This window comes from Furipterus horrens, unplaced genomic scaffold (genome assembly GCF_987537825.1).
Source record: "Furipterus horrens unplaced genomic scaffold, mFurHor1.1.pri manual_scaffold_3, whole genome shotgun sequence".
Lineage (NCBI taxonomy): Eukaryota > Metazoa > Chordata > Mammalia > Chiroptera > Furipteridae > Furipterus > Furipterus horrens.
In genome coordinates this window covers 206,095,097-206,222,229 of record NW_028327173.1, presented here as the reverse complement: position 1 = coordinate 206,222,229, position 127,133 = coordinate 206,095,097, and the positions used below count along the sequence as shown (strand labels likewise).

Below are 127,133 nucleotides of genomic sequence, written 5' to 3'. Positions count from 1 at the left end.
TCCCGACTACATACCTGCCATCCAGGTATCAGGAGCACCTGACACCCAGTATCTGAACTGCCTGATACCCAGGTACCCAGACCGCTAGTCATCAGGAGAATGACCACCTTGAACCGATTCAGACTGATGCTAGAAATGCAGGACCGGTTCTTCTCAAGAATGTACTTTCTACTCTAAGAACTCTTAGCTTTTCCTTCTTCTTGGAACACCCTGGGCATTGCTTATTTTTTAGTTGGCAAACTCCAGGACTCTTGAAGAAAATCTTTGATATTAATTTTAGCCAAAACCTCCAGACCCTTGTTGTGGTCATCTGACACAGTCCCGACACGTGTGCGGCGTGTGCTCCGAGCCAGAAGTCTTTCCTACGCACGCACAGGCGTTAACTCAGTGAATCCCCACGGGAATCCAGGCCGCCTGGCCTTGGTCTGTTCTCACCCACTCGGCTCTCCCCCTTCACAATTAAATGAAAAAAAAAAAAACCCCAAAACAATGGAGGTATTGGCTGCATGGCAGGTGACCCCTAAATTTTAGGGTTCTTCCCTCTGGCAGACTGTGAGCACATTTGTCTACTACAATGTTTACTGCTTATTGTAATTTGTTTTCCCTACACGATTGTTTCGTGTCTGGGTTTAGGTGTAAACAGAGGGCGGCTAGGTGGGCAGGGGGACTTCTGATTATTTAATCTGCCCCCGTAGGCCTCCCAGGGGACAACGGCAGCAGAGACTCTGGAACATTTTCAGAGACTGAACCCCTTTCCCTGTCCTGTTTTCTGGCGATACTTCAGGGTCTTTCCTGCCAAGATGCAGCCATTTCTTTGGGGAGGTTCGGCTCTGATCTTCCTCTCCCTTCTACGCCGATTGGCTTCCTTGGTTTCTCTCCGGAGACTTGCTGACGACTCACAGCACTTAACACTCCCAGAAACAGAGAAGCTGCAAAAGCAGAGGCTTTCAAACAGGTTTTTTTCTTTTTTTGAAACGCTTAAAGCCTTTCCCTCAAAAGAGAGCAAATAAAGTGGGCCCAGAGGAGCTGAGGAACAGACAGGAGGGTCAGAACCTCGCCTGCTGTCTCCCCTTCTCCTGTAACTTCGCTGTGGAGAGGCTTCCCAGAGCCCACGGCCCCCTAAAACGGTATATGGAACAGTGCGTACGCGCTTTGTCCAGTGAAGAAGATCTGGAGCCCTCATTGAATTACTGACGGGGTCTTCCATGGTCAAAGCATGTCGAGACCCATCAGAACAGATGGAGACCTTGTGGAGTCCTTCATTTTGGACATTCAAAGGTCTGAACCCAGTGCTGATGCTTCTGGGAAGGCTGCTGACAGAGAGCCCCCAAAGGCACCCGCCCGTCTGCATACTTCTCTGTCCACCACTGCAATATCATTTAAAAAAATAAATCTTGACGCAGTTTCGAAGTCCTGGCGGGAGGTGGGCAGTGCACACTCCAATCCTTTCCCTTATTGGGCTCTCATACTTTGGACCACCCCGCACTGGCCCTCGTCGTCATGGGGCCAGGACGGAACAGCTGGGGTTAGCCCCTTTACCTTGGACCGCGCAAAATGGTTCCGATTAGCCAACCCCCAGGGAGCCTGAGAAGCCTGGCTGACGCTGCCTGGTCGCAGGATGGAAGCGGGTCCCTGCAGCTCCAGCTGGCTGTGACCCTGTTCCTGGGTGTGACCCCTATGCAGTTCTGCCTGGAAGGCTTCTCTCATCTAGAACTAAAGTAACAAAAAGCTCTGGCTTTCTTCCATCCAAGTGCCATTGTGTCGTATCCTGACATAAAAAGAATCTTCATATCTTACAGAACAATTACCCACTCTTTCATTCACCTGCACTTGTATCTACCCACTCATCCAACTACGCATCCATCCATCCATCCCTATGCCCATCCATTTAACCATCCGTCCTTACACCCGTCCACCCATCCATCTGTACATCTATCTATCCATTCACCCACTTACCCATCTCCCCATTTACCTGCTCACTCACCCACTCTTTTATCAGACATCTACCTGGCTGGGCTGTTCATTATTAGGGAGAAGTGAATGAATCAGGGGCACCCGTGCCGGGGGGAGCCCCACACTGAGGCCAGTTCCCTGTTTGGGACATAACTGGGTGGGGGATCATTTCAAAAGGAGCGCCTATGGATGCAATGACACCTCCCACTAATTTATCTCTGGATTAACACGTCTTCTGTATTTCATTTTTGCCATGAGAAAAGTTGGCTAATCCCTTCCTGCAAAATCTCTGCCGCCACTGATTTATTACACTTCTCGCCACTCGGCCGGCTTGGCTGGGGCCTGTGGCCACTCTGCCCTGCCAGGTCTCGGGCTCCAGCCAGCCCAGCTGCACTCAGAGAGAAAGAGGAGGGATCCACTTATTCCTGGGAACCCCGACAACCCCCTCCCCCAAGCTGAAAACCTCCCCCCTGCCCTCCGGCCCTCTGGCCTCTCCGCTCAGCACCCAGCCCCTAAGCGGCAGCCCTCTGAAACCACAAAGGCTCTGAATTTGGCAGGATGGCTTCGCGGGGGCCGCCATTTCGGCCTGGAGTGCCCTTCCTGTGCTTCCCTTGGTGGCTTCTGCCCTGCCCTCAGGAGGCTGTCAGAACCTCTCCTGCTGTGCCTGGTCACGGTCCGGGCCCTGCCTGCGCCCAGCAGCTGACCGGAACCCACACGCGCCTGAGCCACGAGGCAGGGACTCCTGTCTCACTGCCGTCTGTTTCCCGTGCGGCACGGAGCCGGCACTCCGTGAGCACCTGCTGATGGAACCAAGAGGCGACCTCGCTGATGGGGAGAAGCCCCTGATGCAGCCATGCTGGGGTGAAGGAAAGATCACCCAGAACACAGAAGCAGGCAATAGGCATGCACGTGTGTATTTGCTTATAAATGTCCGCCCCTCCGCGTCAGTGTTCCAGAACATTCTCTCCAAACGTCTGCATGTGACGCTGAGGTCCTTACACGCCTGCCCCAGAAAGACCATTGTCCATCGGCCTCCAAAAGTGGCTGCGCTTTTGTCCAGGACTCCACGGCCCTGACCGGAAAGCCGAGCCCACTTTCTGCTCCCCAGCAGCCGCGCGGTGAAGGGCTGATCCGTTATCCGCCGCAGCCAGCCCGCCCGGGCACGGAACACTGGAGCGCAGGGCCGGGAGGTTAGTGCTGCTTTTGATTCGCAGCAGAACAGGGGCAGAGCCCGTAGTTTTGGCTGCTTGGCGCTAATGTTCCCAACTCTGACCCCTACAGAGTGTCTGTTCTGCCCCCGTCCCACCCTCAGAGGAGCCTGCAACCCTGGCACCACCGTCCTGGGGTGCAGACGCAGGCCTTCGTCCCCCGGGCTGCCCGTGGTCCGGTGATAAGCTATTGGCCGATGGACGTCCTGATTTTCAGTTGCCAGCGCGCTGGTTGACCTTCACCTTTCTATTGCTCTGTGCGTTTTCAGTGCAGTTAACTCGCGTGTGAAATCACTGAAATGACACCGTTCATGTTTATAGCTTGTTCGAGCATGTTTTTCCATTCTTACCAGGACAGCGGAAGCAGCGTAGAAAACAAACTCCTCAGTTTTCATTTAACTTTTTGAAATGGGTTTTTTCCTCACAATTTCTGTTCCGCTCGGCTTTCCACAGATCTTCTCAGATTCAGGGAGTGAGTGAAGTCCTTGCTATTCCGTCCATCCGTCTGTCGTCTGCCTGCTGCCCTGGAGGGTGGGTGGCCTGGCCTGGTCCTGCCTGGGCTGACGGATTGTCAGATTGTCGGTTGCTCAGGTTTGGTGGGAAGGTCAGCCGGTCAGCCTGGTCACACTTCCTAACTCTGTCCTTCACCCTTGGGGGTGTTGCCACTGGCAGATCTTGAGAGGTGATTACTCACTTCCTGCTGCCAGGGTGACGGCTGGGGGCTTCGGAGGCTGGGAAACCCTCAGGCTGACTTCGAGGCTGGTTCCTGGCATGCCCTGGCCCCTCATCTTGTCTTCTGGGACTGCCCACGGAACCCCCAGGGAGCTGGCTCTGCCTGCAGTGTCCTCGTACTTCCCACTGACCCTGGCACCCCCCATCATGGCTCCAGCCTTGGCGCCAGCCTGATGAAGGGGCCCGGGGCCCACCAGGCTGGCACAGTTGCCAGGCCTCTCCTGTCCTCTCCCTCCTGCTCCCCCTCTTCTCCATCAGGAGTCTGAAGCTGGGAGGGGCGTCACTCTGGAGCGTAGTGGAATTGGGCTTCCGTAGGATCTGCTGCAGGTTCTCCTCGAAGGACTTCAGGGGACCTGGAAGGACATCCAGTTGCCCTCCTCGCCCCTTCTGCCCTCCCAAAGCCCCACTCCGGGTTCCCTCCAGAGGTGGCACTGTGCGCCCCATGCTCAAGGGAGAGAGTGGAGAGGGCTGGGCACCAGCTGAGGCCCGCCAACCTCTGGCTGCCTCCGTCTCTCTCCTGTGTCTTCTGATCGGTCCCTTCACGGCCCGGGGCTCAGCCCCTCTGGACCCCCGCTCTCGGCTCCGCTGCGCTGCGCACACGCTGCTTCGTCCCCTGGCCCTTTCCCCTCAGCTCCGCGCATCAGGCCCATTGTCCCCCCGCCCAGCGCGGTGCACCTGCCTGGGAAGCCCCCATGCTGCCCCAGCTCCGTCTCTGTACTGCTCCCCCTCTGTCTGGGCTGCCCAAGCGCCCATGACTTGTCTTCCTTGGGACCAGTCCCCTGTCCCTTCCCTTGTGGCTGGGGTGGCTCCATGCACATGACTCTAATTGCTTTGTTCATCAGTTTCCTTAGGTAGCGTGGAGACCGCGATGCCTGCCTCACGGGTTGTGAAACGCAGGTAAGATGCCTGATAGGCGGCGCCTAGCGGGGCAACAGGTGAAGGTCGGGTCAGTAATGGGGCGCCGTCCTTGACGTTAAGCCCAGAACGGCCACAATAGCTACGAGAGCCCCACGTTCCCTGTGGTAAAATAAGGATATTAACACATCCGCCCCAGGATACAGGGATGGCCAAGGGGGAAGTAGGGTCACAGCCGGTCCCCACCAGACGGGTCCTCTCTCCTCGGCAGTGCGGACTGTAAGAACTCTCCCTTTGCCCGCTTTTAAAAATCGAGGTGACATTCACAGGACATACATTAACCATTTAAAAGCCTACAGTTCATTGTCATTTAGCACATCTGCAATACGGTACAGCCATCTCCTCTTTCCGGTCCCCAAACATTTTCAGCACCTCCACAGGAGACCCCACACTCCCTACTCCAGCCGCTACCTGGCAACCACCAATCTGCTTTGTATCTAGGGATTTACTTATTCTGGGTGTGCCATCCAGATGGCATCCCGTGACCTTCGGGGTCTGGCTCCCTGCACTCGTGTGATGTTTGTGAAGGTCATCGGGTTAAAGCGTGTGTCAGTCCGTCATTACGACTGACGGCTGAGTAATATTCCACGCTGTGAACGGACTGTGTTTGTGCGTCCATTCACATGTGGATGGACGTTTGGGCTCTTTCTACCTTTTGACTACTGTGAACAGTGCTTCTGTGAACATCCATATGAAGGTATCTGCGTTCCTGTCTTCAGTTCTTTTGAAATTCAGTTCCAGAAGTGGAATTGCTGGGTCATAGGGTAACTTTATGTTTGGCTTTCTGAGGAAGCACCAGACCGTCTTCCACAGCCATGTCTTACTTCTCCCTCGTTGCCCACTCTCAGGTTCAAACACAGCCCGCCGATGGGGCTGGGAGGGCCAGGACTCTTGGGCTCACCGGGTCAAGCCTTCATCACCATCAGCATCAGCATCCTTTTCACCGCCACCTTTGGTGCTTCTCACCTGGACCTCATCACGAGGCAGAGAGGTTGGGGAAGCTGCCCAAGGCCGCCCGGCTAGAGTGCTCAGCCGGAGCAGAATGCAGGCCTCCCCCCTACGCTCTGGCCTGCACACTGTGGGGCTCCAGCTACAGTCTCCACCTCCTAACGGACGCACCTGCAAGCTGGGCTTTCCCTGGTTGTTCCCAGCTCCCACGCCCCCTGCCCAAGTGGGCACCAGTGGGCACAACTCAAATGCTCCGGTCTCCCTGGGAGAGAGAAACACTCTTAAGTAAACAACATTCTGGGCCACATTCCTCTGCTCCATGACGTCACTTGATCCACAGGCTTGGGGCCTCCAGCCAGGTGCCCTTCACCGTTGAGTAACTCACCTTTGCCTCTGTTTTCCGAATGCAGCCCCCAGCAGCTCCCTGGCCAGATAGCACACCCACAGCACCCTCAGGTCAGTCACCGCCACCCTCTGGCGAAATACAACCATCCAGGCTCCTAAGAGCTGAGCCCCTTGCTTTAGCCAGGCCCTGCCAGGCTGGTGACAGGCATCATGGTCATGGTCAGCTCCCAGTGGGAATCATTCCCCATGTCCCCAGGGAGGAAGTGGTGGCTCCCAGAGGTCAACAGCCCGAGCTCATGAACATGTCCCTGCAGTCAGCCCCCACCTGCCCGGACCCAGCCACATTCCCTACGGACACAGCAGTGGCCCCAGCTGGGCTCCCACTTCCCCGCCTGCCTCTCTCACCCCTTCTCACAGCTGCCCGAGGGCTCTTTTTTCATTAAATCACTTAAAAAAATGTGTATGTGGGAAAGCTCACTTTTTTTTTCCCCCCCGTTGGATTTTGTTTTTATTTTTTAGATTCAGTTCTTGATAGTTGTGAGTTTGTTGTCATTTTGATGTTCATAATGTTGATCTTCTTTTTCTTAAGTAAGTTCCTTTGACATTTCGTATAATAGTGGCTTGGTGATGATGAACTCCTTTAGCTTCACCTTGTCTGGGAAGCACTTCATCTCCCCTTCCATCCCAAATGATAGCTTTGCTGGATAGAGTAGTCTTGGTTGTAGGTCCTTGCTCTACATCAATTTGAATACTTATTGCTGGTCCCTTCTTGCCTGCACAGTTTCTTTTGAGAAACCAGTTGATAGTCTTATACCCTTTTTAGGTAACTCTCTGCTTTTCTCTTGCTGCTTTTAAGATTCTCTCTTTATCTTTAACTTTTGGCATTTTAATTATGATGTGTCTTGGTGTGGTCCTCCTTGGGTCTAACTGCTTTGGGACTCTCTTTGCTTCCTGGACTTGTTTGTCTATTTCCTTCACCAAATTTGGGAAGTTTTCCTTCATTATTTTTTCACATAAGCTTTTAATTTCTTGCTCTTTCTCTTCTTCTGACACCCCTATGATTCAGATGTTGGCATGTTTAAAGTTGTCCCAAAAGTTCCTAAACCTCTCCTTATTTTTTTCAATTCTTGTTTTCTCATTTTGTACTGGTCGACTGTTTTTTTCTTCCTTGTGTTCCAAATCATTGATTTGAACTCTGGTTTCCTTTCCTTCACCATTGGTTTTGTGTGGATTTTCCTTCATTTCACTTAGCATAGCCTTCACTTCTTCCCTTATGCATTTGCTGTGTGTAAGCATATCTGTGGAGCCTGTGAGCATCTTTATCACCAGTATTTTGAATTCTGCATCTGTTAGCTTGTCTAACTCCTCATCGCTTAGTTCTTCCACTGGAACCTTGATCCATTTCCTCTTTTGGGCCATATTTCTCTGTCTCCTCATCTTGACAGGCTCTAGTGTTTGTTCACCTCTGTGTCTTAGGCAGAGCTGTCGCACCTGTTACATTGTAAGGGGTGGAGCCTTAGGTGTTTGTCAGTACAGGCAACCTGTTTCACCACGTTGTGGCGCTGAATGTGGGGGAGGGGTATGAGAGAGAACAATGCCACTTGCTCAGCACTCGCCCCTTTTCCAGGCACTTCTCCCACTTCCATATGGGATGGGCGCCTCTCCAGCTGTTTCTCTGACCATCGTTCCCAGAGTGGGTCGGATTGTGGACATTGTAGGACCGTGGGAGCCCTTTAAACAAGCGGACTCTGCTGACAGACCATCAGTTTCTGCCTCTGCCCCAACCCCCACTGGTCTGCACAGTCAGAAGCAATGAGGCTTGATTTTCCCCGGCGCTGGAACCGTGAGCTGTGTGGTCTGGTCTAGTGCTGGGAACGCTCCCCAGGTGTCCCTCCTGACTTTTTAAAATGTGTGACTGAACTTTCTGTCAGCCCGCCGCTGCCACCGCTGCCACCACCACACCGCGTCCTCTCCACCCCGGCTCCACCCCTCCTACCTTCTGGATGAGTATTTCTTCTTTATATCTTTGTTTGTTGGACTTCCATGCAGCTCAATTTTCTGGAACTTCTGGTTGTTTCTAGTTTTGAGGTCGTTGTATTCCTTCTTAGTTGTGGAGGGAGACGCAGCGTGTCTGTCTAGGCCTCCATCTTGGCCAGAAGTCAAAAGTTCACTCTAAATTTTTTTTTTTTAATCCTCCCCTGAGAATATGTTTATTGATTTTTTTTTTTTTGAGAGAGAGAGATTGATGTGAGGGGCAAACATCGATCGGTTGCCTCCTGTACGTGCCCCGACCAGAACTGAACCCGAATCCTTTTGGTGTAGGGTTCACACCCAAGCACCTGAGCCACGCATCCGGGGTGGGAAGTTCACTCTTCGTGGTGTCCGCTTCTGTGGGTTCTGACCAATGCTGGATCATGTCTGCAACATCCTGGGCCGCAAGAACAGTCCGATCTGACACATAGCCTGTGCGGCCCTTCTGTGGTCAAGCCTGCCCCTGTCCCTCACTGCCTGGGAGCCACTGACGTGTTTTCTGTCCAGAGGGACTTTTAAGATGGCAAACCACCCTCCTTCATTTGAAATCAAGCTCAGCTCCAGGCCTGCTCCCCCCTCCCCCAGTACTTTCTGCCCCAGGACATGGCACCACTGGCTCCCTGCCCCTCCCCGGAATGGTCTCCCCTCAGCTCCCAAGGTCAGGTCCTCTTCCTGCTGAGTGAGAGGCAGCCTCAGTGGGTCTCCCTCAGGGAGCCTCCTCTGCCAGGCCTGCTATCCTGTGTCACCTGGTGGGTAGTGTATGGGGCGTCCACCATATATAGGCAGGGGTGTGTGTTTGTTCACCTGTGTGTCGCCCATGTCCCTGTGAACTCGTAGCTCCGGGAGGGCAGGGGCCACGTCTGCACTACCCAGCAGTGCCTGGGTGGGCACACCCGAGGTGCTCAGTAAGCGCTCACTGGACAGATGAGAGAGGGCTGCAGACGGCCGTGGGCCAGCTTCTCTGACTCTCAGGCTGCACCTTGTCCGTTATACCTTGTGGTCTCCTCAGAATCCTCACTCATCTGTCCATCTGTCTATCCATTCCACTGAGGCTGTCTGTCCATCGAACACCCACCAAGGCCAGCTCTGTCCCCGTGTGCCAGCCCAGGGCTCGCAGAGCCAGGTAAGGCTGGTCCCTGCTTTCCCCTGGTCAGCATAAATGTCCCCCTAACCTCCAACCTGAGCCTGCAGAGGCGGGAGAGACCTCACCACCCATCTCCCCACATGGCCTTCTTCTCACAGCACGTGATGTGAGTGACACTAGAATCATCAGCACAAGGGAAGTGACCTGCCCAGGGAGAGAGGACGGCATAGAGCACCCCAGTCCCAGAGCCACTTGGGGGAGGCAGGAGATGGAGCAGGGGATGGTCCCTCCATTGGGTCCTGAGCTGGGCACAGCAGGAGCCTGGGAGGGTCCTTGGATGGGGGAGGGGCACCTCTGGGAGGGAGGCCCCCCCTCTGTGGCCAGTAGGGAGCTGGGGGTCTACAGCTAGGCTTTGCCCTTCCCACCTCACCAGGGAGGAGTGGGGCCCCAAAGCATCCAGGGAATGTGGGGAGGGGACCTCAAGGGCCATGGTGGAACCAGCCCCCCTATCACGGTGGCAGAGAGCAAGCATGTCCTGTTGTCCCCGTCCCAGGAATAGACACCACTTTCCTAAATGTCACCTGGTCAGGAGCCCTGAGGGTGTCGAGGTGGGAACCGGATCCAGAGTTCCTCGTCGCCAGAAATAGGCCAGGGCTCCCCGTGGGCAGGCGAGACGTGTGGCTGGCCGCCCTTCCTGCATCTCTTCCCAGACCGAGTGATTCAGAAAGTGAGGAGGTGACCTCTTCCTTCCCTGAGGGTCACTTTTGGGTTCCAGGGTTTACTGAGGCTATTTTTAACAACGTCATGGCAGCCAAAGTGAATGATGTCAAACGGCTGAGACTGACATGGTGCCCTGCACAGGGCAATGTGGGAGGAGCAGTTGCTGACTGAATAAACAAGTGCAGCCTCCTGGCGCCCTGGCCTCACGGAGCACTTAGAGACAGCCGGGCAGGTCTGGGCCCCAAGGCCAAGGGCAAGCCACTCACATCCCTGGGGGCAGGGGCGGGGTGTGCTGGAGGGCTGGCTTGGAGGCCGGCCAGGAACGGGGCCCAAAAGGAACCTCAGAGCTGCTCCTGTGCAGACCCTGCTGCTGCCCCTGGGGCACAGACCACAGCTCACGCACCCAGGCCTGGCCCTGGTGCATCGGGGAGCTGGGCGCAGCGGCCGCCACCTTCCTGGGATGTGTTCCTAGGTGCTTACTAGCTTCTGACTCAAAAGCCTGAGTGGGAACAGTTGATTGGGAATCGTGGTGAACTCTCTGCACCCAGTTGCAAGAGAGGCTGGGAACACGTTTGTCATTCTCCCGGAGTCAGTGGGTGGGAAACCCCCCAAACTCAGCAAGGGTGTTCAGAGGTATACGGGATCCCAACGGGAGCAAACATGCTCAGGACACTGCCCTGGGGACATCCACGCTTGGTCTAATCCATATTGCATGCTGCCATGCCTCTGGGCCTTTGTTTATGCTGTCCCCTGCACTTGGCATGACATTTTTTTGAGTGTGTGTGTGTAATTTATTTATGTATTTGTGGCATGACATTTCACTGTGCCTGTCCCTCTATCTTGTCCATTACCTCCTGCTTTCCCTCCCTCATCTTCGCTAAGGATTATGTAAAATATTGGTTATAGCAGCCCCCAGTTCCCATGCTCCTAAGCCTGTGGGATATAGAATGTACTGAGGGGAGGCAAGTGTTGCGCCCTGGTTAGGTTTTCTTGGTCTCCTAGGAATGCTGTAACCAGTTACCACAACCTTAGGGGCTTAAACAACGGAAACATTCTGTCACAGGTCTGGAGGCCGGGAGCCCGAAACCAAAGTGCCCGCAGGGCTCTGCTCTGCCCTGCCCTGTGGCTTCTGGGGGCTGCCAGAGTCCACCCCTGCTGTGTGCAACCCAATTGTTCATGGCTTCTCATTGTTAAGGGGGTGGCTATCCTCCAACTGGCTTCCCCATTCATTGTTAATGAACATCTGGGTGGCTTCTGGGTTTTGAACTGTTTCAGATAAGCAGCTAGACCATACAAGTCTTTGTCTGAACACATATTTCCTTTCCCCTTGGGTCAGTATCTAGGAGCTGGATGGCTGGATCGTATGGTAAGTGCATGTGTCACTTTTTAAGAAGCTGCCAACCTGTTTTCCAAACTACCTGTATCATCTTACGTTCCCCCCAGCAATATACAACAGCTCCGGCTTGTTCACGCTCCCAGCGCTCGGTAAATTTTAGCCATTCTAATAGGCCTGTGGTGATATGTTCTTGTGGTTTTAATTTGCATTTCATGGATGACTAATGTTGAGCATCTTTGCATCTCCTCATTTACCACCATGTATCTTTTTTGGTAAGATCGAGACAGGATAGTAAGAAGCCAGGGAACTTTGTGGGCAAGTGGAATGGGAAAACTGAGACAGGAAATTAAACAAGGCCAGTTGGAGCAACTTCCAGCCAGCCGGTGACTCCCAAGACCTTATCTCTTCTAACAAAGGACACCTGGACGCAAATGGTTTCTACCTCTCCTCGCTGATCAGAGAAGATATAGCTTTGCTGGCCATAAACCACAGGTGTCTGGGAAAGAGAGGAATGTCAATACAAACAGAGAGAGAACACAGGAGCAAAGGGAATGAGCTTGGGAGGAAGCAGCCCGACTCCCCTTTCGGCTCCCCCCTTGCTCCCAAGAGAAACAGCATGTCTGCACTCCCCCTAGGAATGCCCCCTGCCCCTGCCAAATTCCCACGCGTCCCCTATGTAAACTTGCCTCTGAAAGCTCACGGGAAGGTGGATGTTAGGGTTTGTACCAGCTACCTTCTCAGGCTGCTGGACTCTGATATCAATGAAAGTACAACTATAATCCAGTCCCTGTCTCTGCTTTTCAGCTGAGCGGTGACAGGCAGCAGGAGCCCGTTCAAATCTTTTGTCCACTTTTTAGTTGAGTTATTGGTGTCCTTATTGTTGAGTCTGGAGAGTTCTTTATGTATTCTGGGTACAAGTCCTTTGTCAGGTAGGTATATATTTTCCTGAGGTTTTTCTTCCAGCCTCGGGTATGACCTGTTTAATATGCAAGATCTCTGCTTATTCTTGTTTGTTTTTACAGCATCCTGTTCTTGTATGATGGGTGCGATGTTTTATCCTTCTGAGGGTGTTAATTATAACTTTTAAAATTTCTTCTGTTTTCTGCACTGCTTACCCTTGGCCTCTTGTCCTCTCTGCATTTAGGCTAGTGGGCTTCCTCAAAGGCCCGTGCCCTGGCTGGCCCGAGGTCCTGCGCGCCTGAGCTGGCCTCGGTGACGCGCTGGCCTCAGTGACAGTTGGGCCTCGTGGGGGAGTAATCCAGCCACAAACAGGAGTGCTGTGGAGGAACTTCCCACTGTCAATGCCGCAGTGTTTCCTAGAGGGCCACCCAGTTCCCCAGAGAAGAATGTGCGAGTCTCCTGCCTGGGGAGGCCAGAGCCTGGCCATAGCCTTCTGGGGACAGGAGAGGGACAGGGACAGGCCTCGGGGTGCCAGAGGTCAACGGGTAGATTTTCACTGAGTCTTGTGCTGTTCAGGTCTTCATGTCTCACCTTTCCTCTCTCCTACCTGATTTTCCCAGCGGCTAGGCCCCATGACTTGGGGCTGGAGGTGGTGTGGGGGGGCGGGGAGGGGAAGCTGAGCTCCTGTTGGACGGCACTGGGACCCCGACCATTTTGCAGGAAGACTTACATCCAACCTCCTCCTTTTTCAGTCCTGAATCCAAAACCCTCCTTACATGGTACCTGGTCACTCGAGATACTGAGCCCCTGGGGGTTCTGGGCTCAAGTGGCTGGTCTCCAGGGTAGCCCCCTCTCCATGCCCTTAGGTGGGAACCACCTCCCAGAGCCTTCTTCTGCCTCCAGTCACCGAAAACTGTCTGGACGCTCTCAGCTGCTCTTGCAGCCCCTCTTATTTTCATGTTTTTGTACAGTAATACTTATTTTGGTACTATCTCTATTTTAAAGTGGTTTGGGAGAGGGAGGGTACCTGTGGATCGTGAATATGCCATTTTTAACCAAAATCGGCACTTCCCTTTCCAACTGTGAGTCTCTTCTTTGCATCTAAGCATCTGACTGTTCCTGCTGCTGGCCGGCACCTCGCTGGGCCATGGTGCGCCGTCCTTCGCTGGTCGCCTTGTCCCTCCCAGTTCCCCTGGCCCTCCCTGTTTCTCTGTCCCTCGCTGCCCTCCAGCCCATCCCTACTGAGTCACTAGGGCCTCCCACAGCCCAGTATCCTGATGCCACTGTCAAATCAAAATTGCCAGCCCTGGCAGGGCTTGCAACACCTCCCGGAGCCTCCCGTGGGTTCTCCTCGACGGTCCCTTCTGCTCTCCCTCATGCTCCCACCCCTCCCTCAGCCTTGGCCCTCCTGCTGCCTCACAGAGATGCTGAAGTCACCGGGTGAGGGGTCCCCCAGTTCCCATCCCCCCAGCCCGCCACCATCCTCTGCGGCCTGGGTGCTGTCTCCAGGAACCCTCCTTCACCCGGTCTCTGCCCAGGGTCCCAGTGGCCCCTATGAAGATATAAATCAGCCTCTGTCACATCAAGCCCCCAGGGCCTCTCATGGCTCCCAGGCTTGGCCCCTCTTCTCCTCTTAAGCCGTCCTGCCCCGCTGCCCTTCCCCCCTGCTCTCTTTCCATCCCAGGAAGAGCAGGGATTCAGCATTTTTGTGTTTGCTTTTCTCCAGGGGTGACATAAAATGTGTAGCAATGACACTGCTGTGACAGGGCCCCAGAGTCCTCCTGGTCTACCAGGCTTAGCCCTCGAATGTTTGGATCACGGAAGAGTGTTAGCTCCCTGGGACCACGGTAGTAACGTGCCATGAACTAGGTGACTTAAACAGCAGAAATGCACCGTCTCACAGCTCTGGGGGCTGGACGTCTGCGTCAAGGTGTCAGCAGGGCCAGGGTCCCTCTGGGGGCTCCAGGGAAGGATGAGTTTGTTCTAGGCCTGCGACCCAGCTTCGTGTCTGGTACAGCTTAACCCAGCCTTCGCTTGGCCTTCTTCTCGTGTGCATGTCTGTGTCCCAATTTCCCCTTTCCGTAAGGACACGGTCATATTGGCTGAGAGACCGCCTTAACAACCTCCTCATGACCTGAGTATCTGCAAAGACCCTATTTCTAACCAACATCACATGCACAGGTAACTGGAATTGGGACTTCAATTCTTTTGCAGGGGACACCACTCAACTCACAGAGGGAGGGAGGTCGGAGGGCGCCAGGAATGGGGGCTGGGGTGACTGGAGTGCTGGGGGTCAGCCTGTGGGAGAGTCGTCGGCAGCCGTCCGTCTCGAGAGACGATGGTGTAGCTTCTTAAGAGTCTATCTGCACCGCCGAGAATGGCTGTGCAGTCCGACTCGGGAGTGACACGGTATCTGTCTCCTCCCGTGTTGAATCGACATCTTGCGATGACGCTGGAGTGTCCTCTCCAGTGAAGCTGAAGCTACAGAGCCTGGGCAGGGTGACATGGAGGGTCTGCTGTTGCCCATGCAGCAGACCCCCCTCTCTTCGCAGCCGAAGGGTCCAAGGGAAAGACGGAGTCAATACAGCTTGGCTTCAGGTGCGCCGCAGGAGTTGCCGGTGTTGACTACAACGTCAGACCGCCTTAGGGACTCCGGCTCCGGATTTTCTGTCGGGGTTTACTCCCTTAGCCTTTCCCCTGAAGAGGTATGCCGCAAGGCAGCGGAGGTTTTTTGGAGTTAGAGTTTTCCTTCTCTGATATATATACACTCATGTATACCCACATATGAATATCTCTGTGGGTAACCTCCTGTATCTCCATTAAGCTAAACATGAGTTCATACTGTGGGAGAGTATCTATGTGCTAACTCAGATGGGAGTGTGTCAGTATTGTAAACCCCAGTCCTGCTGGTTGAGTTTTTACCCTGCCAGTCCTGGACTCTGCCCATCACCTACCCTTCCCTTCTTCCAGCGACACCCATTCACCCTTCAGGCCTCTGCCTAGCCATTCCTGTCCCAGGAAGCCTTCCTTGTGAGCCCAGACTGCAGGAGAAACACTCCATGACTGTGGGCAGCAGTAGGAATCTTCCAGAAATGCTGGTCTCTGCCTGCAGCTTTGGGCAGGTGTGCTGTAAGAAACTACTTGAGTGTTGGGCTCAGAAAACGTGCACGGGGTTGGAGGGGGGGGGTCCACGGGCAATGTATCCACCAGTGCTGGCAGGGCCTCCAGGGCTGGGCGGGGGCTTGCTGAGGCGAGGAGGCCCGAGCTCTGCTGGGTTACCCCAAGTCCTGGAAGGAGGGGTCCACATTCACACAGAAGGGAGGAGATGACAGCCACCACCAGCAGGGACAAGAGCTGGACCTGCCACTCGGGAACCTGACACCCATCTTCTCTTGGCCTTGTCCTCGTAAGGCACGTCACGTTCCTGCTCTGAGATGTTTGTCCTTTTCACCCAGCCGTAGCATCAGGCTGTGAAGATCGAATAGACGGTGCTGTGAAAACCAGTGGTCACGTTCAAATGCTCCCTGGACGGCCAGGCTCTGAGCCTGGCTCTTCCATCCGAACAAGAGGCCAGTCAGAGCGAGGCTGGAGGCCCCGCTGACCCCTCTCGCCTGTGACTCACGTCTGACATTCCCCATGGGCACGGCTGCTGGAAAAGTACCGGCGTTGGAGGGTAGCGTGTGGACGGCCAGATGGCTCTCGTCTTGGTGATGATGGGACTTGGGACACCAGGGGACAAATGGAAAGCCGAGTCTTTGATGTGGTGAAATGTGATCCTGACCACCAGCCTCTTTTTTTTTTAAAGATCTCTCTGCTTTTAAATCTGAGCTCTCCCTTTCAAGTTCACTTCGCATCTGGTTTTTCGTCCGGGCTTCTCACCGTCTCCTACTTTTCTTTGGCGTCTCACTTGCCCTCACAGTTTTTAGAAGTTCCTCTTGGGTATTCCCTGCAGCAGCGCCAAGGCTCACCCTTCTTAGCCCTCAGCAAACTGTAACTCAGGCACGGAGATCTGTCTTTACTCTCCTCCCCTCAGATCTTGCCAGTGCTGTGAACCAGTCCCTTGGATTCCCTAATTTTGGCCAAGGAAATAATCAAGAAGTGTGTTATGCCATTCAGGGCTCATGCACACTTTACAGGTGTATCTCCTGGGTGACACTGTGTTTGCCTAAAGGCCAAGGTCCTACAGAACATGGCAAGTGAGTTGGGTTGAGACTAGTTGACCAGTAAGCTTTTCCTGGTGCCACATGGTGCCCATAGAGCGTTTTTCTTCTGGGTACTGGGATAATGTCCTCTCTTGTCGGTCGGTGCATTAGAGGGAGAGCCAGTCTTCTGCAGCAAAGAGGCCCCTTGCTCCCGAAGTGTGGCTAAATGCATAGATGCTGAGCTCTTGGGCTCTCAGGGAAGTAAATGACTCAGGGTGTCGGGGTCACTGGACTCCATGCAGCCCCCCAGGGGTCCCGGTTCCCAGCATTTGCTACTCCGTTATTCCCGAGGTAATTCACTTTATTTGCATAGTTGGGTTGCTGCTCTTTCAGGGGCCATCTTATGATAAAAGGAAAGATAACATGGAGGAAGCACTCCCTGTGTCCTAGATTCTAGACCTCAGACAGCCCGTATTGTGTCCCAACAGCCTGTATCATGTCCCGACAGCCTGCATCATGTCCCAACAGCCTGTATCATGATGCTATGACAGGCTGTGTCATGATGCCATGACAGCCTGTATCTTGTTCATGACAGCCTGTATCATGTCCCGACAGCCTGCATCATGTCCCAACAGCCTGTATCATGATCTATGACAGGCTGTGTCATGATGCCATGACAGCCTGTATCTTGTTCATGACAGCCTGTATCATGTCCCGACAGCCTGCATCATGTCCCAATAGCCTATATCATGTCCCAACAGCCTGTATCATGATGCTATGACAGGCTGTGTCATGATGCCATGACAGCCTGTATCTTGTTCATGACAGCCTGTATCATGTCCCGACAGCCTGCATCATGTCCCAATAGCCTATATCATGTCCCAACAGCCTGTATCATGATACTATGACAGGCTATGTCATGATGCCATGACAGCCTATATCTTGTTCACGACAGCCTGTATCATGTCCCGACGGCCTGTATCATGATGTCGTGACAGCCTGTATCATGATGTCACGACAGCCTGTATCATGTCCCAACATCCTGCATCATGTCTCCACAGCCTGTATAATGATGCCATGACAGCCTGTATCATGACGTCACAACAGCCTGTATCATGATGTCATGACGGCCTGTATCATGATGTCACAACAGCCTGTATCATGTCAATGACAGCCTGTATCATGTGTCACGATACGTTTAAGGTATATGGTGTGGCGGTTTGATTTACATATACGTGAATGGATGTAATCTTTTATACGAAGAATATGGTTTGGTAACAAAAATGAGGAAGTGACAGCGGACTGATTTGTCCTGCTTGTGGAGCTCCGCAGAGACCCTGTGCTGGTCCCAGGTTCTGGGTGTCTGGCCTGGCCACGCAGATTCTGTATCTGGGACATTTTCTAAGTCCTTCGCCTCGTCCTCATCACGTATGCTAGGATTGGTTTCTCTTGCTTACAACCCAAACCCCACTGGAGACAAAGGCCATGTGGTGTGAGTATGCATGTGTGGGCCAGGGTGTGAGTGTTTCTATGTAAGTATGTGTATATATGTGAGTGTGAGCGTAAGTGTGCAAGTGTGTGAGAGTGTGTGTGTAAGACCCACTGTGGAGAGCTGCTGATTCAGCTTCTACAATTAATTGCAGGTCAGGAAATGAGGAGGAAAATCCTCTTTTCTACTCATGGTCCCGATTTACTTCCAGGCTGGCATGGTTGGCATGGTTGGCGTGGCTGGCGTGGCTGGCGTGGTTGGCGTGGCTAGCGTGGCTGGTGTGGCTGGTGTGGCTGGCATGGTTGGCGTGGTTGGCGTGGTTGGCGTGGTTGGCGTGGCTGGCGTGGTTGGAGTGGTTGGCATGGTTGGCATGGCTGGCGTGGCTGGTGTGGCTGGTGTGGCTGGAGTGGCCAGTGTGGCCGGCGTGGCCAGTGTGGCCGGCGTGGCTGGCATGGTTGGTGTGGCTGGTGTGGCCGGCGTGGCCGGTGTGGCCGGCGTGGCCGGTGTGGCCGGTGTGGCCAGCGTGGCCGGCTTGACTGGTGTGGCCAGCGCAGCCAGCATGAGTGTCATGGCCGGCATGGCTGGCGTGGCTGGCGTGGCTGGCGTGGCCGGTGTGGCCGGCGTGGCCGGCGTGGCTGGTGTGGCTGGCGTGGCTGGCGTGAGTGTCGTGGCCGGCATGGCTGGCGTGGGTGGCGTGGCAGGCGTGGCACAGTCTGCTGGCTTAAGAGTTACATGGGGTGTAAAGGCAAGGAGTGGACTTTGTTCCCAGGCAAAGGGATTCCTGGCAGAAAGAAGCAACAGCCTCAGGTGCGGAAGGAAACAGGTGGCTGTGGATGGCAGGGTTGGGCCCGAGGGCCTCTTGTTCTCCTCTGACCCACTTTCTTCTTTTACAGTGGAGGCATCTGATCAGAGAGGGGACATGACCTGCTCCTGGTTCACAGAGAATTAATAGCCAAGCTGGATCTCAAACCTGCATTTGCATTAGGCTGTCCCATTAGAAAGGAAAGATGGAATTTGAGATGAGACCTGGGGGTTTCAGCAACTGAGAGCAGGAATGTCCTGCTGGATGATATGGACGGGAAAGGGAAGAGCTGGGAGAGGCCACAGCGGAAATAGTCAGACATGTGGGCCCAATGTCTCTGGGCACGGCTGCTGTGCGAATTAATCAAGTATATGATCATGGATTGTGCAATGATGGGGAAATTTTTAAGTGTGAGCCTTTGTCATCCAGACAAACAATATGTGATCAGGAATGAGAGAAAGTGATCATTGTACCAAAAGCAAATACATATTTGGGTCATCGTAGATATTCATGCAGACGTACAACGGGCCAGACACAGGCCTTGGGGACTCTGTGAGAACAAAGCAGGCTCTGACGCTTCCTCGCCTGTGGACCTAGACTTCTGGGGAAAGACAGATATCAAACATGCAATTTTGCTAGTGATTGTCTAGCCACTTGTATGCTAAGTGAACCGGGAACCATTCCCTATGGAGGTGACATTTAAGCTGCTGCCAGAAGAAGGAAGGGTTAGCCAAGAGAGCCTGCAGGGTAGAGTTCCTGGTGGTGGGAACAGCATGTGCAAAGATCCTGAGGCTTGGAGAGTGTGGCTTGTTGATAGAACGGAAAGGAGAGGCTTTCTGTGAGGAGCTGAGAAGCTAAGTGTGACTGGGGCCTGGGGTGGGTGAGTGGAGTGGCTGGTGAAAGAGTTGAGCCTGGGGGTAGGAACAAGAGAGAAGTGGGAAAAGACCTTGTAAGCCAGAGAGGGGTTTGGACTTGGTCCTAGTGGTCAAGATGAGCCACCAGAGGGTTTGGTGTGTGTGTGTGTTCTTCAGAGAAACAGAATCAATGGGATGTGTTTATGTAGAGAAAAAAATTGATTTAAAGGAATTTTTCAAGGGATTGCAAAGGCTGGCAAGTCCAAAATCTGCAGGGGTGGGGGGCCGTCTGGAGACCCAGGAGGGGCAGCAGATTTCGCATCCCCAACCTCCATGCTTTGTGAGCCAATTCCTTAAAAGAAATCTCATTCTCTCTCTCTGCCCTATTGGCTCCATGTCTCTGAGCAACCCTGACTAATCCAGATTTCTCCTCCTTCCTCTCAGGACCACCTTCTCCTCTCACAGGGTCAGGTTACAGTGCCTGTCACACCCACCACCCCGTTTGATCCCAAAGAGCCCCAGGAGCCTGGCTCCAGGGAGGCCATTAGCCAGCTGTGCGCAGCATAGTCGAGTGCACAGACTGCCGGGTCGGAACCCGAGTGCCGGGCCCTACATGGGCACACTATTAAACTGCTCGTGCCTTGGGTTCCTCATCTGTAAGGAGGGGTGTTTCTGTGAGTGTTCATCTCAGGCATTGGGGTGAAGGCTGAAAGGCATCAGCTCTCCATGTTCCTGGTGGAAAGCTGGGAATCGGACTAGAGGCAGAGCTGGTGAGGCCTTTCCGCCCTCACAAGGCCTCAGTTTGCTCATCTGCCAAGTGGGCAGGACCAGGCTAGCTCAATGGGAGAGGGGGTGGCGTGAGCAGGGCCACTTGCCCTGAGCTGTTTGTCTCCCTGAGTGAAGGCAGAGTGGCTCTCCCTGGAGAAGGTGCTGGAATGGAAGACCAGTCTCCCTGGGTCTTGGCCAGGCTGAGCTGGGATTGACTGTAAATACCTCAAGGGGCAGCAGTCAGAGGCCGTGGGACCTGCAAAATCAAGGGCTGTAACCCTCTCTTTGCTCCAGGGACGCTACTGAGATATTGGAGACCTCCTTTAGTTGGCTAAATAGACAGACTGACCTTGAACCTCAGACCGGGCTCAGCCTTCTCAGATAAATTGATGGAAAACCCTCTGCTCTGAAATGTTTGGTGACTGAGCGAGTCATGTGGTGTGACTGAGTGGGTGTTAGCTGGGGGTCATGGGACTAAGGTTTGCTCATACATCCAACCACTACTCATTCATTCAACAAAAACAGGGCGGGGCAAAAGTAGATTTACAGTTGTTCATGTGGAAAATAACTCAATAATTAATACATGAGACTAATACAAGAATAAACTGTGTTTCAGGTACTTAAGACCGGCAACCTACCTTGGCCCCTCCCTGTATTTTTTAAACACTTACCAAGTTCCAGGTGCTGGGATATCGTAGTGAAAAAACAGGCCAAGTGTCTGACCTCATGAAGTTTATATTCTAGAGAAAAAAAAGTTGAAAACTAAAGGAGCAAAATGATAGCTAGACAAGGTCATTCTAGATCAATGCGAGGAGTGTAATGGAAGAGTGAGGAGTGGTGTATAACTAGGGGGAGCTACTTTTGGACAGAATGATCAGGAGACATCTGTCTGAGAAGGGACTGATGGGAAGGGACCAACCGTGAGGTCAGGAGAAGAGCTTTGCAGGCAACTGGGAGAGTGGCTGCCCAGGCCCGAGGCAGGAGCAGACCCCGCTCCGGAGGAGAAGCACCTGGAGAGCCTGTGCCATGTGGGAAGGTGGGCAGCAGAGGAGGGGACATGTAGCCTGCAGAATGGGACAGAGGCAAGGACTGCATTAGCCAGGGTGAGGTAACGCTGGCTGCAACAACAAGTAACTCCCAGAACTTCGAGGTGTGATGTGATAAGTCTAGTTCTGGTTGCCCTGTGTGGGTACAGGGGACGCTTTCAGTCTTTAAAGAACACAGACTCCTAATGGTTATGTGACCTGGCCTTCCTCAGGGAGCCCTCCATTGGATCCTTGTATCCAGCTAGTGAAAAGTGAAGAAAGAGATCACGGGGAATTGTGCAGTAGATTTAGGGACAGGTTTAGGAACAGAGGGGTGCACTTGACTCCTGCCCACATTTCATCGGTCAGAACTCGATCCCTGGTCTCTCCTAGGTGCAAGGGGCGGGGCCTGGAAATGTCTAATGGCACAGCAGAGGTGTTGGTGCAAACTCGCCAGGCTCTTCCTCAGGACCAGGAAGGGTAGTGAGAGGGGCCAGATGACAATAATCCCAGCCTGGGCTTGGGGTTTCACTCCAGGTGGGATGGGAGGTGGCTTCTTGGACTAAATATGTTTAATCTTTTCTTTGGGTTGTCAATTATTTTCTACAATGAGAAAACAATCGCTATTATTTTCAAAAAAGGAGTTGATTGATTTTTCTTCAATTATTTATTTCCATAAAAGGACAAAAACCCTGCCCAAGGCACCGGACAATAGCATTCTTGCTAGTAGCCGTGATTTCTTACATCTATGATTCCAGTTCTTTATAGTGTCCCAAGTATTCCTGCGTATTTCATTTGTTGTTTCATTTAGTCACATGGTAAGCTCTGATCCCACCCACGGTCCTGCAGGTCCGTGGCGAGAGCCTGGATGGCCCAGGAGACATAGGCCGCGGGGGTCACTGGGTCAGCCAGGCATGTGTGTCCTGATGAATTCAGGAATCAAGTCATGAGTGGACGTAGTGAGTGCCTGTGGGTGGGCCCCAGAGGGCATCAGGCCCTGCACGGGTTTGGTCGGCTCCCTGTTATCACCGGGAGCACCGAAGCAGGGGCCTGGGCCGCCAGCCTTGGTTTCAGATGCTTTCCGGAGCCGGGCAAACATGGTGGGGTGGTGGGGGGAGGTGCTGGAAGACATCAGGGTGGCTGTGGCGGCCCGGAGCATGCCAAGGGTCTGGAGACAAAGGTCTGAGCTGAGAGCAGACCTGTGCCCCGCCCAGCCAGGGCTCTTTCTAGAACGTCACTTCTTAGCCACCAGACAGCATGGTGGCTGGGATGTCCCCACCATGCTGTCTTCAAGCTCTCAGAAGGGCACAGCTGGGCCGAGAGCCCAGGGCCTTCCCTGAATAGTGACTTCAGAGCAGGCCAGAAGCTCTGCAGGCAAATGCATCGTTTGGATTTATTGTTTGTGTATCTTGGAGTTCGGGAGATAAACAAGGCCATGCTTGCCGTCTGTGGTCACTTCTTAGGAGGGAGGTGACTCAGGGTGTCCTGTGCCAGACCTTTCCACCGGACATTTTGTGATTGGTTGCGGTACACACACAGATACTCACACAGCAAACACAACACACCCCAAACACACACTCAAACATACGCACACCTCAAAAACTCACACACCCCAAATACACATATACACAGCACACACACCACACATGTATACACATGTACACACAATGCACCATTACATGCACGGACACACAGATACACACATGCATACACGTACACACGTCTGCCCATCTACACAGCATAACTGAATCCCCGCCCCAAATCCACAGCTGCCTTTATTACTCTCTTCTCTGCATTCTTGATGTCAGAGAGCCTTGCATTTTGCTGAAACCAATTTAGAAGAAGAAAATGAATGTGAACAAAGAGCTGCATTTCCAAACTTTTTTAATTTTGTAAGAAATACAAGCATTTTGAAAGCAAAATCTCATACTGATAAAAGCAAAGTTGCTCAGTGGAAGGCGGGTGGGACCCAGGCCTGGTCACTGGGAGCTCCCTGGGCCCCCGGTGTTGTCTGGGAAATCCTGGAACTACAGAGGGGGGGCCAGGCACCGAGCAGGGCAGGAGACCCATGCTGGGACTCGGCGGTCTTCCTCTCGAGGAAGGAACGCTCACACTCCTGGCTCTGCTGAGGCCCCCTCAGGCCCCAGTTTCCCCTCCGTAAAAGCAGGGTGCTCACGTATATGAAAACACTTGGCACACAGGACCCTGCCCACCTCACCTCCCAACATTCCCGTAGCGGAGTCTGTTGGTCTCTGAGTTGATTTCTTTCTTTCTTTCTTTTTTTTTATGTAACATTTTTGACATTGATTTTGAGAGAGAAAGAGAAATGTGGATTTGCTGTTCCACTTATTTATGCACTCCCTGGTTGGTTGTTGTACGAGCTCTATGTCCTGACTGGGGATCGAACGTGCAACCTTGGGGTATTGGGATGACGCTCTAACCAACTGAGCTACCGGCCAGGACTCTGAGTTGATTTCCAGAGTTATGATCCCATGGAGGGCGCCAACTTTGTTAAAATATAATACTTGGAAAAATAACACCGTTTTGAGATCATTTAGAGCGTTCCCAGAAGAACCCCCGAGGCTGCTCTGACTCACAACCTCCTCACCCCTGCCTGCACACCAGACTGAAGCCAGTATGTGCTTATCTTCACAGCGACTTTGGAAACCTGAGAGGGATCCGGCAAAAGGAAGACTTTGGGATTTACATGCACCTGTGTTAACTCTTTTGATCCATAGCTGCCACCTCCTAAGATTCAGTGGCTGTATAGCAGGATGGGGAAACTGAGGCCCAGAGGAGGAGCAGGGTGAGTTAGTGGCAGGGCAGTGGGGGGGGGGGTCGGTGCAGGTAGCGTGAGAGCAAAGTCTTCGAAGTGAAAAAGTGTCCCACGGAACCTCAGCTCAGCCAAACAAACATGGTGGGCAAGTTATTTCCAAGCACGAAACCTTCGTTTTATCCTTCGAGAAGTACGGTGGTTCCTCGTGCAGGAGGCTAACGTTAGGATTAAATAACGGGATGGTCGCCGAGTGCTTAGCCCAAGGCCAGGCACAAGGAAAGTGCTGGAAAAATGCCAGCTGCGCTCCAACTGCCCCCATTGTCCAGACAAGGAAACTGAGGTTCAGAAGCGCTCAGCCTCTCGCTGAGTGCGACCCCCAGCCCGTGTCCTTAGTCGCTGGTGTTGTGGAGGGAGGACGTCTGGGCAGCACTATCTGTCTCAGAAAGGGACTCTCCTTTCCAAGGGCAAGCCCGCTTGGGTAGGAGCTGAGCCCCCAAGGGTGTGCATGGGGCAGCAACGTTCTGCTTCAGCCCAGAGCAAGGATGGATGCTAGTTAGTCTGACGTGTTGAGGGGAGGGGGCGAGATCAAGAGAGGGAAAGGAGAGCCAGAGCCTGGGCGGAGGGCGGTGGGTACCCCTGTGACCCTTTCCCCTGTCCCCATGCCTTAAATGGCTGGGCTCCCAAAGGTGGCACCTGAGGCGATCTCGGGCCTCCTGTCCAGAAGGCTGAGGCCAGGGTCAAGTCAGCTCTCCAGGACACAGAGCACAGAGCTGGAGAGGAAATCCTGCAGGGAAGTCACGAACATAAGTTTGGGGTTGGGGATGGGTGCGGAGGGGAGGACCTCTCTGGAGGCTCACAGCGCCTAACTTGGGAGTTTGGCTCATCTCTGAGTCTTGTGTACGTAAGTCATTTAGTTAGTTTTCCACGAGTCCGGAGAAACAGCCCGAGGAATCCGCTCTCCATGCCGGTACGGCTTCCGTGGGCGTGCTGGGGACCCTGGGGGTTGGGCAGTCGGCGCTCTGAGTTCCAGAACCAATCCTGCCAAAGCTTAAATGCCAATCCCTCCGCCTCAGGCAGAACCCGGGCTTCCTGGGCCCCCCAGGACCACCCACTTCCTGCAGATGCTCCCAGCATTTCCTGATCTGACCCCAACACCCACCCTGCGATCGGCCCGGAGCCCCCTGGAACGCGGGGTCTATCCCGAGTTCAGGCCATCCCACCCTGTGCAAGCCCAAACCCATGGGTCCCCAAGAGGCTATAACTGGAAGTAGGGAAGTGGGTGCTGGGTGGACACAGCCATCAGAGACTGTGACAGCCAGCTGGACCCCCAAGCCAGACTGCGTGAAAGGTTATCAGAGCGGCACAGTGAAGCGGAAGAGACTGATCCTGACTGGGGCGATCAGCACAGTCGCAAGAGAGGTGGCACTAGAGCTGACACTTGAACGGAGCGTTTCCAGCAAGGACATGGGCAGGAAGCGGGTGATCTGGGGCAGAGGAGGCGGTGTGAGCCGAGGGCCTGCGCAGCAGGGGTTGGGAAGGAGCCCGTGGCTGCACCATTGGAGGTTTCGGGCACAAGGCGGGGACACAGGTTGGCGCTGGAGCGTAAAGGGCTCTCTGCCCGTCAGCCGGAGGCATCTGGACTTCCTTTTATAAGCAGCGGAAGCGGAGGGCCGAGGGCCCGGCGGCGACGTACTCCGTGCTTTACAAGGATGGCAGGGGGCAGCGTGGGGTGGGCGGAGCCTGGCAGAGAGAAGGCGCAGGGGGCTGCCACTGTGGGTCTGACCCGGGGCAGCAATCCGGGCCAGAGGGCGGTGGGTGGGTTTGAGGAAACTGAGAAGTTAGAGTACCCACGCCCCAGGGGCTGGTTAAAGGTGGGAGCGCAAGTCAGGCGGCCGACTGCCTCTCTGCTCTCCGTTCTCCTCTCTCTGACCGACAGGAACTCAGTTTTGTTTGGGGCAGTAGCATGCAGAGTGACTGCTCACCTTCCCAGGGGCCTTGGAGTGAAAGGTACAGGGCACCGAGCTTCGTGACCCCGTTGTGCCCACGCGAAACCAAACAGGAGTCTACCGGGCGAAGCTACTGTTTCCCACGCAGAAAGGAGCAAATTTGGGTGACGTGAACCTTTGTCCTGCCTCTTCCCTTCCTTTCTGCTTGGAGTGTAGCTGCCGTGCTAGGACGTAGGGCGGCCTTCTTGTGACCGTGGAGAGGAGCGCTTCTAGGCAAGGGAGGCGGGGCAAGAGGCCACAAGGCATCTGGGCTCTCGATGCCTCCCTCCCGCAGGAGCACCAGTCCCTGACGTCCGACCTCTCGGCTTCCGTGTCCCAGGACACAGACAGATGTCACCGTGGGACAGCCACTGTGGTTGGAGTTAGGACAGCTCAAGCCCATCTTCAGAGATGCAGGGGAGGAAGGTAATGTTAGAAATGACTTTGGAAGCTTGAGGATCATTACAGGTGGATGCTATCAGCCAAGATGGGGCATAGGTGTGGAGGGGTTCCCGTGGCAGGGAAGGGCCACAGCCCTGAGAACCCCTCCCTCTGCTCAGCCTCTGGGTCGCACCTGTGAAAAGGGGTCGTGAGGCCTCATTTACTGAGGAGACCGGAAATAGCAGGTCCCTTATGTAAAGCATCGACGCATCCTTTGGCTTCCCAATACTGTGTGGATGTGTTTTTGGAGTGTCAGGAAAGAGGACACCAGCCTTGCCAGAGGGTTACAGAAGCCAGCGTAGGGAGGTCACTGGGCACTGTGGCCCGCGTGTCCCAGCCCACAGGCCCTTCAGCTTCCCATTAAACGAGGATGCCCCTGGCCAGGGATGGGGCCAGCGAGGCACTGCGGGTGAGCAGGCCGAGGGTGGGGGGCTCCTGCTGCACAGCCCCCCCGCCCTTCCCACCCGAGCGTGCTGACGGTGACATGATGTGCCAGCTAGACACAGAGATGACTGACCGCGGGTGGTCGGATGCTTGCGGGCTCGTCCTTGCTGATACATTTCGTGCAGCAACATAAACTCCGGGGACCAAACAAACAGAGCTGACCGGTAATGTGTTTATAATGGTTATTAAGAAGAAGGTGATTTTACTCAGGCGTTCCAGAGGGTGACTCAGCTTGCGATTACCCCTCCTCTCAGGGACGGTGTGCCAGACAGTGGGGGGTTGTGGGCAGCAGAACTCTGGGCACTGAGAGCGTGCAGGACCCAGGGCAGCAGGGCCAGAGGACATTGGGAGCCATTGAGGTCACCTCCTGTCGGAGCTTGAGGGCCTCCCCGTTCTCTGCCGAGCTGTTGCCGTGCCTCTGCCTCACACCCACCTCCAGAGACGGGGACCTGGCCTCTTTCATTAAGACCCAGGGGACAGGTTGTAGGTCCCATCTGACTCAGATCCTCAGCCCGGCACAGTGTCAGGCTCCAGAAATGTCCATCTTCTCTGATGTCATGCCAGGCTCTGAGGCTAAGTTCTGGGGCAGCAGGAAAACCCAATCCCTGGTCTTGAGGATCCCAGAGTCTCGAGAGGGAGGAAGGAAGTGGACGGGTGATGACGACACAGGGTGGTGGGTGCCACCAGGGGCCGTGCAGGTGCAGCACTTGAGTGGGCACTCCTGGGGGGTGGGGAGTCTCAGCTGGCATTGCTGGGGCTGGCCGGCATGTGGCAGCGATGGGGTCTCTGACTCATACCAACTAAATGGGATTGGCTGGGGCCCCCCACTTCTCACCTTGGGGAAATCCAAACCTTTTTCCTATATTTCTTGGAGATTAAAGTTCCATGGCTACCTCTAGCTCCAAACCCGAGTCCACTCAGCCCCACTTCACTGAGGTCATGGTGTATCTCCCCGCCCCACCTGTGTGTGCTGACCCCAACAGGGACCCCGAGGGCCCTCTGCTTCTGTAGGTGTAACAGAGGATACGCAGTTCCCCACGTGTGCAGGAACGCAAGTGCAGGACTTCCCTGCAGCTGGAGGAGGAGGGGCAGGGCACGCGTGGTAACAGCGCCAACCCCCGCACACTGACGGCTCACCTGTGAGCCCTCTGTCCACTGTCACCTGCACAGCCCTCCCGGCTGCTGCACCCGAGTCCCGCCACCCCCCCCCCCCCCATGCTCAGCAGGACAGCAGGACCTTTCACGGAGCGGGACCTTTGCCCGTTAGTACGGAGACGTTTGCACGTAGCATTCCCCCACTCTGCAATCCCTGCAATCCTCCCTGGGGCCGGAACCAGGCTGGGTCTTTATTCTGCCCTTGGCTGCATGAACCAGCATGTCCCCTCCATCGGCAGAGGACTGGGTCAGCATGGCATTCCTGCTCATGCCAGCCTCGAAGGGAAATGCCAGGCCAGCGTTTCTTTGTGTCACTCCCATGCTGTCACTGGTCCCTGGGGTAGTTGTTCCAAGTTCAGCCTCATGGATTCCTCTGGCCCCTGGCAGGCCATCAGGGCGCAGAGATATGTGTCTGAGCCACACCTGTGGTCAGAGGTCTTGAGCCGTTCTCTCGTGGCGACATGTGTGTTAAAGGAGCCGTGCGGTTGGAGGACAGCTCTTGAGCAGGCCTGTGGTTTAGGCTTTCCCCTCCTCCTGGCTGCCTGAGGACCTGCAGTCTCACGGGTGTGTGTGTGTTGGGGGGGGCTGGGAAATCTGCGGGCTGCCGCTGCCCTTGCCCTGGGAGTCTGCCCTCCGGTCCTCATAAACAGAGAAGTGAGTCAGGCTGCCCCAGTCTTGTCACGCATGGCACGCACCCCTGCCTGCCCCCAAGTGTCCTGGCGTCTGGGCTGGGGCTGGAGCTGGGAGCAGGCGAAGGCTCTGCAGGGACAAGAGAGGAAGCAGAGGCTGGCACGCTCTTCCTCCCTCCCCTCGGTCCCTCCCAGCCTTGAGGATGCCTGCGGGTCCAGGGTCCCTTCTGCCTCTTCCCCAAGGACGGCGTGAGGAGGAGGAGAGCTGCTGATATCAGCAACATGGTCCTCATTCCTTCCTTGTTTCCCAATGGACAAAAGAACCCCAATCAGGAGGCAATCAGGGGAGGCGGCCCCAGGCCTGGCTCTCTTGCCAGGTCCCCTTTCTGGTCTGAAACTGAGGACATTGGCTCAGGGACCATACGGAGAGCTGCAACGGAGTTCCGTGATTGCGTTCCGCTCATTCCTTCCTTCCTCGTGCCCGTCTCATGGTGAACCCTCCTGCACCAACCACACGGGCTCGTGGGGGCCAAAGACTCCTGCTGAGCTCGCTTCGGAGTCGGTGCTGCCCAGGCCTGAGCTGGCCCACGGCACTCTCTCCCGAGGCTGGGAGCTGGAGAGCAGGCTGCCTGCCGTCCTGGGCCCCCCGCGTGAACCTGGCATGTGTGGGGGCTTCTCGGCGGAAAACAGGGGATGAGAATGTCCACCCAGCAAGGCTGACGGATTAAGAACCAGGAGTGAGTGAGTGCATCAGTTCTCTGTGCTGTGTAAGAAGTCACCCCAGATGTGGTGGTGGAAAACAAACGCTGTTTGCTTTTCTCAGGGTCCCACAGGCCGGAGGCCCCGCAGGCCAGCTGGGCGCTCTGCTTTCCTCCTGGGGGTTGCTGGCCGGGCTTGGTTCTGTCCTGGGAGTTGCTGGCTGGGCGGGATTCCGTCCAGAGGCTGTGGGGAGGAATTTGCTTCCACACTCACTTGCGTTGCTGGCCGAGCCCAGGTCCCAGCAGCTGTAGGACCCAGGTACCCCTCTCCTTGCTGGCTCTGAGCCAGGGGCCTCTCCCAGCTGCTGGAGGTCACTGTGCTGCCCTCCAGCTCCAAAGACAGCAACGTGCGTGGAGTTCTTCTTGAGATTCTGACTGCTCTTACTTCCTTTTCTCCTCCAGCTGGAGAAAACGCGCTGCTTTTATTTTATTTTATTTTATTTTTTAACTATATTTTATCGATTATGTTATTACAGTAGTCCCAGTTTTTATTTCCCCTTTGGTCCCCTCTGCCCGGTACCCCTCTTCCCCCAGCAATCCCACCACCCTTAGTTCATGTCCATGGGTCGTGCATATACGTTCTTTGGCTTCACCCTTTCCTATATTATTCTTAACTTCTCCCTGTCTGTTTTGTACCAACCGATTATGTTTCTTAGTCCCTGCACCATTTCCCCATTTCTCCCCCTCCCCCCTCCCAGCTTATAACCCTGCAAATCATCCCCATACCTATGATTCTGTTTCCCGTTCTGGTTTGCTTAGTTGGATTTTGTTTTTATTTTTAGATTCAGTTGTTGACAGTTGCAAGTTTGTTGTCATTTAAGTGTTCATAGTTTTGATCTTCTTTTTCTTAAGTAAGTCCCTTTAACATTTCATATAATAATGGCTTGGTGATGATGAACTCTTTTAGCTTTACCTTGTCTGGGAAGTACTTCATCTGCCCTTCCATTCCAAATGATAGCTTTGCTGGATAGAGTAATCTTAGTTGTAGGTCCTTGCTTTTCATCACCTGAATACTTCTTGCCAGTCCCTTCTTGCCTGCAAAGTTTCTTTTGAGAAATCAGCTGATAGTCTTATAGGCACCCCTTTGTAGGAAACTCTCTGCTTTTCTCTTGATGCTTTTAGGATTCTCTCTTTATCTTTTATCTTTGGCATTTTAATTATGATGTGTCTTGGTGTGGTCCTCTTTTGATCTAGCTTGTTTGGGACTCTCTGTGCTTCCTGGACTTGTATGTCTATTTCCTTCGCCAAATTAGGGAAGTTTTCCTTCATTATTTTTTCACATAAGTTTTCAATTTCCTGCTCTTCCTCTTCTCCTTCTGGCACCCCTCTGATTTGGGTGTTGGCACGTTTAAAGTTGCCCCAGCGTTTCCTAAGCCTCTCCTCATTTTTTTTCAATTCTTGTTTTCTCATTCTATACTGGTTGACTGGTTTTTTTTTCTTCCTTATGTTCGAAATCATTGATCTGAACCTCAGTTTCCTTCCCTTCACCATTGGTTTTGTGTGTATTTCCCTTCATTTCATTTAACATAGCCTTAAATATAGCCCTTATGTGTTTGCGGTACTTAAGTATAACTGTCAAGCCTGTGAGCATCTTTATCACCAGTGTTTTGAATCTGCATCTGTTAGGTTGGCGATCTCTTTGTTGCCTAGTTCTCCCACTGGAACCTTGATTCATTCCCTTTTGGGCCATACTTCTCTGTCTCCTCATTCTGACAGGCTCCTGTGTGTGTTTGCCTCTGTGTCTTAGGTAAAGCTGTCGCTCCTGTTATGTTTAAGGGGCAGAGCCTTAGGGATTCATCAGTACAGGGCAACCTGTTTTACCACGTTGTGGTGCTGTGTGGGGGGCGGGGCCTGAGAGGGAACAATGCCGCTTGCTCAGCACTTTCCCTTTTCCAGGCACTTCTCCCACTTATATGAGACTGGCACCCCTCTAGCTGCTACCCTGGCCGTCGTTCCCAGAGTGTGTGGGTCTGCAGATGTTCTGGGATCATGGGGGCCCTTTAAACAAGCAGACTCTGCTGAGAGACTGGCAGTTTCTTCCTCTTCCCCAACCCCCACTGATCTGCACAGTCAGAAGCAATGAGGCTTGATTTTCCCTGGTGCTGGGGCCGTGAGCTGTGAGGTCTGGTCTGATGCTGGGAGTGCTCCTCACATGTCCCTCCTGACTTTTTAAAACATGTGACTGTGCTTTCCGCCAGCCTGCTGCTGCCACCGCCACTGCTGCTGCTGCTGCCACCACATCACATCCTCTCCACCCCGGCTCCGCCCCTCCTACCTGTCTGGATGAGTATTTCTTCTTTATATCTTTGTTTGTTGGACATCCATGCAGCTAGATTTTCTGGAACTTCTGGTTGTCTCTAGTTTTGAGGTAGTTGTATTCCTTCTTAGCTGTGGAGGGAGATGCAGCGTATCTATCTAGGCCTCCATCTTGGCTAGAAGTCCCCACTCTTCTTTTAAAGGGCTCACCTGACCAGCCCAGACCCCTCAGACAGCCTCTGCCACATCCCATCGCAGCACCAGCTAGGTGGGTCGTTAATTGAGTAACCCTGGGATGGCAATCTGGGGCTGTGGCTGGAATCCTGCTCATGTCCAGTTCCTGGCAGAGTAGCTGGCACATAGTAGGTGCTCAACCTCATCGCAGAACTGAAAGGATGATCCTGTCACTCTTTGGCCTCATATAAACCACAGAGATGCCCTTGGGGGATGACTCAGTCCTTGTGTGGCCATGAGGAAAGGACCAAGGACATCACGGAACAAAGGCTCTGACATCACCCAGCCACTGACCCCGTACCAGCGCCAGTGAGACGTCGCCGGGAGACGGGCGGGTAACGGGAGCGGGGTCTAAGTGGGGGTCAGGGTGGCTTGAGGTGGTAGAGACTCTAAAAGGGTTGGTGCAGCTGCTGTATAAAGAATGGATTTTAGGTGACACCAGTGGGACCCGAGAGACCAAGCATGAGGGTGTTGCTTCAGCCTTGGTGACTTAAACCAGAGTGTGTGGCAGGGGGAAGGGAGGGAAGTGCTGACTTTCCGACCCACAGCAGAGCAGGAGCGCTGGAGTTTGCTGATGGGCCAGGTGTGGTTTCTTCAGGAGACAGGAACCGAGACAGATGTGGGGAAGCATGTGAGCGGGAAACCGCCGGGGGTAGGGGGTGGACACGCGTAAGGGCAATGAGAGTGAGGGACTCCAGCTGGCAGCCACGCGTGCGGGTCAGAAGCCCCGGGGCAGCTCCGGGGCAGTGGCCATGAGTCGGGAGGAGCCACCCTTGACGAGAATCACCTGGGAATCGTGTGAAAGGGACAGTCTGGGGAGGACATTCTGGGTGTTTCAGTGCTACAGGTGGCTTCTCCGCCCTGTAGTCCGAAGGCTTCAACCCCGCCCCAGGCCTTGTCCCCAGGCCCAGCATCACAGGCCACCCAAAGGCCTCCTGCCACGCGGCCCTAGGCTTCCCCACTGCACCTGGCTGCACCCCATAGGTGCTCTTCCCACACTCACTGCCACATCACTGGTCCTGCAAAAGGGCTCAAATCTCTCTCTGCTTAACAAGAGAAGATGACCTCTAAACCGCAGGGAAGTACAGAGGGATCTGTAGAGATGGAGAGTTCCAGAATCTTTGGGCCGTGCCTGAGGGGTGGTCCCCACGGTGGCAGGCTCTGCATTGGCTCTGCAGGGACATTCTGGTCACGCACAGTGTTTTCCCAGAAGACCAGGCCTGAAAGGAACCATTAAAAGTGGAAATGATTTGAAAGTCCGGGAAGACATGTGTTCTTTCTGCAGTTCTGGTGCCAAGTGTCTGGCAAAGGGTCCAGATGAGCACCTACTGTGCGCAAATGAAGCTCATGCGAGGGGCTCTGACAGCCACAAAGGCCTCTCAGCATGATCCCTGTCCTCGAGGCACAGAGGAGCGGTGGGAACGTGTGGCGGCCCAGCTCCACCACTTTCTGGCTGTGTGACTTCAGGCAAGCTGCCTGACCTCTCTGAGCTTGGTTTGCTAGCTTCAACACAATGACAGTCTTACCTGTCTCACTGAGTTGCGAGGATTATTTCCGCTAATACATCTGAAAGCAGTTAGCTAAATGCCAGGCCCATGGTGGATGCTCCAAAATGTTTATTTACTTCTTTCTCTCCTTCCCTCTGGCAGTGACAATGGCTGGGGCTACTACACTGGTGGTCTGATAGTCTCCCAAGAACTAGGCTCCCCCCAAACAGCACCTGTGACATCCATCTTAGTGGACACTCAGGTGTATTGCGAAATATGCTTCTTGCTTTTTAGACCTACCCGTTAGATGCAAGGATGCTGTTGAACTGACCAGCCTTAGAGCCTGCCACCTTGAACCTGGGCATCCTGGAGCTGACTCAAGTCTCAAGTGGATCACTGCTCCCCATTCTAGTGAGAGAGGCTCCTACACCCCGACCCACCCCAACAGCAGCCATGATGACAAAGAAGTGTGAGGCCAGCGCACAAGTCACAGCTTTGGTCATCGTCCCTGTGTTTGAGTCCCCAACAGCAGCCATGCTGTGTTCTGCCTCGGGCTTTGCACGGGGCAGTTCCTCTCTGAGAGCCCTGTTCCCACTGTTATGCAGCCAGAGAGCTCTTATGACTGAGCCCTTACGAGTCACCTAGGACATTGGCCCTCCCGGAAACACACTGTCCTCATCTAAAGCCTGGCCAGCGTTTGTCCTTGGGGCTCCCATGGTGCCCTGTGACAGCGGTCTTCTCACTGCATGGCTGTGACGTTGCCTGGTCATGTGCTCCTCCGCTGCAGGGACTGGCCCCACTTCAGCCCCTGCTCCCTGCCCGGCCCAGCGGGGGGCATGAAGCGACTGCACTGGGCATGTGTGTAGACATGAACCCAACGGAGCTTGATCTGCTGAGGCTGACGCAGAAGAAGACGGCTCAGTGAAGTCATTGCGCTAGTGATGTAGAAACCTGACAACAAAGTGTGTTGTTTCATGATCATAATGTCATAGACAATTTGCAAAGTTCAGAAAAGTCGGAGAAGAAAATGACGAATACTCTCCACCAGAGACCATGCCCGTTAACACTGGCTCATTGCTTTTAGAGTTACTTTCCAGTGCGTTGAGCTATGTATTACTCTTTGCCAGAGTTGTGATCCGTTATGTATACAACTCCGTAGACTCTTTTTCCGCACTTAACATTATATCATAAGCATTTCCCTTGAGTTACTTGTTGTAAATGTTTTCTCTAAACAGTTGCATAATCTTCTCCTGAGTCGATTTGCCATAGTTTACTTAGCTGATCCCTGATATCTGAAGTAAAGGTTGTTTCCACATTGCCAGTGTTATAAATAACATGGATGACTCAACGTTGTACGTAGCTGGTTGTTTATTTGGAAACACAGGGCCTCCCCTGCACAGCCTGGGGTATGCGAGGCTGAGCCTTGACCAGGCACAAACAGCCCCAGATGGATTTTGTTGGTCCCATACAGAACAGATCTGCTTTTTTTAAAAAATCAAGATTTCACATACAAATTCTATTTTACAGCTTCAGAAGATTAGGCGACCCTGAGCCACATCCCTGCATGTCACCCTCTGCTGAAGCCCATTAGGTGGTATAGGAGCCCTGCCTTTTACCCCCATTCTACTTCTTTCTACTGTCCCCTCCCCACGGAGGCCATATGGCCACATCCATTTCCCATTGCACCCAGGCTGGTACTTTTTCCTAAGGAGAAGGGTGAGATGTTTCTCATAGTTACACTTCTTGCAAAAGTGGGAAATAAAGGGCAGACCGAGAGGGCTTTGGGTTTCCTAAAACACAGGAGAGAATATTTTTTCCTGATGGCACTGAAGAATATTCTTAACATTTATTCTGCCAACTGAGTCTGTCTTTGCAGAAAGAACGCCCCTACAATGAACATTGTATGAAAGTTGAAGACAAGCTTTGTAGACGCCTGTGCCTTGGCCTGCTTTGCTCACTCCACGTCCCTGTCAGGCTCCTGTCACATTTCTCTGTGTACCAGTTCCTTCCATGGGATGCTGGACCCGTCAGCAGGCTTTTTCCCGCAAATGAAAGGCACCTGACGTGGAGAAGTCTTGAACGAGGAGGAAGTGTGTGTCGCACATAATGCTCAGTCCAGAGGTAGGATGGCTTGGAGCAGAGAGCAGTCGACATCTGGTGCTCTCATCAGGGACCCAAGTTCTGTCCCATCTCTCTAATCAGCACTGAGGTCCCCTGAAGCTGGCCCATCTCCTGATTGCAGGATGGTGGCCAGTGACGACCGGGACAATACGCTTCCTTAGGCACACCCACCCGGAGAAGGCAGAGAGCCCTCTTTCCCAGCCGGATGACTCTTTTCCTTCACTGTGACCAGCCAGCTTAGGACACATGCCCACCCCTCGCACATAACAGTCACCAGAGAATGCTGTGTGCTGATTAATTACGGGATCTTGGGGCGTCAACCTCATGTCCACCACAGATGGCTTCTTTGAGCCCTCCTGATCTGCTCATCCTTGTCCTTGGCTTGGCTTGGCTTGGCTTTACATTTGCAGAGACTCAAACTCAGCCCTTCCTGAGCCAAGTCCCACAGCAAGCCCCAATTGCATATAAAAATATGCAATTGTTTTTAAAACCAGTTCTTCCCAAGCTGCGCAGTCAGCTGTGGTCCTTGTGGCCTGCAACCCCGCTCCCCAAAACCAGACAGGCTGTTTCTTTCTCAACACCAGCATGCATTTCACATGTTGGTCTGGAACCTCAGGTTATTTCTTGACAAATCCATATTTCAGAATAAACATGTTTTTCAAGCCTCCCTATGACCCCAGGAGACTGGATGGCGAAGACAGTACAGAGTGGCTTGTGGAACAGCAAACATTTTAATAAATGGGAGTACAGGTTATTTCTCCCGTCCACCTCACAAGTTCCTCGAAGCAGCTACTCTGCTGATACCACCTGCAATTGGGCTGTCCCTGCCCATGGCAGCTCACGGCTACTTGGGAACCCGGTTGTGGTGTGTTGTGGGGTCCGGCTTCCTTGGATTTCAGCTCCTATGTCTTGCACAATCGATTGCTATGGCTGGAGAGTTTTTCCAGCTAATGAACCTGTCACATAGCTCTTAGCGATCTGACCCCGCAACCTGGACCAGGGCCAGCTACAATCCAGGAAGCACAAGTCCCCGAAGCGATTAGGGTATTTCAGCTGCCTTCCCGATGCTAATGTAATTACGTCTGGGCCCCCATTACGCTGGCTGGACGATTGGTCTCTGGGGATCTCTCTAAATGCACATTAGGCCCACAGCCAGGATTGTGTTCCCATCCACATGGGAGCCCCTTGCAAAGACGCTCTTTCAGGACCCAGCAGAGGGTGAAATCCCAGAATACTGGAACTGGGGCGGGGAAGATGGGGGCCTATCGGCTTAATTATGGTGAGGATGACTCTTAGGCTTCAATGGCATCTTCCTCCCTAGGATGTGATAAAAGCCAGTGACCGTCAACTCCAGCCCGTGTGTCTCTCCCAGCCACACCCTGCTCCCATGCACAAGGCCGCTGATTTGGAGATGATGGGATCACGGTTGGGAGTTCATGGCAAACTCGGAAAAGCCCCGTTTCCAAATTCCCATCACTACTCTACCAGCTTAGGAGCCGGGCTTAGAAACGGAGTATCGAATATTTCATTTTTGCCACCCTGTCCTTCCACTTCCTGGGTATGGCTGCATCGCAGAATCACAGAGCTGCTGCACTGCCCAAGGGTGCCCGTCAAGGGCGCGGGTGGGACGCAAATCCAGTTTGCTTCCTATTCCCTGAGCCGTGCCCTCTGGATGGGCCTATCTGCCTCAAAGAAGCTCCGTCCTTTTAATTTTTCCCCCTATTTTTAGCATTCACTTATTTTATTCTATATTCAAATTTAATTACCATTCTCATATTGTTTAAGCATACTATATATGCAATTATTTTAAAAATTGAGGTAAAATTGTACATACAGTGAAGCACATAGATCTATAATGCTCAGTCTGCTGGTTTTTCACAAATATATACACCCACAGATCCAACTCCCCATCTAGGAAAATGATTATGTTCGTATCCACAAAAGTTGTCCTTCCCTTCCAGCCAGCCCCTTCCTCTGAAAGGCAACCCCCCCGTCTGATCGATGTCACCATAGAACACAAAGGTTTAGCCTGTCCTCAAAGGTCACGTAAAAGGAATCCTCTGCGGTCTTTTGTGTGTGGTTTCTTTTGTTCGGTATGATGTTTCTGGGACTTACACACGTAGCTGTGCATGTTGGTGGTGGCAGTTAATGTTGCTGAGAAACATTCCATTGTAAGAATATACTATGGTCTATTTGTCCCCTCGCCTGTGGATAGGCATTTGGGTTGTTTCCTGTTGGGGAATATTTTTAAATCAACTTACTGTAAATGTTCTTGTACAGGAATTTTTGTGGACACATCCTTTTATTGTTTTCCTGGGCAAATACCTAGAAGCAGAATTCATGGTCATATGGTAATTGTATGTTGAACTTCATAAGAAATGATATCAGTGGTTATAGTCGTAGTTTATAATATATGAGGAGATAAAGAAAAAGTGTATACTAGGTAATTATATGAGTATTCTCGTGACTCCACACATTCACCAACATTTGGTGTTACTAGATCTTAAAACTTTTAGTTCTGCAAGTGGTGTGAGGTGGTATCTTGTTGCAGTTTTCATTAGCATTTCCCCGGGGACGAATGATGTTGAATACTTTGTCATGTGTTTACTGGCCGTTTGTATGTCTTCTTCTGGAAACCTCCGTAAATCTTCTGTTGTGTCTCTTCTTCTTATTGAGGTGTAGGAATTTAAAACTACATCTGGGATATCAGCCCGTCTGCAGAGAGATGTTCTGTAAACATTTTCTTCTAGTCTTTGGCTTGCTTCTTCATGTTTTAAAAATAATGCCATTTGCTGAGCAGAATGTTTTGATTTGGACCAAATAGAATTTGCTTTTCTTTTATGCTTATTGTTGCCTCTGTCCTGTGTAGGCAACTTTTCCCTCCCCCAAGTCATGAAGATACTTCCCTATGTATACTTTCAAAATGTTTCTTTTAGCCTTTATGTTTAGACACATAAGTCACCTTGAAATAATTTCGCTTACCGATGAGAAGTCGGGCTGCAGGTACCTTTTTCTCCCGATGTGTGTATCCAGTTGTTCCCCGGTTTACTGAGAAGAGTTTTCCTCATTGAGTTGCTTTGGGACCTTATGAACATCAAATAGCCTCCGTGAGTGTGGGTTTCCCCCTGGACTCTATTCTCTTCTGTTGCACTGGTTGCTGATCTTTCGCCAGCGCTCCGCTCTTGGGATAAATGCAGCTTTATGGTAAGTTTGGTTGTTGGAAGTCAGAGAGCGTAAGCCCTTCTAGGTTGTTCTTTCTTTTCAAGATTGGTCCGGATACTCTAGGTTCTCGGTCTTGCCGTTCCAATTTCAGAAGCACATCGTCAATTTCAAGAGGATCGATGTCTATAACGCACGGAGCCTTCAAAGCCATAAGCACAGTAGAGCTCTCTGTTTGTTTACATCTTCCTTCACTTCCCTCAGCAATATTTGTGAGTTTTCAGCATATAGGTATTGCATAGCTTTTACAAAGCACTTATTCTTAAGAATGTAATGGTTTTCAACATTTTGTAAATGCCATTGCTTTTTCAAATTTAAATTTTAAATCGTTTGCTGCTAACATATAAAAATATGATAGATTTTTGTATGTTAACCTTATATTTCGTGACCTCACAAAATTCACTTAGTAATTCTAGTGGTTGTTTTGTAGCTTTCTTATCTTTTTCTATAGAAATGGTCATTATCTGCAAGGGTTCTATTTCCTCCTCTCCTACCTTTGTGCCTTTGGCTTCCTTCACTTCCCTAGTACAGAGCTAGAGCCTCCAGTATGATACCTAATAGAAGGGAGGGGGGCACCTGTCCTCACCTTGCTGCTAGTCTTAAAGGACTAGCATGAAATATTTCACCAGTAAGTATAATGCTAGCTGCAGCTTTTTCATAAATGCTTTTTCCTTCCATTTCTACTTTTCCGAGACGCTTATTGTGAATGGGTGTTGAGTTTTATCAAATGCTTTGTTATATATGTGAAAATTATCGTTTGTTTTCCCTTTTCGTCATGTCAAGATGACAATTTCATTGTTTGATTTTCAAAGGGTAAATCAACTTTGCATTCCTGCAATAAAACCCATTTAGTCATGGTGCATTATTCTTCTTACATAGTACTGGCTTCAGAAGGATAATATTCTGTTAAGACTTTTGTGTTTGTATTCATAGGAGATGCTTATCTGTAATTTCTTCTTATGTAGTATCTTTGTCAGGCTTTGATTGTAGGGTTTTGTTGGCTGCTTTTGTCTGCAGAATAACCCTTCTTTCATTCTAGACATTGATAGTTTATATTTATTTATTTTTTCTTGATCAGTCTAACCAAGTGTTTATCATTTTTTCTTTTATCTTTTCAAAAGGCCAACTGTTGGGTTTGTTTTTCCTATTGTATATCTGTTTCTATTTTATTAGTTTCTGTTTTTATCTTTATTACTTTCTTCTGTTTACTTTGACTTTAGTTTGCTCTCCATTCTAATTTCTTCCTGTAGAATCTTAGAATATTAATTTTGCTAATATAACCACCTGATCTATACATTTTCCCCTAAATACAATCTTAGCTGCATTGCACTCATTATCTTCCTATTTTAAATATTTTCTAATTTTCTTTGTGATTTCTTCTTTGATCCATAGATTATTAGAAGTTTTTTGTTTGATGTCCAAAACTTGTTGATTCTCTAGATATATTTATAACATTGACTTCCAGTTTAAGTTCTTTTACTTTGACTCCTCACAATTTAAATCTTGGTAAATTTATTGAGACTTAGTTTATGACCCAGAATTGTTGCTGGTGGAAATTGGGTTCTTCCTTCGGACCACGAGAAAAGTATTTCACGGACTCATGCATGGGAAATTTTGAGGGGGCGAGATTTACTCAGGTGGAAATCTGCCCTGGGGTTTCCAACGGCCCATCTCTGTCCTTCCTGCCATGGAAAAAGTCCAACCGTGTCCTCAGCAAGGCCAAAGCCAAGGCCAGTGTCCGAAGTCACCGGGCCATCTGAAAGCCTAGCCCAGTCCCGCTAGCTTGGCTTGTGTTCCCGGCTGCAATTCAGTGCTAGGCTGCCCTAGCCAGCCCCCCACCTAAGGCCTGGGGCCCCAGGGTTATGACGAGAGAACGCAGGAGTACGTGGGCAGACACGGTTCCCTGGACAGAGAGGACGCGCGTGAACGAACAGGGTGAGTGAAGGTCGTGGGCTGGGGGCTCTTCTTTGTTGCACTGAGGTTATAACCAGGAGTTTTCTCAAAAGGACCAATCAGTTTCCTGGGCTTTCAAGGGCCTCTGGTGGGATGACCCCTGACCAAGATCTCTTTCCCAGGTTAGACGGACAGGCCTGTATGCTCAACCGCCTCCTCCTGCGCCATCCTGACTTCTACTGTGCATGTCCCTGGTGCCCCTTCTTTGTCCCTCCCTTCCCCAGGGACCTGCAGGGAACAGAGTCGGGGTTCCCTCAGGTGGAGGGGGAAGCTGTAGCTTCCTGCGTAAACAAACAGACTTATGCCCCCTGGCTGATTACTTTCAACAAGGTCCAATTTCCTTTGCTTCCTATTAATAATTAGCTAACTATCTATGGTAACAGAATCTGGTCCATTTTGGTAAGCATCCTCGTACAATGTCCACTTAAAATAGAGACAGACTGTTCAGTTGTTGGGTGCGGTCAGTGGGAGTGTTGCTCAGATGATCCGTATTACCCAGCTTGGGGTCAGCTCCTTTTATCAGTTGTTGAGGGAGGGATAGTTAGCTTTTTTAGCCTGTAGCCAGAGTGCCCTTCCCAACACACGCTTCACACTAACTATGGTTTTCTTTAAAAGCTAGCAAGGGGTGCCCAGCACATGCAGGGCGAGACCAAGCGCCACGGTGTGGCTTTCCGGGCCCTGGAGGATCCAGCCCTGCCTGCTTCTCCAGCCTCACCTGCTGCTCCGGCCTCGCCTTCCACCCAGCAGCGTTACCCACATGCCTGTGCAGGGTCTCACGGGCAAGAAATGAACGCACAGCGGGGCGTGGGAAAAGTCAGCGTGCAGGACTTATCCTCCCGGCCTGCCTTCCAGCATGACAAGCCGCACCCCAGGGAGTCCAAGGGCTCACTTGGGTTGACACTTCGCGCCTGCCCCATTTGGAAGAGCCGCCGAAGGGTGTCACTTATCACAGTGCTCAGCAGGCTCAGACATGCTTCTGGCTCTTTCTCAAATTGAAACAGGCAGTGAAAGGGAAGCAACGTAACGCCGCGACAGCACAGGGAACAGGCGGCGCTCCAATTTCTGTACAGGAATTAGAGATTAGGTTCAGGGAAGTGATATTACATCACAAGTAAGTTGATATAGCAGCGTCCTACTTGAAGACAAGGAATTAAGTGGCCATCAACAGTTAAATTAAGTGGATTTCTACTGGCATTGCCAAACTTTTGAGAGATTCTTTTAGGGCCTCCAGGCTCCAGCTCTCAGGCACTTGCCCAGGCAGCTCCTTCAGGGCAGAATGCCATTTCCCCTCTTCTTCACCTTTTAGAAATGAGCTCATCGTTCAAAACCACGCTTCAATGCCACCGCCTCCACAGAGGCTTCCTTGATTTCCTTCTCAGGGTTTCCTTCCCCCACCTCCATCACTTTCCCACGAGAGTTTGCTCATATCTTATTTTGCTGTAAAACGATGGCAGTCAATAGAGGCTCTGGAGTTAGACCCCAGTGTGTATCCTGCATCTGCCACGTTGGCTTTAAGATGTTAAGCGAATCAGTTAACTCTTTTAAGTCTCCGTTTTCTTTCCAAAGCAGAGTCAATAAGGGGAACTACCTCACGCACGGATGTGGGAATTTAACGAGGCGATACGTGCGAAGCATCGCAGCACTGGTGACGGGCACTCAGTTGCTGTTAGTGGCCATGACGATGATGGGGTGCCAATGACCGAGATCACGTGGTTACTTCTGTCTTGAATTACAGTGGTTCGTTTCACCTCCCTCCCCTTCTTAACCAGAACCTCCTAGAAGAAGGAAATGCGTCTAATTTCTGTCCCAAACATCTCCTGGGCCCCTGGACCAAAGTCGGCACTCAGTAAATGTGCCATGAAACGCAAAACGAGATGAACCAGACCCTACAACCGAAACACGAGAACAGCTTCCTATTTCAACATCGTTAAGGCCCACATCTTATCAAAATGCATTATTTTTTTTTTTTTTTTTCAGATTCACTGAACGTGTTTGCCAAGGGAAATGCAGAGCCAAGCTTTCTCCTTCTCGCACCTCCGAGCTCTCCCGGAGCTTTGTTCTTGCTGAGTTCCTGTGGTTACATATTACAGGATGCAGGGTGGGGTGGCCCGCAGTTTTCAACCCTGCCTTGGAAGCTGCCTTTGCCCTGCTTGCTAAACCCTCCCCCCCCTCCAAACTCTGGGTGACCGAACAGAGAAGGGACCGAGGGATGGGCCAAGGCCCATCTCACACACCACCCATCAACGCCTGGGCCCTCAGGGAACTGGCTGGCGTGTGATTTCCCATTCTTGGCCCATGTACACAGCCGTGTTTGTTCCGCAATGTCCAGGGGAGCTGCAGCCCTGGAACAATGGTGAATGATTTATTTGGTGAGGCGTGTTTGAGTTCCAAAGTGTTGCTAAGCATATTAAGTAGCTGTCCTCCCCTGCCAGTCCCAGCCGGCGGTTTCTGGGTACCTCCGGGAGGGATTTCATTGAGTTGATGTGATTTTTAAGGTGCTGTTTTTCCTTTCCCTTCCACCCCCCCCCGTCCCTTGGATAATTGTCACTGTGCCATTCAACCTTTCAGTTGTGGGTGATCAACATTATGTAAATTTAAAAAATTAAAATGTAAAACTCCATAGATTAAAATTTTTAAAGGTTAATCACAAATGAGTCCTAATTCATTCTGTATTGGATCACATTTCTTCGTGTTCTGACCCACCATGTGGACGTCATGTCCGAATGTCTACATTGGCAAGGTGTCCCACCTGAACGGACCACGGGGCATGGATTCAGCTTTGGTGAGGACTCTTTTACTCCCCAGCGGCAAAGCATTGCTCCGAATTCCTGCATGACACCCCGCCTCCCTAGTCTGCACCAAGGCTATGAGACAATTATGAACCAAACAAAGCCTTCCTCTGGAGGAGGAGCTTTCGGGAAAAAGCCAAAGAGTCACGAAGTACTCGTTACTGCAAAATGAATGGGACACAGACCAGGAGTTGATTGATACCATGTCAAGCTGCGGAATCTACTTTGTATTTTTTTAACACAAAATTGTTCATAATTTACATGCTATTTTGTAGCTTTCTCTTTGCAATTACAATGTGTCATGAGCACTGTCTCGTGTCCTTCGTTTTCTCTGACATCATTTTTAGTGGTTGCAGACTATTTCACTGAATGATCGTTACATAATTTATTTATCCAAAATATTATTGTGCGATGTTTGCAGTAACCATGTTATCATACAGTTCATTAATTATTTGCCGAACGTTCAGTAAACATCAACTGCATTCCAGGCCTTCTAAGGATACATAAGGCGCATTCCTGGCCCCTTCGAAGCCCCCAGTCTGGGGAGGAGACGGCTGTGTCAGAGCAAGAAGGCTTCTACCCACAGACCTCTGGGACGCGGCATGGGCCACAGGGCCAGCCTTCTCTAATGGTGAGGACTCTTCCTGAAGCCTGCTAGCCCCCCTCACCCCGAAGTGCTCGGACCAGACCCGCACCTGTTGGAGGCGGGAGGCTCACGCCGGGCCAGGTGCGGGTAGCCTCTTGTTTGTAGCTCCTGCGAGGGTAGCGGTTCTCAGCTCCTGGCCGGTTAATCTCAGCTGCTAGCCTCTAAACACACCAACCTCCAGGCTGGTCCGTGAGCACCGGGAATCGGGCCTGAGCAGCGGGGGCCGGTAGGTATCGCGCAGTCAGCTCTCAGTAAAGGACGCATAATTTATTACAACTTTCATTGGGATCAAGGATGTATGGGACACAACTCACAACCAGTTAAAACCAGGAACTGACAAAGGGCAGTTAGAAACAGGCACTTCTAGTTGTCCCTTTGTTGGCGCTCTGAGGTTTTTATACTCAGGGCAATTCGCCACAGTCAGAGGAAGGACGAGTCTGCCTTCTCTTGTTGTAGAGAAGGTGGGAGGGGAGAGGACAGGGGGCCAGCAGCGGACAGAGCCCCTGGTGACTCCATGTGGCAGCTTTTCTACCAGGGCCTCGTGTGTGTGTGTGTGTGTGTGTGTGTGTGTGTGTGTGTGTAAGTTTAAGTGAGATTTATGAAATTCTAGATCGCGTAACCTGCCCTTTGCTCTCCATGCAAAGCAAAATGACTGCTTTGTATGATCGCATTTTCTCTTCTATTTATACTGTACAGTGTTCCATTCATTGTACGGGTGGTCCCCTGATTTTATCAATTCCTAGTGACGGGCGTCAAGGTGGTTTCTAGGGCTTTGCCGTTACAGACACTGCTCTGATGTCCAACAAAGTGAACGGTAACCGAGGGAAACCCAAATCGGCCACATGGGCCCTCCCTGCAATATTCACAATGGCAGGTACCAGTTCTCTGGTGCCCACCATGTCCGAGATGGGCCGGGGGCTCACCCACTGCAGGACAGGCGGTAACCTCCAGCACAGTTGGCACTGCTGCCCCGCGGAGACTCAGCAGCTTCCCGCGGTCACGCCAACCAGTGGGAGGAGCGCCAGGGTTAGAGCTCCGGGCCGCCTGGCTCTAGAACCCCAGAGGCCTCGAGTGGAGGAATCTTCCAGGAGAAGTGTGTTGATCACATTTTTTAAAGTATATTTTATTGATTATGTTGTTACAGTAGTTCCAGTTTTTTTCCCCTTTGCTCTCCTCTGCCCAGTACCCCACTTCCCTCCAGCAATCCCACGCCCCTTAGTTCATGTCCATGGGTTGTGCACATAAGTTCTTCGGCTTCACCCTTTCCTATGTTATTCTTAACTTCCCCCTGTCTGTTTTGTACCAACCAATTATGCTTCTTAGTCCTGCACCTTTCCCCCATTCCTCCCTCTCCCCCTCCCAGCTGATAACCCTCCAAGTGATCCCTATACCTGTGATTCTGTTCCTATTCTGGTTTGCTTAGTTGGATTTTGTTTTTAATTTTTAGATTCAGTTGTTGATAGTTGTGAGTTTGCTGTCATTTTAGTGTTCATAGTTTTGATCTTCTTTTTCTTAAGTAAGTCCCTTTGACATTTCATATAATAATAGCTTGGTGATGATGAACTCCTTTAGCTTTACCTTGTCTGGGAAGCACTTCATCTGCCCTTCCATTCTAAATAATAGCTTTGCTGGATAGCAAAGTCCTTAATTTCATCACATTGAATACTTCTTGCCAGTCCTTTCTTGGCTGCAAAGTATCTCTTGAGAAATTAGCTGAGTCTTATAGGCAGCACTTCGTAGGCAATGTTCTGCTTTTCTCTTGCTGTTTTTAGGATTCTCTCTTTATCTTTCACCGTTGGCATTTTAATCATGATGTGTCTTGGTGTGGTCCCCTCTGGGTCCAGCTCGCCTGGGACTCTCAATGCTTCCTGGACTTGTATGTCTATTTCCTTCACCAAATTTGGGAAGTTTTCCTCCATTATTTTTTCACATAAGCTTTTAATTTCTTGCTCTTCCTCTTCTTCTCCCACTCCAATGATTTGGATGTTGGCACATTTAAAGTTGTCCTAGAGGTTCCCAAGCCTCTCCTCATTTTTTTCAATTCTTGTTTCCTCATTCTGTACTGGTTGACGTTTTTTTCTTCCTTATGTTCCAAATCATTGATTTGAACCCCGGTTTCCTTCCCTTCACCACTGGTTTTGTGTGGATTTTCCTTCGTTTCACTTAGCATAGCCTTCACTTCTTCCCTTATGCATTTGCCGTACTTAAGCATATCTGTCAAGCCTGTGAGCATCTTTATCACCGGTGTTTTGAACTCTATGTCTGTTAGGCTGACTATCTCCTCATTTGTTAGGTTCGCTCTCTCCACGTCACTTAGTTCTCCCACTGGAACCTTGATCCGTCCCCCTTTTGGGCCATACTTCTCTGTCTCCTCATTCTGGCAGGCTTCTGTGTGTGTTTGCCTCCACATCCAGGTAGAGCTGTCACACCTGTTATGTTGTAAGGGGTGGAGCCTTAGGGATTTGTCATTATAGGGCGACCGGTTTCACCACATTGTGGCACTGTATGCAGGGGAGGGGTCTGAGAGGGAACAATGCCACCTGCCTAGCACTCGCCCCTTTTCTAGGCACTTTTCCCACTTCCAAATGGGACTGGTGCCCCTCTAGCTGTTGCCCTGGCCGTCGTTCCCAGAGTGGGTGGGTCTGCGGATGTTCTAGGACTGTGGGGGCCCTTTAAACAAGCGGACTCTGCTTAGAGACAAGCAGTTTCTGCCTCCACCCCAACCCCCACTGATTTGCACAGTCAGAAGCAATGAGGTTTTATTTTCCCTGGCGCTGGGACCGTGAGCTGCCTGGTCTGGTGAGGAGCTGGGAGTGCTCCACAGGTGTCCCTCCCGACTTTTTAAATGTGTAACTGTGCTTTCTGCCAGTCTGCCACTGCCACCACTGCTGCCACCACATCGCATCCTCTCCGCCCCGGCTCCACGCCCCTCCTACCTTCTGGATGAGTGTTTCTTCTTTATATCTTTGTTTGTTGGACTTCCATGCAGTTTGATTTTTCTGGAACTTCTGGTTGCTTCTAGTTTTGAGGTAGTTGTGTTCCTTCTTAGTTGTGGAGGGAGACACAGCGTGTTTGTCTAGGCCTCCATCTTGGCCGGAAATCTGATCACATTTTTAAGTTTTGTGTTTTTATGGTGCATTGACATCTTGGGGCCTTGTGGCCATGGGGAGGGATGGTCCCTTTCAGCTAATTCTAGAGATAGCAAACAACTTGCCGTGAGCCCAGAGCCCCGCCTCCTGCCTTCTTTATCAAACTCTCACACACCCAGTCAATATCACCCCAGCCCTGAATCACCCCAAAGGTGGACAACTACCGACCACCCTGGAGTCCAGAGCTTGCCGAAACTGTCCAAACCATTCAGTCCTAAATTCACTCCATGTGTCTGCCAAGCCTTGCCCATTCTAACCCACAGAAGCCACGTGGAGGACTGTGGCCTTCACCCGCCCCCACTCCTCTCCTGGCGCTCCTCCGGGTGGCCCCCATGCCACGGCCTGCCCCTTCCTCTTGAGGACTGTAGTCATCTTCATGTCTGCCATCTTACCAAATGCAATAAAATTGTATCTTGGGTACATCTGAAAACAATGAGGGGGCCACCTGGGCTCTGGCAGGAGGCATAGACTGCCCTCCTTATTTTCTCCTCCTGGGCCCTCCACCTGCCCCCCCCCCCCACGCTGAGACACCTGCCTTTCCCTGCTCATCTCTCTAGTCTCCTCGGCTTGGGGTGGGTGACCAAGTCCGCCGAAGTCTAGACTATGATGCTTTGAGCTAAATTTATTCAGTTTCCAAAACCCTGCTTCTGGGTGCCCTGGGACGCCTATGCCTTCCTTGCTCACTTCCCACTGCAGAGCGTCACACAGAAACTTCAGATAAGAAGAACAATGGCCATGGTCTCCAAGGCGATACGGAGCATGAGTGGGCCGCGCTGTCTGGAGCGAGCAGAAGAGGCGACTTAGTTGCAGGGGAAGGATCTGTATTTCAGGAAGCTGACTTGCCCCTAAGTTCCCACACACGTCTTCCTCACAAGGAGCTTTGAGACGGGCAGGATCCGCTCCATTAAAATGTCAAAGGGCTTCCCCGAAGTTTGAGCTGGAAGTCAAAATCCTCTCTGAAATTCTTTGTCTGAAGGCTAGAGGGAAAAAAGGTGTCAGGGGAAAAATAGAAAATGGGAATTCAAGCAGGAAACTGGAGTGAGTGCCCAGCTGAGCTTCATAAACCCTTCGCTGAGTCTCAGAAGAAGAGGGATGCTCTTGGAGCTGCTGGGAAGCGGGAAGAATCTGTGGACTTGTGGGCAGTGTGGTGTGTGCCCGGCTGGATTCCTCCTGAGACCCACTGTGTGCCCAGCTGGGCCACTCAGTAGTGTGACCCAGGGGTGTCCTGACAGGGACTCTTGCAGGCACCAAGCACATGGCACTCACAGGAGACCCATGTTGGCCTGGAGCAAGGTCTGTGTTTCTTTGAGGTAGCCTACCAACAGCTCTTAAAACTGCAATGAGAGTGAGCCCTGGCTGCTGTGGCTCAGTGGATTGAGCGTCGGCCTGCGAACCAAGTGCCACTGGTTCGATTCCCAGTCAGGGCACATGACTAGGTTGCACGTCAGGTCCCCAGTTGGGGGCGCGAGTGAGAGGCAACTGCACAGTGATGCTTCTCTCCCTCTCTTTCTCCTTTCCCCTCTCTCTAAAAATAAATAAATACACAAATAAGTAAATAAAAAAAAAAATCCTGCAGTGAGAGCACTGAGACAAACCAGAGATTCAAAGAAGCAAAGCCCAGGGCGGGGTGGGGGCAGAGAGGACAGAGAAAAGAGAGAGGGTATTACTAGACTAAAGGGGTCTTTTCACCTGAGTGCATCAAAGCCCAATCAAGTGCAAACAGGAGTTTTCAGCAAACAGAGTAGAGGATTATTAGTTGAGGACATGGTGCCAAGCCCGGAGTCACGGGTAAGCTATTCCTAAAAGACCTGGCCTTCTGATGTCTTCTAGGGGATACAGGGGAGAAACTGTTAATCATGGTGGCTAAAGGAGTTGGGGTCACGGGCTCCACTGTTTGGCTGGGACCAGGGTAGGGAGCCGTAATCTTTGTCTCGGGTCCTGAGGTCATCCATGGATGGCGTTGTTCTGTCCAGTTTCACAAGGACGGGGCCTATAGGGATGGTGTGTTTTCATGGACCTGGGTCCGAAACACGGCTGAAGTCAAAATGTCTTTCGTTTGAAAACTCTGTTCCTGTGCTCAACAGTCCTGAGGCTTTGTTCTTAAGACACTTTGATACTGACCAGCATCTGATGTCCGAGGGGTTTAACCATTGAGGAAGGCAGTGGCCGGACAGAAAGGAGAAAGGGTCATGTTAAAGAAGTGGAGTTCCAAGGGAGTTCGGGTCTCTACTGTTTGCGATGGGGAGGCCTGGTGGAGCTGCCCTGGGAGCAGTACGAAGAGTCTTGTGTGCCTTAAAGACCTCAGATCAGGTGAGCTGAATCGGGTGAAAGACCCATTCCTGACCCGTGAGCTCCCGCTCCTGTGGATTTTGCGGGTGAGAAGATATGACTCCAAGCCAATGGGAAGCTCCATCTGCTCTGTATGTTCTTCTGGGCTGCGCATGTCCCGAACGCATCTGCACTGGGATCCCACAATTCCTTTCATTTCCTCTGGGTTAAGTCAACCCCCTCCACCTAAGTTTGAAGGGAAGGGTCGCCCAGTGGGTCAGCTACCCAATTCCAGCTCAGCCCTGTCCCCCGTAAATTCCCAGGCCACCCAGCCCAACGGTCGCATTCTAAGGAGACGCTGAAAAGAGCCGCCTCTAGTTCTCCAGGAAAGCTGGCGGAGTCTCCGTATGCAGAAGGGTTCCTTCCTTTGGAAGCCCACACAGGGTGTGACTCATTCCCACACACACAGGTCTGTCAGCCAGACGAAGCCGGGGACAGCGACTTTGGAGCCCCATGGCAGGCCTCAGGAAACCTGGACAGCAGCCTCTGCCAGCCTTTGAAGCGTCTGCTTCCTCCGAGCTCCAGCCTCCAGGGCGGCAGTCCCAGCTCCGCCTCCTCCGGGGATGTGCATGCCTTGCAGGAGAACGGAGAACGTCTCCCTGGATGGTACTTGTTTTCCTCCACGCCCGGCTGGTTCCCAAAATAGGTGTTTTGGGAAGCAGCTCTCTTTTACTCACCGAGGGGAAGGGCGTTTTCTAGAACGGACAAAATATCCTGGGACAAAACTGGGGAAGGGGAGGGCCGGGTGACCATTGGACCTTTGGGTTTGGTCCTGGAGGGAGGGACGGTATGCCCAAGTGTCGTGGCCTCCAAGTCCGTTAATCAGACGCGAGGGAGGCCGGGGTGGGGCCGTGGCTGGTTTCTAAGAGTGGCTTGAGGGGGTCGCCAAGGTTCTGTTCCGTCACGAAGAGACCCTAGAATCGTTTCTTCTTTCCTCTCTTCTTTGAATTACGGTAAAACCCGCATCAACATTAAACGAACCGTTTTGAAGTGTACAATTCAGTGGCACGTAGGACATTCCAACTGTTGTGCCATCATCATCTCTACATGGTTTCAAAACCTGGTCGCCACCCCAGAAGAGAACCCTGCGCCCGTGAAGCAGGGATTGCCCATTTCCCCCCCTGCCCCCAGGCAGCCTCAATGTGCATTCTGTGTCTGTGGGTTTACGCATGAAGGCCATGTTCTGTAAAGGGAATCATATGATACGTGACCTTATGTGTTTCACGTCCTTCACTCGGCATGATGTTTGCAAGGTCCGTCCATATTGTAGCGGGTATCTGCACTTCATTCTTTAAAAAAAAAAATTGAGCTATAACTGATACATAACATTGTATTAGTTTTAGGTGCGCAGCATCATGGGTCAATATAAGCATATATTGCAAAATGTTCAGGACAGGAAGTACAGTCAGTATTTATCGCCACCCATAGTTACACGTTTTTTTTCTCGTCATGAGAACGTTTAAGGTCTACCCTCTTAGCAACTTGAAAATATACAACGCAGTATTTTTCACTACAGTCGCTCTTCTGTACCTCACGTCCCTGGGACTTACTTATCTTATAACTGGAGGTTTGGGGCTTTTGACTCCCTTCAGCCGTTTGGATCACCATCTCCTCTGCCAATCTTTTCCCTAAATATATGAGTTTTGTTTTTGTTTTTTAGGGTTCAGCATATAAATGGGATCATATGTATTCCTCTGTCTGACTTATTTCATTTACCACCCTGTCACTGCCTCCCATTCTTTTCTGGCTGAGGAATATTCCTTTGCATTGCTCCCACCTCTTAGCTGTTGCAAAAAGTGCTGTTAGGAATATTTGTTATTTAAGTGTCTTTTTAAAAATTCATTCCATAGAGAGGGGAAGGGAAGAAGAAAGAGAGGGAGAGAAACATTAACGTGAGAGAGAAACATTGATTGGTTGCTTCCTGCATGTGCCCCGACTGGGGACTGAGCCCCCAACCCGGGCATGTGCCCTGACCGGGAACCGAACCTGCTACCTTTTGGTTTGTGGGATGATGCCCAATTAGCGGAGCCACTCGGGCCAGGGCTAAGTGCCTGTTTTTAACTCTTTAGGGTATATACTGAGGGGAGGAAGAAATTTTTTTCTACCTTTCTAGGTTCTTTTGGCCGATCTAATAATTAAATGTACGTGAAACAAATTAACAAGAGAAAATGACCAAATTTAATTACATGTGTATGTACGGGAACCCCACATACATGAGAGTCAGAGACCCCACACATGTGAAAGCTTCCAAGACAGAAAGGTAAAATAGGGTGTATGTAGCACTGTGAGCTAAGGAAGGGGGTAAGTGCCCGCCACTTCAGCGGGCAGAAGGATCGTTCCCAGACTGATAAGGAGAGCAGATGTTCAGTAGTCAGATGTTTGCCTTGCCATATAGACTACAAAAATAGTTTCTCTCTGGTAACAGTTCTTGTTATGAGCAAGGCCCCTAATTTAAATTCTTCTAAGTAGTTAAGCAGAGGCGACAAGTTTCTTCGGAGCCCCCAGGGACTTGATTACCTTTGGCTCAAAGGAACCCACAAACAACAGAGGCACATCTTGGAGAGGCCTGTTCGGAACCCCTTCAGTACTTTAAAATGGAATTGCTCGCTCATGTGGAGTGGCTTTCCATTGCCTACCAACATGTCACACACTTGCCTTGGCACCACGGTCACCTGGCCCTGACTGGTGTGACTCAGTGGGTTGGGTGCTGTTTCTCAAACCGAAAGGTCTCTGGTTCGATTCCCAGTCAGGGCGCATGCCTGGGTTGTAGGTGGTCCCTGGTTGGGGGCGGGCGAGATGCAACCAGTCGATGTTTCTCTCCCTCTTCTCCTCCCTCTCTAAAAATAAATAAAATCTTTAAACACACACACACACACACACGCACGCACGCACGCACGCACGCACGCCCACACCCTGGCCTCTACTCTGACCTATGGCAGAATCAGCATCTCCAGGCAGGCACCCTGAAGGTGTATTGTGAACAAGCTTTCCAGGTGAGTCCCATGATTGGGCGAGTTTGAGGCGCACAGTGTCATTCCATTGACTTTGGGAAGGATCGACTCATTCAAAGTGGGGTGCAATGGTAAATGACTCTACTTCTCACGTGTAAGCCACTGGGTAGACAAAAGCTCCTGACTCTGACGACTGCCACTTCTGTGAGCAACTTCCTCCCTTTGTCCATACCCACGTGTACCTTTCCAGACTCCCGCGTCTCAGTCCCGCCCACTTCCTGCACTGACCTGGCTGCCCAGTGTCCACCCTCGGGCTGCAGAGCCGTTCAGGGAGCATGGTCTCACACTGCCCCATCCCTGGGGTCTCAGAAACAGTGGGCTCCCTGCTGGCATTCCGCCCCCACACGTCCCTTTGTGGAGCTCAGTTCCAGACTGGCTCACTTTGGCAACAATCTGATAACGTTTCTAAACAGGGGAAATTTCCATGTGTCCTCTTGCCTGCGTTTTGAGATTGTGAGACAGAAACTGGCAACATAGTTACAGACAGAAGCCCCCCCACCAACCATGGCCACGCACAAACATTGTAGCCACCTCCATGGACACGCTCTTGTATCCCAAACAGCGCTCAGTAAATAGACTGCGTGGTATTTTTGTTTCTCCTTTTCCTGAAGGATGAGGAATCGTGAGGCCGGATGGAATATTTTTGAGGGGAAGGTCTTAACCCCTGATGCTGCCCAAAGGAAGTGAAATCTTTTGTTTAGGTCTCAGGAAATAATCTGCCACCGTTGAAATCACTTCAGAAATATTTACTGCTCATAAACTTCTTGTTCCTTCATCCTCCAATCTGTTGATTCGGTAAGAGCACAGAGAAAGGGAATAATGGCTGCCACAGTATAAAATACGGTAAGTTCCTTAAAACGATGGACCACGTTTTGTTCTGGAAATGGTTTGGAGTTGGGGCCTGGGAGCTCTGTTATTTACCAGCCTTAGCAAAGTTACTTAACTTCTCTGAACCTTAGCTTTGTTTTTTACACAAAAGAGATAATTGTGGTCGATCACAGAAACGGCCACCATCCCCCACCCCTCCCCAAATTCTCACCCTTTGTAATGCGCTTTGCAGGATCTCCATGAAGAAGTGGCATCTATTGCCCGTCTCTCTGGACCTGGGTGAGCCTTTTAATTTGCTTTGGCCCACACAAATGATGGGTGCCAGTTTCAAGTTGAGGCTCAAGAAGCCTCGCACCCTTCTGCTCTCTCCTGGAACATGTGCTCAGCCGCCAGGTGAGACCATGGAATGGCCTTCTTGAGGATGACAGATCTGTGGAGCAGACATGAGCCAGTGGAGGCCCCTCTCAATCCGCCAGCCTCCAGCCTGCTCAGCAGCTGAGCACAGAGCCACCCGTGAACCCAGCTCTGGCTGGAAGAATCTTCCTGCTGAGCCCAGCCCAGACAGTCTGCCTGCAGAATGGTGAGCTAAGTAAGTGGTTATTTTTTGAAGCCACTGCCTCTGGGGTGATCTGTTATGCCACTACCTGGAAATGTCGGGTTGTTCCGCCCTGGGCGCACACAGCCTGATACTCATCAAAGGACTTGTGAAGACCCCAAACACTGACATGTGCTCACTCCTCTGCACTGCACACCGCCCCAGCCCCCCGATGCTCTGTTCCGGACATCCCAACCACTTCACTTCTCTGATGGCCGACGTGACCTCCTCAGATCAGAGGTCTCCGTGGTGTGTTCGAACTCAAGCTTGCTGTGACACCGTTGGGAATGGCCCTCACAGACAGGATGGGGGTTATAACGGGCTCATCCTGTGAGTCCCCATCTCTTGGAGCTGGCGCTCTTGCACAGCTGGATGGTTAATGCTGCTTCGTGTGCTTTGTCCAGTTTTATGGTTGTTTACGGTGGAAGAATTAGTTGGGTAGACTCATTCCATCATAGCCAGAAAGCAAGATCTATCTTTAAACTGTAAACTTTTTTCTTATTATAAATATTTAAAAATGTTTTCATGCAGTCATCATAATTGTTTTGGTGAATCTACAGTCTTTCACTGATTCGAGGTACCATGTTTAATTAAACTATTCTTGCAATGCATGTTCAGACTATTTTCAGAAATTAGTCATCATAGATGACGAAGAGTATGTTTGTGCATGTGGCCTTTAGCTGTTGGCTCGGCCTGTGAAATAAATTTCTCAATGTGAAATTATTCAGCCAAAAGTTATGAACAGCTTCATGCCTCTTTCTGGAACACTTTTGTCAATATCACCACTCTATCAACATCCAGAGGAGTTTTATTTTAATTTTAGTCTATTTTATGTTGATTCCCAGTGAAAATAAACATTATTTACCTAACTGTTTGCTATGTTTCTTGGGAATATTAGTTTGGCTGTACATGGAGCAGACACCAACATTTTTTTCTTCTCCACACCCACCTTGTTTAATTGCTGCCTGTTTTTGTGATAGCCCCTCTTAATAAATGCAATGCATTCTTTTCATCCTCCGAGTGCCCTAAATATATTGTTTTTATAGTCTTATCATCTGCAGTGTTTCAGAAACCTTTTTTCATCTAGAACGGAAGTTCCTTTGTTCATTGCGTTCGACTCTTGCAGAGCATTACATTTTTACTGTGTTTCTGACATTTGGTTCACAAACTCAAAGTAAATGTGAGGGTATTTTTAGGTTTTGCACGTATCTTTGTTTCTCATGCTTTCTGTCTCTGTGCATTTTCCGCTGCTCCGCCTTGGTCCCACGACCTGTCAGAATAGAACCTTGACCTGTAGTTGGGTTTTGGATCTCTGGTTTCATGCTAACATCAAGGAATCCACTGTCCAGCTGCACAGCCAGGGGAGGGAGGGCCTTGGGCCGGACACAGAGCCTCCTCCTCCCTGCCGCCCTGCTTCCTCCCGCCAAAGATTCCGGTAGAGCCGCAGTCACGGGAGGAGGACCATGTCCTTCCAGCATCTTTAGGAATCGAGACCCCGCCCCCATTCACCACCTTCACCACCACCCCCAACCCCGTGCCCTGGCTTTCATCTGTGAGTCCAGTCCTAGCCTTTTCCCTTGTTACTTTGAAGTTGACACAAAGCTTCGTAATCTGATCTCTAGTTCACAGAAATGCATACCTTGCTTTGAGTTCTGTCTCCTCTGAATATCTTTCTTATATGGGAGTCCTCCTGATCTGCAGCTTTCATTGCTCGTGGCCAGGCATGGTCCCAACGTGTTACATGGGAGATTCCAGAAATAAACAATTCATCCGTCTTAAATCGCGTGCCGATCCGAGTAACACGATGAAATCGCGCATGGTCCCGCTCCGCCCCACTCAGGACGTGAATCCTCCCTTTGTCCTGCGTCTTAGTCGCTTGTAGCTGCCTGGGTTATGGCATGCACTGTGGCCAGTGTCCCAGCGCCTGTGTTCCTGTCACCCTCCTTTTACTCAAGAAGGCCACACTCACTGCCTTTTGTTACTGTATGTTGCTGTAGTTGTTCTATTTTATTATTAGTTGTGAATATCTTACTGTACCTACGTTATCAATTAAACTTTATCATAAATGTGTATGCAGGGGTCAGTACTATCCACAGTTGCAGCCTCCTCTGGGGGTCCTGGAACGTTTTCCTGGTGGAAAAGGAAGGAATACTGTATTTTCTTCTCTATGGCTGTCCCTTCGCTCAGACCTGTGAGATTTTTGCTTCCTCCTGCAACGCAGGCTGTCGGATATTTCGGTCCAGGGCTTGGGGCAGCGGTGTGGGCTGGGACGTGGCTTTGGCATCGACATCATAGACATGTGCCCTAGCCTGCTGACTCCATAACAAGAGATCACAGACTGGCTGGTGAAACAACAGAAATTCATCGTCTCACAGTTTTGGAGGCGGAGGTCCAAGGTCCAGGTGGCGGCAGGGTTGGTTTCCTCTGAGGCCTCTTTCTGTGTCTTGCAGAGGGCTACCCTCCTGTTGATTCTTTGCATGGTTGTCCCTGTGTGCACACACATCCCTGGTGTCTCTCTCTGGGTCCTAATCTCTTCTAACAGGGACACCGGTCAGATGGAATTAGGACCCATTCTAATAGCCTCACGTGAACGCAGTCAGTTCTTTAAAGGCCCCATCTCCAAACGAAGTCATACCTTGAGGTACCAGGGGTTAGGGCTTCACCTAAATGCTGGAGGAACACAATTCAGTCCTTTACAAGACAGTAGCTGGAATCACAGGAATGAGTGATCTCACGGAGGGCGAGGGTAAAACCGGGGCCAGTCTCAGCAGAGATTAATGACTCCAGTGGGCTGGTGCTAGTCCGTTAGCTAGCATCTCGAGTCACATTCTTTTAACACACATAGTTTACTTGACTATTATTCTTACTTTTACAACAAGTGACTTCCACAAAGAAAGGTTCTCTCTGTTAATTTTCTTAAAACCAGCCTCCCTTTCAGTATATCTTTCGGATTCCCGCATCTGATGGTGGCCTTTGCACGGAGCACAGTTTCTTTGTCATCATAAAAACAATACAGCAAAGGACGCTCAGTCTCGGCTTTGGGGAGAGATGTGGGCGTGGCCGGGGCTGGAGGACCAGGAGGGCACCCTGTGCCTAGTGTCAGCCACTAGCCCAACCCCCTAGGCTGACACCCTGTGGTAGGGCTGACCCCGTGCCACTGCCTTTAGATTTTTCAAAGGAAGCCAAAAAGGTGCATTTGCATTTTTAAAGTGTACGCTACCCCTACTTTAAAATAAAGGCTCAACTGATTAAAAAACACAGTGACGTCAAGAAAAATACATCTTCGGGCTGTGTTTGGGGGTGAGTCACTCGTTTCTAACCCTACACACAAAGTGAGACAGCAAGGGGCGTCAGGACAGAGCTCAGGGATCCCTGTCTCTTAAAGGGCAGCAGGAATCTGCTACCTCTCATGACCTAGTTAAGAACCACAATTGAATTCTACAATCATCAGTTGAAAGATAATGAGAACTTTATACGGAGGGATTTTTAATCCCACGCTCTGTGGGGCCACTGACATTATGTGCTTCCTGGTGTGTGACGAAGCTCCCAGTACCCTCTATGACCCCTTTTTGCCAAACTCACTCAACCTGAATCTAATCAAGCCTCTAGACAGAAAATTACAGGAAATTCAAAGGTTATTGGAACCCATTAAAAAAATTATGAGGATGTAGGAAATTCTGCTGGACAAATGGCTTGATGTTTTTCAGGGGGGAAAAGGGAGGAGAGGGAGACTTTTTTTTTTTTTTTTAATGTATTTTATTGATTATGCTGTTACAGTTGTCCTAATTTTTTCCCTTTGCCCCCCTCTGCCTGGTACCTCCCTCCCCTCCAGCAATCCCTCCCTAGTTCATGTCCGTGGGTCGTGCATATAAGTTCTTTGACGTCTCCATTTCCTTTACTATTCGTAACTTCCCCCTGTCTATTTTGCACCAACCGATTATGCTTCTTAGTCCCTGCACCATTTCCCCATTTCTTCCCCTTCCCCCTCCCAACTGATAACGCTCTAGATGATCCCCATACCTATGATTCTGTTCCTATTCTGGTTTGCCTAGTTGGATTTTGTTTTTATTTTTTAGATTCAGTTGTTGATAGTTGTGAGTTTGTTATCATTTTAGTGTTGATAGTTTTGATCTTCTTTTTCTTAAGTAAGTCCCTTTGACATTTCATATAATAATGACTTAGTGAGGATGAACTCCTTCAGCTTTGCCTTGTCTGGGAAGCACTTTATCTGCCCTTCCATTCTAAATGATAGCTTTGCTGGATAGAGTAATCTTGGTTGTAGGTCTTTACTTTTTTATCACTTTGAATACTGCTTGCCAGTCCCTTCTTGCCTGCAAAGTTTCTTTTGAGAAATCAGCTGTGGTCTTATGGGAACTCCGTTGTATGTAACTCCCTTCTTTTCTCTTGCTGCTTTTAAAATTCTCTCTTTACCTTGAACCTTTGGCATTTTAATTATGATATGTCTTGGTGTGGTCCTCTTTGGGTCCAACTAGTTTGGGACTCTGTGCTTCCTGGACTTGTATGTCAATTTCCTTCACCAAATTAGGGAACTTTTCCTTCATTATTTTTTCACATACGCTTTCAATTTCTTGCTCTCCCTTTTCTCATTCTGGCACCTCTATGATTCAGATGCTGGCATGTTTAAAGTTGTCCCAGAGGTTTCTAAGCCTCTCCTCATTTTTTTCAATTCTTGTTTCTTCATTCTGTACTGGTTGACTGTTTATTTCTTCCTTATGTTCCAATTCATTGATTAGAACCCAAGTTTCCTTCCCTTCAATATTAGTTCCCTGTGGATTTTTCTTTATTTCACTTAGTGTAGCCTTCACTTCTTCCCTTATGCGTTTGCTATACTCAGTGAGTTCTCTGATCATCCTTATCACCAGTGTTTTGAACTCTGCATCTGAAAGGTTGGCTATCTCCTTTTCATTTAGTTCTTTCTCTGGAGTTGTGATTTGTTCTTCCATTTGGGCCATATTTCCTTGTTTCCTTGATTCGGCAGCCTCCCTGTGTTTTTCTCTGTGTATTAGGTAGCGCTACTTTGACTCCCTGTCTTGCCACACCTGTTATGTTGTAAGGGGTGGAGCCTTAGGGATTCATCAGTACGGGGCAACCTGGTTCACTGCTTTGTGGGGCTGTATGTGGGGGAGGGGTTAGAGAGGGAACAATGCTGCTTGTTCGGCATTCGCTCCTTTTCCAGTCACTTCACCTACTTCCCATATGTGACTGGCACCCCTTTAGCTGTTGCCCTGATTGTGGTTCCCAGAGTGGGTGGGTTTGCATATGTTCTAGGACCACGGGGGCCCTTTAAACAGACTCTCATGAGAGATGGGCAGTTTCTTCTACAGCCTCAGCCCCCACTGGTTTTCACAGCTAGAAGCAATGTGACTTTATATTCCAGGCGCTGGAACCCTGGACTGCGTGGTCTGGCCTGGGGCTGGGATTTCTCCCCAGGTGTCCCTCCTGGCTTTTATTCATCACACGTGAATGTGGAGCCGCCCATTCTGCCAGCTGCCCCTACTGCCTTTCCCCTTCTTCACCACTGCCACACTGCATCCTCTCTGCCCCAGCTCTCCATCTCCACCCCTTCTACCAGTCTGGGTGGATATTTCTTCTTTAAATCCTTGGTTGTCAAACTTCCATGCAGTTCAGTTTCCTCGTAGTTTTGGGTGTTTTTCATTTTGAGGTTAGTTGTGTTCCTTCTTATGGTTGTGCAAGGAGGCGAAGCCTGTCTACCTCCACCTCCATCTGGGTCAGAAGTTGGGGACTGTTTTTATAACTTTATTGATTTACCATCCCAAGCCCAAACCTTTGTCTTTTCAATTCTTCACAAATGTATTATTTCTTTGACTAAAAGGTATAAAAGCATCCAGCTTTAGTCATTTCTTTTAGTTTCACACTTTTATGGGGTGGCCTTGTGTACAAAATTAAATGTTTTCCTCCTATTAATCTGTTTTATGTCAATTTAATATTTAGACCAGCCAAAGAACCTAGAATGGAGGAAGAGAAAACTTTTCTGTTTCACTTGGACATCCCTTACAGGCAGTTATTCCCCTAAGATGTTCTTGAATTAATAAAGGCAATGATTCTCTTGAAAGTGATGGTTTTCACAAAAGGACCTTCAAAGGCTTCTTGGGCATGCACATAAGAAGCTACTATCCATAATGCTGAGATGTGTCTGTAGATTTCTGGTGCTGTAGCCTCTGCTCTGTTGGAAAAGAAAACAAGAAGTAAGTCTTGAGCATTTGCTAAGCTCTTGATGCCACACCTCGTACATATTCGGTCGGCAGCCGTCCGTCTCGAGAGACGATGGTGTAGCTTCTTAAGAGTCTATCTGCACCGCCAAGAATGGCTGTGCAGTCCGACTCGGGAGTGACACGGTATCTGTCTCCTCCCGTGTTGAATCGACATCTTGCGATGACGCTGGAGTGTCCTCTCCAGTGAAGCTGAAGCTACAGAGCTTGGGCAGGGTGACATGGAGGGTCTGCTGTTGCCCATGCAGCAGACACCCCCTCTCTTCGCAGCTGAAGGGTCCAAGGGAAAGACGGAGTCAATACAGCTTGGCTTCAGGTGCGCCGCAGGAGTTGCCGGTGTTGACTACAACGTCAAACCGCCTTAGGGACTCCGGCTCCGGATTTTCTGTCGGGGTTTACTCCCTTAGCCTTTCCCCTGAAGAGGTATGCCGCAAGGCAGCGGAGGTTTTTTGGAGTCAGAGTTTTCCTTCTCTGATGTGCCCTGACTGGAAGATCGAACCAGCGACAGCTCGCAGGCCGACGCTCAATCCACTGAGCCAAACCAGCCAGGGGTGACCTCGTACATATTAATCACTCAATAACTATCTGTCAAAGGCACGGATGAGTCAAGCTTTAGGTATTACTCATGAGGTCCAATTTTCAGAGATTGTGTGGAAGCCTGTTTCCCCCTCCCAAATTTCTCACTACTTTTTCTGGGAAGCCTGGAATTCCTCCATAATCGCTTGTAGCTTAAAACATTGCTCCTTTTCTGATGTCATTAACACTCCATGTGAAGGAAGGTGCTGGAGGACAGGTGAGCGTGAGAGAGACTAGTGAGCCAGGACAAATGGAACAGGGAAAACAGACAGATAGCTAAGCAGCCAAGAAGTTTACCCTTAGGAGTAAATAGTTTATATTTCTCCTCCCCACCCACAAGGTAAATAGCTTAACCCACCCTACCTGGGGAGAGCAGAAACCCAATTAGTGCCACTTGCCAACCACACCCAAGGGCGGATGAAGTTAAGGGAGTGCATCTCAGCTTGGAGCTGCAGCATAAAGCTGATGAATATTCTATGGAGACTCCCCTCGTCAAGACCTTCCCTAAACCTACCGCTTTTAAAAACCCTCAAAGTGAAGGTCCTAGCACACATGCTTCCTTCCTCCTGGGAACACACCCACACCTCTGCCTTCTCCCTCCTCTCCCCCCTTAGTCATGCACTGCCTAAGCTCTAAGGATCCCCACAAGGCTTGCAACCAGGGGAGCAGTGGGCAGTGGCCGCTCATCCCAGGCTAAACTTGTACTGTGAAATCTTTCCTGCATAACATCAAGAACCCACACACTGCCGGCTGGCCTGGGGCAGACCCGCTCTGTTTGGTAACGAGCAAAGGAGTAATTATCCCGTGCTTTTTGTATTTCTTGCTGTCTGTGCTTAGAACTACGGAGTCCTCTGTGGGAGGGGGTGGGTTTTCCTTCTTTGTGTTGTTAAAAAAGAGACAACGTGGCGTCACTCGTGCTCAGCCCCACATCACTGAGGAGGACTTAATACCTAACTTCATTACAGTTTCAGCTTTCCCCAGGGATAAAATCATAAGCCAGTCAGTCCGGGATTTCCTGGTCAGCACTAGTGAGGTCATCAGCCCAACAGACCTCTGCGATCCCCGAAGGAAGGTGACCTTGCCACAAACAACCAGCAACTCACTTGTGTAACTTTCTGTCCTGCCCTCTTCTGCCTATAAAATCTACCATCCTGTACAGCTCCTTGGAGATCCTTTCTGTTTGCTAGATGGCATGCTGCCTGATTCATGAAACATTGAATAAAGCCAATAAGATCTTTAAAATTCACTTGGTTAAATTTTGTTTTTTAACAGTGTCCTCAGTGAAAGGAAGCAGAATATGCCACCCCAAAATAGGCCTCTTTGGCATAACAATTATTATTATTTTCTAACCCTCACCTGAGGATATGTTTATTGATTTTAGAGAGAGAGGGAGGGAAAGAGAGAGAAACATTGATCGGCTGTCTCCCATAAGTGCCCCAACTGGGGACCAAACCTGCAACCTAGGTATGTGCCCTGACTGGGAATCGAACCTGCATCCTTTTGGTGTCTGGGGCAACACTTCAACCAACTGGGCCACCCAGCCAGGGCTGACAGAAGAATTATTTTGAGAAACAGCAGGTACAGTGGAAGTTCTGAAACCAGAGTAGAAGTCACCCTCTGTCAGGAACATTGTCTTTAGAAAGGAAGTCTCCTTATGTCAGGGTGTCCCCCTCTCTGCACCAGGAAGAAGAGGGTGGGTCTCAACCATCAGGACCTCTTATCTGCATAACAACCTGACCCCTGCGTTTCCTGGTTGCCTCCCGAGACTGCTCCCACCCCGTTTCTTTGTCTTTAGCTAAAGGTGTTGGTGAGGATTCTGGTGGTTTAGCCCCCTCAGGGGAGCTACTCACTTTCCCCCTGGGGCCTCTCCCATGTCTACGTGAACTTTTTATGTTAATACACTTCGCTTATAGTTTATATCTTTATTACAAGGCATCTCAGCCAAGAGCTTGGAGCGTGGAAGGAAAACCACTCGTCCTCACGATGCAGCTCAGTGCATAGTAGGCCTGCAGGAAATGTCCTTTGCACCAGTGATGGAGAGAGTGCGCTCTTATTCTTCTTAGTGGCTAGCACAGGGCTTGGTGCACAGTAGGTACGCAGTAACGGCTTCTTCTGTGGAAGGCCGGACAAATTTTCAGGAACAGTGGAAAGTGAGAAGCATTTTTACCTGAAAAAGTACAGAGTCAGGCTGGATAAAGAGACTTGTAAGAACCTTCCGGTCAGACCCACTGCTGACGAACGCGCTTCCAAAATGCTGGCTTCCCCTCCTTTGACTCAGCGCCTCCGGAGCAGACGAGGCGTTTTGCCGATGACTCCCTGGAGGAATCCCACAGCCAGAACCAGGCTCTGGGGAGAGAACAGAGGAGCTGTGGAACGTCTGGCCCGGGCAGCTGGAGGCCCTGTGACTCTAGGTTCTGCACTGCGCCCCGGGAAGGGACGCTAGCCGTGGCTGAGCACCGCCGCCATGCCACACGCCTCCCTCCCGTGCCGTATCAAACACACCCCCCCAACAATCCTGGAGGGTAGGTTTTACCCCCACTTTACAAACACAAACTAACCCTGCAGGGGGTTAAATACCATCCCAACTCACACCTGTGGGTAAGTAGCAGAACGGCCAGGATTCACTGAGCACTGACCACATGTACTTCGTAGACACCAAACGGGACCTGCAGCACCCCCATTTACAGAGGACGGAAGGGGCCCACTTTACAGGGAGGAATGGAAGCTCAGAAAGGCTCAGGGGCTCGCCCGAATGATAGGCAGTGGGGCCTGAATTCAAACCCAGGTCTGTCTCCTTTTTCCCACGGTGAGCACCAGGCAGGGGCATGCGTGAAGGTGGGTGCAGGGGGCCGGCTGCATCCGGTGTCTGGAGCAGCGCGAGGGTCTCAGCCCCTGGAGCTGCTACTCCTGTCCCGGTAGCTGGGTTCCCTCACCTTCGCCCACCCCTCCCTGCCATGCCTTCTGGCCCCAGGAGGGCTGCTGTCCCAGGAAGCTCCTGGGAAGATATGGGGTGACCTCTGACCACGTGAGGAAGGTCAGGAGGCCAAAGGCAGCCAGATGGTGGAGATTATAGCAATCACATCCCCTGGCCCTTTCCAGAGTCGCCAAGCCATGGGCTGCGGGCCAGGGCGAGAGTGATGATCATTTACACATGGCGCAATCCATGTCAAGTGCAGGCAGCCTCGCAAGGCAAAGTGATTTTCAGATTGGTAGCAGGTGGCCAGCAGGCCACATCTTTTCCTGCAAACCAAACCACGCGGGGAACAGTCACCCCACACGCTGTCCCTCCGCCGATTTGGCCCCACCATCCCACTTCCTGCTCGGTAACAGTCCTCCGTCATCCTTCCTCTGGGCTCACAGCCTGCCTGTTTTCCGAGTCACTTGGACACAGACCTGTCCTCTGAATTGTCTTCTCTGAGACTTCACGCCGGACCCCACCTCTGCATGGACATGAACCAGGGCAGCTGGGAAGTCCCCAGGCCAGACTGGCCAAGGCTCTGGAGTTCAGTCTTACAACCGGCTTCCAAGATGGGCATTTGTGTGAGGCTCCTGCGCTTTTTGAACAGAGGGCCACACGCAGAGCGGCTTCTAACAGCACAAGTTTATTATCTTAGAGTTCTGGAAGCAGAAGTTCAAAGTCAGTGTCACAGGGCCCAAGTCAAGGGGTTGGCAGGTCTGGTTCCTTCTGGCCTTTTCCAGCTCCTCGAAGCCCCTTCTTGTACCAGTCCTGCCTCTGGCTTCCATCTTCCCATCTTATGACTCTCTCCCACTTTCTGCCACCCGGGCCACCCTACGGGCTCATACAGGTCATAGGTACCTTTTTGAGAATTAGGAGGTGCCTGTCTCTCTGGCTAGGTGTAGCCCATGCCATGGACACAGCTTGGTCAGCCCATGGATGCTCCCTAGGCTAGATGCCTGTGGGTAGCGACGACCTACACAACCTTCTGTGGTCGCCAAGGCTGCCTCATGTCTGCTCCCTCATTCCCCAAGGCTGTGGGTGAGCTACTTGGGATGAAACTGGGTGAAATGGAAGCAAGTGATATGGGGCTGCCTTCCCCAGGCCAGTTGTGTGGAGAACTGCCTCCTCCTGCGCTCCCTGGGCGCTTCTGCCCCCCAGGAGGACAAAGGGGAGAGTCCCCTGCTTGGTCAGCCAGGAGGACTGACCTCTCTTTAGGGAGGGCTCACTCTCAGTCTTACCTTTGAGGGTGGAGTTGACAAACTTTTTTGCAAAGGGCCCGATAAGAAACATTTTCAACTTTGCCGGCCACGTGGTGTCTGTTGCCAACACTCAGCTGCTATCCTCGCGCTTCAGCAGCTGCAGACAAGACAGAAATAAATGGGCGGGCCGTGCACCCCAATCAGACTTTATAAAAACAGGCAGTGGCCCCGCTGGCTCCTGTCCTAGGACGTTTTCCTTTCCCTTGTCCCCCTGATGAACTCCAAGGCAGAGCAGGCCCTGACCCAGCTCTTCCAACCAGGAGAGAGCAGTTTAAATGGGAGACTGGGCCGATCCGTTGACCAGTGAGCCCTCAGAATGGTCATACAGTAGCCCCCCTTCTCCGTAGTTTCGCTTTCTGCAGTTTTCGTTACCTGGGGCCAAGTGCAGTCCGAAAATACTAAATGGAAAATTCCAGAAATAAACAATTCATAGGTTTTGGATTGCATGCCCCTCTGAGCAGCGTGATCAAATTTCTCGCTGTGGCCCTCTCTCCCACTGGAGACATGAATCCTCCTGGTCCGAGTCTCCACGCGGTACACGCCACTGGCCTGTTAGTTACTCAGTAGCCACCTCAGTTGTCAGACTGACTGTTGACGTATCACAGCGCTTGTGTCCAAGTCACCCTTGTTTTACTTGATGGTGCCAGAGTAGCTTAGACTTCATCATAGACATGCATGTATAGGCAAAAACATAGTATATACAGGGTTCAGGACTCTCTGCGATCTTAGGTACCCCTGGAGGTCTTAGAATGTGTCCCCCATGGATAAGGGGGGGACGGCTGTTCCTGCTACAGTCTGTGAGCGTGTACTGTGTGCAAGGCCAGCTGCCGACATCATCTCATTAAACCCACAGGATGCTCCTGTGTCCTATTCCCGGGAAACGGAACTGAAAGTGTCCTCGGGTCCCTGGCCTTGACACCCAGCACCACGGGGAGGTGGGCGGAGGCTTTATAGAAGCTCATACATCTTCACAGAGCTAGAGCCCATCTGATGGTAATAGATGGGCTGTGAATTCCACCCTCCCCTCCTCCTTCCCAAAGAGATGTTTCTAAAATCCAGGGTTGCAAACCCAGTGCCCGCAGGGGCCAGGAGCGGTACGTGGGACTGAGGTACGCTGTTATAAAAGAGTCTGGAGTTACGGGGGGGGGGGGGGGGGCTGCCCTCCACACATGCCGGGCCAGGGCAACTGTATCAACAAAGCCCACGTCCCATGTGTCCAAACGTATAAAAGCTATAAATCAACTAACGCATTTTTGAGTGAAATATATACTTTATTCTTCTATCTTGATAGCTACACCTTCCCAACAACCTGAAAGGCTGGATTTGGATATAGATTCCTTGGATTCTATTCTGGTTCATTCTTTGTATCACCTTGGCTAGGCTACGGTGGCCCAGTTGGTCGGCCAAACGCCAACCTTGATGTTGCTGTGAAGGAATTTTGTAGCTGTGATTAACGTTTAAATTGGGGGACTTTGGGTAAAGCAGATTGCCCTCCATAATGTTGGGGGCCTCGTGCAATCAGTTGAAGGTTACAGGAAAAAAGAATGAGGAAGACTTTCCCCAAAGAGGAAGGACTCCTCCAGGCTATAAACTTCACCTGAGTTTCCAGCCTGCTGCTCTATGGAATTTGGGTTTAAGAACATCAACTCTCCCCTAAATTTCCAGACTGATGGCCCGCCTCACTGATTTTAGGCTCACCAGGCCCCATCATGGGATGAGCCACTTTCTTAAAATAAATGTCTTTCTCTATCCCATTGGTTCTGTTCCTTTGGAGAATCATGACCAGTATAGACTCTGAGGGATTCTATGCTAGACCATGGTCCCCAGGAGAATGGGCTCTGGCCTGGGTCCTTCCCCCCACACCCCGCACATCTGACCCCCCTTCACTGCCCCTCTATTTCACAAACAGCTGTCCTTGGCATCGCCCTGGGGCCTAAAAGTGCAGACACCTATGCAGTCAGGTCTCAAAAGTACGAACTACCCAGGCCTAGAGGAGGGCACAGGATTCTGGGGTCCTGCGTACCGGAGTGTAGTCTAGAAGAGGAAACGAGGGATGCAGATGGACACTTCCTCCTGGGCCCCTGGGCTCCTTGTCCCGCCGTCAGTGGCATGTAGAGGAGGACAGGGGAAGGGCCTTTAACATGCTGAGCTCGGGGACGCGGCTTGCCTGGGCCTGCCATGACCTCCCGTAAGGCCAGCGGGCGTTCTGCTCCCTCCACCCCAGCTCCCTCCACCCCGTGGGCAGGCAGCCACATGCGCATCTTTTCACGTCGTCCAGAAATCCAGATTTTCCATTGCTGGTGCGGTCGGCCACCCACTCAGGCTGACTTCGCAGCACTGCGCAGGCTGGAGGGGTCTCTGGATCCGCTGCGCGCGCTTGCCTATTGACCCGAGTCGGGGTGTGCGAGCGTGAGGACTTGGTGAAAATGTACTGAGCTGCCCACGTAGGACACGCGCATTTTCCCGTCTGGATGTCATGCTTCCACGAAAAGCTTTGTTAAAACAAGACTGATTCCTGCCCGGGTCCGCAGAGACGAGGTCTGAGCGCGGGGTTCAGCCCAGGACGCGCATTTATGTGGCGGGGCAGGGGCTAGACGCACAGCAGCGCGCATGGGTCCCTTTCCCCTGCCGTTTAGGGGCGCTCCGTGCGCGGGAGCGCAAGCTCCGGAAAGAGGCCGTCTCAGCGCTTCTGCGGGTGCTGCCTGCAGGGGGCGTCTCCCTCACCGCGAGGGGCAGAGATGGGCCTGGCACCCCCCCCCCCGCCGCTCCCCGCCCCCCCCCCCCCCCCCCGCACGACGCCTCGGCCCGCTCACATTTCTGACGCCACACTGGCCCCTGCTGGCCGGGGCGCGCTGTGTTTTTATTTTCCCCTCCAAGTGTCGGGAGCGCAGCGCCCTCTGGGGGCATGTTTGGGAACGAATGGAAGGCGTGGGCGTTTCCCGGGCAAGGCAGGATCATGCACGGGTTTCCCGGGAGTGGGCCTCAGTTTGTTCTCTGTGTCGACGAGTCGCTCTCTGTTTTGTTTCTTCTGTCGTTGTAAGAACACTTCACGTGAGATCTGCCCTCTTAGGAAATTTTCAGTATGGAATACAGTATTGTAATAGACGCTGTTATAGTTTTTATTATGTCCCAGATATGACATTAGGTAACGATTTCTTTATTTCCTTCCTATGTTTACCATCAGAAGGTGGCAGATACATTTTCGTTTGTTCCCTTATGCGCCGCCAGGACCTGCAATAGCGCGTGGCACGTGGTGCGTGCTCGGTCAGTAATTATTGAGCAAGTGGGTCTATGAACCTCGGTTTTCTTTTCCAAAGACTGGAGGCTCGGCCTCTGGCCTGGGGTGCCAGCGTGCCCGGGGTCCTCCTCTGGTTCCCCTCAGCCCTGGCCCCCAGGCTCCCCAATGCCCACTCTTACACCCTCCTTCCTTCACGACCATTTGTACCCTCCCTTCTGCCCCCCACCTCCAAGACAAAGAAGGGGGGTCCTGCCTTGCCCCCACACAGCTGAGAGCCCCGCCAGACAGGTGCTGTGGTAGGGGCAGGCGGATGTTGGTTGGGAGAGGCCAGCACAGTGGAGCCTGTCCAGGGTCAAGGCTGGACTGGGAAGTGCTTTGCCACACCTGAGGGCAGCAGCCCCCCTCCCACAAGTGCTGGTCCCCAGTTTCCATGGCAGTTAATGTTTTTTTTTGTGTGGTTTGCAGAAAAGGCCCCAGCAGCAGGGCTTGCATAAATATTCATCACCAGGCCGGTCTGCCCTGCCCAGGCCGGCCAGGGTCTGCTCAGCGGGAGCCTGAGGAATTGGGGCCAGAGGAGGCCAGATGGAAAGCTACCCGCTGGCTGGGCTCCCGGCATCACGAGGGACTCATCACCGTTCTGGAACTCGTCCCTCTCCTCCGCCTCCTCCTCCTGAGCCCCTCTAGGTGATGGGGGATGGGGGGAAGCGGCTGGGTGTGTCCTCCCAGCTCCTCCTGTGTATTTATTTACTCGCCCACTGTGTGAAGTCTGACACTCCGCCTTGCCTGGGCATCGTGGGGACACAAGGGTGATCTTGAGGGGTCTTTTCCCTCTAGGGGGACAGGCAGGTTTGTCCAGTAGAGGGGGCACCCCTGCCCCCCCATCTCAGCTGCCTCCTGGTCAAAGCGAAGAGCTGTGTTTGTTTGATTGTTTGCTTTAGTCCTGCACACTGACAGTCTGTTCCAGGGAGCCCACTCCAAACCACTGAAGCATCAGACTAATTGGCAGCAGGCAAATAGAATATGAACCTATTGTATCTACAAACTCAATTTGCTAGCAGGGGGTATGGCAGTGGGGGGCAGGGGGCAGGCACTTGTAGAATGGACTGGCCTCACTGTCATCTCTTAAAATATAAACAGAGCAGCATTGTACTGTGGCTGCCGCCTTCTGTCCCTGAAAAATCTTGCCACTCGCTTTCTTTATTTCAAAACGATGCTCCTCAGTTGTGAGAAGTCAGTCTGATGGGCTGTGTGAGTCCCCCCTGACCTTCGCTGAGCCCTGAGGCTGGACAGGAAGGCCTGAGGCTGTGGGTCAGAGCTGGGGGTGGGGGCAGGTGCTGGGGATGATGGCCGGAGGGGCAGGTTTGAGGGGCGAAATCAGGAGTCACTTCTCAGCTTCCTTGCCACCGCCCTGTTCCAGACATGGTGGTTGGGGTGCATCTGATGGCAGCCTGTTGCCCACCACGGCTCCCCACACTGACATCCGGGCCACTTGGGGCTGGTTTTAATCACCTCCAGGTTCCACCCTGGCTTCCCACCTCCCAGACAGCCGAGGCTGCAGTGGGGGTGGGGGCACACCTGCAGCCCAAGGCTTCGTGGTGGTAAAACCCTCGGCACGTGACCTGTGAATCTCTCACTGGCATCCCTATTCCTGAACCTGCCCCAGTGGCGGACAGCCCCTACCTGTCACGATGACCAGCCTTTAAGTGGGGACCTAGAGCTTTGGGTCCAAGCGTCATCAGCTGTCTGCTCCTGCAGAAGCCACTGAGGCAAGCAATCCTTTGTACCCACTGTTTCCTCTTCAGGGGGTCTTGGCCCCCAGGGCAGACCTCCTTGGGGCCTGGTATGGACTCAGAAGGGACCCTGGTGCAGAACCCAATACTTGGGTCCTTGTCATATCAGCATGTAACACCCAACAGTGACATTATTTGTGTCCCTCTCTCTGCAAAAATGTGTTCCAGGATGGGGGCTGCTCGCTGCCCCAGCATCCCTGCTCTGGGCACAGGACCTCCAAAAGTCAGTACCCAGCAAAGGTTGAGGAGGCATTTTATAGCCACCGGAAGATGGACTCTGAGCCGACCCCGATTCCAGTCCTGTCCTGACACCAGCTTCATGGGCTTGTGCGAGAAGTCTCTCTGTGCCTCAGTTTCCTTGTCTGTAAAAAACAGGATAACAGCAGTACCTACTTTGTACAGTGTGTGGTCACGTGAGTCATTATGGGTAAAGAGCTCAGAACTGTACCGAACCCCACAAGTGCTGTGCTTGCTGTCATCAGGAAGCGAATGCACGCAGCCAACTGCACACGCACTGTCCCGGCTTGGCTTGACATTTCCCGAGCGGGTCTTTCGGACATCACTCATGCAGTCCCTGACTGTCACCGGGCATTCACCAGGAGCCAGGCACGGTGTGGGGGGCAGAGATGACAGGGTGACGACAAGGAACGTGGCTCGCAGGTGACTCAGAGGGTGGGGAGGACAGGTGATGGGTAGGTGAGCCCCGCTTCGGGGAGTTACTACAGGAATGACGACGGGGAGGTTCGGGGGGGTGGGGGACAGGGGAGGCGGGGACTGTCCTGCTGGGGTGGGGCAGAAGGATCAGCAGGGGGAGGTGACGCTGAGCGGAGCCTTGCAGAGACGTGTGGACAGAGTCCTGGAGGAAAAGCACAGGCTGGACTCAGGCAGTTTCTTTCCTTTTAATCATCATAATAGAAAAGGACCACAAGAGCCACGGGACTGCCGGCCAAAGACCCACGATTCCACAGCCACGTTTTTACATCCATTAAAGTTAGATGCGTGTAATCACATCAAAACCCTACATTAGGATATAGGCTTTCCGCTGTCGTAAAAGTTGGCGATCCGAACCAGGGGCACGAGTAGCAAAGCTATGAGAATAGTTAAAATACTTTTTTAGTCAGTAAACGACTTACAAGGTGATTATGAAAACGTTAGTAAAACAGAGAAACATTTCCGAGTCTCTGAGAAGAATGGGTATCTGGAGGGGGCTAGTTACAAGAATAAGTTTTCTGTAAAACTTCAGACAGTAGAAAGAGTGTAAGTAAGCGTTCAACGGGGGACGTGGGGTGGGGTGTGGGTCAAGGGTCAGGCAGGCAAGGTGGGGTTTGCACAAAGGCTGCCCAGCGGCCCCCACTCCTCCCACCGCTGCCAGGCTTCTCCCCGGGCCACGCTTCGCAGAGGCATTGGCAGTGGGCCAGGTCCCTTGGGTCCCAGAGACGCACAGTTACTGGGCTGGGGCACGAGGGACAAGTTCAGCCCCGCCCACCCACTTTGTAGGGTTCTCTCCATCCGGGCTGAGGATCCCCACGAAAGTCAAAGACAGTAGCAATGAAGAGTCAGAGGGAGAAGACGAGTTACAGGGATTCTAACGGCGTCCGGGTGGTGGATCACTGTCCTCTCCCACACTGTCTGAGCGCGAGGCAGCAGCCACGGGGGCTGCTTTGCTTGGAAGAGCTTTGATTTATCCACTGACTCACAAATGGGGGAAATCAGACCTTTGTGGATCGCTGGCTTCTCTTCACTAGATGCCTGCAGAACCACCCCCCTCCCCTGTGAAAACCAAAACTGTCTCCAGACATTGCCAGAGGTCCCCTGGGGGATAAAATTGTCCCCAGTTGAGAAGCAGTGGCCCAGTGATTCAAAAAATTGTGTAGACAGATGTTCTGGGCGCTCTCCTGATGGCTAGCCTGACCTGACAATCCATGCCCCCACCAACCAAAAAAAAAGCTCTCGGAGACTCAGTTTCCTGAAACATAAAAGGTTGGAACCCCACCCCCACTCCCCGCCTGTCAGCTTACCCAGCCCTGGTCAGAACCACCTGGCTTGTTGGGACAATGCTTCATACGGTACATGCGGTGATTCTCCAATAACAATGTCGGGGAAAAGAGGGCTAAGGAGACAGATACAGGGCCACTGGGTCACTGGTCGCTGCTCAGGCACGTGGAGGGGACCTCGCTGAGGGACGAGGGTCTGGCCCCCCGGGGGAGGGAGCGGTCTGGGAGGTGCACCTTGGCTCCACGCACAGTACCTCCCAGTACACCGCCCACCTGTCCAACCTGTCCGGGGGCCCTCTCTGCCTTTATTACATAGCTCGACCAGACCTCCGTTCCCAAGTTCATGTTGTGAATTTCATGTACCTTCAACCATTCCGTTACACTCCTGCTGACAAGAGTCTTCTCACGCTGGGGCAACCCTTCCTCCTTCAATCACTAGGGTTTGCATTGTTTTGTCCCCTGCCCACCCCATCCCATCCTCGACCCCACTCCCCAGAGGTAAAGAAATGCTGAAGGTCTAATTTCAGAACTGCCTCATTGGTACCACCTGGCCTCCGCTTAATTCGGGTTACCTGTGTTTCTCAGAGACGCTTCTGTTTATGCTTGGAGATCACAGACTCTGTCCCTCTGGGCATTCAGGGCTCAGTTCACCCATCCCCTCCTCCATCCCTCTCACTGAATGACCCAGGTCAGGGGCCCCTGGAGCAGGCGGGACTGGAGAGGTGGGCCAGGCGAACGCGGGGCAGTCCAGCTCCTGCTGCTCCGTGTGACCCCTAAGCGCTGCTCCCTGGGTGTCCTGTCACAGCAGCCCAGCCCACTGGCACTGGGGACAAAGGGCCTTTGCCAGGACATGGCCAAGGGGCCAGGTGACAGCTGGCGGAGAACATGATGTCTGTCCCAGGGCTGGGGCTGTTAACCCAGGGCCACCCCTGGCTCCCTGTTGAATGTCCGGCACGCCGGGAGGTGGCGTCCTGGGCCAGGTGCCCAGAGCCTTGTTGGCTCTTCATGAATTTACTGTGTGGCCCCAGCTGCCCTCCCCAGACTGAAAGGTCCTGATTAGAAGCCCTCTCAGGCTGCTAACAGCTCTGAGACTGATAAACATGTGTGCACTGCTGCCTGGCCTTCCCAGGACCCAAAAAGCCCCGGCCTCAGTGGTGCATCTCGGGAAGACCGGTCCAGAGGGCTCATGACGGGGGTGGGTGGCTGCAGAGAGGCTACAGCTGGGTGGCTGTCGCAGCGCCTTAGCTGTGGGTTCCCAGGCTCATAGCCTGGCCTCAGTGTTTCACCAGGAAAGTGAAACAATACTGGTAACTGCGCCTTCCTCCCCACCCTCACTGCTGCCCCCTGGGGGCGGGGTGGGAAGGAAGTGAGCTGTAGGTGGCACAGGGCACAAGGGGATGCAGAGGGAAGGACAGCAGGGACAATGACTAGTGATGGCATCACTAACCAGAAGGAAGGTCACATGCGCCTGGCAGGAGGCAGGTGTCTGGGGACGAGCCTCTTTGGCTCCAGGGAGGGAGTTAAGCGTATGCCGGTGGTCCGGCGGGGGTCCAAGCCTTCCCTTTGGAATGGCAGGAAAACGGCCTTGGCTGCTCCAGCCAAGTGCCACCAGCCTGTCTTCCCTGGGATCCTGGACGATGCCCCAAAGGGGATATAATCGTCTCTCTCTGGGGGGTAAAGAGGGTCGGCGGAGCCTCATTTGCCTCTTGACCTTGATTTGGAAAAGGGCAGGGGCAGTCATGACAGAGCAGAAGCTGGCAGAGCAGTCACCTTGCCCAGGCCCCAACAGCAGGCAGCATCCCACTGGGACAGGCCAGGCTAACAGGTCCTCTGGCCTCTCCACCTAGCTCCAGCGACAGGACTTGACCTCATAAGGCAGGTGTTGTTCTGGGCAGCAAAATGTGTCCCTCATGCAAGCAAACACCGGACAATGGAAAATGGAGTCAAAGTGCATAGAGAACATTCCAGAAAATGTAGGACCCCTCTGTGGGGGAGCAGCCCCTGAAGGGTTCAGCTGCTCCTTCTCAGCACTGGTTCCTCAAGTCAAGGAGGGCTCTGGGCCACCTCACCTAGGAGAAGCCAGAACAGGAGCCCCAGGCCAGCGAGGGCCCAAGGGAGGAGCAGCTGCCCCCCTGCTCCTCCTGGGGTTCAGCAGGAAGCCTGAGCCCCGGCTGCTGCCCCACCTGCGGCACGGACTGTCCATAACCCTTCTCAGCCATTCTGGCTGCACGTGCCTCACACCTTGGGGTCCCCCGAGGGGCTCCCCTCTGCATGTATCCTGAGCAAGCTGGTCTGTGGGGACTTCTATGGCCATGCGAAGAAAATCATGCCCAATCTTTAAAGACGGGGGCAGGCTACAGAGACACCACCCAGAAGCCTGGGCAGAGACAGCGCCGGCAGGAGGATGAGTGTGCCCCATTCCAAGCACCGTCGGAGACTTCTACGTGTAGAAGCTGGCCCAGGCTGCCCCGCCATGTGGGACCTTGGAAAAGGACCTCTCTAAACTAAGGGACTGGTTTAAATGGGCCCTGGAGGCACCACCCAGCCACTGAAGGCAGCATGGGGTTGCAGAAAGAGCCTGGCTTCGGAGCTGAATGGTCCAGGCTCAGACCCCAGCTCCTCACTTCCGTGCTGTGTAGCCTTGGGCGAGTTACTGCACTGCTCTGAGCCTCTGGTTCCTTATCTGTGTGTTTGAGCAATGATGCCGTAAGGTCATTGTAAGCATTAAATACATGCATGTCAGTCTGGCATGGAGCCTGGACGAAGGTCTCAAACAACGGTGTCACATCTCCTTTTGTCCTTTACCTAAGATTCAAGACAGAACCCCAACTCAGACAGGAGGGGCAGTGTGATGAATTTCTGGCTAGAAATTCACCACACACGTCTATCCTCATTGTTATTTGAGGCATGGTGGGAAAAGATCGGTAGTGAAACCACAGGAGGCCGAGATGGAATGACCCCGAACAAGCTGCTGTAACCTGTGTGATGCCAAGTTTGGACAAGATGGTCCCTAAAGCTCCCGACTATCCATGGCCTTGACAATGAAAAGAGATGAAGGCTTTTATGTCAGGGGAAGAAAACCTTCAGGAAGGAGACTGCCATGCCCAGTGACCGCCAGCCCCAAGGGCTGCCTGGGAGGCTGGAGTCCTCCATCCTTTCTCTCCTCCCCACATCACAGAAAACAGAGCACCCTCTCCAACGCCATCTCCACGGGCCCCTTGGAAAACAGGGAGCTGCCACCTGCCTCCTACAGGGCCGCAGGCTCCCCTGGTAACCGAAGATGAAGAGTCCAGGCACGTGGGCTGGAGCGACCCCCATGAAGACACCGTGCATGGCCTTGTCTCCCCAGCCTGGCTCTGACCGCCCTCCTTGGGCTCTCTGTCTAAGGAAGACCTTGCTCATGGGCAGACCCGGGGGCTTGATGGAGGGGCCTGCGCTGGCAGGATGGGCTGCGATGGCTAACTAGCCAGCACCGTCTCCAGGCTGCTTCCACGGAGAGCAGGGCCCCCTCAGTGGTCCCAGAAGGCGTCCCAGCGGGAGGCCCCACGTCCCTTCTGCTCTGCAGCATCATGCCAGCGCTCCGCACTCTTGACCTTCCCTCGAGCTGAGCGTCTGCGGTGGCTGTGAGGCCGCAGTGACAGATGTGACCAATAAATGCCGGGGGCCATCTGCCAGTGCTGCCTGGAGGTGGGGCTGGTAACCCTGTAATCACGGCAGCTCAGGGCCAGCCTCTGGACAATGACCCCGTCCCTTTGCCTGTCATCAAGATCACTCATCTCTCCTGAGACCACAGTGACCAGTTCAGCCTTTTTCCAGCGGTGCCCACGCATACACAAGGGCTCCTTACCCAGGCCTCCTATTTCCCAGCTGCAGAGGGGGCGCTGGTGCCGCTTGATTTATTCTGTTTTGTACAGCGCAGGGAGAGAGCAAGGATACGGCTACCCCCGGCCCGGAGGGGAGTGAGCCCGACTCCCACCCTGTCGCACAGGGACGCTGCCTCCGGAGGGCGGTCCTGCGCAGCCACTTTTCCCAAGGTCAGAAGGAAAACGAGCCCTTTCCCGTAGGGCTCCCCTGAAATGTCCCATCACACTCCTGTCCTCACGGGGGCGGGGGCGACTCCCTGTTTGCCAGGCCCCCAGCCCCTGACCTCTAAGAACGTTGGGAACTGACTTGGGCAGGTACAGTCACGCCTGCAACAGATCACACGGTCGCCAAACCGAGTTTACCGTGTGGGTATCTGACTTCCCTGCCCACATTGCACGCCATTCAAGACCCTCTGGACTCTGTCTCCGAGGGCAGCTGAGGAGGCCGCGCACTGCTCGGGGGCGGGCTTAGAGAGGACCCTGAGCGGAGTCAGGAAGCGTCCCTTCTGATCTGGTCCCTGCATGAACGTGCCCAGTGACCACAGGCAAACCACGCCCCTGTCCTCCATCCAGTGACCGGTGGACAGAGCCTTCTTCATCTCTCAGACCCTGACTTCTCAGAGGACGAAGAGCCTCTTCATGGGGGTGGCCTAAAGACTTAACTGGCCGGCAGGTTGCATTTTTCAAGGTGGCTCCCCCACTTGTTAAAAAGAAGAGAAAGTCCACCCCGCAGGTGAAAGCCACCATCTTGCACCCCACCATGTCACTGGTCATGTCCTTGGGTTTCCAGATGCTTTTGGGTCTCAGAAGGGGCCAGGTGTCTGGTAAACAAAGGTGCCACTTGCAAGTCAAATGAGGAATGTCCTATAGCCCTTCAATGACCACCACCGGTATTCCGGGGGGCCGGGGTTGGGGTGGGAACACTCATGTTCTGAGGGGCTCCTGCCTGGCACCCCACACACCGGCTGTGATACGTCTGCATGAAAATGAGACACCTAAGTGACTATTAACTGCCAGCAAGCGGTGGCCCAACTCCGCCTGTATTTTGAACCTAACTGGCTGCCCCCCCCCCCCACTCCCCGGGTCTCTTTTTCTTAGAAAGCAGTGTCAAGAATTCCCAGCCCTGCTCCTCCAAGGCCTGGCCCGTCCTGGCTGCGGGGGCTGGGAGCTCCCGGTGCCATGTTTCCAGACCCGCTTGACCACAGATGGACTATGAATATCAGGGCCATTGCGGAAATTCCAGACGCATGCCCACAGCCCCGGGAGAGGCCGTGCGTGCGGTCGGAGCTCCTGGTTCTGGAACGTGGGCACGGCCAGAGGCCAGCGGCGATGGCGCCCTGCACCGAGCCTCCCCACGGCGGCCGGCAGGGGGGCCGCCCCTCAGAAGGTGAAGGCGTACACCACCCCCACCACCACGATGTTCCCCAGCGTCGCTATGATGGCGATCCAGAGCAGGACGGCGTCGTTGGAGGACCGCGGAGGCTCCTCGGGCTGGCCCTGGCCGTTGGAGGCCGCGTGGATGTTGGTGGAGGAGTTGAAGAGGGAGTACTCCGCGCCGAAGTCCTCGTGGGGCGAGTCCATGAAGGCTCCTCCCATCATGGGCAGCTGCGAGGAAGCAGAGGGAGAGTTAGCCGGGGCGCTGCGGGGCCTGGGAGAAGCGCCCCCACGGGGACACGGGCCGGGCCGGGCCACTCCATGCAAAGAAAAGGCATCTAGCAGGGCTTTGTTTTTGCTTGGTAGTTGACAGTGTATATTCTACTCGCTAAAGATTAATATTCATAGGCCCTTTGGAGGCAGATGTGTCTGCTTTGCAGACGGAAGCACTAGGCCCAGAGCAGCTCAGCATCAACTCCGATGGCCGGTTGGCAGCGTCTCTGCAGGCCAGGCCCCTCCAAGACAGCGTGGCTGTAAAATGCCTTAGCTTTCCTCCGATTTAAGTCCATGTGCTCAGCTTAGAACATTCAGGAAATATAAAAGAAGGTAGAGGGGAAAAAAAAAAAAAACGAGAATCATAATCCCATCACTTTGGGATAATCATTGCTAACGTTTTGGTATTTTTATTCCAAATCTCTTGCCTACGTGTGTGTGAGAGAGAGAGAGAGAGAGAGGTGGGGTGGAAGGGGCACATTTAAAGATGTGGATTTATATTGCTGTATAAAAAGTGCATCATAATGCCATTCTCATAGTCGTATAATGTTCTTCCATGAATACAAGCTATAATCTAACTACTCCCCTAGAACTGGAGATTTAGGAATTTCGGTGTTTTCCTCTCGTAAATCACGCGTGGATACACAGCGTTGTTAGTTAGCGGGCAGCCTCCCAGACACGGAACCTCCGAGTCAATGGCACGAACATTTCAGAGCTGCTGGTGCCCAGGCCCGAGCTCCGCAGCAGAGCGTCGCGCTCCCAGGGCCCCCACTACCGCGTGTGGAGAAAACCAACCGAAGGTGAGCCTCGGCGCCGTCCGTGTGGACACTGGGAAGAGGTGACCAGGAGCTGACCCGAGGTCAGAATGACAGTACAAAGGCTGAAGTCATCTCAGTGACAGGGTGTGAGAGAAGCATCTGGAAGGTCCCTTGGAAAGGCCCTTCAGCTGGCCCCGTCTACTTCTAAGCCTCTTTTGGAGACGTCGTCCAGGTGACATCTGGGCATTGTCACTCCAGCGGGCAGGTGCAATCACTTGCCCCTGAGAACGGAGCAGATGTGGGGGTACAACCCCTAACATCAAACCCTGGAAAGGCTACCATGTGGAGAAGCATGTCGCCCAAAGACACAGAACAAGAAAACAAACAAGTTTCCTCTCGCTGAGTTAGACACAGTCAGAGTGGCACGGGTGGGGGCCGTGGGGGTCCTGCTGCCCTGTCAGATTCTGTCAAGATCAGAAAAACATTTGTTGGCTTGTTGGCCCATGGCCAGTGTTCAAGGTCAGTGTTATCTATAAAGGCTGTGATTCCTGACCGTGACTTCTAGGAAGGTAGGGACCTTCCCTTTTGCCACAGTATCCCTGGTGCCTAGAACAGCACAGATGCTCACAAAATATTTGGTGAATTAAATGAATTCTAGAACCCTCAGCCAAGAATCCTGCGGGCATGGTGAGATTTGGCCCCAGAGCCAACATGTCCCTGCCCTGTGATCTAGGGCCACTTCTTAACTTCCCTGAGGCTCAGGTTTCTCATTTCATTTTATAATTTTTTAAAGACTTTACTTATTTATTTATTTTTAGGAAGAGGGAGAGAGGGAGAGAAACATCATGTGTGGCTGCCTCTTGCACACCCCCAACTGGGGACCTGGCCCGCAGCCCAGGCACGTGCCCTGACTGGGAATCGAACCAGTGACCCTTTGGTCTGCAGGCCAATGCTCAATCCAGTGAGCCACACCAGCCAAGGCTAGGGCTTCTCATTTTAAAGTGGGGAAATTAATATCACCTGCCTCATAGATGATGGCAGTTTCGCTACGTGAAAATGACTTTCTGGGGGGGGGGGGGAGGCAAGTCACAAAATAAACTCAGCTACCACGCCTGAAATTAAAAACATGCCTACAAAATACTAGTACATGCTATGCATGGATCCACACATATGTAAGTGAAAGTATAACCATGGATTGTGAATACAGTAGTCCCTCTCTATATCGCGGTTCACTTATCATGGCCTCGCTGTTCGCAGGATTTTTAAAAATATTATATTTAAGTATTTATAGCAGATTTTTTGCTATATCACGGGATTTTGTGGTGCTGTACAGTAAATACTAAAAGAAATGTAAGGTTCCTATTTCACAGATTTTCACCTATTGCGGGGAGTCTAGAATATAATACCTGTGGTAAGTGAGGGATCCCTGTACATAAGCTGGGTTCATGATGGCAGCTGCCCCTGAGAAAGGGGGGCATGGGGGACAAAGGGGACTGATTTTGTCTGTACTTGTTTATTATAAGATGAGCAAATAGGTCAAATATATTTTTTAAAAAGATCTATTATGGTCAGTGGGCACGTGAATGTGTGTTACTTTTCAGTATTTTTAAACTTTATAACCTAAAAAGCAAGGCTGTGGACACTGAATTGTGTCACATGAGGCGCGTACGGTCACCATAGCGGGACCAGCTGCTCCCTGAAGCTGGGATGGGGTCCCAGCATGCAGGGTCCTGTCCCTCAGTGTCAGGGTCCCCATGTGGCACGTGGGGCCAAATGCTGTGTGTGGGGGTTCCAGGAGGGCATGGGGGTTGTGGACACTGGGGTGCCTGGGGGCCATGCTGTCCCCACCCCGCTGCCCCCCCGCCCCCAGCAGAGCTGCTCCAAGGAATGAGGCAGCCTCCTGGCCCCCTATCTGTTCCTGCTGAGGAGACAGGGATTACATAAATTTCCCCAAAGCTGGGCCTTTCCTGAGAAAGACACAGAAAAGCCTTTCAAAAGGAAATCTTCAAAGTGCAGTAACCAGATGTGGCCCAGGCACTTTCCGGAATAATGACCACCCGCCCGTGAGAGGAGGGGGAGCCAGAGAGAATGGGCTTTTGTTGGAGGAGGCTCCACATGGCGGGCTTGCAGGCCATACTCTGGTGCCCACCCCAACCTTTGGAGGCCACCCACAGGGCCCGCCCTGGCACCGCGGCAGCCTGGCCACACTACGAGAGAACCTGTGCTCCTGGGCTGTGGACTGTAACGGTAAATCTGTACGGGAGTGAAAACATTTGCATTGTTCCCCCATCTCCTTGGGGCCAGGAGACCAGGGTTTGGGCCCTATGGAAGCCCTGTCTCCCTCCCTGAGCCCCACTCAGAGGGGCGTGATTGTCGAGGCCAAGCCCAGTGCTCAGACGTCCTTGCCAGATGCTGAGAAGGTGGCAGTCAGTTACAGATGGCCTTAAGGTGGGAGCCAGGTGGCAAAGATGGTCAGGTATACCTTTAGATAAAATCCACAGAGGAAAAAAAAAAAACCAGGACACCCAGTGAAATCTGAATTTCAGATAAACAACAACAAAAAAATCACTTTTTTAGTATAAGTATATTCCAAATATTGCATTGGATGCTTCTCCTAAAAAATGATCTGACATCCAAGTTTAACTGGGTGTCCTGTATTTTTATTTGCTAAATCTGGCAACTCCATGTGCAGCCGATCTGAGAAAGAGCTGCAATTCCAGAATTTGTTCACGGAGCCACGCCCTAGGCTTTGTCTGGTCGGAGCATGCCATCTGAGGCCCAGGCTCCCTGGGTGACCTAGTTCATCGGAAAATTCCAGGGCTGCCTCCAGCCAGCCTACGAACATTATGAGATAATTCCTTTTATCACTAAATTCTCCCAGGATCTCCATGATCCAAATATAAAGGCTGAGTAGATTTGAAGTGCCATCTATCCATCCATTATTCATTCAACAAACTCTGAAGGCCCACTCTGCTCTAAAAGATGTTGGACAGATACTGGGGATGCCAAGGGTAACCCATGACTTCTGACCTTGAAGGACTCCACTTTGAATAGGAATATGCACTCAAACGCAGTCATAAAACGGCCTTACATGCACTTTAAACAGAGATAAGAACAAAAATGGGGGTCTCACGCATAAAAAAGGGTGGGTTGGGGCTCATTCCTTGGGCTGAAGAGTCAGGCATGAGGCTGGGCTTCATGCTATTTCCTTCTGGCTCTATGACATGGGCCAGTGACTGACCCACTCTGGGCCTCGGTTTCCCTATTTAGAGAGAGTATAATAGTGGGGATCACCCTGAGCGCCCTCTCGAGTCTGAAGTGTGGCGTCGGCTGCAGGACTCAGCGCTTGTGAGCCGTGACTGTAAGCACCAGACTCGCTGCCATGGCTGGGCGCCCCCAGGTACCCAGGGCAGAGAGCCGGCCAGCCTGCTGCCCCAAGGCCTCGCCCTAGGGGAGCGCTTTTGGTTTTCTCCATTTTCCACTTTTGGATGTTGTTCATTTTAAGTGAATTCCAGTGGGAGCATGAGAAAAGAAACAGAAGGGCCACAGAAGATGAACGGGGGATAAAGGTGACTTTCTGGCAGTGTGTTCTGAAGGTGAGGGCCAAAGACACTTGGGGTGGCGCGGGGGGAGCCCCAGGGACAGAAAGGCGACCCGAGCTGTCACCTCCTGCCTGTGCAATCTCACTGATCGGCATAGACTCCTGGGAGGCCCGGAGGGGACCATACAGCAAGGCCAGGGCCCTGGTCTGGGGGTGGGGGGAGCCACTGGCTGAGAACAGGCAGAGACCCCCCCTCCCCCCCCAGGAAGACATGCAGTCCTGGCTGCAGACCCGCTGAGCCTGCTGGTTGGGCCACTGCTGGGTCCGCTTCCCATACAAACAAGGGTGGTTTCAGCCCAGACCCAGGGGATCCCTAGGAAAAAGGAACAACACAATGAAAAGACTTTTGGAGCCTGCCAAGATGGAGCCAGCCCACCGCAAGTACAGCTAGGAGCTCTGGACGCTGCACAATCAAGTCTCAGACACTCTGGGTTGGACGGAGGAGAAACTCTGAGCTGGATGGGCCCGGAACATACTGGGCTCTCCCTCCTTATCTCCCAGCTCCCACAGCAAACGCCCCAGGAGACACCCCCTCTTTCTAGACAGAGGACTGAGAACAGAGGCTGCTGGGCCGGAGAGTTTGGTGGGGGGGAGTCCTCAATTTCTTTTTCTCTTTTCTCTCTCTGGCCCCACCCCAAGGCCAGCCTCAGACGCTGAGCTGTTCTTCTGAGGCAGAGATAGCGCCACCAGGGACCCAGGAACCCTAACTGTAACCCTAACCCTTCTCTCTGCCCAGAGGAACAGGAACTGGGAAAAGGGCCGCGTGGTTGGAAGAGCGTGGGGGAATCCCTTGCCTTTTCTCCCTCTTTTCCCTCCCGCTTCGCTCGGCAGGCACGTGGCGGTGCTGAGTTGTGTGCCCGACAGCACACGCAGGACAGTCAAGTTGACAGAAAGACTGAATTTCTAGCCAGAGGGTCAGGAAAGAAGCCCCCCGGGAGCCACAGTGTCCCAGGGGAGAAAGCTGGAGAGGAGGATCCCCTATTCTGTGCACAAACCTGCACAGGTTCTGGGCTCGTCCCAGGCTGTGTGTGCACGGGAGCCACGCAAAGACACGCAGTGAAGGCGCTGAGACTGGAACCAAGACATAAACCCAGAGGTGGGGGTGCCGCGCAGACCCGGACAGCCTTGCCAAGGCCTTCTGGTAGGAACTGACTTCAAGACCACGGTGCGCAGAACGGAGGCAAAGGCATCCTGAGAAAAGAAACCTCCGAATGCTTTCACTGGCAAATTGTACCAAAGCGTAAGGAAGACGAACACCCATTCTCCAGTGAAAACCCTCCTGTGGCCAAAGGGCACGGGGCTCATGGGCTGCTGGCCCGGCTCTGGCTGCAGGTCCGGGGGCATTTCAGCAACCCCTCCCGCCTTACGACAGAAGGTAACTCCCGTTCCAAGAGCAGGGCTCTAGGCCATGGAATATTAAGTGGAAGCGGGATGATACCTTAATTTCCTTGCGTGAAACCTTTGGAAAGTGCTGGAAGAAATGCTAGCGAGCTCAGGTTTGACCACGTCCCCTTCACAAGGGGTTTATGCCAAGGGCCCCACACAGGCTTCCAGGTTGTAAAAATAAAGGTTAGTATGACTTGTACGAAGAAGAAGGGTCCCCCAATAAAGCAAGAGCCATCCCCTCTAAAACAATACACATTTAAATTCTTAAAGGTCTGAGAGAAAGGCAGCATCTCACGGAGTACAGATCAAAACCCTCCTTTTCCTTCCATCCCATTGCATGAGTAATTCCTGAAGACCATGGTCAGAGGTCAGGCTCTGAGCCCTGGGCTGTTGAAGCCGGTGGAAGGGGCTGAGGTCTTCAAAAGTGGCCCCGCCTGCCCAGACGGGCTGCCCCAGCTCTGCGTGGCCCTCTCACGTCACCTGCTTCATGTCCACGCCACACCTGCCCGGGTTGGTCAAAGTGCTTCGATAGGAGGTGGTATTTCTCTGTCTTACAGGTGGTAAAACCAAGGCTAAACATTTCCAAAGTCCCAGAGCCTGAGTTCAAACCGCCAGAGCACAGAGTTTGTGGCAGCCCTCAAAGTTATGGTTACAAGAATCCACAGTCTCCACCGCGTCCCCGCGCTCAGCACCTGGCACACCTACGGTGGTAAAGGTGACAAGGTACCGGAGGACCGAAACCTTGCACGGGAGCCTGCTGCTCAGGCTTTGGCTGACAAACGCTGTGTCCTGCCCACCGTGCAGCCCGGCAGGTGCTCCTGACCCCACACACGGGCTGGTTCTCACGGAGGCGGAAACCGATAGCCCCAGACAGACCCCACTTTGGCCCCACTTGGCAGGGGTGTCAGCGGGCAGCCTCCGCCTCCTTCCACAAATGCGGAGGCTAACGGCTGGAGCCAGCGCCAGCTGGTCTGCAGTGGGCGGCCCCACCGCAGGCTTTCGGCATCACCCACATGAACGTCACACGTCTGGGAATGGCGTCCAGGCTTCCAGACCGCAAGCCCCGCGGGCTTTCTCACCAAGTCTTCCAGCCCCTTGACACTTTGGGATGATGTCCTGCAGGGCACCGGCCTCCCGATTGGGTTATTTTGTTGAAAAATCCAAGGAAAAAAGCAGTTCTGCCTTTTCCTCAAATTATACCCACACAGACAGCCACCCACCTACGTGTGTTTTCCTCCACGTGGGCTACAGATAATGGTGACATCTGTGCCTGGCGGCGGTGCCTGTCACACTCGTTAGCTAATGTTGACATGCTGAGGAGTTTTCAATTAAATAAGGTGCATGAGATAAAGATCGAAGCTAATGTATACTGAGAGCCTGCTCCCTGCCAGGCATGGGCCGCGCCTTTTACAGGCAGGAGCGCATTTTATCATGAACGAGCCCACGAGGTGGGTGCCATCCTTGTGCTTGTCTGGCAGGCGACACACCCCGCAGCCCTCACAAGCACGGTAAGCAGGCACCTCCGTGTGCCAACACAGGGCCGGACAAGGAGAAGTGACTCTTCATTCCCTCAAAGAGGGGAAGGAAGGCAGAGGTCACACCTGCAGCACCCTAATGTGACAAGTCACAACGACATAGTGACCGGCGCTGAGTGCACACCGAGGACTTTTAGAGCAACGTCTGGGTTTATTTGAGCGCCACGCTCAGTGCCACCCTCAGTGGCCCTATAATAAGCCACTCTGACAGCAGTCTTGCTCAGCAGTGACTCTCACAGGGTGGCTGCCCCGCGCCCAAGGATGGTGACGGGTGAGCTCCGCTTCCCTGCACCGGCCGCCCTGGCCTTCGCCCCTTCCCCTGAACTGATGTGCACGTGTTTTCACGCAGCCGCCCTGCTGCTCATGCTGCTGACTTTGCCGCCGGCGCTCCTGCCACTCCACTTCCCCCTGCGGGTCCTCCGTCCACGCTCAGGTCCTTTCCTGAGCTGCCTGAGCCGGGACGAGCAGTGATTCCCAAGGAAGGGCTGCTGTGAACCGGGGGCTGTAACTCGTGCTCCTGCCTCATCCTCACGCCAGCCCAGCATGAGGTGGGTGACTGGGGGCTCAGAGAGGGGAAGTCATTTCCCTGAGCTTGCACAGCTCGTAACTAACGGATCAGAAATCAAAATCCAGGTTTGCCAGCTCTAACCCTATTGTCACTCTAGGTGAATTAATGCCTTTCTCTACTGGGGTCCCATACTAATTTGTTCCTACAACTGACAACATTACTACATTATTGCACTACATTGTACTATTATATATTATAATAATAATTACTATATATACCGTATTTTTTGCTCCATAAGATGCACCCCCCCCCCCAATAGAGGACGGAAATGTCTGTGCATCTTATGGAGCTAATATTGCATCACAGACCGTGAAGTGTGTTACCTGACCTGTCAGCGGTGGCGACAGCTGTTAGAAGAGGAAGCAGTGGGCCCATGCAAAGCCCCCGGGACGCTTAAATGTCCCACTTCACTGCTGAATCTCATGGCGTCTGCCTCACCCAGGACCTGGGAGAGTGCAGAGAGCCACCTGACACTCCCAGCTACAACCACTGACCTGTCAAACCAGCTGAGGCTAATAACGGGCATGAGGCACAGTGCCAATTGCCAATTGTCTTTGACCCTCAGTGGGGTCTGTGTCAGTAGAACCACCTCCAATCACCAATCACTGTGTCTGAAGCTCTGCCAATCACGAGAGGCAGGTGGGTGGAGCTGAAGTAACGGGCTTTCAGCTGGCTACTGGCTCCATTAGATGCTACAGCTGTCTCACCTACCTCCATACTGTTCCCAGTGCTCAGCAGATTTCTGTGTGAGGAGGTCAGCAGTGACTGGGTGAGCAGCCATAAGTGCTGAAGTCTGTAGTATATAAAGGGAGTCATGGTGGGGTCACTGTTCTAGTAGTAACACAGGCCCTGAGGGGAGGAAGGGGTGTCACTATCTGTAATAGGCACTGGGGGTCATCTGCCAGCACCTGTAACTAGGACAGTGATACTCTCAGTGACTGTTACAACTAGTGATAACTTTTAACTCCCTCAATGCCTGTTATTAAAGGCCCCCATAAATTCTGAACTAGCGATGATGAGTTCTTGGGGTTCCCAGAAAACTAGAAGAGTACTTGAACCTTAAAGTCTCTCTTCATTTGTTAATGACAGTGATGATGGTTCTTAATACCGCTGTTGACTGCTGTTTATTTTACATGGTTGAACTATATTCTGTTATATTTTATTAAATACTTTAGTACACCATTTGGTTCAGAATTTTTTTTTTCTTCCTCCCCTAAACCTAGGTGTGTCTTATGGTCAGGTGTGTCTTATAGTGCAAAAAATATGGTAATTATATATAATAAAATTACATTAAATTTAATATATTATTATATATTGTGTTACATTATAGTTAGCTTTGTGCTAACATTACATTATGCCATATGTTATATGACATAATAGTTGTGTATTTATATTATGTGATGTCATGTTACAATATATTATATTATCGTTATATTATATTATTAGTTAGCTGTGTACTTGTATTACCTTGTGATGTTAGTTATATTACATTACATTATGTTATAGTTAAATATGTACTAGTATTACACTATAATGTGTTATATTACATTATAGTATATTACAATTACATTACATTATAGCTGTGTACTTATATTACCTTATATAGTTACATTACATTATATTACATTACATTATAGTTACCCTATAATGTATTATGTTATGCTACATCATATTATAGTTACATTACATTATGTTATAGTTAGCTACATACTTCTGTTACTTCGTTACATTAGTTACATTACATCACATTATTTTATAGTTAGATGTGTGCTAATATTACACGGTAGTATACTACGTTACATTATGTTATATTACATGGGATCATCGTCAGCTGTGTATTTATATTAGCTTGCTACATTAGTTACATTACATCACATTATTTTATGGTTGGCTGTGCAGTAACCTTACACTAAATATGTTGTTATGTTACATTATATTACATGAGATTGTAGTTAGCTATGTGCTTGCTTATTTTCCTAAGATTGCAAGCTGTTTAAGGCCACAAGCTGAATTTAATTTCTCTTTGAATCCCTAGTGCCTAGCATATCAACCACAGAGTAGATGGTTAAGAATATTTTTTTAGTAAAAAATGTTTGCTCCATTACTTGCTGTGCATTGTGTTATTTGATACAATACATCCATACATCCTTGGAGACTTCAACGCAAGAGTAGGAGCCGACCACATGGCCTGGCCCACCTGCCTTGGAAACTTTGGGAGAGGAAAGATCAATGAGAATGGTCAGCGACTGCTTGAGCTTTTGTGTCACCACGGCCTGTGCGTGACAAACACATTCTTCAAGTGCAAAGAGATCCACCAGGTGTCATGGAGGCACCCCCGCTCCCGCCATTGGCACCAGCTTGACCTCGTCATCACCAGAAGAACGGATATTGGCAGCACCCTCCTCACCCGCAGCTACCACAGTGCAGACTGCGACACGGACCATGCCCTCGTGGTAAGCAAGGTGCGCATAATGCCAAAGAGGTTGCACCACTCCAAGATGAAGGGTCGCCCACGCATCAACACCAGTTGTGCCAGCAACCCAGTTAAGACCCAGCAATTCATCAACAAGATGGAAGATGCACTCGGCGAGGGAGTGGCGGCAGATGACATTATCGAATCTAATTGGCCACGTCTCCGCGACGCCATATACAACTCCGCCATTATTGCTTACGGGAAGAAAGAGCGGAAGAACGCTGACTGGTACGAGGCTCACTGGGAAGAAATGGAACCCGTGATCGAGGCTAAGAGGAAGGCCCTACTGGCTTACAAGGTCACGCCCACTCCCAGTACACTTCAAGCTCTACGGGCTGCCAGGAACAAAGTCCAGAAGACCGCCCGCCACTGTGCCAACACCTATTGGCTAAATCTGTGCAGAAGCATTCAGGAAGCCGCCGATATAGGCAACGCACGAGGAATGTATGAGGGTATCAAGAAGGCAACAGGCCCAATCCCCTCCAAGATCGCCCCCCTTAAGTCCAAGACAGGTGAGGTCATCACTGACCAGGAACAGCAAATGCGGCGGTGGACCGAGCACTACCTCGAGCTGTACGCAACGAAGAACACCGTAACAGACACTGCTCTTAAAGCCATCCCAGACCTACCAATCATGGAGGAGCTAGACACCCCACCTACTGCGGCAGAGCTCGGCAAAGCCATCGACCGCCTTGCTTGCGGGAAAGCACCAGGAAGCGATGGAATCCCTCCAGAAATCCTAAAGAGCGGGAAACCAGTCCTGCTACAGCCGCTCCACCATCTACTCTGTCTCTGCTGGAAGGAGGGTTACATCCCCCAGGATATGAGAGACGCCAACATTATCACCATGTACAAGAACAAAGGAGACCGCAGCGACTGCAACAACTACCGGGGCATCTCTCTCCTCAGCGTCGTCGGCAAAGTATTCGCCCGGGTCGCTCTTGCCCGCCTGCAGACCCTTGCTTCCCGCGTCTACCCAGAGTCCCAGTGTGGCTTCAGAGCTGGCCGATCAACAGTGGACATGATCTTCTCCCTACGCCAGCTGCAGGAGAAGTGTCACGAGCAGCATAAACCACTCTACCTCGCCTTTATCGACCTCACGAAGGCGTTTGATCTGGTCAGTCGAAGCGGACTCTTCAGCTTGCTACGGAAGATTGGCTGTCCACCACATCTGCTTGCTGTGGTCATGTCCTTTCACGACAACATGCACAGCACGGTGTCCTACAACGGCGCAACCTCTGAGGCCTTCCCAGTCAGCAGCGGAGTAAAGCAGGGCTGCGTCCTCGCGCCTACGCTGTTCGGAATCTTCTTCTCCATGCTCCTCCAATACGCCTTTAAGGACTGCAGCGAGGGTGTCTTCATTCACACCAGATCCGATGGCAAGCTCTACAACCTGGCCCGTCTACGAGCCAAGACCAAAGTCAAAGAGGTGCTCATCCGTGAGATGCTCTTCGCCGACGACGCAGCTTTGACATCACACTCCGAAGAGGGACTCCAGCAGCTAGTCACTTGCCTTTCCCACGCATGCAAAGAGTTCGGACTAGCCATCAGCCTGACGAAGACGAATGTTATGGCTCAAGGCACGGGGACTCCCCCATGCATCACCATCGACGGATACACCCTGGAGGTTGTCAACGACTTCACTTACCTCGGGTCCACCATCTCGAGCTCTCTGTCAGTCGACTTGGAGGTCAACCGGAGAATCGCCAGGGCAGCCACAGTTATGGCCAGACTGAACCGGCGAGCGTGGAACAATTCCAGCCTCACTGAGAAAACCAGACTGCGCATCTACCAAGCCTGCGTACTCAGCACTCTCCTCTATGGCAGCGAGACGTGGACCACCTACGCAAGGCACGAAAGGAAACTCAACAGCTTCCACATGAGGTGCCTGCGACGCGTCCTGCATGTTGCCTGGCAGGATAAGGTCCCCAACACCGAGGTGCTGAAGCGAGCCAATATGAGCAGTTTGCATGCAGTTCTTAGCGAGAGACGCCTCAGGTGGCTCGGCCATGTCAAAAGAATGGATGCAGGCCGTATCCCCAAAGACCTCCTCTACGGCGAGCTAGCAGAAGGCAAGAGGATGACAGGGCGCCCAAAACTGCGGTTCAAAGACATCTGCAAAAAGGACATGACACAATGCTCCATCAATCTCAACACATGGGAAGTTCAAGCAGACGACTGCCTAGCCTGGAGGCTCGCGGTCAGGCAAGGTACGTCACGTGCAGAGGCTGCGCGCAATGAGGAGGCGGCCCAGAAAAGATCGAGGCGGAAGCAGCGTCAACAGCAGCAACAACGGCCATCTGCCTTCACCTGTACCAAGTGCGGCAGGGATTGTCACTCCCGAATCGGACTGCACAGCCATTCTCGGCGGTGCAGATAGACTCTCAGGAAGCTACGCCATCGTCTCTCGAGACGGACGGCTGCCGACGACGACGACATCCATACATGGCGGATGAGGTGGTTCTATGTTCTGTGGCCACACATGTTTAGACCCACACAGGATCCAGGGAAATAAGGATATTTTTGGAAAGGCTGAGAACATCACAGAATTAACAGGAACAAGCAAATCCACCACTTTTGAAACCGTTGCTATAGCAACTCGGGACAACACAGCAGGAGGCGACGCTGTCCCATCAGAGCGCGTCACCTTGGATTAGCACCCGTGGAGGAACATTTGCCAGACAGAGGTGGCCTGGGGCTCTGGGACGTGCCCTCCACGTGGTCCCTGGTCCGCAGTGAGCAGTCAGGGGTCGTCGCTGGCTTTTAGAGGAGGCTGGCTGAGCACCTAAAGGAAAGACAGCCAAGACCAGCTGGGGACGCCCCGCCCCGCCCCCCCCCTCGGCCGCACCTGACGCCCCTTCACCAGGCTGCAGCTCCTGGGGGTTGGGGGCTGCTATGTCTCTGTGGTCCAGTCATGAGATCCTCCTGCCGCGGCCACTGCACATCAGCACATCAGCTGAGCAGACAGAGAACACAGGGAGTGTTTTCGTCCTTCCTGAGGGACTAGCTGGCAAAGGTTGTCATTAATTAACTCAATAGCTTCTTTGGGGTGATTCAACAGCAGCAGTGGGACCAAGCGGGTGTCCCGTGTGAGCCCGCACCCTCTTAATCATCCTCCTGATCATAAGAAATTCCCTTTTCCCGAGTGGAGTGAAGTCTCGGGGCCTTGAGTTGATGGGTGGGAAATCTGTTCGCTCGATTATTCACTCATTCTTTGGCTAAACAAGCACCTATTGCATGCCAGGAGGACTGGGAAAGCGAGGGGCAAGGAGAAAGACGAGGGGATTTCTCCTTGGGAGGAAGAGAGGGAGCAAGGAGGAGGAGAGGGAGGGAGGGAGGGAGGGAGAGGGGAGGAGGGAGAGGAGGGGAGACAAAACAAACAAAGGAAACAGGATCAGGAGAGAGCATCCACGCTTCAGGGAGCCCACGCGTCCTGGAGTGAAGGCAGCGTGGGCACCGGCACGCCTGCGTCTTCACCGCCCTGCGTGGGTCATTTTAAATCCCCCCTCCTCTATGCGACAAAATCATTTCACGTGGTAATCATGCGATAAAACAAATGACAGTGACAAGAGGACAGACTCTCCCTAGAGGTGCACAAGGGGACGTTTTTAAAAAGCCAGAGTCTGCCCTCCCACCAGTGATGCAGACATAGCACCAGGCAGGGCATGACCTGAAATGTCCAAGGGACTGTCTGGAAGGCTTCCAGGAGGAGGTGCCCCTTGAGACGGGTCCTGATTGATGGACAGGAAGAAGTCTGTCAAGCACAGAAAGGGTAGTTCTGTCCAATACCTGCTGGTACCATGACTCAGGGCCTGGTCAGTAGCGACCTCCTGCCTTCCTCCATTGTCTGTGCTGAATTCCATCTCAGAGAGCTGGCTATACGCCCACCTGCTCAGGACACGAGCAGGTGTTTCTCTCTGCAGGCCCGACTGGGTCAGGAGCCAGAGAAAGATTCTTCTCCCTCCCCGACCCCCGTGTCTGGGAAGCACATCAGAGCCCCCTGTCCATGCATGGGAGGAAGAGAGCCCCGTGTGTCACACACAGTCCCTGCCAAAGAACAGGGCTGCTCGGCCTTGGCCTGAATGGACCCCCAGCGTGGAAAAGGCCAAGTGCCAGGAAAGCAAAGTAAGACGGGATGTGATGTTTGTTATTCCTCAAAAAGACCCCACAGTCCTGGTCCTTGGGTCGAGAGGACTTTTTAAGAAAAACCTGAATTTTTTCAGGTGGCATGTCCAACAAGAGGGATGCCCCTTCTTACCCCCGAGGGCAACTACCTGCCATCAGCGGTGTGGCCAGGGATGAGGACAGCTGAGACCTTGTCTGGCAGCTGCAAATCCACAGCTGCTTAAGAACCTCTCTGGCCTCAGCTCACCAAGCTTTCACACCGACATGATGACTTTGGCCTTCTCTACCTCCCGGAGGCTTTGCGAGAATCAGTTGAAAAGAGTTTTCTCTTTTTGTGCTGAAAGCTGTGGCCTTGCCATGGGCTGACACCCCCTCATTCTCTGATTCAGGCCAGAAGGACCCAAGCTGTCATCTTTGACCCTGAGTATTCTGCACACAGCAGCTACTCAATAGATGCTCCCTGGCTTGTCTGGGAAAATCAAGTCCACAGGAAACCTGCCTGTTGAAGAGAAACTGTCTCAGAAGCGAGGCTGGATTCTTCCCAGGAGTATATGCAAGGGTCCTCCAAGGACTAATGAGGTGCAGGGCACCCCAGAAAGGACATGCTTCACAGCCCAGGAGTGAAGAAAGCACTCAATTCTCTGTTGAAAGACCCCGGTCCAGTTTCAGCCAAAAAGTTCGGAAGAGGAATCTGAGCCTGTCCCCTGAGGGGTGTGGCAGGGGGGCTGCTCAGAGGAGCGGCACTGGGAGGGCCCGTACTGGCGGCGATGGGAGGCAACTGGGGAGCAGGCGCCTCCTCTACAAAGAAAAGGTCTCAGATGATGACAGTAACAACGCACAGGGGCGGCCATCATCGCGATGGCTTTCGTAACAGGCAGGGGAGAAAGAAAAGGAGAGAGATGAAGGGGAGATACAAAGATCCATTGATCCCTTTGGCATTTTTTTTCCTGATAAACTGGGAATCATCAGAGATGGTGACCTTTGTCACAGGGCTGAAGGGGAAAGGAGGAGGGCTGGGGTTCAGCCAGAGGCCAATTCAGGCTCTGTCCCCAGGAGAGAGGATTTATCTTCAGGGAGTCTGAGTAACTCCTCGTGAAGGAGAGATGTGGTTACCAAGGTGGAAGGTGATGTTTTGGAATAATTGTCCCATTGAGGATTAGGGGGAAAGCCATGGAATTATGCTGAGCTGTTTATTTCTTTGAGTCTTGCTCACCCAAAGGCATCCTCTGTTATATACTGGCTATATGGTGGCCAATGAGCTCTACTTAAAAGGAAATAATACAGTGTTACACACACGCACACACACAACACACACACACACAATCACATCTATTACTGAGCCCAGATGTGCATGACACCCAGCCCTACCAAGTGCACCAGGCTCTCCTGATGGCTTCATTTATTCTTAAACAAGAGCAAGCAGCTCCCTGAGCAAACTGATGCCTCGAAATACGGGCAACCGCACGCATGCCCGATGGAAACAAATAGAACCAAACCCTGACTCCTCCCACAGAACGTGCAGGACAAGTCGTTGGGCCATCTCGCGCCCCGTGTGTGATTTGGCTGCCAAGGAGCTGTGTGACCACAGACCACTCCATCACCCTCTCTGGGCCTCACTCTTTTCATCTGTAAAACGGGGCCGAGAACACCTCTCTCCTCAGGGGTTAGGGGGACTTCAGGAGCTGACGTAAAGAGCTGAGCTCCGTGCTCGGCACAAGGCCTGGCACCAGATGGATGGTGATTTAAAAAGCTGCTCTTTCTTGGTGTTACCATGATCATGAGTGGGAGTAGTTGCTGGTGGCAGTGTCGTTATTTTCACTGCTTTATGAGGGCGCATGCTCTGGAAGAAACACGTTCAAACTGTGGAATTAGGAGCACCCAGGGTTCTCCTTCCAGCCTGGGTGTAGCAACTACGCAATGAGCTGGGGAGATGGGCCGGGGGTCTGTGACGGGGGACCGGGTTGCCCTCTGCCCAGCCCTCTGCAGACGGTGTCTTGGAGCCTCTGGTGTTTGCTGTGATGGAATAGGACTTACGCCTCTTCCGACGGATGTGTTTGGTGATTCACTGTGGAGGACACGGGTGGGAGGGCAGAGGCCCCCGAATGAGGGAGAAAACGAGTGCGTGAGTGAGGAAGGAGGAGGGAGAAAGGACAGCCCCGTAGGTCGGCGGAGCCCTGAACTGCCGGGCCCTAGCAAGAGAGAGTGCGGCGGATACGAGCCATCGGCTCAGAGAGACTCAACGTATGTTCATCTGCTGGACAGACACACGGGCACACACCGGAAACGCCACACTGGCGCTGGCTCAGCCTGTCCAGGGTGCCTGCATTGCAGGGCCTGAGCAGTCCCACCGGACCACCGAGGGGCCCGTCTGTGGCTCTGGGAGATGCGGGCTCACCGAAGGTCCTGCGGGGCAACGGGGGGCCTGCTCAGGCCTGGCTCCGCCACCCCAGCCCCACCTGCCTTCATCTGTGCGGAAGCGGCTCCATCCCAGCCCCGCGCTCTGTGCCGGGAAGAACGGCTGGGTCTGGGCCAGCCAGGGCTCGGCCGGACGTCTCGCAAATGCCCGTCTGGCCGGGGAAAGCGGGAAGGGCCACGGGACTGCCGCCGAGCAACAGCCCTGCCTTCGCGTGCTGGGTCCGGGGCGCCTGGCTGTCACTCCGCGGCAGGACCCTGGCCCCTCTGGGGAGGAAAACAGCCCAGGGGTTGCTGCTCCTCCTCCCCAAAGCTCTCTGCTTGGGAGAACAGACCCACGGAAGCACGTCCTACGTCTCATACAGATCCCTACAGCAGGCTTGGGTGTCTGCCTGCGTGGGAAAGACCACAACGTTAACCTTGATGGAAAACGGTTGTAATGCACCCGCTTCTCTGCTTCCAAATGTTCTTGGAGCAGGTGAGGGGCTGGAGCCTTCTGCGAAGTCTCCAGCAAGAATGTAGACGATTAAATACCCCTGGGAGCATTTTAGTGAGGTGCTTAATTTTAAATAAGCCAATAGTCACAGGCTTTTAAAAGTAAGAAGGGGAGTTAAGTGCCGGGGTGGGGGTGGGGGAAGTAGAAATGGTACCGTTAAGCACCAGCCTTGCGGGGGTAAAACATGACTGGGTCGGGGCAGCTATTTCCAGGAGACAGGCGTGCCGTGAGGAAGCTCAGCGCAGAGAACAAAGCGAGTGTTCTGTGTGCACACAGATGCCGAGGAGGGGTCGCGCAAGGAGGATGCACCCCAAGAAGTACTGGGGAGAATGGGGGACAGGAGAGCAGCAGGTGACATGGGAGCACTGTCTGGGAGAGCGTGTCTCAGGGGTGCTGGAAACATTCTGTGTTTGGTCTGGGCGGCAGTTATGGGGGTGTCTACAGGTCTATGTCGGGGTCCCCAAGACCACCGCAGGTTCAATGATCCTCTAGGACTCATGACTGTCATTTATTACAGGACAGGACACAAAGCACAATCGTGATGCAAAAGGAGCAGGCACATGGGTGAAGCCCGGAAACCAGGTACACACTTCCAAGTGTCTCCTTCTGGGGCAGCCACACGGGACACACTTAATTCCCCAACAACAGGTTGTGACGAAATGTCCAAGATGTAGCCAACGAAGGACACCCAGTGCCGAGGGTCTTTACTGGGGCTGGTCACGTGGGCACCCACTGCCTAGCATGGACGCAAATCCCAAGACTCCCAGCAGGAAATCACCTGTTCCGCCTAAACTGTGTCATTGGCCCAGTTTAGGCACAGTGAGCCATCGTAATCAACTAGGACAGTGGGGACCCTCCTGGATTCTGTGTGACAGAGCCCAGCCCAGGGCCGACCCTGTAAGCAAGGCTTTCTCAGGAGAGCTGACACCCTTGCCACAGCGACAATCCACACACTATGTACTGGGTGGGCCGAAAAGTTTGTTTGTTTGTTTTCTGTACAATGGCTCTAGTAATGCTTAGTTGTCTTTAATTTCATTCAAAACAGTTTTGTTAGGTTGTATGGTGACAGTTGTCATATATGCATGCTTTAAAAAAAATTTATCAAAACTGGTGAATTTCTGTGTAGCCGTTTTAATATTGAAGATGGAAGAAACTATGCAAGACTTTTGGCATATTATGCCTTATTATTTCAAGAAAGATAAAAATGCGGCTGAAACACAGAAAAAGATCTGGGCAGTGTGTAGAGAAGGGGCTGTGACTGATTGAATGTGACAAAAGCGGTTTGTGAAGTCTCGCACGGGAGCTTTCTCGCTGGACGAGGCTCCACGGTTGGGTAGAAGTTGACAGCAATCAAATCGAGACATTAATTGAGAGCAATCAATGTTCTACCATGCGGTAGACAGCTGACATACTCAAAACATCCAAATCAATAAAGTTATTGGTGAAAACTAAAAATGTGTCTTTCATTTTACAGAAAAAAAAACCAAAAAAACAAAAAAAGAAAAACACACACAGACTTTTTGGCCAACCCAATGAATTCATCCAGCTGCATGACCAGTCACGCTCTGTGCTGTCTATGAGTCACCCCTCAATTAAAAACTAGAACCAGAAACAAACAAACGTCAAACAGAATCCACAGACATGTCGGTGGGGAAGCCGAGAGACTTAGGAAACTCCTGAAGTCGGGCTATTCAGCTCATCGTCAGTTAGACAGAGCAGAGGAGAGACGCTTGAATATTTACATGAGCTCCCACATTTAAGCTAAAGCTGCTCCATTCTGCATCTTGTCCTCAGAAGGGCAGACTTCACTCTGGGTACCAAGAAGAGCCGCCAGCTTTGCTGTGACAATGAATGTGTTGTTATACCCATTCTAAGGGCTGTTGACTTAGAACCTTGAGCCTATGAGTGTTTGTTTTCATGTGTTAGGATCTTCGCCGACGGACACTACGGGGTCACCTAAGGTTAGGCGCCATCTTTGCTCCAGCAGGCTCTTCTCCACCCACCTGGGCCACATGAGCCCACCGACTGCCAAGTCCCTAAAGCAGCATCAGTTAGCTCAACTGCGCTCATTGGCTTCAAGTCAGGAACATAGCGCAAGGCTTCTGCTCCCTCGAACAGAATTATTTTGCAAGTAAAACGAGGTGGCGGAGAGAGGAGCTTTCACACCGAGGCTGAATCTCACCTACCACCCAGTGCCACATTTGACCCTGAAGAGGAGCTCAGACGATGGGAACTGGGTTTTCACATTTGAGAGAAGGTTCCAGGCTGTGGCTGGTGTGAGTCGGAGACTTCCCCAGCTGCAGCGAGACTGGTCAGCGGGAGCACGAGGGAGCCAAGGGACCCCAGCGCGGGTGACCAGTGATCCCATCCCCCTGCTCTGCGTTTGTGTCGGTGAACCAGGGGCCATTCCTCTCCCTGGGTCTCTCCTCCTTAGAGCCAGATAATTCTCAGTGCCAGGCACTGGGCCCTTGCTCTTCTTCACTCCCAACTCCACCCTTCCCGACAGAGTTTACAGGTAAGAAAACAGGTCTAGAGCAGTTAGGTGACTGGCTCAAGTCACACAGCAACCAACGGCAGAACCAGATCTGAAGGCAGCTGTGCCCTCCTCCAAAGACAGGAGCCCAGCTGGGTCAGGGGGTGCTGGTTGGGGGGCGAGAGGGGGGGATAGGAGCGTGAGGACAGGACCGTGGTGAAAACCGATGAAAAGAAGGCAGAGGAAAAGCCGTGGTCTGAGAGGCATCACTTCCAAAGGCGGCTCCAAACCAGGGTGCAGAGCCTGCCCCGGGCTCAGCCCCGCGCCCCAGCATGGTCCCACACAGGACACGCACTGGCTCTGTGTGGAGGGACCTCCAATGCCAAGTCCCTTGGGTACAACAAGATGCAAGCCTGGGAGTGGAGGTCTGAGTCTCATGTACTCCCCCTTTTAACATCTCCTACCCAAACGGGGAACCAGCACTCCCAGGTGGGCAACATCCCAGGACAGACACCAGGAGACCTGAACACATGGGAAGAGTCTCAGGAAGGAGCCTGGGTCAAGCCCAGAGGGAACTGGCAGGCCTGAAGCCCCTGGGCTCTGAGCTGGCATCTGAGTGCGCCTGTGCATTACAGGTGTGGTGAGCAGAGGGGGTGCAGAAGTGGCTTCTCCCAGTGGGACAGACACATGGACTTCACCCTGCCCTTGCCCTCCTCCCTTCCTGAGGGGCCTCACTTCCCCAGTATCAAACACTGGATGCCCCAAGTCAGATAAATTCTGACACTGGCTGGAACCCAGAATTACCAAATTCAAGGACCTGCCAGCCTGTTCCCTCCAGAGCCTGCGGCCACACCAGAGCTGTTGCAACACACACAAGAATGGTTCGGGTGTTCAGAAGCAGAGCAGTGGGAGAGAAAGCCCCCTAACAGAAGGCTTCAGAGGCCACCTCCTTCAGGAAGCCTTCCTGGAGCGCCTACTCCTGTAGACTGCTTGAGGTGTCCCCCTCTGAGGCTCAGTGCCTACCTTCTCTCTGATTATTATCAGTTCTCTTGGTTCTGCTCTCCCACCAAAAGACTGACCCCTTGGTAGCAGAGACTGCCCTGTCATCTCTTCTCTCAGTTCCTAGCATGGAGCCAGGCCCAGGCAGGGGCCCAAGGGACAGCTACTGAATAAGTTCAGTGGATCAAAGAATGAGACTGAGCTTTTGGCACAAACACTAGAGTGGCAGCAGTCTGATCGTTCTGTGGTCTGGGCATCTTTGCTTGCCAGCCCCGGGGGGGTTGCCCCCAAAGGGCACAGGGCCAGAGGGTCCGGCATCTGTCCCACTGCTGTCAGGGTGGTTCCTCCACCAGCCCCCAGCAGGGCTCCTTCTCAAACCACAGCCACCGTGCTACACTGAGTTCCTAAAGGGAGCCCAGAGAGGGGATGTCAGTCACCCCGCCCTGAGGTCATACAACATGGGGGCAGGTCCCCAGATGCCTAGTTCCAAGTTCCCTCCACCTCTCAGCTCCCTGGAAGGTGCCTGGGCAGCTGTATGTCCCCCACGCAGGAGGCACAGTGCCCCGTGAAGGCCCAGCAAACCGCTCCTGGATCCACCAGCATGCGGGGCGGCCCGGCAGAGCCAACTCGGCCCTGCAGCCCCTTTGCACTGCTTTTCCCATGCAGTTCCCTCCAGGAGCAGCTGGAAGGGCCGCCCTGCTCACCCAGCAGCAAACTCGCATATCCAGCCCCACGGGTGCTCCTACGGAGCCTGTGGCCACCCACGCGCACCACGATGGCTCTGCGGAGCCCTGGCCACAGGTGGGAACGTCGCCAGCATCCTATGTTTATCATCTTATTCCTTCTGAAATCCCAGGGGGACAGGTCTGTGGTACAGATGAGGACACTCAGGCTCCGATGTGGCCCAGGCGACCCCAGTTCCCAGGTCCTCATCATCACAAGCTGCTGGGCTCAGGGCCAGGGCGGGGGGAAGGGACAGGAGCCCAAAGATCAAATCAGGGAGGGGGGATGAAGACAGAGGGCAAATCAGGAGTCAGAAGGGTGAGCTCCCAATCCTGGCGGCTGGGGGCTCTGCCGTCTTCTCCCCACGGTTTAGTCTATACCAGGCCCAGGGAGGATGCTTCAAGGAATCCCTCACAGCACGCCTGGAAGGTAGGAATGACCTCTTTTTCAGGGTGTAGAAACTGAGGCTCAGAGACTTGTGGTTTGCCCAAGGTGAGCCAGGAGCTGACGGCGAGATGCACTGAATTCTAAAGGAGCATTTTTGTCATCCCTGGCATCAGAAAGCCCTTCTGAATCCCAGATGACCTCTGAGCAGGGCGACCCATCACCCTGGTTTTCCTGGAACTGCCCAGGTTTCAGCCCCCAAAGTCCTGCATCCCAGGAAACCCCTCCATCCCATGCAGACCTGGATGGCTGGTGGCGTGACATCTGAGTCACCAGTCTGATGGTGAAGTCCAGTGGTTCAGAGGGGTCAGCCTTCTATTTAAACCCAAGTCCTGTCAACTGTCTGCTGCAGAGGTCTGAGCAGCTCCGGGCTCCATTCCTCACCAGTAAACGGGCACAACCATAGATCAACACCACAGCCAGCACAGGAGGGCAACATGGCCGGCACACGTGGGCAACATGGCCAGCACACGTGGATGCCACGACATGACAAGCATAGGTTCACAGCAGGGTCATTATAGGTTCACACCAGGGTCATCATAATTTACACCAGTTATCACAAGTTCACACCAGGGCTATCATAGGTTCACACCACGACCTGTTCAGAGGATGAAACAAAATGCTACATGGGAAGCCCCTGGTCTGGCAAGCAGCACTCACCAACCCCACAGGGGACAGGGGAGGGTGCTGGCACCTGGGGAATTCCAGGAGCAGGGCTGGGTGTCGCTGGTAACTGGTGGCCTTGGGCAAAGCTATGATCCAGGCCCCAGGAGGAATGCCGGCAAGCCGAATCGAGACACGCTTTTCCACGCAGCTTCTCTTGTGCTCTGACTGGTTCTCTCTCTCCTGGTTCATTTATTAAACATTTAGCAGCTCTGGCCCTGGGCTGAGCAGCAGCGCTCCTGTCATAAATGAGACGGGAGCCTCAGACAGGAGGGACGCTCTGGTGGAGAGCTGGGCGCAGCTTTGGGGGCCCAGAGGAGGGGGAGGGAAGGTCGCTTCTAGAAGGAGCAAGTGTCCCCTCCTCCGGACCTCTTGCTCTTCCAGCCTCCTGGGGCCCCACACCGTCTCTGGCGCCAGCCTGTCTGCCCTGTGGAGTAATCTGCTTCAGTCGCAGCCCACTCAGTCTGCAGAGGCACCAGGAGGAGGTCACCAGCGAGCTGAGGGCTGGGCTGTGGAGGCTTGTGACACAGGACCACATGTGCCTGGGGCTCAGGTCACCTTCACGCCCACTTCAACAAGCATGATCTGTCAGCTGCTGTCCCGCTCTGACCCCTGGGCCCCGTGCTCCTACCTGGGTGACTTGGGGCTAGACCCTCAGTCACCTCCTCTTTGAAATGGGCACGTGATAGAGAGCACCGCCCTCCCAGGGCCTTGCCCTCACCCGCCCCATCCGTCCCCTCCTTCTGCCTCACCTGCCTGCGCACCTGAGAGCCATGTCCTGCCTGTAACGTGTGCTCGCAGGGTGCTGGTGTGGTTGACAAAGGCAGGCTGGCAAGAGCTCCTTTTGGCTCCTTGACACCCCCCAATACAGCACGGGGGGTTCTCATGGCATGCTGCCTGCAAGGCCCACCCTGCCTGATCGATTTGGTCACTGGACCCTCCAGGGGGTGGAAGAAGGGCTTCCAGGGTGCCAAAGAGGAGCCAGATGATGTGGGTGACACAGTCACAGCTCAGCAAAGACAGGCGGGAGTGCAGGGCCCGGAGGGCGCATTGGTCTCCCTCAAAGCCACTGGATGCCAAATTACAATGGACTTTAATCAGCTCCTGGCACTCCACACCAAGGAGATAGATAAGGGGCTAATAGGGGGGGTGGTCTGGAGGGGACAAGCAGGGTCTCAGCTGTGGCTGCCACCCGGGTCGGGGTGAGGCTGGAGTCACCTGCTCCCCACCCTCTTACTCTCGTCCTTCTGGGGAACGAGGCTCATCGGGTCCACGTGCCTGGGACGGAGGCCCGAGGGAGCCCAGCCCTGGTCGCTGAGCAGCCCAACCTCTGGCCGCGGTCACAGTCCTCACACCAGGTCACGCTCGCGTTCCATCACCGTCTTGTAGAGCACCCCCCTGTCACAGGACACCCTGAGGGAACTCCATCGGCACGGGCAGCGTGGAGGGGTGCCTGGTCCGTCTGTGCACAGGTCGGCTCCCCCACTCAGGTGTGAGACTCCCCTTTGAGGTAAGTGCTTCCAGTACCCGCAGGTGAGGACATTCAGGAGAGACAGGGAAGTGCTGGGCCCTGTCCCACAGCTGGGCGGGGAGGTCGTGGGCCAGATTCCGACTCAGGTGTGACTCAGGTGTTAAATTCCTTTGCCACAGGGAAGGGAGGAGGCGGGGTAGACATGTGGCTGTTACAAGCATCGACTTCAGAAAAATCTGTTTCCAGCCAAGATGGAGAAACAGGGCCTGGATTTACCCTCCCGACTGAAACAACAAGGGACAAAATACATGAAAATGGTTTTCAGGACACTGGACATCAGGCCACGAAGGACAGTGGGCCTTAAGAGACAGAGACAAACAAGGCAAGCCTTACCATTGCCTCGGTTTACCGCCTGGGGAGAGTTTCTGGGCCGTGGAACGGGGAAGGGGAACCCAGGCAGAGGCCTGCAGACTCCCTGCTTGAAGACACGGGACTGAGCGTCTGGGACGCCGACGCAGCCAGAAAGCACAGGGCAGAGTGTGGAGAGGAGATGGCTGGACAGGCCGAGAATCCTGGACGTGTGTGAGGAAGCCACCGGAGACAGGGAGGACTTCCCCGGCAGGACTCAGGGAACAGTGCTCAGTGCACACACAGGACACACGCAGGGCCTGTGTTTCATCTCAGAGCACACGGAGCAGGGGTGGGGTGCTCACAACGGCCTTGACTCCCCGGTGAGAAATAAGTACTCAGACTCAGGAGGGCTCTGGTCCCACCGGACACGGCTTACAGGCAAGACCCAAAAGGGTCACAGCCGCTTCCAGGTAACATAACTGCATCCGGGAGCAAGGCTGGAGACGCTTTACAGGAATATGAGAATATCCAGCGTCCGAAAAGGCTGAGTTCACAGTGCCTGGCATTCCACCAATAGTTATATCAGACATGCAAAGCAGCAGGAAAGGGTGACCCAAAGAAGAGGGAAAACGATCCATCCCAACCGTCCCCGAACTGACCCAGATTTAGAATTAGGAGAAGGGACATTAAAACACTGTTATAACTCTGTTCCATAGGTTCAAAAAGCTAGAGGAAATATTGACCATGTTAAAAAGAGAATTGAAGATATATATATATTTTTAAAGACCAAAATTAGGCTTCTAGATATGAAAACCATGATGTCCAAGATCCCACCCTGGATGAGATGATCAGAGATTAGATATTCAAAGAAAATAGTGGTGAACTGGAAGACATATCAATTTATCATTCAAAATAAAACACACACCGAAAAAAGACTCAAAAAAAAATGAGCAAGCATCGGGCATCCGTGAGACGATGTCAGGCAGCCTAGGACAGGTGTCAGTGGACCCTCCAAAGGAGAATGGGGGTGGGGGGGGATGAACTTGGCAAGAAAACAAACAATCCAATTAAAAACAGGCAAAGGACCTGAAGAGTCATTTTCTCCGAAGAAGATATCCCGACGGCCAGCAGACACAAGGAAGTGCGCTTGACATCGCTGACCAGCAGAGGAATGTAAGTCTAAACCACACTGAGATGCACCGCCCCCCGGTTAGGGTGGCCACAGTCGGACGGACGACAGAGAACCAAGTGCTGGTGAGGATGCCGAGAAACGGGATCATCTCACACTGTTGGGGGGCATGTACATGGGTGTCACCCCTGTGGAAAACAGTACGAGGCTCAAAGAATTAAATTGAAAGATTAAAGGCAGAACCACCATATGGTCCAGCAGTTCTACTTCTGGGGAGGCAACTGAAGGAAACAACATCAGTGGGTTGAAAAGACAGCCACACCCCTGTGGTCACAGCAGCATTATCTGCAGTGGCCAGGACATTGAAGCCAACTGTGTGTCTCCAGACGAATGAATGGATTAAAAAAACGTGATGCACACATGCACAGTGGAAAACGATTCAGCCATAAAAAGGACATCTTGCCATTTGTGACACCATGGATGGACCTTGATGGCACTGTGCTAAGTACAGTAAGTCAGAGAGAGACAAATACTATATGATCCCCCTCATATGTGGAATCTTAAAAAAACCAAAACTCCTAGAAACAGAGACCAAATTGGTGGTTGCCAGAGGCAGGGGTTGGGGGGCTTGGGTGAAGGGGTCAGAAGGTACAGACCTCCCGTTATAAGCTAAATAAGTCCTGGGGGGTGGAATGTCCAGCATGCTGACCACAGCTGACAATTCTGTATTGTGGATTTAAACATTCCTGAGAGAGTAGATTTTGAAAGTTCTGGTCATACACAGAAAAGAGGATTGTAACTCCATGAGCAGGTGAATGTTCGCTAAGTTTACTGTGGTAACCATTTTGCAGTATCTACACATATCGATACGCCATTATGTTAAACACATTAAACATCTATAATGTGAACTGTATCTCAATAACACCGGGTGGGGGGATCACAGAAAAATTTCCAGTACAAGCCCATAGGTGCATGAAGCTCCCAACCCCTATGCACAAGAAAAAGGAAGAAACAATGACCTGAAGGCACATTATAATCAATAGGCTTCAAATCAGTAGAGAGAAAACTGCAAACGCAGTCAAAGGGGAAAAAAAGGCACATTACATTCAGAGGGATAAAATAGAAAATAAAAATGACAGCAGGCTTTTCACTGGCAACAATGCAGAGTTGGCGAAGGAATATACTGAAAAACACACTGTCAAGCTAGAATTCTATGCCCAGTTAAAAAAAAAAGAACTTTCAATAATGAAAGCCAAAAAATATATTTTTTTCCAGACATACAGAAGCTGAAAGAATTCATCACCAGCACTTCTGTATACTAGAAGTATTAAAGTCTGTTAGGCAGGAAAAAAAAAATACCATGTGGAAATATGAATCCACACAAAGGAATAAAGGACACTGGAAATAATAACCTTCTGGGAAAACATGTAAGATTTCTTTCTTACTCTTTAAATCTCTTTAAAAGGTAAGTGACTTTCAAGAAGCACAGCAATGTAATGTGAGGGTTATAACATATGTAGAAGCGAAATCTATGACAGTAATAGCACCAAGCTGAGAGGGGAGAAACAGAAATATATTACTGTAAGGTCCTCACAATATATGGGAAGAGAAACAATTTCGCTCCTAGATAGGCTGTGACAAGTTGAAGAGATAAACTCCAAGTCCTAAAGTAACCCTAAAAGAACAAAACAAAGAGGTATAGCTAATAAGTAGGCCCTGGCTGGTTTAGCTCAGTGGATTGAGCGTCGGCCTGCGAGCTAAGTGTCGCTGGTTCGATCTTCCAGTCAGGGCACATCAGAGAAGGAAAACTCTGATTCCAAAAAACCTCCGCTGCCTTGCGGCATACCTCTTCAGGGGAAAGGCTAAGGGAGTAAACCCCGACAGAAAATCCGGAGCCGGAGTCCCTAAGGCGGTTTGACGTTGTAGTCAACACCAGCAACTCCTGCGACGCACCTGAAGCCAAGCTGTATTGACTCCGTTTTTCCCTTGGACCCTTCAGCTGCGAAGAGAGGGGGTGTCTGCTGCATGGGCAACAGCAGACCCTCCATATCACCCTGCCCAGGCTCTGTAGCTTCAGCGTCATCGCAAGATGTCGATTCAACACGGGAGGAGACAGATACAATGTCACTCCCGAGTCGGACTGCACAGCCATTCTCAGCGGTGCAGATAGACTCTTGAGAAGCTACACCATCGTCTCTCGAGACGGACGGCTGCCGACGACGACGATAGCTAATAAGCCAACAGAGGATATAACATGGAATATAAATTTGTCAGTTAATCCAAAAGAAGGCAGAAAAAGAGGAAAGAAAAAAACAAAAATAAAGAATAGGACCAATTAAAAAAACACACACACAAAAAACAGAGAGATAGATCTATACCCAACTATGTAAAACATCACATTAAATGTAAATGGTTTAAATACTCCCATCAGGAGGTAGGGATTGTCAGATTAGATTTTTAAAATTAGCTGAAGTGGCACAGAGATCGGGGTTTGAATTTTGGCTGTGTGCCCTGGGCAAGGGACTTTGCCTCTCTAAACCTCAGTTTCCTCATCTATAAAATGGGCCTATTCCATTGAGCTCTTATAAGGATGTAGTGAGATTCTGTGTATTATTCAACACAGGGCCTGCCTGGTACCCCTCAGTATTTGATACATGGCAGCTAGGATGGGAAGGCACAGGGACATCTTGAGGGGACAGAACATGGGGAGAGAGTAAACACAGGTTTCCATCATCTTAGAGTTGGAGGAGGTGGGATTCAGACCCCTCAAAGCAGGGCTGAGCACACAGCAGGTGCTCTAAAAACACTCGGGTTTTTAATTGGAGACTTGCCATCCACCCACAAATGCCCCAGTTTGCTTAGCTTTGTGAGATACAAGGATCTAAGGTCAAATCCAATGCCTTGGCTCTTGGCCCCCTGTCTGCAAATCTGGTCTAAAAAGCATTACAGATTTTTCCTTTTTCCTTAACCAATCCTCACACCACTGCAGACAAGTAACCCCATATTCTCTCCGGAGGTGGGTCTCATTAAAATGATAAAATATTTAAATCTTTACTTTGGGAACTGGAAGTACAAGACAGGCCCTTCGGTTAAAAACACTTGAGATAATAGACAATTTGTATTTTAATGGCAATTCTTGCTTTAAGAAAAAGGAGCAGTCCCTGGCTGGGGAAAACACTCTCTAGGCAGCAGATTGCCAGCCTCCCTAGAACCTATTTTATTTTCCTGGGCAGAGCGAGGTTCCTCTAGGGAGGGAAAACTTCTGCTGGTTTCTTGCAGATCTTTTGGAATGATCCTATAAGCCCTCGCAAGAGATAAAGCGCCTCTTTACCACCACCAGATGTCTTCTGTGCTTTTTCCCCTCCAAGAAAAATGATTAAAATGCAAATGAACTGTGAGCCTCCCAAGGTCCAGAAGGAGGGAGAAAGGGGGGAAGGGGGACTGGAGTGGGGATGCGTCAGCATCTCAGGTATGATTGGACCACACCACACGCGTTGTCTTCCAGAAAGACCTGCCCAGGGTCAACATAATGTGCCAGGTGTGACCATGACCTCCCACCAGCGGGGCCAAGTTCTAAGAGCAGGGCGAAGGGGAGAAGTGGGGGAGGGGCGGTCTGCTCTCTCCTCACTCCACCCCACCCCCGACAGCTCTTCTTTCCTTCATCTCTCAAGGAACTGACTGTCTTACCGGGTAGGTCCTATTAGGCTGACTGTGTGAAATTGTCCTTTTGTGGGTCCAGTGTGGTCAGATATCAGCAGGTGCATCTGGTTTGGCCTAACAAAGTCATGGCCTAGGTCCTTAGTCACAACACTTCTCTCCAGGCATGGCTGTCGATCACAAGGTTTTGTCAGGCGCTGTCCCTCCCACTGTCCAGTCTAGCCCCAGGATGAATCCAGCCCACACACCAGTCTCCAAAGAATGGCTGCCACCTGTTCCTGTCCTCCCTTCTGGACGCCCCCGTGGGTGAAATCTGATCCCCTTCCCTTAAATCTGGGCTGGCCTCAGGACTCCCTTAACCAAAGGAAAGCGGGGTCAGTGACAGGCTGGATTGCAAGGCTAGGGCATAAGGAGTTTTGTGGCTTCCACTTGTAATGCTTTTTGGAGGGGAGGTAGTGCCACACAAGAAGTGAGAAGGCCTGCAGGGTGAAACGCTACCGGGAGAGAGCTGTCAGGCAGCTCGGAGGTGCCAGATGTGTGTGTGAAGAAGCCACATAGCCCCAGCTGCCCAGCTTTTGCCCTCAGAGCAGAAACACACTGCCTCAGTCCCTCCCAAACTCTGGTGCCCAAGCGCAAAAGGCAAATGATTGCTTTTGGCCACTGAGTAACAAATGATACGCAAGAAGTGGCTGAAACTGCTCACATCATGCTTGGTTGGCTGGTTAAAAAAAAATTAATTAGCTGCCAAGATTTGAAAACCCAGAGTGCACGTACAGATCAAACTTTGAATTTTCTTGAAAAACCTGGAGGAATTGCAGCCCTGGGCCGGCGCGTCTGCATGGCACCAGCGGGGACCTGGAGCCAGCCCCCAGCTCCCTGGGTCACCACAGCCCCTCACCCCACACTGTCCCCGTCCAAGAAGTCACCTGCCTGGCCCCAGTCTCCCTGGCTCCATCTCCCACCTTGGCCCAACCACATGGGTACAAACAACGCCCGCCCCCAACAGGAGACACTTTCCAGCCCTGCCCTATCCCCAGTCTTCATGCACGCGCTCCCTCCGCCTGGACGTCCTCTCGTCCAGCTATGTGTCCCCTAACTTGGCTCCATTCAAACCTCCGGGAGCCCCCCCTGACCTCCGGGGCTGGGTGGTGCCTCCTCTGGGCTCCTGGGGCACCAGTGTTTATCCCCTAAGCCTGTCACGTGGGGCCTCTGACCCCTTCCTCCCTAGCTGGCCCCCAGGAAATATTTAAGAATGACCAGGTGAGCAGCTGGGAAGGCAATTTTCTCCCCGTTTCACAGGTGATGGAAGAGGCTTAGCCAAGTGATGGGTCTACTGCCTCTCTAAGACCAACGGCCGGTAACACAAGAACCAAGATCCAGATTCTCTACTGGTCTTCAGGCCCTGTCACGGCTTGAATTGCATCTCCCAAAAAGATACATGGAAGTCCTGACTCCTGGTACCTTTGAATGTGACCTTCTTTGAAAATGGGATCTCTGCGGATATGACCAAGTGAAGATGAGGTCATCAGGGTGGGCCCTAAGGCAATACGACTCGTGTCCTGATAAGAAGAGACACAGAGAGACAAGTGAGGATGGGGGATGTGATGCATCTACACGCCAGGGAGGCCGCGGGCTGAGGGGAACACCCTGGAGCTAGGAGAGAGGCGTGGGGCCACATTCTCCCCTGCAGCCTCCGGACACCCCGCGGCCCTGCCGACCCTCGGTTTTGACTTCTTCTCTGCAGAACTGGAAGAGATTACATTTCTGTTGTTTTAGGTCACTCAGTTGGTGGGCATTTGGCTCAGCAGCCCTAGGAAATGAATACAGACCTCTTTAATGGCTTATTTAAAAAATGTACATAACCCCACCATTTGGTGTACCTCAGAGGATGCGTGCGTGTACCTGAAGCGGATGCGTGGCGGGGGTTCCCCTCCTGGCTCGTCTGCCTTTGCGGCTGAGCCACCCTGAATCTCCGTCCCCTCCCTGTCAGTGCCATGGGAACCATAAAGGTACCCGCCCCAGACGCCAGGTTTCCTCCCTGTGGCAGGCGTGGTCTGGAGGAAGGCAGCACCTTAATTTTGGAGCAAGTGCCCGGGTTATGTTATTCTGGACCTCGATTTGAAGTTGCTGAATTGATGCTGGGGTGACTTCCAGGAACCACATGACCTTTATGACCTAAAAGGGACTAGCTGGCCAAGGATCTGCTGTTCCATCCTGAGAAGGGGAGGGGGACATCCCACGCCGACTCTGGTGGCAGGGGTGGGGCGGGGCCCGGGCAGCAGGACTCCTAAGAGCTCCCAGGTGATTCGAATGGCTGCAGCGTTTGGGAACGCCTGGGTTCAGACTTGTCACTGAGGGACGGGGCAGGACAAAATGAGACTGAGCTTCATGCCCTGGACTTGCTTGTTCTACAGAGGGTGACAATAGAGACACCCGGGAATGGGTACTCCTTGTCCCTCTGGTTCAGCCCCTGCGCTGGCCCTGCACACAGTAGGCTCCTTACATGTCCACTCCTTTGCTCCAGGACAGGGGTCTCACAGTCTCTGCATCTCTGCTGATGATGGACTTCCTTCAGAGCGAACCATGGACAGGGATCACATGTCTCAACATTCTGCTTGGGTCTGGGGCTCACAAGGAAGGATCTGGTTTCTTTCGCTTGATCCATCCATCAAGCTGATGCACCCTCCCGCTTCGGTCCTCCCCTGAGGCTGGGGACTTCCTGAGCTGCTGCTTCAGTGATAAACCCGCCCCTGACCAATGACTGGCAGTGGCTCCCACTGCTTACCGACTGAATGAACTTCTCCTCCCACCTGGCAGCACCATCTGCCACCTGGCCGCCGCTGCTCTTCCAGCTGTCCTGGGCCCCTGCCCTCTGGCTCCCTGAGGATTCTGTGACTATATTCGGGGCTTTGCTCCTTTGCGCCTCTGCCTAGAATGGCCTCGTCCCCAGACCCACCAGGGGAGACCTGCCTGTTCTCATCCATCAGAACGTCCATCCTCAGAGTCCTGATAAGGACAGGTGTTTGGGAGCAGAGCATCTGACACCTCAAATCCACTGTCCTTCTTGAGAATGCCTTTCCATGCACATGCATTTTGTCTGGTCTTCATCCAATCATCTGACAGATGGGTATCTATGGAGGACCTACTATGTGCCAAACACCTTGGTAACCCTTGCTGGAGATGGCCTGGCTCATCAATTCTCTAATACCCCAGAAGCACCCAGCAAGAAAATCTATGTCCCATTCAACTGTGTGCCCCAGCGTCCCTGTCCCCTTGCCTGGCACGGAGTGTGGCAAGAGGCAGGCACGCAGCATGTGCTGAACAAGTGGATGGAGGCATTACCATCTCTCTGTCAAACCGCCCACTGCCGATGCGTGGGGACAGTCACACACACCTGGCGGTCACCGCGCGCCCACAGCATGTGCTGAGCCCTCACGTTGCCCAACACTGTTAATGCTGCAGATAAAAGAATAAAAGTTCCTGCCACATGGGACAGGGAAACACCGGAAATCCATCCATTAGAGCACAAGGCACCATGGTCAGACCACTTTCTGGGGGAGAGGAAGAGATGCCTCATCCTTAAATATCTGTCCTGCCCCTTAGATTGTGTCTTCAGGGTGGAGCCATAAGGGGAAAATCTGGGTCTGAGCATCATAGATACGCAGACCCAGATCTGAAACCCAGTTCTTCCCCTTACCAACGGTGCGTCGTGGGAATACTGCTGAATCGTGTTGAAGTGTGATCTCCTCGTCTATAAAACGGGGACAGCAGCACTGGGTCACTGACCTGCAGGGAAGGGTGCATGTGCCCAGTGTCTGGTACATAGCAGGTGCTCAATAAGCCTTAGTATCTCTCCCCACTGGTGGCACTTTGTGTCTCTGCTCCTTTCCCGTAGCTCAGGACTGAGCATGGAATTAATGCCCAAACCTCTGTCCACGGGAATAAACTGACCACATGAAACTTGGATTATAAACAAAGAAGAAAACAAAACCCACTCTCTGTGCAGGCTCAGCCCTTGGGTGCTAAACATCCTTATGTTTAGTTTGCCACGTTACCATAGCAACTCATGATGCTGCAGCCAGCCCCAGGGTTCACAGAGATCAATTTGTTTTTTATCCACAGAAACAACGCCAGCTGTTCAGTGGGATCCAGCAGGGAAGGCAGACAGACAGACATTGGGTGAGCTCCTGTCCCCTCTAGAAGTGAATCCACTGAGGCCACCTCAGTTAGCATGTAGCTAAAGTCACCACTGTGTAAAATGATGTCCATGTGACAATATTTTAAACATGGGGTTAGAAAGAGGATACAGAATTGCTCATGGGAGCAGTTAGTATTATAGAAAACATCGCCTAGAGGCTGCCAAGAACTGGACTGGGGTTCCCTGGGGCCAATCTGGGGATTCTGCATCCTTTCACGCTTGTTATCTGGGGACTCTCTGTCCCCACAGCCTAGATTTTGCTGTTAGTTTTTAAACAAGCTTCCACCACAGTGAAGTTTGGGGAGAAAGGAAAGTGTCTCTTCAAACTCCACTCCCTGGAAAATTACGCAACAGCAAGTGGGCTCCTGCCACACAGCCGAGGGCAGAGGGAACCCCGGTGCCTTCCTACCTCTGGGCTCCCAACATAACCAACCTCATCCTCATAGAAGATGTGGGACCCACTCTCCCAGACCAAACGTAGCCCTTCTCTGGAGTCAGGCCAGCATTGGGTGCTCAGAAAGGCCACAGAGAGACAGCTAGGGAACGCGGGTGTGTGCCTTTGTTCTGGTTCAAGAGTCAGGGCACAGAAACATAAAGATCATCCCACCACCGCTCAGGGGGATTCTCTTGGAGCAAAGATCAATTGATCCGAAATCGTCTGTTTTCCCTGAGGCTGGGAAGCTGTTTTTCGTCAAGGGAAGTTATGGTCCTGAGCATGGATGGCTACAGACTCAGTACAAAGCAAAACAGGATAAAACAAATGATTGCTGTGCGTGGCGCCTGGCAGGTCACAAAGCGGCTGACTTGCTCCCTGCTGGCCTCTGCTTAAAGAGGAGGAAAGCGAGGTGGGGAGCAAGTGACAGCTTACCAGGCACCTCCGGAAGATAGAGAAGGGGGGAGACCGAGGTTGCCCGCCCATCGGGACGCACACATGTGTGCTGCCCAGCCTTGAAGGACTCAGGGTATCCAAGGGGGGCAGCAGGTGGGGGGAGGCAGGGTAGGTGGGGGCGTGGGGCTCTCTCAGCCCAGGCCCCTCTCAGCCTGGGAACAAGTGAACCCAAAGAGCTCTGAGCGCAAGGCCCGCCCCACCACCAGGGAACCGAGCTCGCCAGCCGGGAAGCGCGCACCAGGTGGGGATGCCCCGGCTCTGGACAAAGGACCGCGACGTGGATCCCCGGCTGGCGCCACAGCTCGGCCCGAGCTAAACTTGGTGGCCTGGGGCGCGAAGGGAAGGTGTCCCGTTACCTGCGCGGCCATAAAGGACAGATCCATGGTGTCACTGCTGTCGCGGCTGCTGCTGCCGCCCGCGCAGGAATCGTCACTGCTTCTGCTGCTGGTGGTCCAGCGCTTGCACAGCTGGCCGGGAGGGGACCGAGCAGCTAGCAGGCGTCCTCGGAGCCCACGGCTGCAGCGCCGACCTCAGCAGCCCTGGCGCGGCGGCGTGTCCCCAACCCGATCCGCGCCCTAGGCTGGCTCAGTGCTCTCCGCTCCAGACAGAGACCGGGCGGAGGGCACCGAGTGCGGGGGCGGGGCGGGGCGGGACTGGGTGGGGGGGAGACCGGGTGCCCCTCCACGTGACCACGTCCAGCCCCACCCACGAGGGCGGGGCGGCGGAACCCCCGAGTTCTCAGTGCCCTCTCTCTGCGTGGGCCGAACGGAGAAACGGAGGCCAGAGGTGGCCCAGGTGGTCGGCGCTGGAACCAGCCGGGAACCCAAGTCCAGGGCTCTTGGCGCCCCCTCCGCGTGCTGTTGAGCCCTGCCCGTAAGGGGCGGCGAGCAGTGCTTTCCTGCGGCCGAATACCTCGTTCCCAGGCCTGAAGACCAGGACCCGGGTGGCCCAGCTTTCCGTGCCAACTCCGAGCGCACGGAGTCCGGCGTGCTGGGGGTTCTGGAACTGGGCAAAAGGAAGTTTAAATCCTAGTTCTGCTCTCCTGTATGGTTTGGGCAAGGTAGTGCCTCTCTGAGCCTGAGCTTGCTCATCTGCAAAATGAAAACAGCAGAACCTGAGAATTAAATGATAAAATGTAGATAACGCGTGGTGTCTTCAAGACGTGAGCTCTAATATGACTAATAGGGCAGCGGGGACTGAGCTGTGAGGGGTGCCTCCCCGGATTGCACGGTGCGCAATTTGCCCAGCCATGCGCCGTGACTGTTATGATACCCCCTTCCCTCACCCTGGTATCCCAAACCACGCAGATGCCATAGCTAAAGTGAGGGCAGCAGCTGCCCAAGGGGGCCTCTGTGTGTGTGTGTGTGTGTGTGTCCCTCCTCCGCAGAGCTGGTGGGAGCTTCGCCCTTCTCTAAACGTTCCCTGGCAGGGAATGGGGTGTGATCTGACAGGTCTCCTGGTGGTGTCCCTCCCGGGACCTTTCACTCCTCGCCATGAGCCTCTAGACTGCCTGGGAGAGAGGTGGCCCAGGGACCGGGAGCCTTTGCCAAGGGCAAGTAAGCTGTGGGAGAGAGACAGAGGGGCTTGTTCCAGGCCCCCCGCAGCTCGGAGCCTCGCCAGGGCTGTGGGAAGGGGACCAGTGCCCTGTTGACTATTAGAGACTGCATGTTTGTGTCCCCCTCAAAATGTGTAGGTTGTAACCCTAATTCCCTATGTGATCTCATTTGGAGCCGGGCCTTTAAAAGGTAATTAGGCCGTAAGGGCAGAGCTCTCATGATGGGATTAGCGCCCCCATAAGAAGAAACACAGATCTTAATTTTAATTTTGTCAAAGTCTATTATTATTTTCTGTACAATTAGCCCTTGTTGAAGAAATCCTTCCCCAATTTGAGACCATAAAGATACTCTCCTGTAGTTTTTTATTTTATTTTTTGTATTTCAGCCCTTTTATAACTGATTTTTTTTTTTTTTTGGTATATGCTGAGGAAACAATTTAATTTTTCTCATATTCATGCTCAATGATCCCAGCCCCTTTATTGGCCATTCCAGCCCCTTCTGTTTGTTGGGTTTCCGTGTCGCGGCGGGTCTGCTTCTCTGTTGTCTGGGGTCCACTGGTTGTTCGTCTCTCCCTACATTACCTCTATTCTGATTCCGTCACCCTGATGGTTCGTTTTATGCACAACTTGACTGGGCCACAGGACTCCAGAGAGCTAGTGAAACTTTACTTCTGGATTTGTCCTTGGGGGTGTTTCTGGAAAAGACCAACAGCTGAATTGGTGGACTGAGCAGAGCAGGGGGCCTCCCCAGTGGGGGTGGGCCTCACCCAGCCCTGTGCTGGCCTGACCAGAACGAAAGGTAGAGGAAGCTTGAACTCTCTTCCTGCCTGACCACTGAGCTATCTTAAATTTTGATGAAATCCAATTGATTACTGTTCACTTTTATGTATCCTACATTTGCTGTTACCTCTAAGAACTGTTTGCCTAACCCTACATCTGGAAGATTTTCTCCTGTTTTCTTCTGCAATATTTATAATTTTATGTTTTACTTCTAAGTCCATGATCCATTTTGAATTAATTTTTATATCAGGTATGAGACTTCTGTACAGATTCATATTTGTTTCCTCTACTGGACTGCTTTTACACTCTTGTCAAAATTACTCGGACATATTCGTATCATTCTATTTCTGGGTTCTTTCCTCTGACCCATTGATCTGTGTGTCTGTCCCTCGGCTGATACTTTAGTCTTGATTACTCTAGCTAGCTAGATGATAAGCCTTGAAATGGGGTACGCTGATCTCCCTCACTTTTTTCTTCTTTTTCAAAAGTATTTTATCTTTCTCTCTTGTCTAGATCTACAAAATATCCTACTGGGGATTTGTTAAATTTGTGTATCAAACTGGGATGAAATTACATGTGTACTATGTGAGGTTTCTAGTTCATGAAGAGAGCATGTCTATTTAGTTAGGTCTTTTTTGATTTTTTTTTTTTATCAGTGTGTGTAGTTTGCAGCATACAAGTCCTAGACATGTTTGTTAAATTCACATCTAAGTCTTTCTTTCTTTTAATAGTGATTGTAAATAATATTGTACTTTTACCTTTGGTTTCCATGCGTTTATGCTATGGTCCCCCTTTATCCATGGTTCCATTTTCCTTGGTTTCAGTACCTGTGGTCAACTCCTGCCCAAAAATATTAAATGAAAAATTACAGAAATAAACAACCCATAAGTGTTAAATTGCACCCTGTTCTGAGTAGCGCGATGAAAGCTCACGCCATCCCACTTTGTCTGCCAGGGACATAAATCATCCCTCTGTCAGTCACTTAGTAGCCACCGCAGATGTCAAGTTAGCTGTCACAGTATCACAGTGCTCATGTTCAAGTGGCCCTTATTTTACTCAGTAATGGCCCCAACACACGAGAGTAAGGTATGTATGCATGTATGTGTGTATGTATACATATGGTTTGGTACTCTCCAAGCTTCAGGCAGCCACCTGGGGGTCTTGGAATGGATCCTCGTGGATGAGCTACTGTCTAAGGAGGTATTATTTATTTGATGTTGTCAATCTTGCATCCTGTGACCTAGAATTTCTTTCCTCGCCTTGCCTGTCGCACTGACCAGACCTGTCAGCACCAGGTTCGGTGGGTGGTAAGAGTACACAGTCATGCCTTTATTTGCTCCTCACCAGGGCCCCGGGCGGCACGGAGGACACTGGGGAAGGTGGCAGGGCCTGCAGGAGGTGGCTCAGCTGAAAAGCAGAGCATTTGCTCCCGTAGCCCTCATGGCCCGCGTGGTGATGAAGTGCACCAAGGGCTTGAGCACTGACGCAGCTGGCAGGCCCGTCCTTGCTCAGGGGGACCCCAGACCTCTCCCAGAGCTCCGCCACGAAGAAGAGAGACAGCACAAGAGGACAGCTGAGGCTGTCTGTCGGATGATGCTTGTTTTGCTTTTGTATGTTTTAAACCCAAACCTCTCCGAGCGACACCTTGTAGTCAATTTCTACATAAAGCTGTGCGTCCTTGCACAAGTCTCTCCTCTGAGCCCCAGTTCCTTCATTTCCACAAGAAGGGGCTGACATGGATTTCCTCATCTTGAATCTGTTTTTAAAGTCTACCATGTCCTGGTTGTGAGCAGAACCATTTGATCACGATGTCCTGGAAGAATGAAAACATCCCCCACTGGTTGCCACATTCAGAGTGAGACAGACGACCGGGGGGATTTAAAAGTGGCCAACAAAAGCGTGATCTGAAGTATTTTTAAATCACTCTATTGATGTGTAATTTTCCTACATGTAACCACTTTCCATATACAGGTTAAAGAGTCATGGCACATATATACACCCATGTAACCAGAACTGCAATCAAGATAGAGAACATGCCACTCGCCCCTTCTCGATCCTTCTTGTCCCTTTGCAGGTAACCCCCACCCCCACTGCCAGCCTCGGGTTTCTATCCTCCAGCTTATCCGACCTCTGATAAGGTTGGCATCTCTCACTGCAGATTAGATTAGTCTTTCCTAGATGTTTCTATAGATGAAATCATGTAGAAGGTGCTATTTTCTTTGGCTTCCTTGGTTCAGCGGGCTGTGTTTGACAATCACCCACACTGCTGTGTATATCGATTCCTGAATGGCGCTCTGCTGTATATGGGTGCTCCGCGGTCGGTGCACCCAGCCTTCTGCTGACGGACACTTGGCTTGTTTCCAGCTTTTGGCTATTATGAATAAAGCGCTTGTGGACATTTGGGTGCGAGTCTTTGTTTAGACATTTTGGGTTCATTTTCTCGGATAACAATGGAGTGAAATCGTTGGGTTTTACGTTTGTAAGGAATTGCCAAACTGTTTACGAAGTGTTTGAGTACTTTTCATTCCCACCAACAGCAGAGGAGACCTCTGGTTTTTTCCTAGTCTCACCAACACGTGGTGTTTTCGTTGTTTTAATTTAGCTGTTCTCGTGGGTGTAAACGTACTTAAATCATAGCTTTAAACGTGTGTCTCCCTGGTGACTGATAGTGTTGGGCATATTTTCTACTTGCTCATTATCGACCGTTCTCATATTGTTCTTTTGTGAAGGGTCTGTTCCAGTCTTTTGCCCATTTTTAAAAATGGGTCACTTGTCTTTTTATTATCGAGACGTAAGAGTTCTTTATGTGTTTTTGACACAAGGGCTCTGTCAGATCTGTGTACTGCAAATATTATTGCCTCTCAGTCTGTAGCTTTTTTTCATTTTCTTATTGCTGTTTTTCACAGAGAAGTTCTTAGTTTTGATAAAGTTCAACTGATGTTTTTTTTTTCCCCTTTTATGACTCATGATTTCTGTGACCTAAGGAATATTTGCCTACCTCAAGGCCGTAAAGATGCTCTCCTTTCCCCCCACCCCGAGAAGTTTTATAGTTACGCCCTTTATGTTTACAGCTATGACCTATTTTTGGTTTTATATATGATGTGAACTAAAGCTTGAGGCTCTTTCTTTTCTTTGTCTTTCCCAAAAGAATGTCCAACGGTGCCAACACCATTTATTGGAATGAGTTCTCCTTTCTACACTGAATCACCCAGGACTAAGACTAGATGAAAGGAGATGCGAAATTTAAGGTGGCACGCGTTCCCAGGTGCCAACTCTGCAACCGTGCCGCCCGGAGAGTGCATGTTTCCTTAAATTTTGATGCCTAGGCACCTTGCCGGCCCCGCCTACCGACCCCTAAGCACCTCACTGACCTGTCCATTAGAAATATCACTCTCTTCTCTCTCACTGTGCCTGGGTGACCTGCAGGCGTGTAACGATCCAGTGAGGACTCGCAGACCCCAGCCAGGCACATCCATCTGTCAACTCAGGACCTGCTCCTGGGTGGCTAGTGGCAGCTCAAATTGAACCCAACCAGCAACCAGTTACGATGTCCCCTTGCTGCCCAGCAGCATCCCAGCGGATAATGGTACTTCCTGGGTCCCCCTGTACAGTGGTGGGTGTTGCACGTGGCACACAGGTGCCGGGCAGGGAGGCGAGGGGCTGATTAAATCCAGCTGTGCTCCTCTGGTGGCCTCCTGGGCTTGGGGGGGGGGGGCTGTGTCTGTGCAGGGGAGGGGGTGCCTTTGCTTATCCCCCAAAGGCCTCACAAGGGCCGGGGTCCGGGAGTCGTCCTGCAGGCCTCTCTCTCCCATACAGCCACTCGCAGCTCGCTAGTCCTCTCGCTTGCTGTTCTGTGGCAGCAAGGGCTTCTTTCCGTACCAGCCGCACCCCACGTGTGTTTCCCTCAGGGTCGCAGTCTTTGCTTTTCCTTCCGCTCCAATTTTCTTCCTCCAAAACCTTCCTTTTGATGGTTCAGTGTTCATTTCAAAAGCCACCTCCTCCAGGAAGCCTTCCCTAGCTTAACTAACGTGTCTGCAAAATAATAATAAAAAGCACCTTATTTTATCGTTTCCATAACATTTCTCCGTTTTGGAATTTGTTACTTGTTGGGAGAGGCACTCTGCTGTGGGTCCTGAGCGCCCTGGGTCTCAGGCTGTCTGTAGGCTTTCGGTCCTGGCAGCTGGGCCTGGGGGTGGGAAAGGGGACAAACCTTTGCACAGTATACTCAGACGATTTGAGTTCCAGGGACAGTCTCCATGCTCCCCGGATACCACATACTAGATCCATAATTCATGTGTGCAGAGAACTTGGGATCCTGGGATGAGGAACATTCCATTCCTTCAAAGATTCTTGGCCTGAAGGTCACATCAGGAGGGCCTGGCCTTGTCCGTGGGGCCTCCTCTGGGACTCAGACGGAGAGGGCAGGAGGCCACACTGACCCTGGGGTGAGGCCCTCTCTCCCTGGGAGTCCCTTACAACAGTTTAAGAATTCATGAGATTCTCCCTGAGTGACTTGGTAAATTATTTCAGGCACATCGCTGGGGTGGCCCAGGACCCCTCCTCTTTTTATCAGGCAGACAAAATTGAGGGCAACAGGGGGACAGCAAAATGCACAGGAAACCCTGCCATCCTTTGAGACCTGGCCCCAGCACTCCCTCTCTGTCAAATCTCTCTGTAAGATACTTTTTTTTTCCCCCTGGCCAGCCACCACGGGGCCTTCCCCAGTGTTTTTCCAAAAGCAATTCCTAAATAGTATCCAGATCACCAGGGACCTTGCTGGGAGGCAGATTCCTCCTGACCAGATTTTCTGGCAGGGACTATGCAAAAAAGGATGGTATGTGCTCCCCAAATGTTTCCGGTGTTGGCCCATCTCCCTCCCCGCTGAAACTAACCTCTGCCTCTCCAGGCCTCCCTGGGACTTGTTACAGAATTGCAATCCAATTCTATGCCTTTAAGGGGCCTTTACTGAGCTCTGATGTTACGCCACACACTGACGTGGCATCTCGCACGCGTGGCTTCCAAACCCTAGGAAACGCAGGCTCAAAGAGGTTAAGAACCGTGCTCAGGTCACTCAGCACATAAGGGCCAAGGCAGGATGTGAACCAGATCCAGATGACTGCAGAGTCCATGTGTCTCCTATGCTATGGCCCCTGCCCATAAGGAACCTATATTTTAGGCAGATCAAGGCAGAGACAAATCACTATGAATTGAAGAATTCATTCATTCATTCATTCATTCTTTAATTCAGCAAGTATCCCATTCATCCATTCAGAACGTATTTCCAGAGCACCTACTGTGTGTGCCAGGAAGGGGTGGAAAAAGCTGAGAAAAATGTCAGGAATAACAATAACGAGCCCTGGGATATGGCCCAAAGGTCCCCGCTTGTGGATGATGAGGAATAGCGTTTGCATATGGGCTTTGCCCCTTGCTAGCTGGGTGACATAAGGCAAATTACCTAACCTTTCTGAGCCAGAGTTTTTCCATCTCTAGAAGTGGGGGGATGGATATGATGATGAAAAGCGTGCCTGGCACTACCGGGGACATAGTGTCTATACTGTCCACAGAAGGGAGAAGGGAGGTGAGTTCAAGTCTCGGGGAAGGCAGGTGGTAGTTTTATATCGCGATTGCTCCTCTGCTGTGTTTCTTCTACTTTATTCAGCTTCTTCCAGAATAAGTGCCCCAGAGGATTACAGAGCAGAAGGTAGGATGATTTCTTATTTATCCGTGTGCTGCACCAGTATCTAGCGAGGCCTGGCATAAATGAGGTGCTGTGAGGATGTTTCCTAAATGAACAAACTAATGAGCTAACCGGGTTTATGGTTGAATGAAAGAATGGATGAAATTAAGTAGGAGGATGTAGGAAGTAAAATGTCTTTGTCTCTCCTGCTCAATGCCTGAGCTGTTTTCCTTTCCCGTGCACACACATCAGGGCTGGTATTTCAGATGAGCAAATGCCGGGTGCCAGAGCTCAGCTGTCACTCCCACGGTTTCCTCGGAAGCATGGCGCTTCTACGGCATAGGAAGAACAAGGAAACTCGGAGCAGGATTCCTGGGCCTCCGCTGCACCCAGAGAATTAGATGCCTGCATCTCATAGCCCCACTTCTTAATACCAGGGCAGAGGGACCCTCATAAATCATTCACTCACTCCACAACAGTTACTAGGCTCCTACCAAGAGCCAAGCACGGTGCGTGGCTCCCTGGAGGGATGAATACACCCTCACTGGGCCATCGTTTCTCAGGGGAGAATGTACCAAACTGATAAATGGAGACAAAGCTGTGTCACCCAGCGATGATGCAGTACAGATCTGCATTGTCCAGTATGGCAGCCACGGGCCACATGCGGCTACTGAGCACTTGAAATGTGCTCAGTTTGAATTATGTGTGAAATATACGCAGGATTTAGGAGACTTAATATAAACGAGTAATGAATTTTAATATTGATTTTTACACGTTGAAATGACAATATTTTGGATATATTGGACTAAATAAAGTGTATTATTAAAATTAGTTTCACCTGTTTCTTTTTGCTTTTTAAATGTGGCTACTGGAAAACTTTACATTGGGAATGTAGCCTGCATTCTTTTTTCTTTTTTTCTTTTTTACTGTTTTATTTATTTATTTTTTAAATTTAATCTTTATTGTATTTTTTCTCGTTTTTAAAAAATTATATTTTATGGATGATGCTATTACAGTTGTTATGATTTTTCTGCCTTTGCCTCCCTCCACCCAGCACCCCCACTCCCTCAGGCAATCCCCCCACCATTATTCATGTCCATGGGTCCTGCGTGTAAGTTCTTTGGCTTCTCCATTTTCTATGCTGTACTTACACCCCCATGGCTATTCTGTAACTACCTGTTTGTGCTTCTTAGTCCCCTTACCATTCCCCCACACCTCCTCCCACCTGGCAACCATCTAAATGCTCTCTGTATCCATGATTCTGTCTCTATTCTTATTTTCTTAGTTTGTTTTTTAGATTCAATTGTTCATAGATATGTATTTTTTTGCCATTTTATTGTTCATAGTTTTGATCTTTTTTAAAAAAAATTCCCTTTGACATTTCATATAATAATAGCTTGGTGATGATGAACTCCTTTAGCTTTACCTTGTCTGGGAAGCACTTCATCTGCCCTTCCATTCTAAATGATAGCTTTGCTGGATAGAGTAATCCTGGTTGTAAGTCCTTGCTTTTCATTACTTTGAATACTTCTTGCCAGTCCCTTCTAGCCTGCAAAGTTTCTTTTGAGAAATCAACTGACAGTCTTATGGGAATTCCCCTGTAGGTAACTAACTGCTTTTCTCTTGCTGCTTTTAGAATTCTCTCTTTCTCTTTAACCCTTGGCATTTTAATTATGATGTGTCTTGGAGTGGGCTTCTTTGCATCCATCTTGTTTGAGACTCTCTGTGCTTCCTGGACTTGTATGTTTATTTCCTTCACCAAATTAGGGAGGTTTTTCTTTCATTATTTGTTCAAGTAGATTCCAATTTCTTGCTCTTTCTCTTCTGCTCTGGCACCCCTATGACGTGAATGTTGAACCTCTTGAAGTTGTCTCAGAGGCTGCTTGTACTATCCTCATTTTTTTGCATTCTTTTTTCTTCTTGTGGTTCTGATGGGTTGTTTTTTGCTTCCTTATGTTCCAAATCATTGATCTGATTCTCAGCTTCACCCACTCTATTGTTTCCCTGTAAATTGTTCTTTATTTCAATTAGTAAATCCTTCATTTCGGACTGGATATTTTTTACGCTGCTGAGGTCCTCACTGAGTTCCTTGAGCATCCTTATAACCAGCGTTTTGAACTCTGCATCTGACAGATTGTTTACCTCCATTTTGTTTAGCACTTTTTCTGGAATGTTGATCTGTTCTTTCATTCAGGCCATGTTTCTTTATCTCCTCATTTTCTCAGCCGCCCTGAGTTTGTTTCTATGTATTAGGTAGAGCTGCTTTGACTCTGTGTCTTGGAGTGTGGCCTAGTGTAGGTGTCCTGTCGGGTCCAGTGGCACAGCCTTCCCTATGACCCAAGCTGGGTACTCAAGGTGCAGCCTTTGTGTGGGCTGAGTACACCCTCCTCTTGTAGTTGGGCCTTGAGTGCTGTTGGCAGGTCAATGGGAGGGATTTACCCAGACCAGCCAGCTGCAAGGACTGGGTGTGGTCACTGACCACCAACCTCTGCTCCCTGTAGAAGATCAGCTGTGTGGGGCAGGGTGGTGGTGCTCTGGTGTGGTCTGTAGCTGTCCACTAGGGGCGCTGGCCCTATGGTTTCCCAGGTTGTGCAGGCCAAGGTCAGCCCCCCACCTGTGTTTTGCCCAGGACCACCCTGCCTGAGCTATAAAGCCACCTGGGATGGCTGCTACTTGTGCTGGGCTTGGAGATGCCCAGGTGAAGCCAAGCTGTGAATCTAGGCTGGCTGCTGCTTGTGCCAGGCCTGGGCTCACTGGGGCCAGCTGTTGCTTGTTTGAGAGGATTTAGGAAGTTGTGAAAGATAAGCCAGGACCAGCCATTCCTGTGGAAAAGCAGCTTGGGTGGGCCCATAAATTGGATGGGGTGGAGTCTCTGGGGATCTCCAATTGTAGCCAGCATTCTGTTTCTACTGAGCACCAGCAGAGAAAGTTCAGAATGAAAAACACCATCTGTGATGCTGGATGTGATGGCTGGAGGGGTCAGGGTCTGCTCTGTGGCCTTCAAGGACGGGCTGGTTTGGGGCAGCTAAGCAGGGAGCAGGATAGACAACTTGCCTCCAGCCACGGTGCAATTTTAACCGGAGTAAGTGCCCAGTTTCCCATGTAGACAGAACAGAGAGACATTTCAAGTCTAAGCCATGTGCATTTCATGATCTGGGGTAGATAACAGCCCGCTCAACCCTGCCATCCCAGACTCAAACCAGGGACCTCGACAGGGAGCCAGGGTGTGAAATACGTAGCCTGAGAAATCCCACGAGCTCTTCAGAAATCCAGGCACAGAGAGGAAGGTGTCCCCTCTCCCCAAAGCCCCAGCTGAATCCTTCCATGCCCCCCACACTGGCCCCTCTTCCTAGGAAACATCCAAAGCTCCAGGCACGGGTCCCAGAAGGCAATGGCGCATTTTCCTTCCTGTGTTCCCTGCGCCTCCAGACTCTGACGAACTCATTTTAATTAAAGTGCTGATTACATCGGGTGGAAGCGGTGGGGACTGGGGACGCGCAGGCCTGCTGGGGAGGCAGCAAGGCTGTGACGCAGGGAAATGCACTTCTTCCTCCTGCGCCGCCTGCCTGGGGTGGCTGCGTCCCACTTCCCCGGTAACAACGGCAGCTGCAACAGCGCTGATGGCGGTGAGAGCGATCACGGGCCACCAGGCAGCTCATTTTCCCATGAGAACATTTACTCCTAGAGCTGCCTCGCAAGCCGAGGCGTCTGTGCGTTAGAGTCGCCATTCCCGCCTTCCCTGGTCTAATGAGTAAAAGGGCAGGACTTGAACCCAGCCCCTGACGGTTATCTGTTCACAGCCACCACCTCATGTCCCATTCCTGGGAGTAACGTGTCTCTAGGGGGCTTGCAGAGGCGGAGCCTGGCCACATTCTGCCTCTGCCTCTACTGGCTGATAGGATCTCTGGGAGCCTCGATTTTTCTGTATGTCAAACAGGGCTAATGTTGCTGACCTCAAGGCAGTGAGGATTGGATTAAAATCGGGGGAGCTCTGCCCTCACCCCCTGTGGCTCCGCCTGTGTCCACGGACAGGTCATGAGCTCTCAGTACGGCCCCTCCCTCCCAGTACAGCCCCTGCAGCCTCTTTGGCCTCCTTTTCCTCTTCCATTTCCCCTCTTTGAATCCTCAGCTCTGGCCATGCTGACCTGTTTCGATGCATCTGAACAAACTGTCTTCCCTTTCTCCCTGAGACTTTGTCCAGGGGTTCCCTTCCACCAGGAACATATTCCTCTCATCTGGTCAGCAGCCCCTGCCCACCCCTGCCTGCCCTGCTCGCCCCTCAGGGCTCCATGCAAACATCCCTTCCTCCTGGAACCGGCCTGGGGCTGGGGAGCACCCCGGTTTCGTGCCCACCCGCATTGGGGCATGCACTGCTTCCCACACTGTGTGTCTCCCACTAAGTGCTAAAGGCCCTGCAGGGCACACACCCAGCTTCCTGCTGCTGTCACCCTGGGAGCTGTCTCCGAGACCTGAGGCTGACGGTGAGTGAGGACTATGGAACCAGGCCTGGCTTGCATGCTGTTAGGGGCTGAACTGTGTCCCCCTCAGTGATATGTTGAGGTCCGAACCCCCAGGACCTGAGAAGGTCAGCTTACTTGAAAGGACAGTCTGGAAATCAAGTTAACCTGAAATCCTGACGGTGGGCCATAACCCAGCCTGACTGCTGTCTTTATGAAAAGAGGAGAAGAGAACCACGTGCGGAGAAGACGGTCCTGCGGTGAGGGAGGTAGAGGCTGAGTAACACAGGTACAAGATTCGGGACATCAAGAATAGCCGGTGGCCGCCAAGGAGGAAGTAAGCAAGCCTTCGATCCAGAGTCTCGGGGTGGGGCCTGCAGACACCTTGACTTCAGACTGCCAGCCACCAGGACTGGGAGAGACTAAACTCACTGTTCTTTTAAACCCCCAGCATGCGGTTCTTTGTCACAGCAGCTCTAGGGAACTCAGACAGACGCCCAGCCCTACAACAGACTGAATGATTAGCTTGTGCTTCAGTGTCTTATAAAATGGGGATCAAAACTGGACTTACCCTGTAGGGCTGTGAGGATGAAATGAACTAATGGTGTGAAGCCTACTAAACAATAAATGCTATGGAAGAATGTGTTATAATTTATCATAACTGGTGTTCAAAAATTAATGTTAAAAATAAGCAGATGGAGGACTTCCGGCCAAGATGGAGGCCTGGACAGACACACTGCATCTCCCTCCACAACTAAGAAGGAAAATAACTACCTCAAAACTAGAGACAACCAGAAGTTCCAGAAAATCGAGCTGCATGGAAGTCCAAACAAACAAAGATATAAAGAAGAAATGCTCATCCAGAAGGTAGGAGGGGCAAGGCCGGGGCAGAGATGACGCAGTGTGGTGGTGGTGGCAGTGGCAACAGCAGCAGGCTGGTGGAAAGCGCAGTCACACATTTTAAAAAGTCAGGAAGGACACCTGGGGAGCGTTCCCAGCTCCTCACCAGACCAAGCAGCTCATGGTCCCAGCACCAGGGAAAATCAAGCCTCATTGTTTCTGACTGTGCAGACCAGTGGGGGTTGGGGCGGAGGAAGAAACAGCTGGTCTTTCAGCAGAGTCTGCTTGTTTAAAGGGCCCCCACGGTCCTAGAACATCTGCAGACCCACCCACTCTGGGAACGACGGCCAGGGCAACAGTTAGAGAGGCACCAGTCCCATACAGAAGTGGGAGAGGTGCCTGGAAAAGGGCAAGTGCTGAGCAAGCGACATTGTTCCCTCTTGAACCCCTCCCCCACACACAGCGCCCCAACGTGGTGAAATAGGTTGCCCTGTACTGACAAATACCTAAGGCTCTGGCCCTTACAATGTAACAGGTGTGACAGCTCTAGTTAAGGCACAGAGGCAAACACACACAGGAGCCTGTCAAAATGAGGAGACAGAGAGGTATGGTCCAAAAGGGGGAACAGATCAAGGTTCCAGTGGGAGAACTAAGCGACAAGGAGATAGCCAACCTAACAGATAGAGTTCAAAACACTGGTGGTAAAGATGCTCACAGGCTTGACAGATATGCTTAAGTACAGCAAACGCATCAGGGAAGAAGTGAAGGCTATGCTAAGTGAAACCAAGGCAAATCCACAGAAAACCAATGGTGAAGGGAAGGAAACCAGGGTTCAAATCGATGATTTAGAACATAAGGAAGAAAAAAACAGTCAACCAGTACAGAATGAGGAAACAAGAATTGAAAAAAATGAGGAAAAGCTTAGGAACCTCTGCGACAACTTTAAATGTGCCAACATCCAAACCATAGTGGTGTCAGAAGGAGAAGAGGAAGAGCAAGAAATTGAAAGCTTATGTGAGAAAATCATGAAAGAAAACTCCCCAAATTTGGCAAAGGAAATAGACACACAAGTCCAGGAAGCACAGAGAGTCCTAAACAAGCTAGACCCAAAGAGGCCCACACCAAGACACATCATCATTAAAATGCCAAAGGTTCAAGATAAAGAGAGAATCTTAAAAACAACAAGAGAAAAGCAGAGTTACCTACAAAGGGGTGCCTATAAGACTATCAGCTGATTTCTCAGAAGAAACTTTGCAGGCAAGAAGGGACTGGCAAGAAGTATTCAAGGTGATGAAAAGCAAGGATTTACAACGAAGATTACTGTATCCAGAAAAGCTATCACTTAGAATGGAAGGGCAGATAAAGTGCTTTCCAGACAAGGTAAAGCTAAAGGAGCTCATCATCACCAAGCCATTATTATATGAAATGTTAAAGGAACTTACTTAAGAAAAAGAAGATCAAAATTATGAACATTAAAATGACAAGAAACTCACAACTATCAACAACTGAATCTAAAAAATAAAAACAAAAACAAACTAAGTAAACATCCAGAACAGGAACAGAATCATAGGTATGGGATCATTTGGAGGGTTATCAGCTGGGAGGGGGGAGGGGGAGAAATGGGGAAATGGTGCAGGGACTAAGAAGCGTAATTGGTTGGTACAGAATAGACAGGGGGAAGTTAAAAACAATATAGGAAAGGGTGAAGCCAAAGAACATATATGCATGACCCATGAACGTAAACTAAGGGGGGTGGGATTGCTGGAGGGAAGGGGAGTACCGGGCAGAGGGGAGCAAAGGGGAAAAATATTGGGACTGCTGTAACAACATAATCAATAAA

The 127,133-nt window shown here is 51.9% G+C and overlaps 1 protein-coding gene across 1 annotated transcript; it reads right to left on the bottom strand.

Moving 5' to 3' along the window:
• Positions 1 to 77,070: 77,070 nt before the first annotated feature.
• On the bottom strand, positions 77,071 to 112,597 carry CUNH14orf132 (chromosome unknown C14orf132 homolog). Its single transcript, XM_090272143.1, has 2 exons — positions 112,341 to 112,597; positions 77,071 to 77,591 (listed from the first exon to the last, which is right to left on the bottom strand). Exons 1-2 carry the CDS (start codon positions 112,365 to 112,367, stop codon positions 77,367 to 77,369), a joined length of 252 nt encoding a protein of 83 aa, XP_090128269.1. The 5' UTR covers positions 112,368 to 112,597; the 3' UTR covers positions 77,071 to 77,366.
• Positions 112,598 to 127,133: the final 14,536 nt, after the last annotated feature.

What these genes read in the sequence shown, in the direction of transcription:
- CUNH14orf132 (XM_090272143.1), bottom strand. Translation starts at nt 112,367, where the DNA reads ATGGATCTGTCCTTTATGGCCGCGCAG. An exon ending in TGTCCTTTATGGCCGCGCAG is followed by an intron (nt 77,592 to 112,340) that starts GTAACGGGACAC and finishes GCTTCCTCGCAG; the next exon opens with CTGCCCATGATGGGAGGAGC.